The following is a 126,803-nucleotide window of genomic DNA, read 5'->3' on the forward strand; positions in this document are numbered from 1 at the left end:
GGCGTGAGTGAAAACACAGACACCTAACATGGCTTCCACAGAGGAGATGGGTGCCCGCACCCTCCCCACTGCCCTTTTCTCTCCCACTGCAGGAGGAGACAGTGGCTGACCCACCCACTTGCAGCAGGTTCCCGCCCTAAGCTGAAAGGGGCCTTAGAAGTACAACCCCAAACTTCACTGATAAAAAAGTGGAGCCCATAGAAAGCAGGTAATTAGCCCATAGTCACTGCTTCTACAGCAGCCCATTTTTGTTTGGCCTCCTCTTGTGGTTGAAAATCTTACTAACCCTGTGACTTTGAGGTGTGCTTCTCTTGGAGTAAGACCAGATCCCCTCCATGAGACTCCTTCTGGACTCTGGTTCTTTGAATAGCCAAGACTATAAGAAGGCCAGGATAGGAGCAAATTTGCCAACTCCTGCCCTCCCCACCTTCTCACCAGTGGCAAAGGGACAGAGACTAGATAGGCCTAAGCCAAGAAAGCCTAGACCAGAGACCCCTACTCCCCAAAGGAGTGGTTTCTGCACCCACCTATCCACCACTCCCAGTCCTAAGAGCCTTGGTGTTCCTTCATTCATTCCTATTCAGCCTTGGGCCATGGGCAAACAACCACCTGAAGAGGCCTATGCTGGGTTTTCCCTACTACAAAAAGTATAAGGTACAAAGTGGGCAAGGACTAGCCCCAACCCTAGACCTAAAATGGTCCCCACCCTCATCCTCGAGAAAGCCCTCATACCCAAAAAAGGCCCCAGTGCCCTTGGGTGACATGCTGCCCAGAAGACCAAAGAGAACAGCTCTACCTCCAGTGGGCTGAGGGGTGGGAAAGAGCTGGCACCAGGGGCCCCACCCCCACCCTGTTAACTAGCACTCTCCCAGGACAGCCCCAGACATGAGCTCACCATCCTCATAGCCCCAGGGCGAGGGCAGGATCCTTCTCCTCACTTAGGCTGGCAGGAGGGGCCGTGCTTGGGTCACCCAGGCACCTGTGCTTCCAAAGCAGCTTCTCGCCACCAGACCCCAGTGCAGGGGGCACCATGGGCAAGGGACCCACCTCCTGGCCAGGACACCTGAGCTGGCGTTCTAATCAAAAAGGAGCCCCTCTTCACCTACTTCCTCATATCTTTCAGTCTAAGGTAGGGGGTGAGGCTGAGTACCCTCCAACTCCACAGACATACTGAAACAGCGACACACACACACATACGCCCACACTCATATTCCCCCTCTCCCCCTCTGAAACCTGGACGGGCTCCTGCCTGCTCCACCCAGCTCCACCCACCCTGGCTAGGCAGGTTCTGTAGAGACCTGCTCTGCAGTCTCTCTGGCACTCCCACCCCTATCCCAGCTCTCAAAAGTCCTTGCTCCCCAACACAGCACACACAAGCACACACGTGCATGCACTCACACAAGTGCACACCCACACCCCACGGCACCCCATTTCCCAGCCTCTCCAGACCCATTCCCAGCCAGTCTTGAAGAGAACATGGGGGAGGGGCTGGGGGTTGCAGGAGAAAGGATGAGTAATCCTTTTGGCATCTGTTCCAGGTGGGGGCTGGAGGGAAGACAGGACACTAAGCTGGTGGGGAGGTAACCAGGGCTTCTAGATGCCTGGGTGCTCCATTGAATTTTCACCAGCGGGGGGCCTCACAATTCCCACCCGCTGGGCTTTGAGCTGCTTTCTCCCTCAGCTGGGGGAAAGGACTGGCCCCTACCTGCTCACCTGCTCAGGTGAGCTGTGGAAGAACCAAGAAGGAAAACAGGCATCTCAAGGTGTCCTCAGGGACAATGGGAGGTGAGTGAGCTGTGTGAACCCATAAGCCAGCTTCCTGTGCACTGCAAAATAAATGTCTCCCTCTCTTCATAGCCCGCTGTCCTAGGTATGCCCCAACTGCCCCTGACCCCAAAAGACCTTCAAAGCCTGCTCACTCAGCCCCTGCCTCGAGGAACAAGAAAGTAGAAAGCAGCCACTTGGGAAGGGGGAGTTAGCCAATCTTAGGCTTGCTGTGGAAGGGGACAGTTGAGTTGTGGGGAAGGAGTGTGGGGGTGGAACATATGGGGACACTGTGAATGCAGGCTGGATTGTACGGGAAAGCAGTAGAGTGGGCCTCAGAGTACGAGACTGGGGCAGGGGCGGGCTTGGGCTTCCCCATCCTCAGCCGGGGGCTGCGGATCTGCCACGTGGGCCAGTTCTTACCTAAGGCAACTGAGCTGAAGGGTCCAAGTACCCACCAGCTCCAGCGCCTCGACAACCCCCCTTGAGATTCTCACTCTTTTCTGAGAATTCTCAACTCCCCCATCCCTTATATCTGCCACCTCCATTCCTGGAGTAAAGCAGGTGACAGAATGCGTGTTTCTGTTCACACTCAGATGTTTTTTAAGTTACTGCGTTCACACCTCGGGCTCAGCACCTGTTCCCATCTAACCCCCACTTACCCTAAAAATCCAGAGCCCCCCTCCCCAGACCCACAACAAACTCGCTCTCTCTCTCTCTGGCCAGGCTGAGAGAGCCAGGAATGCTCTGGTGAAAGCAGGGGTCTAAAGGACATTATTAGGGGGCTGTGGGAAAACCTTATAAACAGTGAGGACCAGGCCCCTCCGAATCACAAACAAGACCCCATGGGTTGTGGTGGCCAGAGCCTACCGTTACTCCTTTCCCACAGCTCCCATCCAAAATAGTGGCCCAGCAGGGAGGAAGAGGCCAGCCCCAGGAGAGGTTTCTGCCCAGAGAAGAGCCCTGCCCAAGGCTCACAGCAACGATGTGCTCCTCCTAGAGATGGAGCCAGGTTCCACCTGACTCCCACCCTAAGGGACAAACTTCTCTATTCCTCAAGCTGACATCTGGACTCATGTCAGCTTTTCCGGGGACGGGGGAATTATTCAAGTTCAAGATTAAAAGCAATAATGAGCAATCAGACCTAACTGGAATGAAAGTAAGGAAAGGTGAAGAGAGCACTTTGGGAAAGGAAGAGCAGTGAGGTCAGATAGACCTGACACAGCCTTTTATGAGCTATATAATCTCAGGTGAGTCGCTCACCTTCTCTAACCCTCAGTTTTCTCATCTATTCAATGGGGATAACAATGCCTGCTTCAGAAGGTTAACAGTTTCCAATGAAATAACACATATAGAATATCATGGAGTCTGGCACATAATAGATGCTCAATAAAATGTCAGTTCCCACCTTTTTCTGCTTTAGGGTATACAGCCAATCCCCTCCACTTCCTGCTCCCATAGCCTCATTTTAGAAGAAACACCCTAGAATAAGATGGAATCACCTTTAGGTACAAGGTTGGCCCCTCCCTAACTTAGACCACATTCAGGCACTGCCTGAGAGAGCAGCCAAAACCCCTCTTCCCACTCTCTGCTTCTTTCTTCAGGGTCTCCTGGAAACCCCATCCTCCCTCTTCTCCCTCCTTCCTCACTTACAGTGAGGCAGGGCCTGGGCTCCAATCACCTCCCACTGTCCTCTAGGCTTTAGGCCCAGCTGTGTGTAGAGTGGCAGGGAAAGCGGGGCCCCAAGCTTTCCACCCCACCCCAGCCCCCAACTTCTTCTCAGTCTCCCCATCCATGCTCACTGCCCCACCCTGATTACCAGGATATCCTCAGCTCTGCTGATTCCAAGCCTGCTTCTCCCAAACCAGTTCCCAGCTGTCATGTCTGTAATTACCGACCTTGCCAGGGGGATCAAACAAGCGAGCAACACCTCATATCCAAAGGGCCCCCACCATAAAGGGCCTCTGCCTCCTATTCTGTACCAAGCAGGGTAGAGGCAAAGGAAACAAACATTCTCCATGACCCACCAAAGTTCTGTCCAGATCACAACAGAGAAGGTGGCAGAAGGCTGCCCAAGCCAGATCACCAAGAGACAGGATAGAGAAGGAGAGGGCCGGTGCTGGGCAGAGTGTGAGTAGGATTCACTCCAGGCCTTCCCTTCCCCTCTGCTGCCAAAATCTCATGCACCAGCTGACCCACCTGTCATGCCTAAGAGGAAAGTTTCAGGTCAACTCAGAGAGAGGGGAAGTTGGTGCCAAGTGAAACAGGGAGATGGCTACCCACAGGGATGCGGGTAGATGCAGACAGAAAAGAGCTGCCCAGCAAAAGAGGAGGAAAGAGCAAGTTCTTAAAAGTCCCATCCTCAACCCAGACCTTGATTGGGCCTCTCCTCCCCTAACACCTGTACCCCCGCCAACCCCACAAGACAAGGAAGGAAAGAGATGATTAACTTTTGTTTTATAGTCAGGGAAACTGAGGCCAAAAGATCCAATAATACAAACACCAGTGCTAGTTCTTGCTCACACTCAGCCTCTACCAGAAGTGCCCTCCTCAGTTCCTCCCTGTCGGCCTAACTCATCCTTTAACCAGCCAAGTTCTATCCATACCAGGGAATAGTATTCAGCCATAAAAAGGAATGAATTACCGATACATGCTACAATGTGGATTAACTTTGAAAACGCTATGCGAAGTGAAGGAAGCCAGATATGAAAGGTCACAGTGTTTGATTCCATTTATATGAAATATCCAGAATAGGTAAATCCATAGAGACGGAACGCAAATTGGTGGTTGCCAGGAGCTAAGGTGGGTGGGGGGGGGGGGAATCGGGAGCAACTGCTTAATGGCTAGTAGTTTCCTTTTGGGATGGTGAAACTGTTTTAGAAAGAGATAGAGATGGTGGTTGCACAATATTGTGAATGTACTAAATGCCTGTTTCACTTTTAAATGGTTTATTTTACATGATGTGAATTTCACCTTAATATTTTTTAAAAAATTTAGTTAAGGGCACATCTCCTCTAGGAACCTTCTCTACACCCGACTCTAGGGCCAAGCACTCTTCCTCTATGCTCAGGTGGCCTCCTGTACACACCTCCACACAGCCATTCACCGCGTTACAGTGAATCGACGTGTTTCTGCATGTCTCCCCTGTGAAAGCCTGTCTTAATACCTCTCTGTCCCCCGTGCTTCACACAGCTCTTGGCAGATAGTAGGTAGTGCCTAAGAAGAAGAGCAGAACCAAAGCCTAGCTCTCCCGCCACACTACCCAGACCTCTCTCCCTTACAATAACCCTCCTTCAGAATCCAGACTAGTCCAGCTAACTGAGTGCTTCTATGTGCCAGGCACTGTGCCACATGCTGTCTCTAGATTATTTCATTTAACCCTCACAAGCCTAAACAGCAGGGCCTATTACTAATTCCATTTACAGGTGAGGCTTCAAAAAGATATGTATTTTGTCTGAGGTCACAGAATCAGGAAGTGGCAAAGCCAGAATTCAAGAGCAAGGGAAGGAGGCCACTGTAGGGACCAGGGGTTCCTTGTGGAAAGGCTCAGTCTGAGCTTAGAGGATGGTGCCTTAAGATACCTACCAGGCTGAGGAATGGGGTTTATAACTTGACCAGGGTCACACCGCTGTTAAGTACTAATTCTAACCAACTCCCTGGCTCCTTCCTTTGGCCCCAGTGTGGGGACCTATCGTGTGAAGAATAAGCACAGGAGAAGACTGGAGTTCCTAAAACTCAGAGGAGATCAGGGGAGTCCCAGATCTCTTCCCTCTTTGACCCAAAGCTTCTATTAGCCAAGTTCCCTCCCCCTCAACTGAAGGATCTCTTGGAAACCAGAAGAGCACATAAAAGTCTGTCCTGCTCTCAGAACTACAAGGATCAGAAAGAGCAGAGGGAGACAGACCAGAGGCCTGCCCCAGAAGAATTAGAGGAAATACAAGTCAGGACCAAGACAATAGGTGAGGAGGGGCCAATGTGGACACTGGCTTCCAATCTGGAAGTACTTTCAGAAATGGCACTTCCTATTGTCTGACCACAGTTCCTCCCCCTTGGAAGAGAGCCCCCACAGGTATAATATACCATGCAAGTGGTGAGTGTATATAGAGCAAACGAGGAACTCCAGAAGGCCAGGGCATAGCATCTCATGCAAGTGCCTTGCTAGCCATGGGAACCCTAACCATCAGACAGTGGTAGAGTTTGGGGGAATCATGCATAAAAAAAAGAAAATCTGGTCTTTTCCTACTCTGCCCCTATCCCCAGTCTCAACATTTTCTAACCCTTACTACTTTTATCTCCAGGCATTAAGAAGGGTTGGGAGCCCTGAGGACTAAAAAAGAGGGAACATTCCAATTGCATGTGCCTATTAGAGACTCTAACATTCCAATTCCAATTGCCCAGAGACCCTAATGGGCATGTGCAATCACAGCCTCAGCTCTTGAAACTAGGTGTCTCAACCCAGCCTCTGGAAGCAAGAGGAAAATGGCTGAGAGTGTGCAATGGGGAACCAAGGCTAGCGTCCTAAAGAAGGACATGGCCAGCCCCTTCCCTTCACCCTAAAAGAGAAAGGACAAGAGAGGGGAGAGGGAAACTGAGGAGAGAGACATCCACTTCCCAGGTAGTCACTGACCTCCCACCACACTTTCGTGATGATGAGTATAGCCCCAGATAGAGTGCCTGCCCCTTCCCCAAAGCACAGACACTCAGCCTTGGCCCCACACCCACAGCTCCATCCCAACCATGCTTCTCACCAGGGAGAAAGGAAACCATGTGATAAGCCACACAGGCTAACTTGAAGAAAGTGCTGAAGAAACACTCCCATGCCACCTTCTCAACCCCATAAGGAGGACCTAAGCTGTCCCCTACCACATCTCATCCTCTAGGTGTGCTTCTTCCTCTTGCTTCCATCCCACACCGAAATCCCAAGACTCCTCACTCCTCCGGAACTTTGGGATCCTAGAGGCCAGGCAGAGTTAGCAGGCTCTGAAGCAGCAAACTCCAAAAGAGCTTTCCAAGAGAACTGTGGTCTGGGGGGCTTGAACTACAGCTGGGAAACCAAGAATGGAGCCTCTCCAAGCACTAGAACCCAACCCATGATAGCGAGGGAGGAAGTTCCTCTTATCCTTCTCCCTGACTCCTCCAATCCCCCAAATTCCTCTAGGACTATGACAAGAACCCTTATTCCCTATTACCCACAACACATACCCTCTTCCAGAAAAACTCATCTCCCAAAATGGGCACTTCCTAAGACAACTCACTCCCTCCCACCCAGAGGTCTCAGATACTTAAAGCACTCCCGGGAACCCAGGCAGGGCCATCCAAGAAGCCTCAGAATCCTGCAGACAGTCTTCCCTTTGGGCTTACTACCAGGAAAATCTGCCTGCAGAGACAAGAGGCATCCCCAACACACACTCAGAAATACACACACCAGCTAGGGCAGGCACACACACTGATATTTACCCATCAACACAGTTTACACACAAGAGAACACAGATTCGCTCAAACCCCTTCCCAGAACACAGGTACACACACACCCATCCACATGTACCCCATTCTGCTCTTACACACCCACCTTCCTCAGTACCTATACACCTCTTTCCCACAAACCCCTCTCCCAGTACACACACACAAACACACACCCCTTCCCTTGAGTGTACACATTAAATACATATCCAAACACACAGCAGATGCATGGTCAGCTGCTTTCTGGGTGCACACACACTCTAGAACAGAAAAACACCTATACATCCAAACCTAGTGGCCCACCTGCAGGAACATGCAGCAGTAAAGGCGTGCGCGCACGCACACACACACACACACACACGCACACAAAAACAAAGAATCATGCACACTGATCCTTCATCAACCCTTTAAAACTCACTAACGTAGAGCCACGGTCCACTAAATGGGAAAATATGATTGCGGAGAGGGATGCCAGCGCCTATCCCCTGAGCCCCCATAAAGAATCTACTGCCACCAGCCCCATCCTCGGGCTGTACACACACCCCCACTACTCTCCCCAGCCCGCTCCCCAGACACTCTACACCCTGAACACATACCTGCCTCCTCCCTCCCCACACTCCTGAGGTGTGTATGCACCCCAAAACACCCTCAGCTTCCAATACCTCCAGACTCCGATCCTTCCACCGCCTCTCCCCCCACCTCCAACACACTCTCCCAGTCTCCGGCTTCAACCGGCTCCCCTGGGATCATTAAGGCCCCCGCCCGGCCCTGGCCCAGGAAAGTCCCAGGCTCTCCAGGCCTGGGCTCCGCCCCCTCCCCGCGCACCCCTTCCTCTACCCAAAGTTGGGGGGTACTCCGCTATGCAGTGGGGGAGAGGACCGAAAGGGGGTTGCCCCGAACCCCCCTTCCCCCATAAGCCACCCTGCTCGCTCCGGGGCCAGGCACCCCCTGGCCCCTTGCAGGATTGTCCTCCTTTTCTGTTTCTTTCTTTTTCTTTCTTTCTTTCTTTTTTTTTGCAAACTTTGCCCGCGCCCCCGCGGCCCGGCACTCACCCGCCGCTGCGAACTGCCTGCCGGGTGGGCTCCGCGGGCGCCCGGCTCGGCCCGGCGCCTTTGTATCCGCAGCGCTCTGGGTCGCTCCGAACTCCGTGCTCCCGGATGGGCAGCGCGGGCGATGGGGGGTGTTAAGGGGGGCTCTTGAGTCTGGTCTCCCCCTGCTCGGTCCCAGACCGCTGCCTCTTCCCCCTCAAGGCCCCGGGGGCAGGGGGCCGGAGGGAATAGGGGGCGCTCAGGCTCCCATGGCGGGACGAAGGATCAAGGAATCAGGGATCAGGAATCAGATCGGGAGCCGTCGGCCGAGGAGGAGGGGGCGGAGGGGGAGGGGATGAGATTGGGGGGGTGCAGGGGGCGGGGGACCGCGCGCTCCCGGGTGCCGCCTCCCGGCTGTTCCCGCAGCCGCCGCCCCTCCTGCCGCGGCGTCCATTGTCTGCGGCCCCGCTCTTCCCAGAGTCGTTGCTCCCCCAGCCCTTCGCCTCCAGATGCCCCGTTGCCCTCCCGGATCCTGGGAATCAGCGGTGGGGCTGCGAGCCCGGCCCCGAACGGTGGGCAGGGGGCTGCTCGAGTCTTGGCCTTGGTCCAGCCCGCAGCCCCTCTTGGGGCTGCCTTCCTCGACCCTCCAGTCTGAGATGGAGCCCCCAGACCCCCGGGGCTGGCCATATTCTCTCCTTTAGGGCCACAGACCAGACTACACAAAATCCAATGAAATCTGAGACGTGGGAAGGTTAATTTTTTTTCCCTAGGGCTACAAGAAGGGAGTGTCATCCCTGATTTTAATTAGTGGCGAGAGACGCTCCCCTGCATACCGGGATTTCCCTGACACCATCACCACCATATCCCCCCTTCCAAAAATAATTTAATTACTCCGTGTTCTAGCTGCGAGCAGCGACCGCCCCAGTCAGTCTGGGACGCTCCCTCATTAACACGTTTTTCCTCCCCTCTGGTTTGAGTGTTGGGATTAATTACAAAGGGAACCCTGCCCTGGGGGAGCGGGGGAGGAGGAGGTGACTACGGCGCCAGGGAGTTTGGATGGCGGAGGAGAGGGGGCCTTATCCCAGGAAACCTTCCAAGAGTGAAAAATACCTTGGTCAGTCGGGTCCCTAACCCCAAACCAGGCAGGTCTCTCTGCCCCAGGAGTTTCAGATACCTTAGAGTTGAAAGTGCTACACTGGGATTGTAGGATCTCACAAAATATCCAACACAATTAGAGCATTTCTGCCTTGGAGCACGCCAAGAAACCAGTTAGGGTTCAAGAAGTGGGGCGATAGATCTGACCCCACCAATAGTGCCCCCTTCCTACCCCCCCCCCCCCCCCCCCCCCCGCCATAAAAGCCTGGGCTGTGGGAAGTCCACGTTTCCCTTGGCGGGAGTGAAAGCAGAAGTGTTGTATTATCATTAGTGTTATTGCTGTGCAACCCAACGCTTTAGAATAGTATTACTTCAAAAGCATCTTCACATACTTCTCCCCAAGCAGGGCAGGCCCTCTTAACATCTCAGCTTCCTCCAGCTCCCAACCCTGTGATTAAGAAATCCCAGAGAAGGAGACTCCCAGCCTCTGTTCCTCACTTGTTTGGGGATTTTTGCTCCTCCCTGATGAAAGTTTTTCTCTGAGACCTAATCTCATCCCTTTTGGTGGTCTATTCTAACCTGTTCAAAGATGAGGACAGAGCCACCTGGCCTGCATTGTTCGAAGATGGAGAATGTTAAGAAACACGTCCTTTCTCCTTCCTCCCAACCCTGCCTCTCCCATCCCTTCTTCCCACAGTATGGGCCGGGGAGTGACTCAGCACCAAGACTGCATGAAATATGCAGAATCATTTTAGGTGCCCAGGTGCCTGCACACAACCATGCACTCAGTCACCTTGTACCTATCATGTGCAGGCACTGGGCTGCACTGGGGGCCGGGGCAGTGACTACAAGTAGGTGTATGAGAGACAAGTGGCAGGAGAGCAGCTGAAGGGTGAAGGAGGTAGGAAGGGCCTAGGGTGTCCCCAGCCCTGTCAAGAGCACACCGTGGTGCTGGGCAGTAAGTGTATAATTTGACACAATGTCAGGACTACCATGGCACCGCTGTGTGACTCTCCCACGGGTTTTAGTGTGAATGATGTTCACCTGCCGATAGCCTGTTTCACAAACCTCAAAGGGGTCCGAAGAATCAAAAAGGGTTTCTGATGCCAGAATTACAAAGACTTCTGTAGACGGGCCCCCACCTAAAGCTTGAAACCGAGGTCAGGATTTCAACAGATGAGGCTTCAGGGTTAACAGATATCAAGGCTGGAATAAGCTTGGTCCCTCCTTTCTCTTCTCTGAGGGTGAGACTGGGGGCTTTCAATTACATCTCTGCAGTGAAAACACCAGGTTACAGAGAAGAGCCCAACAGTAGATTTAATCTGGTGGGAGGTATCGCATCCAGCAGTTCTCTGGACTGCCCTCTACCCTCGTCCCTAGGATAGAAACTCATCTGGATTTCACACATCCTCAGTTCACAGAGTGAGGAAACAGAAACCCAAACATTAATAGAAGGCCCATGTGCCCTACAGTACGTGGGATCTGGCCTAATTTTTTTTGGAGGAAGGAGAGCACTGAGGTGACTTTCAACTGAGATTGTCCCAAAGGGGCCAACTTAGAGCAACAGAGGGAGCCAGGAGCCTAAAGGACAACAGAGTGGAGCAGATTGGACTTTGCACAGCTCCTATCCTTAAGGACATAGGCTAGGTTCTTAATTTCTCCAAGCCTCAATTTCTGTTTATATAAAAGGTAGTAATGAGGTCACAGAAGGAGCCCCTTCTACATACCCATAGTACCGTAGTCAAGCCCCAAACAAACTTCCCCTCTCTGTTATGTGCCTGGGGTACTCCCAGTTCTTTCAGGAGTCCTGCTTAGGGAAGGAGGCTCCTAGTCAAAAAGCCAGGGCCCTCAGTTGGAGCCCTTTCAACTCCTGACCAGCTCATGGGCCTAGGCAGAAGAGGTGGGCAGGGAGACCGGAGGCTTCTCAGGAGCCCTGAGAAATTGAGTCTCCTGGGGAAGATGCAGGGAGCTCAAGAAGTGGCAGTAGGCAAGGTGCAGAGGCTCACGCCTGTAATCCTAGCACTCTGGAAGGCTGAGGCAGGTGGATCATTTGAGCTCAGGAGTTCAAGACCAGCCTGAGCAAGAGCAAGACCCGGTCTCTACTAAAAAAATAGAAAGAAATTATATGGACAACTAAAAATATATATAGAAAAAATCAGCCAGGCATGGTGGCACATGCCTGTAGTCCCAGTTACTCAGGAGGCTGAGGCAGAAGGATTACTTGAGCCCAGGAGTTTAAGGTTGCTGTGAGCGAGGCTGACACCATGGCACTCTAGCCTGGGCAACAGAGTGAGACTCTGTCTCAAAAAAAAAAGAAGTGGCAGTGGACCTTCTCCAAGGGAAGGCTCAGGCTCCAGAGAAGTGCCTGCTTCCTGTGTGGACGAAGCTATCCCTGGAGGTCAGGCCCAGACCACAATAGCAAAGGTTAGGTTTTCTGCTCTGGTGAAAAGTAGGGCCTTTTTACAACACTGCTCTGGGAAAGGGGAATCCATAGTAACTTGCTCACAGAAGCTTCATACCTTAGCAGGATGGCCATCAGAGTGTTTCAATGTGAGCAATTAGCAATTCCAGCCACCTCCCAGGTACAGGTGAGCACAGTAAGGTACCCACATGGCAGACCACAGCCACCACCTTTTAGCCCTGCCAAGGAACCTGGGGATAATTCAGCCTCCCATGATAATTAAAGCTCTTTCCCCAGCACCCACCTTCCTAGAAAGGCTACTCTCAGTGCTTACGAAAGTATTTCCAGACCCAGTCTCTACTGTGAAATAGCTGGGTTTAGTGAGGTTTACTCCTCACTTTCGTTGGAAAAGGCAGAAAAATAGCCAAAAAAAAAAAAAAAGTAACTGATCAAGAACTCCGCTATGGCCGGGCGCGGTGGCTCATGCCTATAATCCTAGCACTCTGGGAGGCCAAGGTGGGAGGATCGCTTGAGGTCAGGAGTTTGAGACCAGCCTGAGCAAGAGTGAGACCCCATCTCTACTGAAAATAGAAAAAAATTAGCCGGACATCGTGGCACATGCCTGTAGTCCCAGCTACTCGGGAGGCTGAGGCAGAAGGATTGCTTGAGCACAGGAGTTTGAGGTTGCTGTGAGCTAGGCTGACGCCACGGCACTCTAGCCTGGGCAACAACAACAACAAAAAAAAATACTCCGCTATGTCATAGGGCTGTTGTGAGGTGTCTCTCACAGAAGATCCTGATCTCTGAGAACAAGGATGGAGCCTCATTCATTTCTGTATCTCTGGCACATAAAAGTTACTGTTAGCATTAGTTCCCTTCCCTTCTAAATTCCTTCTCTTTCCTCAATCGTCATCTGTCCCAAACCTTGACCACTCCCTATTCATCCAGCCTTTATTAAGTGTGAGTTTCCTCAAATCCAATCCCATTATCACCAATCTAAAAAGTTACCTACAATTAAACCAGTGGTTCTGAACCTGGACTGCGGATTTTAATCACCTGGGAAGCTTTGAAAACATACCAATACCCTGGACCCATCCCAGACTAATTAAACCAGAAACTTCCAAGGTGAGGCCCAGATACTGGCATTTTTTTAAGTTACCTCAATGATTCTAATGTGAGTACCACTGAATTAAACTCTTTCTGGTTTCTTTCCTCCCTTGTTGACAGAATAAATGCTCCCCCACCTTGCCTAGGACTAATCCCTCCAGGTGTGCATTATATCCTGTCCTTTCCTACCTCCATCCATTAGCCCTGTCTCTCCTGTATCTAACTTTGACCTCTTTGCTCATCTTCACCTAGCAGATGTAACAAAATAGAATACCTCCCTCCACTCTGTAGCCTCCTCTTGCTTCAGCCGTCTCTTTCCTTTCCTTCTATCCAACCTTCTTAAAAGAGTAGATTCTTCACCAACATCCTTCCTCCTCAGCTCCTTGCACCCCAGCCACCTTCTCAATGTCTTTCCTCCACCTGACTTCAAATACCGATATTTCCCAGAATTCAGCCTTTGGCCCCTTGACTCCCCACTCTACCTGCTTCCCCAAAGCAATACCATTCACTCCTGTGGCTTCAGTCAGGGCTTATTTATTAATGCTTCTCAATCCAGATCTCTCTTCTGAGCATGAGACTTGTATTTCCAACTTCCTACCAGATATTTTAACTTGGCTATTCCTTGGGTACCTTAAACATTGTAAGTTTAAAAGGAACACATTTTCTTCCTTCCACCTCCATCCCCTTGGCTTATTCACACCTTTCTCACTTCCAAACTTGTCTCATTCCCTTCCAAACCATCTTCCTCCCTGTTGCCAATGTGATTTTTCTGAAAGAGAAATCCGCCTGTCATTCCTTTGCCTAAAACAATCCAATGGCTTCCCACAGTCTGCAAGAGGAAGTCAAAACTTCTTGGTGCTGCATGTAACGACCTTCAGTACCTCTCTCACTCTCCTCCTCCAGCCTTATCTCCCGTTGCTCCCTGTGCATTCAAAGCCCAAACATTCAACACACTAACTCCAAACTATACCCAAATACTCGTTCTGCCAACTTGGGGCTCTATTGCTCCTCTGCCATCACACAGTGTTTCCTTTGCATGAAATGCTTCCTACTTCTTTTCTGCCTGGAAAGTTCTGTTCATCCTTCAAGATTCCTGTGTCTGTGGCCTCCTCTGCAACTCTTTCCCAACTTTCCCAAGCAAAGTTAGATACCCCCTGCACCCAGAGAGCCTTCTTTGTACCCCTGGAACTCTGCATACTTCTGTTTTAGCATTTATGACATTATATCGTAATTTCTTATTTAAATATATATCTGCCCAGCTGTTTTGTGAGCTTCTGAAAGTGGCAGAAACAGTGTCTTATCTAGCTTTCTACACCCGTTAGCTCAGAGAATGGCACATAGCAGTAAATGTTTGTCTAATGAAATGGAACACAGGAGAGGAGACTGAGAAGAGATGAACTGTGGAATATCTCATGTTAAAGGAATCTACTTGTACAATAAAACAATAGCATTTTGAGGTGGGAAAAGATCATTGCCTATTTTACAGATGAGGAAACAGTTGCAGAGCAGGTGCTTCATTGCCCCAAATCATACAGCTAATTAGTGGCAGCACCAGAACTAGAACCTAGGTCTCCTGATTTCTTGTTCAGTAGTCTGTCAAGTGCACCATGCTGACTGAGCACTCATCGTTTCATCTGAAGTAAAGATACAGGGCAGTGGCTCTTAGCCTTTTGTGGGCTCTCTCTTTGAGACTTTCATGAAAGCTATAAGCTCTCCCCAGAAAAACATACATATATACACACAGAATTTCACATCCATTCTCAGGGGGTACAGGGGACTAGTAGCTGTGTGAGGCATGGTTCAAAGGGAGAAGAATCTAGAAGTGAAGAGACCAGGCCAGGCACGGTGGCTCACGCCTGTAATCCTAACACTTTGGGAGGCTGAAGCGGGTGGATCATTTGAGCTCAGGAGTTCGAGACCAGCCTGAGCAAAAGTGAGACCCATCTCTACTAAAATAGAAAGAAATTATATGGACAACTAAAATATATATAGAAAAAATTAGCCGGGCATGGTGGCACATGCCTGTAGTCCCAGCTACTCGGGAGGCTGAGGCGGTAGGATCGCTTAAGCCCAGGAGTTTGAGGTTGCTGTGAGCTAGGCTGACGCCACGGCACTCACTCTAGCCCGGCCAACAAAGTGAGACTCTGTCTCAAAAAAAAAAAAAAACAAAAAAACAAAGAAACAAAGAAAGAGAAGTGGAGAGACCAGTAAGAAGACTAATGTGGTGGTTCATAGGGGGAGGCTGGCTCCGAGACTATGAAGATAGATGAGGATAGAAAAGAAAGTTCAAATTTGGCAGGTGACCTGCAAGTGGGATGGACAGAGTTGAGGAACAAGGAGGCATTTAAGATGACTCAGAGGCTTCTCGTATAGATATTAAAGAAGATGGTGATGCCACGCATCAAATTAGGGGCAAATGAGAGAGCACAGGTTTAAACAGTAGATAATGTGTTTGATTTGACAGGTGTCTCGGGTATCTGTGGGCCATCGTGGTGGGGATGTCCATAGGAAACTGGCAGTAACATAAGAACCTTCCACATCTCTCCTGCCACTCTTCCTCAGAACATCTGGGCAATCTATTATTCCCTGAACCAAACACATGCTTTCCTGCCTCCAACCCCTTTGTTCATCCTGTTCCTTCTATATGGAACACTTTCCTTGTACCATCACCCATATCCAAAATATTTCAAGGTCCAATTCAAATGATATTTTCTCTATTAAATCATTCCTGACACCACCAGTTTGACCTAATCTCTCTCTTCTCTAAAATCCCAAATCTTTCTCTGAATCCATCTTATCATATTTCTATTTTGAATTTAAGTTACTTGTGTTCCTGAGGAACAAAGGAAAAGAGCCTTGGCACAGTGGCTCATGCCTGTAATCCCAGCACTTTGCAAGGCCAAGGCAAGAGTATCACTTGAAGCCAAGAATTCAAGACCAGCTTGGGAAACATAGTGAGACCCCATCTCTACCAAATAAATAAATAAGCCAGGTGTGGGGGTGCATGCCTATAGTCCTAGCTACTCCAGAGGCTGAGACAGGAGGATCCCTTGAGCCCAGGAGTTCAAGGCTGCAGTGAGCTATGATTACACCACTGCACTCCAGCTTGTTCAACAGAGTGAGATCCTATCTCTTACATACATACATACATACATATAAGTTGACCAACCCTATCAGCTAACTTGATTCAATCGACTATAGAACATTCCACTCAACAACAACAAACTATATATTCTTTTCAGGAGCATTGAAAATAGAACATTTACTAAGATAGATCATATCTTAATGTCATAAAAGTTTTGATCAATTTAAAAAGAATCAGGTCATATAAAAATATATTCTCTGATTATAATGGCATTTATTAATAATTAGATATCAACAATATAAAGACATCTGAAAAATCCCCAAATATTTGGAAACAACACAATTCTAAATAATTCATGGATGAAAAAAGAAATCAAAGGGAAAATTAAAAAATATTTTGAACCGAATGAAAATAAAACACAATGTAATAAAATTTGTGGAATGTAGCTAAAGCAGTACTTAGAGGGAAGCTGATAGTACTAACAGCCTATACCAGAAAAGAAAAAAGGTCTCAAGTCAATGATATCAGCTTCTACTTTACAAAATTGGAGGAGAAATACAAATTATACTCAAAGTAAGCAAAAGAAAGGAAATAATAAAGAATAGAGCAGAAATCAATGGAACAGAAAACAGAAAATCCATAGAGAAAAATCAATGAAGCCAAAAGCTGGTTCTCTGAGGAGGTAGGTAAAATAGATAACTCTAGCTAGAGTGATCAGAAAAAGAAAAGATGCAAATGGCCAATATCAGGAATGAGGGAGGTGACATCACTACAGATTCTACAGATATTAAAAGAGTAGTAAGAGAATATTATATACAGCTTGATGCCAATAAATTTGACAATTTGGACATACAAATCTCTTAAAAGTAACAAAATATCAAACTCACTCAAGAAAAAGTAGATAATCGGAATCATCCTATGGCCAGTAAAGAAACTGAGTTATAGTTAAAAACTTTCCGCCAAAGAAAACACCAGGCTTAAATGGCTTTAATAGTGAATTTCACCAAATATTTAAGAAAGAAGTAATACCAATTCTACATAAACTCCTCCAGAAAATTGAAGTAGAGGAAATACTTCCCAACTCATTTTATGAAGCAAGATCAATATGCAAAAATCAATTACATTTCTGTATACTGGCTGTACTAGTTTCCTAGGGGTGCCGTAACAAAGTGCCACAAACTGGAATGGCTTGAGACAGCATACATTTATTTTCTCACAGTTCTGAAGGCTAGAAATCTGATAGCAAGGTATTGGCAGGGCCATGGTCTCTCTGAAGGTCCTAAGGGAAGGTCCTTCCTTACTTCTTCCAGCTTCAAGTGTTTTCTGGCAATCCATGGTGTGATGTTCCTTGGCTTGTAAATGCATCATTCCAATCTCTGCCTTCCATTTTCACATGGCTGTCTTCTCCCTGTGTATCTCTATATTATCTTCCTTCTCTCTGTGTGTGTGTCCAGATTTCCCTCTTCTTGTAAGGACAACAATCATATTGGATTAAGGACTCACTCTACTCCAGTCTGACCTCATCTTAACAAATTACCTATGCTAAGACCCCTATCTCCAAATAAAGTCACATTCAAAGGTACCAGGGATTAGGACTTCAATATGTCTAATTGGGGGGGAGGGAGTCACAATTCAACTCATTACACTAACAATGAACACTCAAAAATTAAATTTAAAACACCATTTAGGATAGCACCAAAAAATATTAAATACTGAGGAATAAATCTAAGAAAAGATGTACAAGTCCTGTACACTGAAACCTATAAAACATTGCTCAGAGAAATTAGAGAAGATCTAAATAAATGGGGCAATATACCACACAATATTCCTGAATTGGAAGACTCAATGTTGTTAAGATTTCATTTCTCCCAAAGTTGATCTATTGATTCAATGCAACCCAAACAAAATCACAGCAGTCGTTTTTATAGAAATTGACAATCTGATTCTAAATGTCATATGGGAATGCAAAGGACATAGAATAGCAAAAATAACTTTGAAAAAGAATAATAAAGTTGAATGACTTATTAAATGCAATATTTATTATAAAGCTACAGTAATCAAGGCAGTATAGTATAGACATAAAGAAAGACAAAAGATCAATGGAATAGAATAGGGGATTCATAATAGACCCATATACGTATGGTTAATTGATTTTTCACAAAGGCTCAAAGGCAATGCAGTAGACAAAGATAGTTGTTTCAATAAAGAACAGTTGAATACTTACATGCAAAAAAAATGAAGAATTTCAATCCATACCTTGTATTATACACAAAAATTAGCTCAAATTGATTATAAAACTCAATATAAAACCTATAAAACTTTTTGACAAAAACATAAGAGAAATCTTTGTGATCTTGGGTTAGGCAAAGATTTCTTACCCCAAGAGCATGATCTATAAAAGAAATAAAATGATAAATTGGACTTTACAAAAATTCGTTACTTTTGCTTTCAAAAGACACTTGTAAGAGGTGAAAAACCAAGCCACAGATTGGGGGAAAATATTTGCAAATCACATATTTGATTAAAAAAAACTTGTATCCAGTTTATATAAATAATCCTCAAAACTAAAAAGAAGGGAAAAAGAAAAGGAAAAAATATATTAAAATATTGCAAAGAAAGAAATAAAACTGTTCTTTTATTTTATATTTTTCTTGCCTCCCCCTCCTCCAAAACTGTCCTTTTAATAAAAAAAAGATGGATTGTTCAATAAATGGTATTGGGACAATTGGGCAACCAATTGGAAAAAGTAAAGTTGGATTTTTACCTCATTTATTATATCTAATAAAATGCAGATAGATCAAAGAGTCAAAGGTAAAACACCACTAACAAAAAATTAATAATATAAGTATTAGAAGAGAACAATGGAGGTTTTTTTTTCTTTTATGATTTTGAAGTAGGGAAAGCCAATGCCCAAAATGCAGAAGTCATAGAAGAAAACATTATAAATTTGGCTAAATAAAAATTTTCTGCATGGCAAAAGAGTTACTATCTATAATCCTATGAATCTTGCAATTTTATAATCCTAGTTATCTGAGAATCAATTGGAAAATTTCAAACAATCAAACAAAAAATGGAAAAGGAATACCTATCATTTTACATCACTTTATCTGAGCAGAAAAACATGAAAGTTGGATAATACCAGGTGCCAGTGAAGTGGTGGGAAATAGAGCTCATCATGAGCTTACAGTGTGTGTATAAATTGGTATCTTTTGAAGGGCGATCTAGAAGTGTCTCATAAAATTGAATATGTGTATAGTCTATGATCTAGTCCCATACATAGGCGTATATTACAAAAATGATCCTGCTAAGTATATATAAAATGACATATTCAAGGATATTCATTGCAGCAAAAAATTAGGAAAAAATCATATATGATAAATATATTATGGAATATACACATAGTATATGTAGATAAAAAGAATAAACTAGGTCACCATATATTGTGTTTAAATTTCATCTCATGTATAAAACCAACCAGAATAGAATATAAAAACACAATGTTTACTACAAAGAAAGAAGAAAAGAAAAAGTGAAAAAAGCAGAGTGAGATGTACACTACAATATTGTTCTGAAATGTAAAATATGCAAAATAATATAATGTATTGATCATGGATACATATTTGTGTAGATAAAGCAACAAAAGGTAGAATCAAAACATGCACTAAATACATGAGTAGATGCCTACGGCAGTGGCAAGGAGAACAGGGGTAGGGATGGGAAAAGAGGAAACAACAAAAAGGGAGGCATGGACTGATTATTTAGCATGCCACCAAGTGAGTAATACAACTGATCAGAGTAGTTCGACTTTGTAAAGAACAAAAACATTTTTACTTTATTTAAAATAAATCATATCTTTAAAAGAAAAAATATTGCATAACAAAAAAATGAAACAAAAATTTTAACAAGCCAAGGATATGAATAGGAAATTCACTGAAGAAATACCAACATCTAATAAGTGCATCAAATTATCATCAATCTCAAATAATAAGGAAAATTCTAATTAAAGAAAAATTTGATATTTCCTTTTGCCCATCAAGTTGGCACAGAGAGAGAGAGAGAGAATGATGATATTCATTGTAATAAAGGATGGGGAGAAATGTAAACTCTCACATGTGGTTGGAAATAGTGTATATTGATAAAGCCATTTTGGAGGGCAATTGGAAGTATCTATCAAAATTTAAAATGTATATTCTTTAATCCAGCAATCCCATTTCTAGGAATCTATTTCTTCAAAAATGCTCACATAAGTTCACAAATATATAGGCATGTAATCATGCGCACTGCAGCATTGTTAATAACAAAAGATTGAAACCAACCTAAATGTCCATCAGCAGGAGGGAGGTTCAATGAATTATATACGTTCCATGCAGAAGTTTAAAAAATGAAGTTAGAGCCAAGCACAGTGGTGCACACCTGTAGTCCCAGCTACTCAGGAGGCTGAGGTGGGAGGATTGCTTGAGACCAGGAGTTTGAGGCCAGCCTGGGTAACAGAGCGAGACCCCTCATCTCTAAAAAATTAATTAAAAAAATTTTTTTAGGCAGGACACGGTGGCTCATGCCTGCAATCCTAGCACTCTGAGAGGCCGAGGCAGGAGGATTGCCTGAGCCCAGGAGCTTGAGGTTGCAGTGAGCTACAATGACACCACTGCACTCTACCTGGGGTGACAGAGCAAGACTTTGTCTCAAAAAACAAAACAAAACAAAACAAAAAAACTTTTTAGTCTATATGTATAGATACAGAAAGATGTTTATAGAGTATTTTTAAAGGAAAAGTAAGTAGCTGCACATGTTAAGTAAAAAAAAAAAGTCTAACAGTAAATGTACAACATAACTTTGTTTTTATTATTTTTTTTTAATTTTTATTTATTTATTTATTTATTTTTTTGAGACAGAGTCTCACTCTGTTGCCCGGGCTAGAGTGCCGTGGCGTCAGCCTAGCTCACAGCAACCTCAAACTCCTGGGCTCAAACAATCCTTCTGCCTCAGCCTCCCGAGTAGCTGGGACTACAGGCATGCACCACCATGCCCAGTTAATTTTTTCTATATATATTTTTTAGTTTTCCAGCTAATTTCTTTCTATATTTTTTAGTAGAGATGGGGTCTCGCTCTTGCTCAGGCTGGTCTCAAACTCCGCCTTGGCCTCCCAGAGTGCTAGGATTACAGGCGTGAGCCACTGTGCCTGGCCCCAACATAATTTTTAAATTCATACACCTACATGTTTATATATTAATATATTTGTAAAGTGTAAAGTCTGGAAGGATACAGTCCAAACAGTTAATAGGGATTACTTTTGGGAAGGGATGTCTTATTGGTATGTATGAGTCATATATTTACTTTTAACTCTATATACTTGAGTATTATTTGAATTTATTACAATAGGCATATATTACCTTGGTAATTTTTAAAACACTTTAAAAAAATGAGTAGTCGTATGGCTTCTAGTGAAAAGCAAAAAAGATAAGACACAACTTCTAGAGAGAAATAACTTATGTGAACCTCGCCTGAAACATCCAATGGATTGGAATAGATGAACAAATCTGTATTCTCAAGGTAAATGATAACAGGCGGCTGTTGGGAAAACTCAACGATTTAAAGTGGGAGATAATAAAAGCATCGCTTATCCTAATACAGCCACCATTTATTGGGCTCCGTTATGTACTCACACTGGGCTAAGGGCTTTACGTATCTCTGAATGAGGAAACATGCTCAGAGAGTTGAAGTAGCTCACCCCAAGTCACACAGAAACCCATGTGACAGTAGATAGACGATGTCAGTGTAGTGCGTGTAATCATAGAGATATGCACAGAAAGACAAGGAGCACAGGAGGGACCAAGCTTGGGCTATAGGAGGTGCACACCAAGTCGGGGAGCTTTTCTGGAGGTGAGGACATCTGCTTTGTCTTGAAGGATAGGTAGGACTCACACCAGGGAAGTACAGGAGAGCACAGGAGGAGGAACCACATGAGCAAAAGCACAAAAGTAGAAAACAATATGGTGCATGCCGGAGAGCTTTGAGCTCCTTAGAACTGTTAGAGCATAAAGTACAAAGGATGAAATGCCAGATGGGGCTGGACAGACTGACAGGAGTTGCACTGTGAAGGGACTTTCATGCCATGTTGAAGAATTTGGGTTTTATTCTGGAAATAATGGGGAACCATTAAAAGGACAGTATAGGAATGTCCTGGTTAGATTTGCATTTGGGATGAGTAAGTCTGATGGCAGTCTGGAGGGTGGATGTAAGAGGGGGGAAGGCAAGAGGCAGAGAGACCCAGCTAGGCAACTGCAGTGGTCCAGGTGAAGGGATGCAGGTGTTGTCCTGGTGGAATCATAGGAGGTAAAATGAATAGCTACTGATGATGGATTGGAGGTGGGAGTAGAAGGGGAAAAGGTGTAATAGGGCAACTGAATGCTGCTGGTGCCATTTATTGATGTGGGGCATGCCAAGGGAGGAGAAAGGTTGAGGGGAGAAGATAAGGTGGCCAGTTTGTGGTGTGTGGCATTGGAGATTCTTGGCAGATGCTCCAGTAAAGAGGTTCCACTCTTCAACTACAAACCCAGAGAGCCAACTTCCATCTGGACAGCTCCACAGGAAGGCTCCTAGACAACTCTTGTTCAATTTGTCCTCATTACATCACCACTACTGCTGCTGTCCCCACCACAATTCCCCACAAAGTTTCTCCTCCTACACATTCTAGTTTAGAAAGTAGCACTACTCTTCATCCAGGCTCCCAGACCAGAAGCCTGGGAGTTCTCTGCTAGCCTACCACATGAAATAAATCACGACATTCTGTTCAATCTACCATTTAAATAGGTTTCCTAAATCTGTCCTCCCTTCCACATTCCTATTGCTGCTACCTGAATACAGATCCTCTCATCTTCTTGCAGATGATCTTGCAATAGCCTCCTAAAGCTGTTCCCTGCCCAGACCTTACCCCTGCTCAGCCATCTTCAGTATTGTCCTTAAAGTGATATTTCTAAAATGTAAATCTTATGATGGTGTTTATCTACCCTACTAGAGAACATCCACTGGTTTCTCAACACTATGTAGCAATGTACAAGCTCCTGGCACAACATACACGGCCTCCCCTGGCCTGGCCCCTGCTTACCTCTGCAGACCACTCTCCATCACTCTCCTGTCCCACCAGCCCCTTGCATTTTACATCCCAAAAATACCACAATGCTTATCGTGTGCTCTTGCTCACTAAGCTCACCAAGCTCACCAAGGGCTCCCTGTCTTTGTATTTACAGTGCCTTCTACCTGGAATATCACACCTTAGGTAGGGTTCCCTGGGAAATGGATTCTTTAACTCTGAGACTGCATGCAGGAGAGTGCTCTCAGGAGTGCTCTTGGGAATACCTGTTAGGTGTGAGAGAAGCCGAATTAAGCAGATAGAGAAGCTAAACTGCAATGCAATTGCCGCAGAGGCCTCTGGCAATTCCGTGGGGGCTCTCAAGCTGGAATAGTGTTGTAACCCCACACCAACCAGTCAGTGCCTGCAGACTGCCCTAGGGAGGGAGCAGAACCTTGGGCAAGGCAGCTTTCTTCCTCCAGAGGCAATTTCTGGAGAGGGACTCAGCTGTGAGTCAACACTGCCACAGCTGGGGAAGTGAGCATCCTGTCCAGTGAAGGAGAAAATCTGTGAAAGGGGGATCTTGGCAACACACCACAGGATTCACTATAAACACCGTTTTGTTTCCAAACCCCAGCTCAGATTTTACCTGCTTCCTTCCTCACCAATGCCCCCTCTGGGGTAATCACTCCCTTCCTTGCACTACTACTTCTCTTTCTTGCAGATGCTTTTCACCGTTGGGAAATTAAACACCTGCCTGTCCTTGCTCCATACCTGACAGCTGTCACTCAGATTCCTACATAAAGAAGGGCACGGACAACAAGCACGTGTATACAGGCATGTGCAAAACCCACAGACGCAGGCAAGCATCCCCAGATACACACAGACACACAGCAAATGAAATAGGCACAGGCCAGAAAAAAATTGATCTGAAAATTATAGACTATTAGTATATGCAAATGAACACCTATGAATTCTACTTTCTGTTTATCCCTAGTCAGCGATTAAGCCTTCTTCACCTTCCAGAAACCTCTGACAAGCACAGAATTTGGGACTGCAGAATTGCATCTCCTTCATCCTTTGTCCCCGAGGGTGGTGGCTTCTTCTCGTTTCCAGTCTCTCAGCAGCTCCTAGCACAGAGACAAGGAAAATGGACAACATCTCCGCTAGTGGCCAGCAGGGGGCAGTGTTCAACAAGCAGTGATACAGAAACTTGTTTAAGGGCGGGACCAGAGAAGGAGGGAACCAGAGAAAGGTCCTCAGACCAACACGTTGCTCTGATCACGCTCTCCCCTCAGCTCTCCCTTCTTTCCTGCCTCGTCAGCCCCCTTCTCTTCAGCTGCAGCTTCTCCATCCTCAGTTTGGTGGATTTCATAGCTTACGTATTCCCCACTTTCCAGAGAAGACTGAGTTCCGGGATCTCCCCCTCAGGGAGAGGCGTCCCCCATAGCAGCTTGGCCCCTTCCACTCTCTCTTGGTTTCCAGGATGATCAGGACTCCTGAGTTTTCATTTGGACTCCTGACCAATGCTCAGGAACCCACACGAGGGGCTCCATTCCAGGGCCACCTCTCAGGGGCGGCATGCATCCTGGTGCATAGCTGGTCTGGTGGCAGAGGGGTTGCCTGTCCAGCCCCTGCACTACCCTAGCCTGGAGCCTTGTACAGTGTACAAACCGTACAACAGTACAAGTTGATGCTGCTACTTACTGCACTGAGGTACCATTTGACGAGCACTTATGGTGCTAAAACCTCCATCATGATTTCATTTAATCCTCATAATAGCCTGGAAAGGTGGGTCTTATTATCTTTCCTGTTTTACAGATGAAAAAGTTGACACCAGGGAGGGCACATGGTTTGCTCACTGTGGCACAAAGAGGAAAGATGGATAAGGAACTGGGACGCAGGTCCTCTGGCTGCCAGGTGTGAGGTTTCTATCCCCTCAAGCACAATGTTGCTGCGGCTGCTGCTGCTGCCACCACTGCCTCCCTTCTCCCCCCTCCCTCTCAGCCTTCCAGATGGCATCTCTGCTTGCTTCCTTCTTCGATCCCTGCACTAACATCCTAGGACTGTGACCCTCCTTTCTTCTGCCCACAATCCTCAGCCAGTTAGATTTCGAGAGCTCAGGAAAGGACACGAGAAAGAAGCAGAAAGATCCAGGAAGGGGGTGGTGTAAGGGGCCTTCCAGACAGAGGAAGAAGAGAAGGCAACGAAGACAGGCCCTGCATTGGAGGCAGAGAGGGGAGGGAGGTGGGTGAAGTGATGGAGAGGAGCATCCCCCACACTGTGCCCAGACTGGGAAAGGGCACAGACAGGGCCTCCATTGTGTGGGCACAAAGGGGCCATATGCCTGGCAGCCTACGACAATGTGTGTGTGTGTGTGTGTGTGTGTGTGTAGGGGGGAGTGGCTTAGAGGCCCCACCAACCCACTCACAAACCCCTGGGGCCTTGCCTTCTGCTCTGTCCCTGGCAGTGGGGTTTGCTGAGGCAGAGGGCAGAGGGGGGCAATTATGACAGACAGGACTGGAGGGTCTGGGGCCTGTGGTCACTAGGCCTGGGAGAAGGCATGGACCACTGGAAGGAGCAATAGGCCACAGCCCGGCTTGAAATGAAGTATTTGGGAAAGGGCTAGAGGAAGAAGGGAGGGGTGACTGGCCTGGGGCCCCCAAACTGCCTGCCCCTGCCCCATGGCCACTAGCTGGGTTTGGAGGGATGTGAAATGAGGGCCCCAGAATGGGTCTTCTTCTAACAAGCCCTTTCCTCCCTCTCCCGGTCAGCTCTCACTTTCCCCTATGCAGGGACTTCCATCTCCCGCTGCCTGGTCCCCTGTGCCTTCCTCCTCCCTCCGCTCTCCACCTCCTTCTCCTGTCCTGCAGAGAGAAGAGAGGCAGCCGAGGCCAATTGATTATCTGAAGAAATTCGGAGCTAGCAGAAGAACAGCTGCAGATGCCCCTCTCACCAACCCCAGCCCCTGAGGGATCCCTGAGGGGAGGGGCTCCCTCACCCCTTCTGCTCTCTAGCCCAGGCAAAGAGGCAGGGAGCCTGGAGGACTGTGGCTGCTGAGCAGGGAGGCACAAAGCGCTGGGGCCAGGGATGGAAGACTTGGGTTCTAATCGCAGTCCATCATCATGGGGGAGCTACATCACCTTTCTGGACAGTACTTGCCTTTAAAACAAATGTGTTGGATTCACTTATTTCTGTGCTCCCTTCCAACTCTTGCCCTTTGTAGTCCTAAGATTCTTCCTAATCTCAGTTCTGCCCTCCCTCTTGCCAGGCTCTGAGCAAAGCACATTTCACTTAACTCACATGGGAAAGGGAAGATGTCAAGTTCTTCCTGTATTGGAGTTCCTCCCGACGTCTAACTGAAACCCCTCTTGCTGCTTATACCATTCTTTGCTCATCAAAGATGAAAACCCCTCAGGGACTGAAAGATGTCTCAGCATTTCCTTCCTGCATTTGCCTTCAGCCTTCTCCTATGACCTTAAGTTACGAAAGGACCTTGAAGTGTACCTAGCCAGCGTTCCATCTAAGGCAGGAATGTGCTCACCTGTTTCTCTACACTGGGTTGATTTACCGACCTCTCCATTTGGATTCCTTCTCTCAAGGCAGGCACTATCGTTGCTGGACAGCTCCGGGTGTTGCAAAGTTTTTCTTGGAATTAAAATCTGCTTTCTTATAATTTTCACTCCCCAGTCCTGTTCTGCCTCCTGGGGCCCCACAGAATGTCTGTCTTGGATTCTTCTTTCAATATTTAAAGATGGGCATCATATACCCCTAAATCTACTCTCATCCAGACACATATCCTCAGGTTTTCAGCTATTCCTTCTATGAAGTGGTCTCCAGAATTTTTGGCTTCTTGGCCACACAACCCTGAATCCTCTCTAGTTTATCAGTGTTCCTATTAAAATATGGGGTCCAAAAGAGTGCCACCTGTCAGGCTGGGTCATTTTAGGGAGGCAAAGAGGAGTTAGTAGAATATGGCATAAAGAACCTGGATTTGGGCTTTAGCTGTGCCCCCAGTTAACTGTGTGACCTTGGTCAATGCCCTGTCTCTGGGCTTTAGTTTCCTCATGTATAAATTGTTTTGAGGTCTCTTCCAGCACCCTTCTTTTATCCCTTTCTATACTACTCTCTCAGTCCCAAGTCCTCCATCATGTTCTTCCAAGTATCCTAAGGCTGGGGAACACAAAATGGGCCAAGAACTGAGATTTCAAGGAATTTTGACCCAGCCTAGATACAATAAAGGGAAAGACAATGTCTCAATTTTATGCCATGGATTTTCTCAGCAGCATAAACCCGCAGACACATGTTTAACTTGGGTTCCACTGAGACACTCAGCTCCTTTTTAGGCCCATAGGGAGCAGGAGCTGAAGCACAGCATCAGTGAAGTCAGAAAGTGTCACTCAATGATTGCCAAGACGGGGTATCCAGGATATTAGGTAGAGAGATCTGGGACCCATATGCGTTACACCCTCCTCTGCACCTCTTTACCTTGTGGCCCCTTTTTCTCCCTGTCTTCATTTATCCACCACACTGAGCTCTTATGACCCCATCAGAAGAGCCTTCAAAGCCTAAGACCCTCAGTGCCCACTCTACCATAACCTGCAGGCCAGATTTCCAACCCAATCCAATGAAGCACAACCACACCTGGTGCTAGAACGAGGTCACTTTAATTTTTCTTTTGTATGAAATTGGAAATGCAACAGGAAGGAAGTACACACAGGACACAGACCCTTGGGGCCTGTTCTTGAGGGTATCACAAAGAAGCAAGTGTCATGGGGGAGGGCTGGAGAGAGAGAAGAGGAAGGTATGACTGGGGTGGGATTGTCTGGGGATGGAAGGAGTTCAGGAAGGACATCCAGGAGCCCCGGAGCTGGGAGAGGGACACTGTCCCAGAGGACTAGGGTGTCAGGAAAGATGGATCTGAGGAAGGGATATGGGTGTGGTGAGCAAAGGGGATTCTCACACACACCTGGAGTTGGAGCAGGAGCAAGAAAAGGAAAGGAGTAACCAGGGAGGAAGCAAGAGAGACCCAGCTAGAGCTGCTGGGAGCCTCCCTCACTCTACCCCAAAGTGCACAACTCGGCAATAAATAGTAATATTTATAAATAAGTAAATAAATAGATGAATAAATAAATAAATACATAAATAAATATACTTGTAGAGCTAGGAGTTTGGTGTGAGGGGAGGAGGGAGCATAGAGGTGCAGTGAGTTCAATTCTTCTACACAGGGTCTAAGGCCCTTTGTTCTATTGCTGACCCTGGGCTATAGTGAGCAGGTGGGGCTTGGCAACGTTGGGGGGCACAGAAAGCCATGAGGTGTGGTGGGGGTCTCTTCCCTTGCCAAAGGAAGCTTAAGGAAGGAGGAAAAATTGTAATAAATAGGTCCTAGGGCCAGAAGAACTGAGCATTCCCAGAGAGCAATAATAACGCAGCCCCCCTGCATCTGAGGGAGGAACCAGTGTAGGTTTTGGGGTAGGCTGGGATGGAGGAAGCACAGGTTTGGGGATGTCATCCCCTACCCCAGGATCTAGGTTTTTCTTTCTCTAGTAGCAGACAGGGAAGGAGAAAAATGGGACAGTAGGGATGAGAGAGGGCAGGGAAGTGGCCAAATAGCTCAGAGAGGGCAAGGCACTCACTACCAAGTAAGATCTGAGGTCTGTATGTGCTAAGCCACAGGAACAAGATGGACAAAAGAAAAACAGGAAGAGTTTCTCCATAACTCCTGGCTACTGAGGTTCCCGGCAAAGGAGGGAGGCAGGCTTTCCCAGGGCACCACCCCTCTGCCCAGCTGGAGAGACTAAGATCTTGGAGGAAGAAACCCACCCCCCACTCTAACCCCAGACTTCCTCCCTTCCAGTTCTGATGCTCCATCCCTACCATGGGCAGGAGAAGTTAGAACCAATGGGAGACAGAGCCCAACTCTGGGGTCTCTGAAAATTTGGACAGGGGGTAGAAGGGACAGCAGCCCATGAAAGAGCTGGGGGGAAACTCCAAGTGTGGCCAGCTTAGTGAATCCAGCAAGGATTCCATACCAACCACACTAGCAAACGATTCTGACCAGCTGGGCCCCAGCAACAAACCCCAGAAGGAACCCATGAGGATAGCCCTCAGAGTGCCTAGGTCAGTAAAAGTAAGTCGCCTTCACCACCAGACCAGCCAGTGGGCACCCTGCCTGGGCCCAGGACCTTTGGAACTCCATGCCAAGGACAGGGGCTCAGGGAGGAGGCGCCATTCGAAGCAGTGAGCATGAGAAGGGACTCCAGAGAGGCCCGGAGGAGGTGAGAATCCAGGGCGCGAGACAGGCCGAGTTCAGACGTCCAGCACATGGTTCAGGTAGGAGATATAGCAGATGGCGAGGCGCAGGATTTCAATCTTTGAGAGCTTCTTGTCAGGGGGCAGCGTGGGCAGCAGCTTGCGCAGCTCGGCGAAGGCCAGGTTGAAGGCTTCCACGCGGATGCGCTCCCGCGTGGCGTGGGCCGTGCGGTACTTGGCGGTGGCGCGGCGCCGGCGCCGGCGCTCCTCCCGGCTCAGGTGCTGCAGGTCTTTCCGGCCAGGCTCTCCCGGCTCTGGACCCCGGGCTTGGCCCCCTCCTGTACCCCCGGGCCCAGTACCGTCAGGGCCCGCCCCGCCCCCACAGTCGCTGAAGCCCGACTCCGTCTCCGAGTGGGTGGGAGGTAGGTCCAGCTCCATGGAGTCTGAGTTGAGCATCATGATGGAAGCCTCCTGCCCTGTGAGATCAGAATCCCCTCCCCACCCCTCCCTCTGGGCGCTTGAAAGCTGGTTGTGGGAGGGGCAGGAAGGGCCTGGGGTGGTGGGGTCTGCCACTGAGCTCTGGAAGTCAGAGCCACTTCAGGGTTCCATGGTCAGGGTTCCAGTCTGGAGCCTAAAAAAGAAGGGAAAATTGATAGGGGCGGAGAAAAGGAGTGGACAGCTCAGAGATTGGGGAGGGGGATTTGAGATGGGCTGGGAGGAGTAAGGAACTGTGAGTGTGGAGGAAGAACAGTAGAAACTGGGTGTGGGGGGCAGGTGGAGAGACAGGCAGGTGGACATGGTGAAAAGGAGTAGAAGGAAAAATGGTAAGAAGGGAAGAGAATCCAGAAAATGAGTAACAGGAGAAGCGATGAGGACACACCAGGCAGGATAAAACTGAGCAAGAGTTAAGACCTAAAACTGAAAAGCTTCATGACGTTGGACTTGGCAATGATTTCTTGGATATGACAGCAAAAGCACAGACAACGAAAAGCAAAAACAGACAAACAGGACCACATCGAACTTAACTTTAGTGCATTAAAGAACGTAACCAACAGAGTAAAAAGGCAGCCTATGGATTGGGAGAAAATTATTGCAAAGCATATATCTGATAAGGGGTTAATATCCAGAACATATAAAGAAGTCCTACAACTCAACAACAAAAAGTCAAATAATCCGATTTTAAAATGGGCAAAGGATTTGAATAGACAGTTCTCCAAAGATGATATACAAATGGCCAAGAAGCATATGAAAATGTATTCAACATTACTAATCATTAGAAATGAAATCAAAACCACTATGAGATACCACCTCATACCCATTAGAATGGCTACTATCAAAACAAAAACAAAACAAAAAAACAGAAAATAAGTGTTGGCAAGGATGTGGAAAAATTGGAATCCTTTTGTCCCATTGGGATTGTGAAATAGTGCAACTGCTATAGAAAACAGTGTAGGTGTTCCTCAAAAAAGTAAAAATAGAACTACCATATGATCCAGCAGTCTTACCTCTGGGAATATATCCAAATAAAGGGGTGTCTCCAAGAGATATTTGCACACCCATGTTCATAGCAGCACTATTCATAATAGCCAAGAGGTAGAAGTAACCCAAATGTCTATCAGTGGATGAAAGGGTAAACAAAATGTGGTGTATACATAAAATGGAATATTACTCAGCCTTAAAAAGGAAGGAAGTTCTGTCACATGCTGCAATATAGATGAACCTTGAGGACATAATGGTAAGTGAAATAAGCTAATCACAAAACACAAATACTGTATGACTCCACTTATATGAGGTATCTAGAGTAGTCTAATTCATAGAAACAGAAAGTAGAATGGTGGTTGCCAGGGGCTAGAGAGAAGGCAGACAGGGAAGTTGCTGTTTAATGGGTACAGAATTACATAGTTGCAAGATGAACATGTTCTAGAGATCTGTTTCAGCAAGTAAATATACTTAACATTACTGAACTGTATACTTAAAAATGGTTAAGATGATAAATTTTATATTATATATTTTTACCAAAATAAATAAATAAGTGGGGTGAAAGTGAGCAAGACTGGAGCCACGGCTCCAACAGAGGTTAGCTATGACTCTGGACCTTTCCCAGCTGTGAGGGGAGAACTGCAAGCCTTGGCCCTGCAATCCTCTCCTTCTCAGGGCCCCTCTCCACCCTTGCTGCCTGGGAAGTGGATAAACACACAGATTGCCCATTGTAGACTGGACTAGGACATATGGAACTCTGCACAGCTGCCCCAGCTCAGTCCCTCCCAGGCTCCCAAACCTCCCCAACATAGCCACCATAGTCATCTAGTGGACACCATCCTGTCCACTAGAACCAGGGGAAGATATCTCCTCTCACCACGATCCTCCTGTGCAGGACCAGCCCCTTCCCTCCACCTCTGTCCTCAACACCTCACCCCTTGCCATTCCCTGGCCTTTCTGGAGACTCTGCAAGGAAGATCAGGGAAAGGGAATACACAATCAGCTTTCCACTCCTGTACTTTCCCATGGCCGAGGTAGGTTCACAGGTAGCCTGTAGAGGAGGACGTGCAGAGCTTGGTGGAGCAACACTTATGGGGCTTGGCTAAGGTTTGCTTGTCCCAGGACCAGAGGAGATCAGAGCAAGGCAACAGTAACACAGCCTGCAAAAGGCTGGGGAAAGAGCTTTGCTTGGGGGGAGTGTTAGAGGGGAACAGTGGGCCACTCCTGGTGAGCTCAGCCTTACTTCATAGTCAGAAGCACTGAGTCACCTTCACAATCACCATCTCCCCTTTCTCCCCACCCTGACTCTCCTGCCTGACAGAAACCCTCACAGGGATCAGGACCCCCATCCCCATCCCCACCCTCATCAAGGCTTGCTTCACCCCTCTACACAGAAGACAAGTTCAAGTCAAGTCGACAAACAGTTATTAAGCTTGGGAGGGATGCAAGGTCAACAACATCTGATCGTGGGGAAGACAAGTACACACACAACCCTAACACAAAACAGGGTGGTTGGTGCTGAAATTTTGAATACCTCCATATTCTGGATTCCAAAGAAACAAGAGAGGATGGCAATAGTGTGAGGCCACAAAGTCAGCATCTCCCAGGATGTGTTTAGTGCTCACAACTCCCCACCCCCATGCTTGGGTTGGGACCAGGAGTTCAGGTGCAGGTTCTCAGCACATCTATCCATCACAGCCCGATTCTCTCTCTGCCCAGTCCCCATGTTCCTTCATGCTCGATCTCTTTGCTGTTCCCTTCCATCTCCTTTCTATCCTTCCCATCTGGCCCCAGTCCCATTTCCACCTGACCCTACTGTCTTCCCCAGCTTTAGTCCCGGCAGCAGCTTCTATTTTGCCATCAAGTCCTCACCCCCAAATCCACTTCTGGTCTCAAAGCTCCGGGCTCCAAGGATTAGGAGAGCAGCAGTTCCAAGCACCCAGGATGGGACTTCCCACCCGACTTCTGCCAACCCAAACCCAACTGAGGATAGATAGGCACAAAGCATCAAAAGAGTCAAGTGAGGAAAAGGAAGATGCAGAGACAGAGAGAAAGAAGCTCTAGGAGGGGGCTTAAGCCAGAGAATGCGAGGGACACGCCTACCCCTCCCCAGCCCGTGTTTCCCCCTTTACCTAGGAGGACCCTGTCAGGGGATCCAAGCCGGACAGGGGGCAGCGTTGACAGCCCCAATCTCCTCTGGCTGCTCAGGGCTCATCCGTCTGCAAAGTTAGTGACCAGCTTTCTAGAGCTCTCAGGGGCAGCGTGGCATGGCTGTACAGGCTCCAGGGCAGATGAGAGCGCTACACATGGTGGGGATGTAGGGCCCAGGTGGAGGGGGTGGGCTTGGCCAGGTACTGGGGCCAGCCGCACTCACACACACACTCCCAGACACATACACACCTGAGCTGGCCCAGCCCTATGTATATATATGGAGTTATACACACACACCCCCAGCTCCCCATTGGCTGGCCCAGGCCCCCCCTCATCAATATTAAACAGCCAGGCCAGGCAGCCATTGGCAGAGGGATCTGGGAACCCCCCGGGAGCTGGGGGAGGGGGCTGGCCCTGGGGGGGTGGGGAGTGGGGGAGCAGGGACATCTGTTCTCCATGCATATTTCATAAGCAAGAAATGGAGAGCTGGGGAAGGGGTGGGGCTGGGGCGAGAGCCAGGGCAGGACCACAGATGAACCCCCTCCGTCTCCCACACCAGAGGCAGCAGAGCAGAGGCTCCTAGCAAGCTAGGGTTAAGAGCCATGGTGCCATTCTGAGTCCCAGTGTGACTTTGACAGCCTCTTTCCCCCTTCTTTCCTTTTTCCTGGAAAGAAGACTCTCCAAGGTACAAACAGGGAAACAGAGAAAAGAGCAAGTGGACAGCACCAAAATGCAGAAGAGGATTCAAGAGTCCTTGCCCTCAAGCTCTCATCCTTCATAAAGCTGGTGCCCACAGCTTGCCAAGCTGTCTGTGGCTATTGTTGAGGCTCCTACCCTCATCACCCTGGGACTCAATCACCCCCACAGCCTCTCATCCCAGCCCCTATCCCCCTACCTACCCCTTCACCAGGGGTGGAGCAGAAGCAGATTTTGAACACAGACCCTACAAGAAGACTTTCTAGGCTGGCCAGCCCAACCTGATCCACTGGGAATTAGGGGCTCTTAGGAGGAAAGAGGTAAGGGCTAGAAGGAGAGGAGTGGAGTGCCAAGAGAGGACGAACCGGATTGGAAAGACACTGGGAGAGGCGGGCAGGGCAGCTCAGGCAGGCTTTGGGTGTGCTGGGGCATCAAATGAGAGTAAAAAGGCCAGATTCAAAATTATATGCAAATGAGCACTGATTAGGTTCACATCAATAGCTCAGGCGCCTCTAGCATGCATGTGCATGTGTGTGTTTGTGTCGCTGGGTGGCAGGATCGAGGAAGGGGGCACCAGGACCAAGAGCAGCACAGAGGCATGGGCTGGGTTTCGGTATCTGAACTTCTTTCCCCTACTCAGCTGTTGAGTGTCTTCATTGAGCCTTTGTGAGTACGCAGAGTACTCTGAGCGGGTACTCTAGAGGCAGCGTGCTGCAGTGAAAAAGGCTGTCAGCTGTGTGACCTTGGGCAAGTAACAACCTCTTCAGCCTCAATCTCTTTTTCTGTAAAATGGGGTTAATTTTAGCTGCTTCTTAGGTTCCCATGGAGATTGAGATACTGTGCCACTTAGTAGGAGCATAGCCCACATTCAGGCTGGAGGGATTTGCTGTTTCCCTATTGCTGATCAACCTTTTCTGGGCTTTCTCCAGGGTGAGGGATTCCCTAAGGGGAGCCCCACAAGTCCTCCCCAGGTTCTCCCACTTATCTCCACCCCCGGGTCTGGGAGGTGCCAATTCTCACCTGGGCAGGCCCAGACAGGTTCTCAGGTGCCAGCAGATGGGCTGAGCTGGAGGGGAAAGGAGGCTTGAGGAGGGGGGTTGGAGGGGCAGGGGATCAGGTGGCATCTCAGCTCTTGCATCATCATTGCCATGGTGCTGATTAAAAACCAATCTCCACCTAATGAGCCCCCAGCAACAACAATTCTACCTCCCCCACCCTCCTGCCCTCCACCCCATCCAAGAAATTGGGAGACTAACAGACTCAGGAGAGAGGGCTGTGGGGGAGAAGAGAGATACAGAAAGAATTGGAGATGGAGACAGAGACAGGGGAAGCAGAGGGAAATGACCAGGAAAATATGGGGAGATACTGAGACCCAGGGAGAGAGAAAAATGAGAAGCCAGAGTCGTTGGGTAACAGACATGGGGGAGACAGAGAAATGGGGAGACAGTCACTGGGAGATCCAGACATAGGGGAGACAGAAAGATAAAAAAAGAGCACGGGAGCAGAATCCCCAGGTTGCCAAGGCTTTGCGCAAGACTCGGAAATGCAAGATGTGTGGGGAAATAGAGATGTGGGGAGAGACTTGAAAAGAGGAGGCCGATAGGGAGACACAGACCTGCGTGAACACAGACATGGAGGAAACACAGCTATTCAGTGAGAGATACTGAATGGTGACATAGAGTCCTGAGGGAGGCCCCAAGGCAGGGTAGAGACATATAGGCAGGGGGGAAGCAGAGAGCAGACAATTGGGAGGAAACAAAAAAGCCAGAAACACGGAGGCGAGGTGGGGAGACGATAAACAGAACGATGGAGAAGAGGGACTGTTACTGAAATGTGAGGCCCAGATCCCAAAGGGTAAGATGTTGAGGAAAACAGAAGCAGAACATACAGACTCCCAAGCAGAAAGGAACCATGGGGGTGGCATGGAGAATGGAAGAAGGAGCCAAGACCCTGTTGCCACCCTCCCTCCTTAAGGCCATTTTCCTCAGACACTTCAGCCTTGCAATCCCCATCCCTGAAGCACCCAGCCGAGCTGTCCCCCCGCAGAGCTGTCCCCAGTGCACGCTGAGGTTCCGTGGTACAGGAGGGTGAGAGTGCTCCAGGGACCACTTCCTCTTCCTCTGCATCTGCCACCCCTGGATCCTGGACTCTGGGGCCCCCAACCCCAGTCTTCACTCAGGGATTTAGTTTTTGCACCTTAGGGGAGTAGCTAAAAAGAACACACTCATGTGATAAAGAGGAACTAAAAGCATGAAACGGTGGAAAAAACATTCACTGAACTTGGGGGCCACTTAGACCCGGGTCTAAGTCCTGGTGACCTTGGACAGGTCACTTAACCTTGACTGAGTCTTATTTTGTCATAGGGCTGTTGTGACACCCAGGTGAAACAGCATGTGGGAAAGTGCTGGGTAAACTGTAAAGCGCTCATCCCAACCCCTGCTGTACAGTGATTTCAAGGTGGCAGGAAGTTTCATCCACACATATACCTGAGGCATTCAGTTGAGGGAAGCAGCTCCAGGCCCCAGGGGGAAGAACAGTGGCAGTCATGGGGGCCTTTAGTGTATGGAGGGCAGGAGGAGCAGGGCCTGCGGATGGGGAGGAGGATTATGGCTTCATGGTTTATTGTTGTTATTGTGCTTCTTTTTTAGCTTGAAAATCTTCATCGGCTTTTATTTGTGATTTCTAGAACCGGGCAACACCTCGTTCTATGTTATAGAACGAGTGTTCCCTGCTATTTTACATTTTATAGGTGTTCACTTTTTCAGACTGCGGTTCACAAATCTCCTTCTGTGCCCAGACAGCCTGTGAGGTAGATTGTCGTGGGGGAGGCTGGTGTGCAGGGAAGACACAGAGGCCTGGGCCTTGTCCTTGAGGGTGGGGGGAGGGCCTGGAGGAGCTGGGAAGCAGTGGGTTTGGCAGGAGAGGGGGGTGACATATGCGGGGAGCCCTGGGGACCCAACCAGGCAATCGGCTGGCAGGGAGAGCAGACGGCGTTAACCCTCGCTGTGCCACACTGCCTGACCCTTCCCCAGGAGTGGCTCATGGCTGGAGTGTTATTTTCTGCGAGTGGCATTTGGGGCCACAGGAGCAAGACAGGCAGAAGGAGCCTGGGCAGAAGCCGCTGTTTCTGGGAAGGGGTAGCACATCTTGGAGCATCTTCACCTTTGAGTTTCTCTCCTTGTCTGTTTCCACATGGTCTCTTGTCAGTCTGTCTTTCTCTGTCTCCACCTCTCTGTGCCTCTGGAAGGTGACAGCGGGTCTCCACTCTGGCTCACTATACAATCTGTCACTCTCTCTGCTGCCAGCCCAGCTGGAAGCCCCCCTTCTCAGCACCCAGCCAGAGCCCTCTCGCCCCTGGCCCCCTAGGCCTGTCGCCTTTGTCTCCTAAGGCGGCCTCCCCTTTCTTCTTTCCTCTCCACTCACCTCTCCTCAGCTCTGAGCCCATCTCCAATCTCATTACGGCCTCCAACCACTGTGCCGCCCTCCCCCACCCAGCCTCTTCCCTTCCCTCCCCCATCCATCTGTCTTCCCTGAAGCTCTCTTCTTTGTGTCCACCCATCTGTCACCACCAGCTCTGGGCCTACTCCCCTCCTGGCCACGCCCGCCTGGCCTTTCTCCCCTCAGGCTCATTTCCCGTTTGGCCCAGCTCTCGCCTCCCTTTCCTCCATGAGCCCTATGAGAAACCCCACTTCCCTTAGTTTCCTTTCACTAGCTTATTTATCTCTGGATAACCTCTTGCCTCAGTTTTTTCTTTCTTTTCCCGTTGCTCTAATCCCTCCTCACTGAGAGCTGGGGGAGAGAGAGTAGGGACTCTGGGGTCCTAGCCCTAGCCCCTGTGCAACCAACCAGCTTGAGCCAGAGGCTGGTAACGTTTACTCACAATTGCGTCACCTCAGACTAATGGCTTCTCCTTAGGCCTCTTGAGATGACCTCTCCACTCTGCTCCAAGTTTCCTCTGGTTGGGGACAGGGCCTGCAGCTGCCCTTCTCCACAATAGGAGTGTGGGAGCTCCTCTAGCTTGAGTTTGAATTCAGGAAGGAGTAAAAACCAAGCAGCAGCCCACTCGGACCCCAACCTTCCAAGGGTCTCTGCTTCTCCAGTTCAACCTCAGCAAGTCCTGCCATGCTTTTTTTGAGGATGAGATGCTGAGTGACAGGGTCTTTTTTCTATCGTGTTATGCCACAGTTTTCCCCAAATTTCTACTGCCCCTGGGTTAGAGGGCAATAGTACCTCTCAGGCCTTCCTCCCTAGAACTGACCCGAGTGCCACCTTTGAGAGTTCAGGAATTGATCAGCCTTTCAAATCACCCCTGCACTGAGGAGTTTAAAATGAAAGGGAGAAGGGAGAGGAGACTACAACTCTAGCTCTCCCATCACAGAACCAGACTGACAAGGCTGGGGACCTCAGAGAGCAGCCCCTTGTCCAATTCCACATAAAATGGAGAGGATGCCCTTTCCAGGGTCATGGGGAGCATTACTGGGCAGCCCAGAAAAGCTTGCCCTAAGCTCTTTGTGAAGCTCCTTTTTATGGCCCTGCTCGCCTGAAGCAAACCCGCTATCCTCCCAACTTGGGTAGCACCTGCTTATATCACCAAGTTTCGTACACTGCCTCGTCTGCTTATTTATCTTGTGTCATGTCCCATCCTGCCATCTAGACTCTGCATCCCAAGACTCCAAGGCAAGGCACCACATCTCTCGCCCTTCGACGATGCTGCGACAGAGTGCCTTGCCCAGAGCCATGCTCAATAAATGCTTATTGCTGCTGAGGTTGCCAGCGCAGATGTAAGGAATGTTCCAGTCCCAACTCTGTCTCTAATTTGCTGTGTGACCTTAGGCAAGCCACATCACTCCTCAGGGCTATTTCCCTCATCTACCAAAGGAGTCAGACCATCTGCATGACTTCTGCATGATTTCTAAGGCCCCTTGAGGAAACAAAGTCCTATGGAATCTGGTGGGCGTCTTGGTACAGAGCATCGGACTCTGGATAAAAAAATATCTCATCTCAAGAATGTGCCTGTGGAAGCAGTGACCTAGATGTGGGAGAGAAAAAACAGTAAACCCCTTTACTCAAATAAGCTGAGGAAGAAACACCAGCTGGTAGGAAAGCCTTCAGTGTTAGTCTTGAGGGACGAGGTGTCACAATAAGTCAAGATAGGCCAGGCCCTGGAGCAGGGGGAGGGAAGCCCTCAAGGAAAGGAAAGAGGCTGGAAAATGATAAATTTCAGAAGGCACAGGGGCGAGCAAGGCTTAGATCAAGGGGGAGAAGGCAGCTAGGGAATTGAGAAGTACGTGGCCCATAAAATGTGGCCAGGCAGTCACATGTGGTCTTCAGGACACAGGAGATACCGGGTGAGGAGCCAGAACCATGGTCTCAGACAGGGGGGTGCTTGGGAGCCCTGGCAGGTCTGCCAGGTGGCTGTGGTCCTTCCATGGAGCCTGGCTTCTCCAAGAGCCATGGAAAGAGCCCAGTTATATTTTTTGGTAGGGGATGGGTGAGAGCAGTGAGGTAAGGGAGCATGGAACGCAGAAGACTAGCTTGTGTTCAGAATTCTTCTCTAGGGAAAGACTGCAGTATTGAAGGTTCTACATCTTGTACCCTTCTTTCTTATTCACTTCCCGATCCCTTGATTCTGTCCAACCCTCCGTTTCCCTGTTCAGCCCCCTCACTGGTACCCAGCCACTTCTCTGCTTCCTGAAGCTGCCAGCAGGATGAGGGAGTTTACTGCTCTGTCCGCTGGGAGACCTGTTGGCCGAGGGAGGTGGGGAGCTGGCCCAGTCGATGGTGGCAGCTGTGCTCAACTCCCGCCAGCACAGCACACAGCCTCTCCAGCTCAAACTGGGAGGGCTGGGCTGGGGGAAGCAGCAGGGTATATTTCCATATCTCAGAACCCCAAACATGCCCCCTCACCCTCAAGGGAACTCGAAGAGAAACCTGGAGAAAAATCACCTCTTCTCAACAATATTCGAAAAGGTAAATAGCCCAATCAGGAAGTAAGAGGAGTGCTGGGGACCCTGTGAAAACGGCCAGTTCTTTTCCATTGTTACTGGCCTTCAGGCATGCACCAGAGACAGCCTCTTGGCCAGCATTGCAGAGAAGGTTGGGTTTAGGCTTCCACTCCTGTTTCTCTTTCCCCCCTCAGCTGACTCAGCCACTGCCCATGATCATTTACCAGTTCTGCTATATTCCAGAATTTTGCCTCCATGAAGACCCGGGGAATTAGAGCATCCCCACAGAGCTGAGGTTCTCTTTCTAAAATGGTTCAAACTCATTCTGGTTTTGGTCTACAAAATGCCCACCATCAACAGAAAGCCCAAAGTCCTTAGCCCTCAGGATCTGGCCTCCTGCTGAACTTTATGGCTCAGGCACTCGGAACAACTTATTGTTTCCCAAACACTCTGTCTTTTCTTGACTTCTACACCTGGTGAACACTTTGAATCATAACTCAATTGTTAACCCCCTGGCCCTGACTTCCTCTATGTGCCACCAGAGCACTCTGGATATACTGCAATTATTCCATTGATGACACTGGATTACACCAAGTCATACTTCTGTCTCTTCCCTCACCCTACCTGTGAGCTACTCAAAGGTAAGTGTCATATTCCCTTCATCTCTCCACCCTAACCAGTGTCTCAGAGTGAATAAAGAAATGCTTGTCCCTTACAAAATCAGAAGAAATCATGCTAACACTGTTCTTATAAGAGGGGAAACCAGGCTCCAGGACTCGGTAAAGAGGCCTTCTTTCAGGACTTCAACTGTTTTTGACAGAGCCTTACTCCTTGGATCCTCTGGAGACCAAGAAGATCATACACAGGTAACAATTTCATGACTTCCAGTCTGGAGTCACTGAACAAGGTGGCCTGGAAAGAATAAAAGGTAGCAGTACAAGTTGTGTGGGATAATCTATTTTAATGAAACCCGCTATTTATACATTTACAAAAAAAAAGAAAAAAAAAAACCCCAAAATAGATATTACAACTTAATAAAAAGTACAACTGAGTACTGTGGGCTGGAGATGGGATACCCACCCAACAGCACGCCCACTCTAATGTGCCATCTGTGGACCTAGAGAAAGGACAGTGGGAAGGAGACAGCAGGCTTGGCCCAGAGATCCCCTGTCCTCCTCCTCAGGGTTTCAGTGTAGCTTGATCCCAACATTCAACCCTTCATGTCCTTCCTCCTGGTCAGGAAGTGTTTGGGTTAGGGGTTGAGGAGCACAGGCGGGTACAGGGTGGGAAGAGTAGGAGAGAAATGCTGAAGAAGGGGAAATTAGGGTGGGTAATTAGGGAGTTAAACAGGAGCAGAAAGCTTCTATTTGTAATCCCGGAATCGGGCAAAGGTAGAGAAGGAGAAGGAAATGGAGATGGGGAGGCAACTTATTTATCTCTCCCTGTCTCTTCTGGATAGTTCCACTCCTTTATGTTAATCCCAGTCCGAGACAGGCCCAGAGAGTTCCAGTGACAAACTAGTGGTTTGTGTCCCAGTGGGACAAACAACCTAGGAAGTAAACTGTGGAGATGGCAGGAAAAGCTGGGGTCCTTCTCAGTAAGACACAGATCCTGGCTCTCGGGGAACAATGAAAAGGACATCGGCTTTGGCATTGATGCAGTATGTGACGACAAGAGAAAAGATGAGGATGCCGAAGCCCACCATCAGGGTGATGAACTGTGGGGGCAGAAAAGGAGAAAGTGTTCTCAGAACTCAGTGTAGTTTTGGGTTATCATTTGGGGTTGGGAGCTAGGATATTGGAATCCTGAAGCTGGCTCCAAGCACCAACTGTGGAACAATCACGGGCAGCACCTCCCCAACCTGTAGACTTACTCTCCCCATTTGAAAAGACAAGTAGAGTATCTCTGTTCTTGCTTCCATTTTGTATTACTTACTCGGCATCTTGAAAGTAGGGCCCATGGTTTTGATTCTCCCACGGCATTTGCATTACTGACTTACGACAGGAGCTCAATAGACAGCAGAATGCCAGATGGGAGCGGGAGCTGTGGAGGAGTTTCTAAGATCCACAGAATGAACACAAACTCACAGTATCTGTGAAGAAAGCCCTCCTAATGGGACTTGCTGGCTGACCAGGGACAGATTTGCAGTAGTATTTTGAGGCAAATCTGGGGCAAATGGGAGATGGAAGGGGATATGAGACAAGAAACCACAGAAAGAAGTCCAATAGATCTCTGCCACCTCCCTTCCTGCCCCGTCTCACCTCAAGCTCTTTACTGGCGATTAGAAATATCCGGGCACGGATATCTTTCCAGCGGCTCTCAGTCCATGTAGAGTATTCAGTAGAGCTCCACTGACTCAGCTCAAAGGCAGGGGACAAGGCCCTGGCCAATCGTGCAGTAGATCGCACACACCGGGGGAGCCGGTCCGTCTCGTTGGAATTCAAAGGGCCCTGAACCCATGAGTACTCATACAACTGCATAGGAAGATGCTGTATGAGTACTCTCACTCACTCCCTTTACCCTTCATCAGCACCATGCTCTAACCAACTGAGCTGACTGGCTGCTGTCCCTTTACCCTTTAGAGGGTCCATTTTCACCCAGGCTACTGCCTCTTCAACACTCAAGGTCTGAGGGCTATATCCCTCTACCTCTCCACCCCAATCCCAGGGGTCCAACTGGGCCCAGGAGAATCTCCAAACCAGGGCACCTCTGACTCCCATCACCACTTACATCCTTGTTTTCATTTGGGACTTTACTTGGATCCTGGCACTGCTCTCGAGTGAGGTTGATCACCTTGCCGGTCAAATTTGCCAAGGCATATTGTACAACGTAAGTGGTGTTGGTGGGGCTGGAGACAGCGATGTAATGTTGAAGAGGCCCATCACCTGATTGTAGACCAACGGCAAGGGAGGATTTGGTAGGTGGAAGGTGGGGTGAGGGTAAGCAAAAACAGGAAGAGCCCAAGATTGGCAGGAGCCAGAAGACCAGGAGAGAGAGGTTAAAAGGAGTCAACAAATATCAGGAGAAAGAAAGGAAAACCGGGGGGAAGAGAAAATAGAAAAAAGAAAAAAGAGAATAAAAATTAACCAAAATGATGACTTCTTCTATATCCCTTTCCTCTGTTAAGGGTCCCATTCCCACACCAGATGTTTACCTAAGTAGGACCTTAGGTCCTGCCTGAGGATAGACTGGAACCATGAGTTGTTGGCTTTAACCAGAAATCCATAGAGCAGGCGAGTAACCTAGGATTGGAACAGCGAGAAGAGAAAACCCTTGGAGCAAGCCCAGGGAAAGAATTATCAGTGGAGATCCAGTCAGGGACAGGAAGCAGACTGGCCAGATAGGCTGCAGTTGGGAGAAAGCTCGTAAGGATGCAGATGAGGCCCACCCAAGAGTTCTCTGGGGCATCAGGTGTCCTCACCGGCATGAGCAGGCATGCTGAATTCCAAGGAAGGTCTGGGACACTAGGAGAGGGACTAAAGGATGGGGGCAGCCTGCTGTGTAAATGGAGGCAGAGGAGCTACGGCCCATCTGCTCTTACCGTTTGGGGATCAGCCTGAACTGAGTCGCTGAAGTTGGTTCCTCCAGCAAGCTCATACAACGCACGTCCCAGCACCGTGGCCACATTTGCCAAAGCCTGTGGTATTTGGGGTTGGGGGTGGGGAGACGGTTGCTGAATGACTTGCCCCATCTATCCTCAAACGTGAGCATTCTAACCGTCTTCACTGAGTTCCCCATGCTTCCACCCAGCCCAGCTCAGTGCTACCTTGGCAGTGTCGGTCACAAAGTTCAGGTCCTCTTCAGGGCTCAGCCATTCAGGATAACTCACATTAATGTTCTCAGCAGTGTCATAAATGCTCTGGTAATACCTGCCAGGAAAGCGGCATGAGCCTTAGCTACATGCAGCCAGGGCTCTCCCCTTTCCTCCCTCAAATGCCCCTTATGCAGGAACTCGGTAGCTCATTTCTCATCATCCAGGGTAAATGGGTGAGAGAAAATCAGGATCCTACTAATATACTAAAGAAGGTGTGGAGAATGGGGAGGTAGGAGTGAGGATCGGAGTGCTTAGTGAAATACAAAGACTTGCCTTACAGATGAGGTAGAAAAGGTAAATGAGCTCAGATCTTTAAACACAGAAGAGACTCTTCCATATCGTTTGGACTGAAGACATAGGGGGATGGCTAAGCTGATTTTCAGAGAACTCTGCCACACATTGTCAGAGCAACTGTGTAACTGTTCCAATGAACATTTATATTGAGGGTGCTGGGAGCAGAGGTGGGATTAGGGGGTATTAGGATCAGGTCTGCTCACAGATATATAAAAACAAACTGGATCAAACTACCATGAAGATGCTTGGGGAGCCTCAAGGAGACAGATCTTAAAAGAGAGGCTAAAAGAAGAGAGCTCCCAGCCTTTACCATCAACAAATCCCTGCCCCACACACAGTCACGTCAGCCACATAATCAAGTCCGAAATGTGTTCAAAATGATGAACTGCCCCTCACCCCAAAGTGGTGCAAAGATTTGGAGAAGAAAGCTGACCCTAAGTGCTAGAACTGTCACTCTCCTAAACAAATAAGAAGATGCTACTTGGCTGGGCTCAGAGCTCAAGCATTTTCACTCAGAAACTCACTTGGCCCCATAGCCTAAGGGGCCTTGGCAATTCAGCCTGAGTGAGAAGTCTCCTGTCCTCCTAGGCCTCAGGTTAGGAGCAGTTTAAGGGCACCCAGGACCAGTGACTAACTGGTAATTGACAGTGCCTCACTTCTATCTCTGGAGCCCCCTCAACTGTAGAAGACCCTTTTAGCCTCACATTGAACCATGTGTACCTACCACATGGCAAGAACATGTTACATTTCAAAGAGTATGAATACTGTTTGTGGCACCCTCTCTGGCAGGCCCCAGAGAGGGACTGCTTTCTGTCCTCCAGTCAAAGAACCCTCACCATCCTTCCCCCTTCCAGTGCTCTTGTTTGAGATTATGCCCTCTGCTGGCAGCCCTAGGGAATTCAGGCCCCCGGAGAGCTTGGGAGAAGCGAACCGTAACAGATGACTGTGCTAGGAAAAGAAGGAAGGTGACAATGGTTTTCTAAGACAAACATCAAGTCAAATGAGTGGAGTATGTCAGATGTGAATAGGCCACTGAGCAAAGAATACAAACTGACCTAATGTTTTGGAGCGAGTGGTGTGGGAAGAGGGGAGAGCAGTGACCCTTCTCCCAGATTACAGAATAGACTCTTCAAGAATGAAGAGGGTGTAGGGCCAAGTGATGCTCACTTGTTGTGGAAGGCAGTGGAGTGGTCAGCCAGAACAACTCCAGAGATATTTCGAGCTCGAAGAAATCGCTGCAGAGAAGATGGTGGGAGAGGCTGGGACTGATTCGGCCTTCTAAGGATGACAGCGGGGACGCCAGCACCACTATTCTCCAGTGTGGCCAGAAGATCCTCCACCTGGGGGGGATGAGAGAGATTAACTGATGGGAGGCTGGGGAATGGGAAGCAGGATGTCTCTTTCAGGCCCGAAATGCTCTATACTTCAAGTCCCCTGCTTTGGGAGCTGCCCTGTATGCTCCTAGACCTGTATCCCTCAAGCCTTCTGGGACAAAGGCCCTCTGAATTTCCTATAGCTCCCATCATTCTTTTTGGAGTTAGGAAATGAGGGCACAAAGAAGAGGCCGGTGTTTTTTCATATTTACAGGTAAACTCCACTATCCTCAGGACTCTGCCTTATCCTCAGCATTTGCTTCACTTCTTTGTTGTACAGAAAAACCAATCCTGTAAGCGGTACAGGAGTGCAGAGCAGGGATGACACTGAAAGCACAAAGAGGACCACCTGGGAAAAAGCAGATCTAAAGCTGAACCTAAAGGGAAGGGAGGGTCTTGACCAAGCAGTGAAGAAAGCGGAAGACAATTTGGGGAGGAAGTCTGACAGTCAGGACTTGGGCAGAGTAGCCTTGACAACTGGATCCATGAGGCAGTAAGGAGAGAACGGAGCTAGTCAGTTACCTGTCCTTAATGGGCAGTGGCAGTTTGCTACGCACCAAGTTATCAGAGAACTACTCATTCCAGGGAACCAATGGGATGTCACTGAGCTCCTGATTTTCCCCGGCAAGGAATAACAGCTGTGGTTTTCATCCTTTAACAGACACCCAATCTAATCCTGTCTCTTATCTCACAGGCCCTGAGAGTTGGTGGGAACAGGGCAGGATTGGGGTCCATACTGAGCTGCTAAAACAGGAAATGAGGGGAGATGCTCGGGTTACCTGGTTCCGTACAGACTCATTTTTCTGAGACATGGGATCTGTGTGCATCCAAAGCTCTAGTGAAGTTCTTAAGGCCACCTGGGGGGAGGATGAACAAGCAACACTGTTAATCAGTCTCCTGTTTTGGCTCATGCCTCGGAGAAAGGAGTAAAGGGAAGAGGTGGTGGTATCTGCACTAAGGACAACAGAACAACAGAGGGGGAAGCTTTAAGTAGGAAGGAAGGGAGTGGAGGACACATGCTGCACACCTGTCCCAGCTCCACGAATGAATCAATGTTCTCTAATGGCACAGGAAACTTGCCCTTCTCCATGTCGTAGACCATTCTAGAGCTGCCAATGTAGTCAAAAGTTTCCTGATGGGTAGACATGGGTGGGAAAAAGAACTGAGATTCCAAAGGGTTAGGAAAGCCTCAAGGAAGGCCAGATCATCAAAGCTGTAGGCAAGAAGGCCGCTGTCTCAGGTCACCTCAACTGCTAGTCAACTTACACAGTCATGTGACTTTGCCCTCCTCCCAGCTGTGACTCTCCCACACATGTATCACAGGACTTCTCAAGCCCAGAAATGGGGAAAGCAGCCTTAGTAAAGGCCTAAGGCGAACATCAGCTGTTATATATCTGCTTTTTAACTCTCCCCCACCCCCTCTAACTCAGCCACGGCTGCTGTTCCCTTATTCTAGGGCCAGGTTGTGGTGCCAGTGGGGAGAGGCAGGAGCCTCAGGGTTCCTGGTGTAGACAGCAGTAAAGGGGTCCAGAGAGTAAAAGTAAAAGGATACCTCAAATAGATTTTATCAGTGGGGGAGAGTGAGGGTTGGTAACACACCAACTCAGGGTATAGAAGCTTCTTAAAATGGAGGAATCTGAAGGAGAGACACATGTAGACACATCCAAAAGCTCTGTGTCTATTAATAAATTAGGTCAAATGCTGAGCTCCAACCAATAGCCACTCCCCCTTTACCATCTCCTCCTTTCCTGCCATCCCACCCAGCCAAAAAACCCTTACCCCTTGGAAGAAGACAAACATGACATTGTGGGGCAGGGTGGACACATCAGGTGCCTTTTGCAAAGCTTCGGCTGCAGCCAACTGGGTGACGAAGGAGGCAACAGCACTTTCAGCCCCTGGAGCCACATTCCAGAAAAATGAACGACTGTCCAGCTAGATACAGCAGAAGAAAGGCACACTTTAAAACTGGCCCCAAGCCCCCTTTCCTGTTCCAGCCAAGAGAATATACATGTCCTGGGGCAATGGAGACAAACGGGAGTCCCACAGCCCAGATCCCTTCCCATTTGAGGCTCCCCAACATAGCAACTCTGAAATCTGATATGCCAGAGAGAGGCCTGCCAGCTCTTCCTGTGCCAGCCCTGCCCATCTTGATCAGGGGCCAACACTCACCCGGGTGGCAGCAACCACAACCCTGTCAGCAGACTTTAATGTCCCAGATGTATTTATAGGCTTTAGCATGCTCCATACGTTGTAGTCAGACAGGGGGTCACAGACAATTTCTAAGCAGAACATAAACAGTAAGAGATCAACAGGACTAAGGGAAAGGGTAGCCATAAAAAAGGCATGGGAAGACTTCTTTGACCAGTGCCCCATGGACTTTGTGAGTCATTTTCTCTACCTCCAACGGTTCCAGGTTGGTTTCTCAGCCACCACCCACTTCAGGAAGAAGCTGCCTAAATTGTTCAGAATTGTTTCCACTCCTCCCACCCAATGCTCCCTACCAGTGCCCATGCCTTCCCTACCATAGTCTCCCTCCCACCCCTCACACAGACCCAGCATGTCTTGGATTTGCCCTACCTGGGTTGATGCTGAAGGTGTTCTGGATGGAGCTGCGCCGCATGCAGGTGACAGTGCTGATGACAGCATGCATGTGTGAGAAGAGTTGCATGGCACACAGTGGGAAGGTTGGTGCTGAGCCATTCTGACTCAGGTTGTGATCTTGATAGCACTGGAAGGGGAGATGGATCCCACTGAGACGGTAGCTGTGGAGGCCCTCCCTTACTTCCCAGAAAGAGGGCCCAGCTCCATCCTTAAGCCACTCCCTTTTGGGAGACATTTGTCCCTGAGCTATAGTTGTCCTGGTACAACCACAGGATCTATAAGTTCAAAGAGAAAAACTCATCAGAGGTGCAAGGGGGTGCAGATTCAATGGCTTAATTGGAACAGATGAAATAACCGCATCCCAAATGGCCTGCCTCAATTTGGAGCTTCAGCCACTGCATAAGATTCAGTGTGATTTGATATAAAGAGCACCATAACAGAGGTAAAAAATCAGATTCAAGACAGCTTGCACATCAACTCATTATGTAACTTTGGACAAATTTCTTAACTGCTCTATGGGTCAAAATGAAAAAACTAGACTGGAATTAGAGCATACTAAACTTAAAAAGAACCTCAGATATCACCAAACTGAATCCTTCCATTCCTAGCCCAATGCTCTTTTTACCATACTAGTGGTCCTTAACACATTGACTGCCACACTAGAAAAAATTTTTTCCCTGGGGCCACGGTGTTTTATTAAAACAAAACGATCCTTTCTAATTTGTTATTTTTTATTATTTCCTCTGCATGAGTTACAAGCAATGCAATCCATGTTTTTTAGAATTGTCAATATTAATTGTCACAGTAAGAACATCAACACATAAGATTTTCACAAACCAATTGCAGGGTTTTGCTTCATGCAGCCCCAGGCTCAAAACTAGCCTGAGTTAAATACAACTCATATGGCAGTTAATGTGTTAACTGGTATACCTTGTTTCATATTATTCTTTCAACTATTCTTTATATTTTCTTCCACTCTAAAAGCCTTTAGTCTATGATATCAGGCAGGAGAGAAATGTGAGAAAAATAAACCTCTTGGTTGTTTTTGGAGCAACTGTCTTTCAGAGGGTGCTCTAGTAGAATGAACCTCCCTCTAGATAGGAGGAGAGCCTAAAAAATAGTCCTCAGTTTCTAACTGCAATTGCTAGGAGCTGGCAGAGTCATTACCTGCTTGATGACCCTGGTTTCATTTTCATCTTCAAGAAGAAAGATGGGGAAACTAAAGTCTTCATAAGCCAAGCCATTGCCCAGGGTATTCCACTGTATTTCTCTGCAGTGAGCAAACTCTGGCCCATAGGAGTTGGAGTAAACACCTGAAGGAGAGGACAGGGATAGAGGGGTGGATGGGTGGGTGATAGGTTATTGGGACACCAAGCACTTAGGTACCAGGTAAGGGAGAAAGATTAGGATATTACAGGGTTGGGACTAAGAGTTGAAAAACAGGTGGTGATTCAAAGCAGCAGGCATGAATCTACCACCATCCACAGTAAAATAGAGACACTGGTATCAGGGAGCCCTAGGCTGGCAGATTAAGGATCCGAGCATGTGACAAAAGGGGATGATAGAAGGTAAGCAAAGGAAGAGGAAGCAGAGAGGGAAGGGATGAGCAGCAAAGACAACCACTATCTTCTGTCTGGGAGTCAGTTGCTGACACTATACACAGACACACACATACACCCCTCACAAAGATATGAGACTGAAGCAACAATGAGCCTTGGGTGACAATGGGCTCTCCTGATCCTTTGGAACTCTTACCAAACCCATCATTTGGGCACTGCACACTAGGAGAGAAGCCTGAGGCGGGACTGGGCTTGGACAAGGATACTGCAAGACCAGCAATTCGGCTGGTTCTCCCCTTCAGCTTCTCCATTAAATCCCTGGAATAGGGAAGAGACAGGAAAGTATCAGACAGCCCAACATCCTGCCCTCCAGGATGGACACAAATGGGGAATTAAGGAATCAGACTGTTGACGCTTTTCTTTTCTTTTCGGTCTTAACTTCTGACTCTGGACTATGACCCAATCTGAGCTCAAGGCTTAATCTCATCTACCTTGTCCCTGAGTAACCCTGAGTACCCCTCCGCTTCCTCCCTGAGGTACTTACTCACTAGATCTCACTTTTAAGGTCATCAAGATGATTCCTTCCATCAAGATGGTCTCTTCCTTCTGAGGACCCCTGCTCCCTCCCCTGACCTGACCAGGGCAGCCAGGAGAAGTTTTCACCAACAAGTGTGAGGACTTCTTGGTGAATCCTACCCTCTCTGGATGCACTGTCCCAACAGGAACATCTAGTTCTTACCTGGTAAAGAGGTTGCCCTCCAGCAGAACCATGTAAGGGGGGTTGGGGCCATCAGTCAATACCCACTGCAGGTCCTCCTCTTTCTCCACTACATGGATAACCCCCGTGTCTCCACTAATTGAAGCTGCCGGGACAGAATGAAACAAGTTAAAGCTCCCACAATTGATAATTTCAACTTTGCCTCACTGATTCTGCAGATCTTTTAATTCAAATATGTTACAACATATTTGGGTGAATACAGGCACCTCTGGATTTGAACTGAAAGGTGAATTTTTCCAGCTCCATCTGAAGGTTATCAGGAAGGAATGGAGGACAAAAGAACCCTGGAGGACTCATTAAACACTTTACTCATTAAATGCCAGAAAGGCTCTATGAACTTCATTTTCTTGCCCTCTTTCCCCAACCTCATTTAGCCACATATATAAGATTCTAGAACAGTAAACACCAAAGTTTTCAAATCTGTATTTTATCCAGGAAATGCCAGGCTCTAGATCTCTAGCTCGGAGTTCTAGCTTTGAATCTTCCTTTGTGAAAACATATGTGTAGATTCCCTTGGCCTCAGTAGCCTTCTAGGATCGCCATTCCTTTGCCCTATTTGGGAATGACTTTACTTGCTTCTGGCCAGTTTTAGATGAGGTTAATCAAGAACTCTGAGGTCTGTAGAACAGAGCTTCCCAATTGATAGGTCTTGAATGGATTAGAGATGTGCCTAATCCATTCCTCTCATTCCTGGGGACCTAGGGTTCCCTAACTTGGTCACTTCCAGCCAGAAGCAGACTTATTATTTACCCCAGGAGGCCCTGCAAATATCACCCATTTCCATATGTGCCAGGATGCTATGCAAATAACATTTTCTATGTCTTTCATGACATGACAAAGATAGCGAAGCACTGCTCTAAAGTATGGATGATCCATAGTCCAGAATGCCTTGAATTTTACATAATTCAAAGCATTAGGTTATACCTCTCAAATCCCTTATGATCCATGTAGGGATATCCTAGGGTCTCCCTGTGAGTCTCCTCCCCATGCAAAATTGGATGTGTTATTCATTAATTATTTTAGGCCAGTAGTTCTTAGCCCTGGCTGTGTGTCAGAATCACTTTGGGGTTTTAATTTGTCTTTTTTTTGAGACAGAGTCTCGCTCTGTTGCCTGGGCTAGAGTGCTGTGGCATCAGCCTAGCTCACAGCAACCTCAAACTCCTGGGCTCAAGCGATCCTCCTGCCTTAGCCTCCTTCAGCCTCCCGAGTAGTTGGGACTACAGGCGCATGCATGCCATGACGCCCAGCTAATTTTTCTATGTTTTAGTAGAGATGGGGTCTTGCTCTTGCTCAGGGGGTCTCGAACTCCTGAGCTCAAGCAATCCTCCCGCCTTGGCCTCCCAGAGTGCTGGGATTACAGCATGAGCCACCACACCTGGCCAGGGGTTTTAAATAATGCAGATGCTTGGGCCTTACCTCAGATCTAGTAAATTAAAATCTCTAAAGGTGGGGCCCAGGTATATGTATTTTTAAAACATGCCACATGTGGTGCTTTATTATAATATACACAGTCTGGCACAGGAAATACAATGCTGGACCAAAGCACTGAAATACTTGTAACTGGCATGAGATATAAACCATAAGCACTTCCCAACTACCAGCCAAGCAGATTTTTTTCTCCTATGCAATCTGGAAAAATCTAGACATGGAGGCAGTGTCCCCAACATTCAACTTTATCTTATATATAGTAAATACTTAGCAAGTTCATGTCAGTGATAATAATAAAATATAGAGGAATAGCAGAGTCTAGAACAACTTTAGTTAAGATCAGATACCAATGGAAGTTCTAAGAAAAACAAAAACAAAAACAAAAACAAAAACAACAGTTCTTGCCATAGCATTTAAAACCCGGGAAAGGGAAAGCTAGTATGGCAAATAAAAAATATATAACTTCAGCTCCAGGGAGGACAGGAAGAAGAAAAGCTGTGATACTGGACTGAAAAAACTTGGATTCTAATCTGGGTTCCCAGTAGTGACTGTGTTGTCTTTAGTGACTTGCCTATTTTCTCTGGGTCTTCAATAAGGAGAAGGTTTTCTACCCCTATTCATGTCATACTGGGGGAGAGATTAAAAAAGAAAGGAAGGGAAAAGAAACTTATACATAGTTCCCATTGAGCAATTTAGAGGGTCTAATAGAAGCAGGGCATTATAACCAGAAATCAGATCTGGGTATCACTTTTTTGCCTTAGTTTTATCATGTTAGTAATCCTAATTAAAGAGGGTGTAACCTTCTCAGAACAGATAGATATGATGAAGTAAGACTTAGAAATAAGTAGGTTGAAAAGGAAATAAGGTCTTAATGAGGAAGTGGTCAGAGTCCAGCTCCTCCCCTCTTGTTTCTCTGTATTGGCCCTTGGCTTTATCGCTAAAGGCTACTGCTTTGCTTCCCACAGAGCTGCTCTGAGAACACACAGCAGAATGGCTCATTCCCAAAGGGGATTTCTTAGAGCCCAGTTGCAGAATGATGGTGTCCTGATATTTTGTACTTATAGTGAGGTTCTAGCAAGACCGGTTCTAGCAGTCTGATCTTGGCCCACGCTGGATATAGCTCTCTTCTACCCATAAAACCAATTTAGAAACTAAGTCCAACAAAAACCATATTTGAGGCTGTTTGGAACCAATCAGTGCTTCATGTAGCAGGAACATGGGAAAACTAAAAGGAAGGATGGCTAGAAAAGTAGTAACTGCCTCCTTGAGCAAGTCTTTCACTTCCCAGTTTCTCAGCTTTCTTTTACCAAATTGGAGGAAGGTTTCAGGCAATCACACAGTACTGTTGAGACCACGCTATTTACTCAGCATTATCAATAAACATCTATTAAAAGGTAGTTTGACTTTCAGCTTTGAGCAAGACTATTCCAACCATTATTACAAAAGTAAACTGAAATTCAGAGGTGATCAATTTGATGATGAAGCCAAGATCAGACCCTAAACTTCTTGCTTACCTGCAAAACTACATTCTGGCAGAGCTACTATCTGTGGAAGAACAAAATCTGAAGACAGCAGGTTAGCCCTCAGATCACAACTCCCCTCCCAACCCCCCTATGATTTTTATAGGTTTTAGAACCATGGTGCCATGGCATCTTATTTTGGAACACATTTAGAAAGTACAAAGATAAATTTGAATGCTTCACTAATTCCTCTTGCAACTATTTGGTATTTTCAATGCCTTCTCTTCAAATAGTTCATTGCCTTTAAGCAGTTCAACTGGTTCCAAAAAGATCATTCAGATTGCAGGTGATTACTGGACTCTAGAATATGAGACTTCTGTCTCCTTAGAAAACAGTATATTAGGATGGTTAAGAGTCCTGGCTTAGAATTTGGGCCACAAGGTTTTAAATCCTGGCTTCCTCACTTATTACCAGTGTAATCTGGGGAATGTTACTCAATTTCTCTAAGTCTCAGTTTCATCATTTGTAAAATGAGCATAACAATTAGATCTACTTCATGGGGTTGTTGTGGTGGTTAAATGAGATGCCCTTGTGAGTTAATATCTGGGGGGGATAAATAAAATGAGATTCACATGTAAAAAGCTTGGTATGCAGCATTTACTAAATGTTAGCTCATATTAATTATCTTGCCTGGTTTGACAGATGGTTCTCAATTACCTCCTACTCACATAGTCTAATTTGAGTGCTGAGACTCCTAAGCAGGACATGGGTCTTTCTTAGTATCTAGGGCACAGACTGAAATATCAATGTCCACAAACACAAATCCCAACTTCAACTCACACTGGCAGCCAATCTGATGAGTGGCATTGAGCAGACGAACACAGGGAGCCGTCTTATTTAAGGGGATATAGATCTTCCTTTCCACTGAGTTTCCCTTGCACAAACCTGATTGGAAGATAAAAAGCATTAGAAAAAATAGAGAGACACGGGTACCAGCTTCTATTATGTCATTGGCTCCACGTATGCCTTGGGTAAATCATTCAACATCATACTTTCTAAAATGGAACTAATGTCCATTCTTCTCACTTCTTGGGTACATTATTAGAACAAATAAATGCTCCAGAAAGCACCCAGATACGTGCCTCACAGGGTTATTACAAAGTCTACATAGAGCAATTGACAGTGAAACTAAGAGAAAAAACTTTATTTGTCAAAGTAAAGTGTTTGACCTTAGATGCACCAGATTCCGGTTGCACAGGTGACCACACTTCTGCTTTTCTATCCTGTGTGTACATTACTAATTAGTTAATAAGAAGGTACTGGTCTGAGAACATAGATTACAATAATAAAAACTTTCTGAGACATTTTTCCAGGAGTGTGAACGGAATTGGAAGAAACATTATGCCATGATGTTAAGCAAACATCAGTAGGTTATTTGCATGTGCCCAGTGTGGGGCAGCTATAGTTTCTCCTTTCGGTATCTTTAAAAACAATGTGAATTTGGAGGAAAGCACAGTCATGGTTATATTCAGGCATGTTTGCATTTTGGGGCTCTACCAACCAGAAAGCCATATACCAGAAAATAAACGCGGGTAAGCAAATACTTATGTACATTATAAATGTCTAAAATTCCTTGAATTTTCAGGGAAGAAATTCATGATCTTAACAGTTAAGAGTAACCACATCTTACCTTAGTCTCACTTTACTGATGAAAGAAACTAAGGCAAGGCACAGAGATACGGGTTTACGGTGCAATCAACAGAGGAAGAAATGAGTACTCTACGTTTTAAGCGCCGCACAGTACCCACAGGACGGCGCTGCTTTCATCCCAAAAAGTCTAAACACGGAGAAGAAAGCTGAACTTTCACACCTGTTCGTTTTGATTGTGGGTGGGGCGGCCGGGACTTTGGGGAAAATAAGGCACACGGACAAAGTAGGAGAGGGTCGGGCTGGAAGTACAGGAAGAGGCCTGGAGGAGAAAATGAAGCGACAGGACGTGCCGCGGGGTAAAAGGGACCTTCAGGTCTAGGCAAAGGGGGAACTTCTGTCGTGGGAACGAAAGAGAAAGAGTTGTTACAGGGTAGGGGGACAGACGGGCAGCTGGGACCAGAAGGGAGACGGCGGCGCTTACGGCTGGGCAGATCCCGAGAGTTACCCTTACAGAAGGGAGCTCACGGGCGAGGAGACCTCACCTGCCAGTAGGACGCAGAAAGATAGGCGAAGAAGACCCCGACTTCCCGGGTCAGCTCCAGAGCCGCCCCCAGCCGTGGCCATCTTGCCTCTCAGCTGAGCGGAAGTCTCGGTTTCCCTCCTGTCGGATAGCGGCCTCTCTACGCTACCCCTGACGCAGTCTCTGTGGCTTGGAGGTCCAGAGACCGGAAGTTCGTGTATCCAGGAGCTTCCGGGAGCCGCGGCCCAGTGTCGCTGACGTGGAAGCTCCGGAAGGACAGCGGGGAGTGGCGGGGCTCCGGTTAGGCCGTCGGATTCGGAGGCCTGAAGGATGCTAACCAAATTCGAGACCAAGAGCGCGCGGGTCAAAGGTAGTGGAGATGAAAAGGGGGAACATGGAGGCTTGATGTTAGCGGCAGCGTTGACACAGGGGAAGAGAGAATGGGTCGACATGCCGGCCGAATTAGGCCTACCGTACGTACCCACAGGCAGACGGGAGGGAGAGAGGTTAGGCTCAGCCGGTTGTTCTCCAGTCCTCTCTTCTTTGGCATGTCCTGGGCCTTTGATTTACCTATATAATGTGGTTCCCGCACCTCAGGGGATTCCTTAAGTCTGCTGCTTATTCTTTCTCCTCCATTTCTCTTCTAGAGGCTAAGTTCTCGACTTTTTATTCTTCTGTTCCCAAGGCCCTGCGGCCTTTTGTTGTTGTTGTTGTTTTAAATTTTTTTCTCTTAAGACTTTATAAGCAAGGAGAGCAGTGACTTTTTGATTACTGTGTTATGTGGAGTGGCCCTAGGGACCGAATCTCGAGCTCTGTCACTCGCACCCGAGTCAGTAGCTTTTTTGGAGACGAGCACTGGCTACTACACTTAAGGAGGAGGCCTTGGCTGCACCATCTCAACATCCATCCAGTGCCTCCACTGGGCTTTATTTCCTATCCGGAAATAGGACATTGAGGCTTGTAGCCCCAGTAAAGTCTGAACTTGATAAAGTTGTCAGATAAAATACAGGACACCCAGTTAAATTTAAATTTCAGACAAACAGCGAATGATTTTTTAGTATTGTTCGTTGTTTACCTGAAATTCAAATTTAACTGGCCAATTTTATATTTTTGTTTGCTAAATGTGGCAACTCTAGAGGTGGAATGTAGGTCGATGGGGGTGGAGGGCAAATGACTGAGATCACAATAGTAGTCTTTCAGAATTGTTAGAATGGGAAAGCCAGAGAAGTAAGGTTTCCTGAGACCTGTAAAATACATATATGGAATATTTAGCAAGATGCAGCATAGCAAGCAAAGTTGTTAGGAACCTGGTCTTTGGAGTCAGGTCAGCTTGCTTTAGAATCCTGAAACATCCACTAACAAGCTACATGACCTTTGGGGGACCTACTTAACATCTAAATCTCCTGTTTCCTCATCTATAAAGTATGAGTAATTTTCTTTTATAGGGAGAATTAAAATGAGAAAGTATATGGAAAGTATAATGGTGTTTGGAGTAGACTCATTAGCTCAAAAAATGGAGGCCATTATAAATGTGAGAATATGTTTTGAGCAGTTTGTAAGTCTCATGGGAATCATGATCATGAAGGGTATGGTGGCTCATGCCTGTAATCCCAGTGCTTTGAGAGGCCAGCGCAGGAGGATCGCTTTAGCCTAGGGAGTCTGAGACCAGCCTGGGCAACATAGACCTCATCTCTACAAAACATAAGAAAACTAACCAGGTATGATGGTGCGCACCTGTAGTCCCAGCTTCTGGGGAGGCTGAGGCAGGAGGCTCACTTGAGCCCAGGAGTTCAAGATTATAGTGACCTGTGATCATGCCACTGCACTTTAGCCTGGGTGACAGGGTGAGACCCTATCTCTAAAAAATAAAGAATTTCTGGGACCTGGATAGTTGAAATGGGTCTTCATAATCCTTGAGTTTTCCCTTCTCCTAATTTATTGGGCAATAGAGAAGGAAAAAGAAAGATGTCAGAATATTTGAGGATTATAACCATTAATGAGTGTTCCTGCATATCATAATTAAAAAAAAAAAACAACCTGAAGAGAAAATAGACAATTTAGAAGAAGAAATATAAATGTTCAATAAATTATGGAAATGGCTCCACCTCACTAATCACGAAAGAAATGCAAAAAAAAAGTGATAACTTTTTTTGGGGTCTTAGATTAGTAAAACAAAACAGCAAATAATTGATAACATCCTGTGTTGGTCAATGTATGCCAAATGGGTACCTTCATAAACTTGGTGAGACTGTACAGTGTTTTTACAATTAAGCAGTATTTACTAAAATGTTAGATGTACATACTCTATTCCTGAGCAATTCCAGTTTGAGGCCTTTAGCCTAAAGCAGTAACAATGCAAATAGGCTAGAGTATGTGTAGAAGTATCTTCCGTAGGCTCTTCTGATAGCCAAAAATTAGGGAGAAGAATTTAAATGCCTATCAGAATAATATAAGTGTGGTACATTTGTACCTTGTAGTTAAAAAGAATGAGGTTATATTTATATGTACTTAAATGTAATGAGGTCCATATCATGTAGTTAAGTGAGAAAAGAAGTTTGCAGAACATTATAATGTGATCCCCGCGTTCATAAAATAATAAGGCCTATGTTTATACGTAACTGCATTAAAAATCTGAAAGGATATACTCCAGACTGTTAATAGTTGTTATGTATGGGAACTTTCATTTCCAGTCATGATCGAGTAACAAGGACCAGATTTACCTTCCCATCTTAAACAACTGAACAGAATGTGTGAAACAAAGGTTTTTAGACATTGGACAACAGGCAGTACAGGAAGGTGATTCATGAGAGAAGGGAAACAAACAAGGTGGGTCCTGTGGTGGTGTTAGGTTACTGCCCAGGAAGAGTTTCCAGGCTGCAGTGAAGGGAGAGGGAAAGCCCTGTGATCTTTCTGAGGAAACAAAAGTTTGAGGAAGCAAAAATAGCTATAATTTGCTGGACAAAATGCCAGACAAGAGGGAGCTGCATAGAGAGAGCACTGGATATCTGCAGGGAGTCCCCTAGGCCTTTGCGTACAGATCTGGATGTGGGTGAGAAAACTATCCAAAACCTAGACAAGAACCATTGGAAAGGAGAAGGCAGAACAATCCCTAGAGCTCACACAGGGTTGGGAATAGTTTGCGTTCTTCCTAGCCAGAATGGAAAGACTTCGTAATGCTACGGGGTTTCATGTGCAGACCTCCGAAGAGTATTACTTTAACAGTGGTTCCAAATTAGACCTAGACTAAAAGCTGCTGTGACCCACTGTAATGAAACTTAAAAGCAAGCCTTGAAAGAATCAGCTGATTCCAGGTAACTTAATTGCATTCTAGAACAAAGCCCAATAATATTTAAAGTAGTATAACAAAAATCCAGTACCTAACAACTTGAAATTCACAATGTCTAGCATCCAGTAAAAAATCATCAGATATGCTGAATGAATAAATGAACCTAGGATTAACCTAGCTATTCCTTTTTCTTATGAGAATTGACAGAAGGTGACATTGTGGGGGCTTACTTAGCTCATTGTATCATTTTCTGTTTTTTTTCCAGGGCTAAGCTTTCACCCCAAAAGACCCTGGATCCTGACTAGTTTACACAATGGTGTCATCCAGTTATGGGATTATCGGATGTGCACTCTCATTGACAAGTTTGATGAACATGATGGTAAGACAGGAGAAAGTTAAAAGAGAAGTGTGTATTATATTCTGAGGTATTTTAAGCCTTGTTTGAGATGGATTCCTCTATGATTAAAGAATGTGGAAATGACAGAACTAAAAAATCTTGAATAGGAATCACCCTAGGAATTAGAAAGGATAGATCTCTCTAACATACATTGCCTGCCTTCTCCCCCAGGTCCAGTGCGAGGCATTGACTTCCATAAGCAGCAGCCACTGTTTGTCTCTGGAGGAGATGACTATAAGATTAAGGTACAGGTTCTGTCATGACTGGGAATAAAGGACAGAAGGATGTGGAAAGGTTTGGGGATTGTGGAAGGGACTAAAAGATAGTACAACTCATTTATACAGAGCTCAGGTTTTTGACATTTATCCAGAAAACTTACCCAGCAAACGTTTATTGGATGCTTACTGTGTACTAGACACTGTTCTGTTTTGATAATTAAAAAAAAAAATCAAAAATAAATAAGAAATGGCTTCTGTTCTCAAAGAGCTTTTATTCTAATAGCGGAGATAAACATATACTCAAATAATAGCATGTACAGTTTGGTGAATGATATGATAAATATTTAAAGTGAAATAGGAAAGAGCAGTCCAGGTGCTAGGGCAAAAGGCATGACATAGCTGGATACATTTGAGAAACTCTAATTAATTTTGTGTGGAGAAAACCTGGAGAAAAGGTGAGAGAGAGGGCAGAAGATCAGAGGGGCCAGATCATGGAGTACTTGTTTATAGTGCTCAGGAATTTGGATGTTATCATACAGGTAGTAAGGAGTCATTAAAGGGGTTTAAATATAGGAGTTACATCAGATTTACATGTTTTTTTAAAGGTTACTTGAGTGGTAGTGTAAAGAAAAGATTGGATGATTTAGGCAAGACTGGAGGCAGAGATACCAATTAGGAGACTATGTATAAGTCCATGTGAGAGATGAACAGAGCCTGAGCTTAGGCAGTAGCATTTGAAATGGAAAGAAGGAGATGGATGTGAGAGCTTTAGGAAATGAATTAGTAAGTGTTGAATGGTTGGTTGAGGGCCAATAAGGGGAAATAAATGAGGTGACTATAAGCCTTCTAGTTTGTTTAGGTCACTGGGTAGAAGAAGTGTTATTAACTAGGAAAGGAAAATCAAGAGGAGTACAGTTTTCTGGAGTAGGGGAGAATGGGTAATTAATTCCATCTTGGGCTCTGATGAGTTTGAGATACCTAAGGGACAGTCTAGTGGAGGTATGTCCGCACTAGAGATGTATTTGGAAGTTGTCATCATGAAGGAGGAAGCCACAGGAGAAGCAGCAGAAGATATCACTCAGGGAGCAGGTTGAGTAAGAAGACACACCATCATTTGAGAGAGAGAGAAAGGAAGGAAGTAGAGTTGGTATAGGAAAGAATGATTTGGGGGTTGGAGGTGAACTAAGAGGGAGAAGCAGAAGCCTCTTGGATGTCAAAGAAGGAGAGAATTTGGGGACGGAGATAGTGGTCAGAATAAGACCAAGACTGAGAAGTAACCTTCGAATTACTTAATTAGGAGGGCATTAGAGATCTTAGCACCTTAATGTGAAGTGAGGAAGCAGAGAGAATATAGGCAATTCTTTGAAGAAGATTGTGATAAAGGCAAAAGTTAGAGCCAGTGACTTGGAACCTGTAAAAATAAATAAAAAATTGCTCTATTTACTTCTTTAAGTCCTTCTCATTAAGTCTATGTCTCCAACCAAACCATTGAAATTTACTTCATAAAAAAGGTTGTTTTTTTCGTAAACTACTTCAGGAAGTTATATATTATAGATTATACAGCAGAATTTATGTGACAGGAGTGAAGATTGACAGTAGCCTGCAGAGAAAAGAGATATTAGAATTATAGGAAGAGGCCGGGCGCAGTGGCTCATGCCTGTAATCCTAGCACTCCGGGAGGCCGAGGCAGGAGGATCACTCGAGGTCAGGAGTTTGAGACCAGCCTGAGCAAGAGTGAGACCCCCGTCTCTACTAAAAATAGAAATTATATGGACAACTAAAAATAGATATAGAAAAAATTAGCTGGGCATGGTGGCGCATGCCTGTAATCCCAGCTACTGGGGAGGCTGAGGCAGTAGGATCCCTTAAGCCCAAGAATTTGAGGTTGCTGTGAGCTAGGCTGACACCATGGCACTCTAGCCCAGGCAACAGAGTGAGACTCTGTCTCAAAAAAAAAAAAAAAAAGATTTATAGGAAGAACAGTTCTTTCTGTTTTCTAGTTCTTAGGCACCGTATCCTGGGGGCAGTGGAAACTCAAACCACCTGATAGAGCCCAAAAGTGATGAGGTATCACCTCATTGTAATATTTCTAATAATGTATTTGTTATTTATAGTGATGAACATTGAGTATCAAGCATGGTTAACTTGGGTTTTATATAATCTGTTTCAGAAAGGAAAGACTGGATGTCATTTAAGAAAAAATTTTTTTCCTAAAATGATTAATATTTTAGAAAAGGAGTTATTGGCTATTTATGAGATGTCCAGAACAGGTAAATCTATGGAGAAAGAAAGTAGATTGATGGTTGTCTAGGGTTGAGGGATTGGAAGGAAATGGACAGTGACCACTAATGGGTATGAGTTTGTTTTTAGTATGATAGAACTGTGTTTTAAAATTGATGGTGGTGATGGTTGCACAACTGTGAATATACTAAAAACCATTGAATGAGTAGATTGTATGGTATTTGCAGTGTATCTCAATAAAACTGTTATTAAAATAAAGGAATTAGCTGGTGGGTGTAGTATTATGCTATGAATTAAAATAAAGGAATTAGCTAGCTCATGGGTGTAGTATTATGCTGTGGCTTTGGTTTACATTTCTCTGATGACTAGTAAAGTTGAAAACTTTTTCATAAAAAGGGGAATTATCTAGGCCGGGCGCGGTGGCTCACGCCTGTAATCCTAGCACTCTGGGAGGCCGAGGCGGGTGGATCGCTCGAGGTCAGGAGTTCAAGACCAGCCTGAGCAAGAGTGAGACCCTGTCTCTACTAAAAATAGAAAGAAATTATATGGACAACTAAAATATATATATACAAAAAATTAGCCGGGCATGGTGGCACATGCCTGTAGTCCCAGCTACTCGGGAGGCTGAGGCAGTAGGATCGCTTAAGCCCAGGAGTTTGAGGTTGCTGTGAGCTAGGCTGACGCCACGGCACTCACTCTAGCCCGGGCAACAGAGTGAGACTCTGTCTCAAAAAAAACAAAACAAAAAAAAAAAAAAAAGGGGGGGAATTATCTAGAAAAGTCATGTCTATGGATCATCATATTGCTTGCTACTGTATATCCAGATAAATGTAGCATTAATACAATCCTGATTTACAAAGATTAAGAAAGCCCAGCAAATAGCCAAAGTATTGGTCTAAAAATTCTATAGGTCTTTAAGAATTCATAGTTCTGGAGCTTGACAGGACATTAAAGGAATCAAGATAATTTGAAGCTAGAAATAAGAAAATTTAAAACACTGAACTCTATAAAGGAAAAAAAGCAGTTAAAGAATAGTATTTGTGGTATGATCTTAATTTTTGTGTACATGTATGTTATATAGATGATTGAACAGAGGAAGGTAAAAGTATTGGCGTACTTTTCACCTTTCATGTTATTAGCATTCTCATTTCTACACATACTCACTGAGCACTTACCTAGCATCAGCCACCATGTTAGATGGTAAGGCTACAGTAGTGTGGAGCATGATCGACAAGAACCTTGCCTTTAAAGAGCTTACATTCTTGTTTGGAAGATCCTACTTTTGGGTTGTCTGAATTTGTTATAAGAAATGATATTACTTTTTGTAATTTACAAAAGAAAAATTTAAAGAAAAATAGTAACAAGCTGGTCTAGATAGATTATAAACTAATATTAAAAAGAAATTTTTAAAGATTAAATGAAAGAAAAAATGCATCTGACCTCTCATTTTTATACTTTTTGGGGGCATTTTCTGGATGAGGAAGATGAGCTGTTCTATATTTATGGTACTGGTTTTAGTGTCTTCATTTGTGTCCGTTGATGCCTGGTGCTTTGGTAGTTGACTTAACTTCATATTTGAATGTGATATCGTTTCTCTGCTTAGCTCAGCCTAGCTGAACAATGTAGCATTTTCCATAGTAATAAGTTAACGTCTATTTGCTTGATAAGTAAGTACAGACCACAAATGTATGGGCATCATTTGCCACCAAGTTAGTCTAAGAAGATGCCATATGTTATATGTTGTTTACTTTGGAATCATGGTATATGTCCTACCTTTTTTTTTTTTTTTTTTTTTTTTTTTTTTGAGACAGAGTCTCGCTCTATTGTCCGGGCTAGAGTGAGTGCCGTGGCCTCAGCCTAGCTCACAGCAACCTCAAACTCCTAGGCTCAAGTGATCCTACTGCCTCAGCCTCCCGAGTAGCTGGGACTACAGGCATGTGCCACCATGCCCGGCTAATTTTTTCTATATCTATTTTTAGTTGTCCATATAATTTCTTTCTATTTTTAGTAGAGACGGGGTCTCGCTCTTGCTCAGGCTGGTCTCGAACTCCTGACCTCGAGCAATCCTCCTGCCTCGGCCTCCCAGAGTGCTAGGATTACAGGCGTGAGCCACCGTGCCCAGCCTCTACTTTTTTTTTTTTAAGACAGTCTCACTCTGTTGCCTGGGTAGAGTACAGTGATGTCATCATAGCTCACTGCAGCCTCAAACTCCTGGGCTCAAGTAATCCTCCTGCCTTAGCCTCCTAAGTAACTGGGACCATAGGTGCAGGCCACCACGCCCAGCTAATTTTTTCTATTTTTAGTAGAGACGGGGTCTCACTCTTGCCCAGGCTGGTATCGAAATCCTGACCTCAAGCAATCCTCCTGCCTTAGCCTTCCAGAGTGCTAGGATTACAGGTGTGAGCCACTGTGCCCAGCCTGTCCTGCTTTTTTAAGGTGATAGATAAAGCACTTAGGGATCTGTATTCAAGCTGAGAACATAATTATAGAGTAGAAAAAAGAGTTTCAAGTTAGGCCCTGGATAAGTATCTTGTCTCCTGTTACTAAATAGAGATGGTGTCACCCCAAAGAAAGAAAAGCTTTTCCATAATTTTATCTTTAGCTTTTCCCTAACCTTGTCCCCACTCCTCTGACCCCATGTTGTTTAGCTGACCAATATTTTTATTCTTGTTCTTTTTCTCATTAATCTTTAACCAGACTTTCTACCAAGGTTCCTACCTATTTAGAAATACCAAAATATAAATCCAAACTTGTTCATTGAGAAATCTGAGCCTTTCAGGGGCCCCAGACCCCTCTGTTCTGTTTCTTAGTTGGATTTCTGTCTTTGCAGGTTTGGAATTACAAGCTCCGGCGCTGTCTCTTCACATTGCTTGGGCACTTAGATTATATTCGCACCACATTTTTTCATCATGTAAGTAGTCATTGTGGTTCTAGTTTTGGAGCATTCTTCATTTTCTCTGTAGTAATCTGCTTGACTCTCAAGAATCCATGTTTTGATAACAAATTGTGTTTTTGGAGTAGCTCTTCTAGGATCTGTGTGGTATTGACCTTTCTGCTTTGTTTCTTTCTACAAAGGGAAACAAACACTTGGGGATACATTGAATTGAATCTAATTGGATTCAGTGGGGTCTATGAGGAAGTCCTTGTTTCTCTGTAGGGGAAAGCAGGGATTTGATTTCAACTTTGCTGAGCTAGAAAACAAAAGTTGGCAGGCAAAATCTATGTGGGGTGTTATCAGTAAGTAGTAGATGTATCTGAAAGGTCAAGCTAAGGTGCCATTTTGATAAGCTGAGAAATGTTTTGAGGTATTAACAATCATGCCCCTCTATCCTAGGATTTTGGGGTCTAGTGGAGGCTGTTCCCTTAGCCAGGCTTACTATCTTCTTTGATCTATCAGGCATCATGGTCGATTTAGATACTGAGTTACATATTAAGGACTGCCAACTTCTTAATCCAGTCCCAACCTGGCAGGATCTCCCTATAATTCTATGCTATTAGAATTAACTTGTACTATTCTTTGGCTCTCAATAAACTAAATCTCTTGAATTACATTGGAAAGAATATAGTGAAATAAATAAGAATTTACTGATTTAGTACACTTTGTTTCATTTCTTAAAATTTAAAAATTTTAGAATAGGAAAAAATGAGAAAACTACAACTGAAACATTTGTGAATAACTACTCAATAAGATAATGTATGAGATGACAAATATGACTAATAGAAACTATTTGTCATTGCCATAAAGGACTTGCTAAAGACCCTTGCCTAGAACAAGTTGCCATCTACTTGGAAAGTTATGAAAAGCCTTGTTTTCTTTTATTTTTTCAGCTCCATAAATATATCTGTGCCTTATACTTGCTAAGGTCTGTGCTAAACACTGGAGATACATCTGTGAAAAAGGAATACTTCCTTTTCTCAACAATCTTATGGACTCCAAATAGCCTATATCATCTTTACCTGTTACTGTCTGCTTTGGTTACTGAGACTTGGGAAGTTTTTGAAACTGGATGATCTGACTGGAAGAAATCACACCATAAAACACTATTCCTGTCCTAGAGTTAAAGAAAGTGAGAGCCTTTCACAGGATCTTCGTTTATAAGATTAACTATATGTAAATATAAACACATACATAATATTTAGAAGTAAATGTATTAATAGATACATAGTATGCTGTCTGCCCCTGAGAATCTATTATGCATCTGTCTGGCTTCCATTCTTAAATCTTATAGTAAAAGTGCCAGAGTTGGGAAAAGCTGCTGGAGAGGTGGGGAAGAGGAGATAGCTAGCCTGGTATCAGAAGTAGCAGCCCGGTTGCTATTAATAATCTAGCTGAAGCGTTGGGCACTGGAATGTTCCTGTAAAACAAGAGAAAAATGATTACAGGAACCTGACCGAACAGGTTTGTTTGATGTTTAAAGCCTTTGTCTGGAATATCTTTCAGGAGTATCCTTGGATTCTGAGTGCCTCAGACGATCAGACCATCCGAGTGTGGAACTGGCAATCTAGAACCTGTGTCTGGTAAAGCAGGAGGCAGAGGGCTAAAAAGAGTCTTAATTCTTAGTTTTTCTTAATCAGTTTCTCTTCAGAACAATCATCTCCCTTTCCACGTGAGCCATGTATGCTGGCTGATTACTGGTTATATTTGTAAAAAGCTTCTAAGTACAAAATAATAAATATAGAGGCAATGTCATTAGTAATGTATAAATCTGGATCTTCTGATAATTTGTTACTGGGGAAAAGAGGTCATATAGCTAGCCTTTTAGATTAAGAACTTCTAGCTGGTTTTCAATCCTTTTTCCATAAAACCTGAGTCAAGGTCTAGACTTCTGTCCTACTTTGTATTTGGGGCTAGAGTTCTATATAGAACTTTCCATGAAGAGATAAGGACAATTTAAAATGTCCTTTAAGAGGAATTCTGTACTATAAAATCTAACAGATAATGCCCAGTATGAATTACCAAGATTCCATTTATTTTGATATTTTAATATTTCTTTAATCTAAGAGGAGAGCTATGTAATCTCAGTTCTCCTGAAATTAGTAATATTTAAATACTAAAGTGTTAGAGGCAAGAAGAGAGCTATTGTTATTAGGTTATTAAGTATGAAATGTCCGATTTCCTTAAGTACTGATTTTAACAGTTGATATCTCTGACATTTCACTTTGACACTTCTTGTTTTATTTTTATTATGAAGATACATCTCAGTCGTTTTCACACACACGTTTTTGGCTTATGATTATCTTTCACATTTTTTTTTTTTAGAATAACTTTTCTGAAACTATAGATAAGTCAAAAATTCGTGTTATTTTGAAATATGAGTTCCGATGTGGAGCCAGTGCAACACAGCTCAAAATATCAATGATGTATTTGGGAAGGAGGTGGCTGTGAACACACAGTACATTGATGGTTTCAGAAGTTCTGGTGATTTTAATCTTGAAAATGACCCACATGGGCTACCTGAGACCAAGGTGAATAATGATGAGCTGAAAGCTCTAGTAGGAACGAATCCATCTCAACCTACATGTGAATTAGCAGCAAGGTTTGGCATTACTATTCCAACAATATTGGACCATTTGAAACAAATCAGGAAGGTAAAGAAGCTGAATAGATGGGTTCCTTGTGAATTAAACAAGCATCAGTAGAGAAATTGTCTGGAAGCTTGCCTTTGTTTACTGTCACGACATAAAGGCAAACCTTTTCTACACCATATTGTTATATGTGATGAAAAATGGATTTTTTTTTTTTTTTGACATTTGCAAGCATTTGGCACAATGATTGGATAAAGATGAAGTCCAAATCACAGTCCAAAACCGACTATTTGGGCCAGACACCGTGGCTCACACCTGTAATCCTAGCACTAGGGAGGCCAAGGTGGGAGGATCGCTTGAACTCAGGAGTTTGAGACCAGCCTGAGCAAGAGTGAGACCTTATCTGTCCTAAAAATAGAAAAATTAGCTGGGTGTCGTGGCACGCACCTGTAATCCCAGCTACTCAGGGAGGCTGAGGCAGGAGGATCACTTGAGCCCAGGAGTTTGAGGTTGCAGTGAGCTATGATGACACCATTTCACTCTAGCTGGGGCGACAGAGCAAGACTGTGTTTCAAAAAAAAAAGTAAAACCAAATCTGAATATTCATCAAAAAAAGCTAATGGTATCTGGTGGTCCAGTGCTGGTATTATCCAGTACAGCTTCATGAAACCTGGTCAATTGATTATAAGTAGATGTCTGCTGCAACCAGTTGGATGAAATGATGAGGATGCTTGTGATTAAGCAGCCGAGATTGGTCAATAGAGACAGGCCAATCCTCTTGCAAGACAATGCTTGATCACATGTCATGCAAACAACGCTGCTCAAACTACAGAAGCTGGACTTGGAACCTCTCTTGTCATCCACCTTATTCGCCAGACCTTGCATCAACTGAATACCACTTCTTCCAAGCTTTGGACCACTTCTTGCAAGGAAAAATGTTGAATGCTCAACAAGCTGTGGAAAACACCTTCATGATTTCATCACCACTTGCTCGCCAGGCTTCTTTGCTGCTGGCATAGGCAAGCTACCATTAAGATGGCAAAACTGTTTATAGTTTAGGCGCATACTTTGATTAATTGTACTGCTTCTTGTTTGAGATATAATAAACTACACTTTTGATTTGAAATCGGACATCTCATATTTAATATCCTAATAAAATGGCTGATCTTGTTTATTCTTATTCAGAATTGTTAGGATGACCTACCTTTGCCTCCATAAAAGTATAATTGGATAAGCATCTATTAAAATATGGAAAAAGGTATTTAGTTTAGGAGTCTATTGATTCTCATCTCTAATTTGGTGTTGTCTTTTTTTTTTCTTGCAGTGTGTTAACAGGGCACAACCATTATGTAATGTGTGCTCAGTTTCACCCCTCAGAAGACTTAGTTGTATCAGCCAGCCTGGACCAGACTGTGCGCGTTTGGGATATTTCTGGTGAGCTGCCCAAGTTCAGGGGACAACCTAGTTATGTCTGGTGCAAAACTGCAATTGCTTAAAATAGTGAGGATAGTTGACTTAAAATAGGAAAATTTAGAATATTCCATTCCCATATAATAGTATCTTTATTTCCGAGGGTAATGAATCTGCTTTGATGATTCTTCATATGCACGGTATTCTCTAAAGGAGGTTACTCTAGAAAATCATTTGATTTGAAGAGATGTTAACTTTAAGTTAGATGAGTTTTTAGTTAAAATCTATATACAGTTGGGGTATTTGATTAAGAATCAAGCTTTCTGCTAAAATAAGAAAAATACATTTTGGACAAAAAAATTTAGAGAATGAATTAATGCAGGGAAACTGGACTCTTGGATACTGTTGCTTTATTTAGAAATAGGAAAAAAAACCTCTATTAGATTTCTTCTAGTGTAAGGAGAACAGTTGGGATAGGGGAGTTGGTGATTTTTATGTTCAGAATACCTTTTAATGGTCAGATTTTTATTAGACTTCTAGGACCAGAAACTAAATAATTTGTAGTTTTGGATAGTTGAGATAATTCTTCCTGTCACAGTTTACATATCATGATTTTGAGATAAGGGTTTAAATGTTTAGTGCTGTATAAAAGAGAGCTAAGAAATTGCTAACTAGAGAATTTAAATGCATAGAAAGGACCATACCTGTGAGACGGATGGAAACTCTTTGTGTTGGAATAGGGACGTGAGACACAAAATGCTGTGATTCTCTGCCTAGGTACATTTATTTATTACTTGATAATTATCTCTCTCTATTTGTTGTGTTAGAAATTCTTAGAGATTTGAGTTCCCTGAAATGTTAGTGGCTAGACTACAAAACAGTGTTTCCTTCTATAAAAGAAAGACTCCCTCTTAGGTCCATGCCTAGTTCTTTGTGGTAATAAAGGAGTCACCCTTCTGCATTGTGCAGCTGAGGTGACAACTTTTCCCAACTCTCTTGTTGCATGGTAGGCTAGGGCAATATGATACTTGTTCTTATAGACCAATAATGATCATCCAGTTGGAAATTGGGATTCCTGGATACAGCATTCGGAATGTTGCAGTAGCAGTTGTTTACATTAATGTAGCATAGAAACAATCCAAGGGAAGATGGGGACAATTGTAGAGTAGAGCCTTGAGTCTAGATCATGCTGTCTTTGCAATTTTCAAAGGTTTAGAATTAAAGGCAATGACATATACAAGATTGTATTGGAGAAAGGGCAATGTTTTCTCTAGGGCTTTGCCATTGCAGTTTTTCATCAGACTGACTATGTTTTTTGAAGTACACCCAGATATGACCAGCCATGCCAACAGGAGGAGCTAGGCCTAGGCACTATGAGCCTGTGCCCTCTCCTCACTGCCAGTACCAGGGAGCTTAGCATCCACTCTCCCAGTAACCTAGCTATGGCTTTTCATGGTTTCTCACTGTGCACACATTCAAAGCACCCTCTCTATCTCAGGATATGGGAGCCTGATGGGGTTGGATCCCAATTCATGCTGTTCCACCTGATCAGGGGCAGTTATTTAGAATATCCTTTCCCAGCCTGGATTCTGTGAGAGAATTAAGTGCTACAGAAAGTACTTTGCATGACTGTTTATTCAGTTCTTCCAAGAATGGCATACAGCTAATGCCATTCTAGCTTGTAGAGAAGTTAATTTGTTACATACATAAACTAAAGCTTTTGGGCATTAGGGCTTAATTCGTACTTAAACATGGGGTTGAAAAGGGCCCTTATACTGCTTCACTCTGAGGACTATGGTTTGTGCCATCTGCTGGTAGCACAGCATGTTCCCTTTGGTCAAGCTAAAGCAATTTGGGGTAATTAAGTGGTTGGATTCTCATTGGCGATCATGAAATGCCCAAGGCAAGAAATACTTTTCTTCACCTTTTGTAGTCTGAAAGCTGTTTTTGCCTCAAAATTAAGGGCCCTAGATCAGAGAAGAGAGGAAGGAAGTGTGATCCCATGGGATTCATACTTGCTCTTGAATGTGTGAAGTGCATGGATTACTATATAATAACATTGCAATTGCTATACTTAGTATATGTGATAGTGAGAATTTTGTGCTAACTTGCTGTATTAATGTTAATGCTCTCTTTACCATTTCTAAGTGTTTTTCTTTACCCACAACTCTCTTGACTTCCAGTAACCCCTTAACCAGAGTGGAATTTAACTAAGAAGCAGCAGCTTTGGGGTTAGACTTTTGTACTTATCTTTTTTGGGGGCGGGGGCGGTGTCTAGAAACCAGTGTACTCTTTTCAGCAGAGATCTGTTTTCCTTGGGTTTAAATAAGACCGAACATAGAGGAATTAGCTTTTAGATCTGTTAGGGACCAGAGCTAATACTAATATTTCCAAGAGGGAAAAATTAGTTCTGAGTAAGAGTGAATATCCCCAAATTTAGAGGACTGCTGAAAATTCTAATTTTTTTGACTGTCTCTTTTTGAGCTAGATAAGCAATAAGAGAATGTAGAAATATTTAAAGGTCTTTTGATACTTTTTTTTTTTTTTTTTTTTTTTTTTTTTTTTTTTTTGAGACAGAGTCTCACTCTGTTGCCCAGGCTAGAGTGAGTGCCGTGGCGTCAGCCTAGCTCACAGCAACCTCAAACTCCTGGGCTCAAGCGATCCTACTGTCTCAGCCTCCCGAGTAGCTGGGACTACAGGCATGCGCCACCATGCCCGGCTAATTTTTTCTATATATATTTTTAGCTGTCCATATAATTTCTTTCTATTTTTGGTAGAGGTGGGGTCTCGCTCTTGCTCAGGCTGGTCTCGAACTCCTGAGCTCAAACGATCCGCCCACCTCGGCCTCCCAGAGTGCTAGGATTACAGGCGTGAGCCACCGCGCCCGGCCCTTTTGATACTTCTTACGTGAAGATTGAGCCCCATAGGGTTTAGCTTAACCTGGTAAATCTTCCTTTCTTTTTTTTTTTTTTTTTTGAGACATCATCTCACTCTGTCGCCCTGGCTAAAGTGTACTGGCATCATCATAGCTCACTGCAACCTCAAACTCCTGGGATCAAGCCATCCTCTTGCCTCAGCCTCCCGAGTAGCTGGGACTACAGATGTGTGCCACCATGACCGGCTAATATTTTCTAATTTTGGTAGAGACAAGGTCTTGCTCTTGCTCAGACTGGTCTCGAACTCCTGACCTCAAATAATTCTCCTGCCTTGGCCTCCCAGAGTGCTAGGATTACAGGCATGATTACACTGTGCTGGCCCTGATCAATCTTTTGTGTTAGCCTGGCAAAAACTATTTGTTTAAAAGGGAATATATTTACAACCTAGATAAAAAAGATAGGTTATTTTCTTAGCTTGAGCTTCCAAGTAAATTGACAGTTAAATTATTTTAATGTGCTTATACCTTTGCATGTCAAGCCCATGTAATTCAGACTCAATCTTTGAAATGGCTACTAAAAAAGTATTAATATGCTGCCAAATCCTCTCCTCATCCGTCTCTCTTTACTGCTTCCCCTGGTCCCCATTGGGAGGCATGCATCAAACTGGTCCATTCTGAGAGTGTTCTCTCTTCCTCTGGATTTGGGTAGCTTCTGTAGAAATTTTCCATCTGTCGTTTAGTCCCAGTGAGTGCCTTGTTGAAGGCTCAAATATTTCTTCTCTAAGTTATCTTTTCACTGCCTGTCACTATTCATCTGTCTGTTTTTGCCCTTCCCCTTTTCTTGGATCATTACATGCAAGTGCAACAAAAGCTTCCATTCTGTTGTACAGCCTTCTTTTTTAAATGTGTTTGTTGAAGCTTATTGGAGGTGAAGTTCCTCACAGCTGTCTGTCTTTATATCTTCCTTTGAATCTATTTCATACACCAACTCATTAGAAAAAGTTGACAGAGCCTATTAAAGGGACAAGTGAAATAAGTGAAAGGCATCCCAGCGATAATTTATGAAGCTTTCCTTCATAAGAGTACATTTTTTTGTAAAGGATCAGCATTATTTCTCTCTACTTATTGGTTAAATGCTCATCTTGGGCAGAGGACAAGATAATTAAAGCTGTCGTGGCCTTTTAAGCTCTTGCTTCTCTAATGCCAATATGGAGGCACCACTATAACAGAAGAGATATATATATATATATATATATTTTTTTTTTTTTTTTTTTTTTTTTTGTGACAGAGTCTCACTTTGTTGCCCAGGCTAGAGTGAGTGCCGTGGCGTCAGCCTAGCTCACAGCAACCTCAAACTCCTGGGCTCAAGCGATCCTTCTGCCTCAGCCTCCCGAGTAGCTGGGACTACAGGCATGCGCCACTATGCCCGGCTAATTTTTCTATATATATATTTTTAGTTGTCCATATAATTTCTTTCTATTTTTAGTAGAGACGGGGTCTCGCTCTTGCTCAGGCTGGTCTCGAACTCCTGACCTTGAGCGATCCACCCGCCTCGGCCTCCCAGAGTGCTAGGATTACAGGCGTGAGCCACCGCGCCCAGCCTCAGAAGAGATATATTATAATTTTAAAACGATGAATATAAATATAGTCATTAAACTTGAGTTTTCATATTTTCCTACAGATGGCAAAATTTAGGCTTGAAATTACTTAGGTTTTATTTTCCTTATACATAATTGTCTTTTGTTTTTCATTTTACACATGCTAGGTAATTTCATCTTATGCTTTCCTCTCAAAATATTTCTAAAGATAAAATTTTAGTCCCAGTTCTGTTTTCTCATCTATAAATTGGTATAATTGTATCTGCTTGCTTATCTCAAAGGTTTGTTATGAGAATTAAGTCATATATTAGAGTGTTTTGACAGCCACAAAATACTTTTCAAATGTAAGGTAGTATTGTTATCATAATTTTGGTTCTGACTGTAGCACAAATAGCTTTCAAAGATGAATGTAGTTGAACCACAAATGTGGGTCCTCTACAAATAAGACTCTTATTATCCTGGTATCTTTTTCTTATTGTTTTTAAATTATGGGCTAATTCCTCCAAGTGAGACTAGCCTCCAAAGATTTTAATGGCAAAGTATATGTGTTCAGATCTGTAAACAACCTTTTAAACAACAACTTAAAAGGACATGACAATTTTAATTACCTTGTTCCCTGTTCAAGAGTCAAGTAGAAGGTATAAGTACACTTTTTGCATGGTTCATGGTTTTACAGTATCTCCCACAAAATAGCTGTTTTGTACTTAATAGGTCTAGTTTCCATAACCCATTTGCAACTTCTCCATGAGTTGCCTAAAAGCTTCCAGTTTGAGAAACACTGAGCTATGGCCTCCCCAAATGGCTTTTCTTTCCAGTTTTTTGAGATGATTGGGAAAAAGTTGCTATAGAATTCATGAAGTTGAAAATGGAAATTGATCTCACTGCGTGACTTCAGAAAAAGAAAAAAAAAAAAGAAAATAAAAAAAAAAGAAAATGGAAATTGAATGTTTACCAATTGAGGCCACATTTAAGAATACTGAAGAATGGAAAGTGGGCATTAAGTGAATTAGACAGCTTTTGAGGTGAGATTTGTTGAAGAAGAGGTTAGCTGTGTCAGAAGTTTGGATTGATCTGTAGAAAGAAATTCTAGTAGTTAGTCTGTTTAAGTATTGAGGGAGCAGAAGAGAAGATAGTGAATGTACTTCAATATTTTGAATATTTTTGGAAATAGATAGAAGCTGTTGAGCCTCTCTTCTTCTTTAGTCTCTCTCAATTTCTTTTTCTCTTCTTCTTCACTGTATCTTTCAGTATTTCTGATACTGTGCTCTTTTTGATAACATTTTGTTTTCATCTTTCATCTCACTCCTTACCCCTCAAAGGTCTAAGGAAAAAAAACTTGTCCCCTGGTGCAGTGGAGTCGGATGTGAGAGGAATAACTGGGGTTGATCTGTTTGGAACTACGGATGCAGTGGTGAAGCATGTACTAGAGGTACTTATCTCTACAGCCAGTGACTGGATATGGGCTGTCATTTCGGGAATGTCACAGCATGCCATTCATTTATTCATTCCTTCAACAGATGTTTATGGAGTGCTTATTAATTGCCAGGCACTATTTGAGGCCCTGAAAATAGAATTGTGAGTGAACCAACCAACAGAGAAATGAAGCCTACGTGCCACCTGAGGGAGAGTCATGTACCTTATAAACCCAGTTGGGGAAAGAGAGAAATCTGGGCATAGGTTCCATCGCCATCTCAAGGCAGAGCCCATTCTCAAGCCTTCTGTAAGGGATAGAACAGAAAGAAATTTAATCAAAGTTACTGAGAACTAGCCATGTGTCAGTAACTTTTGTGCATGGTAAGAAAATAGAAAAGCATAAGGGAAAGAAACTAATTTTTCTTTAAGAATATTGTGTAATTTAATCCTCACAGCTATCCACTGAAGTAGGTATTATTAACCTCATTTTACAGGTGAAAAAAATTCAGATTTAGAGAAATTAAGCAATTTACCAAAGTCCACATGTATCTGATAAGTGGAAGAGCTGGGATTCACAGATGATACTTCTCAAAAATACTGCTAATTCAGAACTGCCTTATCTATGATTCTGTCACAGTATAGCATACAACTGTATCAATAGGGTATAGCATATCTTAAAATCAGCAATTCTTAAACTTTTTGGTCTGAGGCACTCCTTTTTTGTTTTTCAGTGTGCCTACTGCATGAGGATCTCTTCATACTGTTAAAACTTATTGAGGACTCCAAAGAGTTTTTGCTTTATGTGGATTATACCTCTCAGTTTTTACCATATTGGAAATTAAAACTGAGAACTTTTAAAAATATAATATATATCAATACACATTAGCTATGAGAGCGGTAACATAGTCACACATCATGTCTCTAGAAGACTCCACTGTACACTCATGAGAGAATAAGAATTAAAAAGACAAATGAAGTCTTAGTATTACACAAAAAATAGTTTTGACCTGCAGATTTCATAAAAGGATCTTGGGTGTCCTCCAAAGGTTTCCAGGTCACATGGAGAATTTTTGCATTAAGTTTTAAAATTGGTCTTATACTTAAAATGTTAATAATTGGTTGGGGAAATAAGTAGATAAGTAAAAATAAGGCAGTATATCCTAAATGCAGATGAAACTAAGTGTCGGGTTAGAAATACATATTTGGAAATTCCTATGAGAATTTAGTATAACGTTGGATAGATTGACATACTAATTCTGATGTTCAAAATCTTAGAGCAGCATAGTCGCTTGAGTCTTTTCACATGAAGAATAAATGAGAGACATCTTTTATAACCACCAGCACGGTTCATTGATTTGCTTTGAGTAACAGTTATAAAATTGTTTTAGAAGAACCACTTATTTTTTTTCTACAGGGTCATGATCGTGGAGTAAACTGGGCTGCCTTCCACCCTACTATGCCCCTTATCGTATCTGGGGCAGATGACCGTCAAGTGAAGATCTGGCGTATGAATGGTGAGTGAACCAATGGTAGCATCACCATGTGTAAGAAATTGACTGCTGGTCAGCAAAGTAAAGTAGCCAGGTCTTCTGGACTTTGACCTATTTTCCTACCTTAGATGATTATCTTATACTAATCCTGGGAACACAGCAATTGCCCCTTTCCCTTTTTTTCCTGGTGTGGTATCCTGATTTTGAGGAGTATGAACATAGCTAAGAGTAAGAATTCATCCATTCATTGACAAATATTTATTGAGTACCTATATTTTACTAGATATTGGCAACAATGTTGGAGACACAGTGGTGACTAAAACAGATAAAGCCCCTGTCTTACGGAGCTTGCATTTGGTCTAAAATGGCAGCTAGTGACAGTTACTATCAGGACAAATAAAACAGAGTAAAGGGATAAGTAATGATGAAGAAAGGGTATTATAATTGATAGGTAGATCGGAATGAAAGAACAAAGAAATATGTAAAGTTTAAGAGACTTAAATGAAGAAAATTGCCCTGTAAGAAGTTCCTAATTTAACAGTTTGTAGCAGTTGATTAAGAAGATGTCATATCTCCAAATCCCAAAATTATAGTGGTAAGGAATTGTGATGACCTAATTCTTTTTGTCCTTTAGAATCAAAGGCATGGGAGGTTGATACCTGCCGGGGCCATTACAACAATGTATCCTGTGCCGTCTTCCACCCTCGCCAAGAGCTGATCCTCAGCAATTCTGAGGACAAGAGTATCCGAGTCTGGGATATGTCTAAACGGTAAGGGAGTCATTGATGTTGTGTGACCAAATCCTGGGGCATGCCCCTTTCTCTCTCTTTAAAATTAGATTGGAATATTTCTTTTTGTCTCAGTATCTTCAGCATGTAGAAAAATCAAATCATATGTTGTGAAAACCTGAAGAGACCTAGAGATCGGCTGTTTACAAATTTTCCATTAAATAGGATTCTTCATGTGTATTCTTTTTCTCCTCAAAATTTAAACATGTTCTTCTTCCTCCCCTTTCCACTAATTCTGTAGCTAGAGAAGAAATAAGAAATGAAAGCAATACAGTAGAAAATTATGATGAATGGGGGAAATTAAAATATCAAAATAATATGGTCAGTTTGAATTCTCTTCTTTCTGTTCCTTGGTAGAATTTATCATGACTACCTTTACTTAGGATACCCAGTTTACTGTCTTTGATTTATATTTTTAATTAGCTTGCTCAATATTCTTATATATGATGGGCTAAAGCTGTCTGGGAAGTTAATATTTTTCTTTGTGTACCTTTTGCTTTCCTAGGACTGGGGTTCAGACCTTCCGTAGGGACCATGATCGTTTCTGGGTCCTAGCTGCTCACCCTAACCTTAACCTCTTTGCAGCAGGTAAAGGCCATTTCCTCTCTTTCTTAATTGCTTCACTTCAAAGTTTTTAAGAATTGACAGTGATTCTCTATTAGCTTTGTCTCTGGTAAATGCATAGCTGGATGACAAGGAGAAACAGAATTCTCAGAGCTACTTAGTTGAAGCTTTTTTTCCCCTTCCCTTCTTGGAATAGTGTTCTTTCTCTACCAAGATCCACTTAACAGTTCTCAGACTGAGAAGCTAGAAGTTAAGTTTTATACATTCATTTAGCAGATACATACTGAGTGCCATGCCCTATTCTGAGTGCTGATGTTGTAGCAGTGCATAAAACAAAGTCCCTGCTTTTATGGAGCTTGTATTTGTAATGAAGGGAGATAGACCATAAAACAATATATATATAAAATGATGCATGGCGAAAAATGCTTTGAAGAAAAACAAAAGTAAAGGGAATAAAGAGGGATGAGAGTGTGGGATTTATTTTATGTTGGGTGTTTAGAAAAGTGAAGGGGAAAGAGATTGGGAACAGCAAATGCAAAGATAAGATGTTAGAGGTGCTCAGTAGCATGTTAGCAGGACATCAAAGAGGCCAGTTGGAGCACAGTGAATAAGGGACTAAGTAATAGGAGGTGAGACCAGGCCAGATTGTGCATTGTATTATAGGCCATGGTTAGAACTTAAGATTTTCTTCTGAATGAATGGAAAGCCATTGGAAGGTTTTGGGTAGGGAAATGACATGATCTGGTTTATGTGTAGAGAGCAGATAGTAGGAGGGTAAGAGTATAAGGGTTCTCTATGGCTGTGGTCTCCAACCCCTGGGCTGCAGCCCATTACCAGTCCGTGGCCTGTTAGGAAACGCTGCACATCACCACCTGAGCTTGTACCACATGCCCCCGCCCCCTACGATACTCCATCCCACCAATCCTAGTCCATGGAAAAATTATCTTCCGTGAAACTGGCCCTTAGTGCCTAAAAGGTTGGGGACCACTGCTCTAAGGGGTGGATGATGCTAGTAGGGAAAGAGCAAAACATTTTTTAAAAACAGAACCATAAAGGCTTTTTAAACTAAAATTCATTTTTTCATGAAATACTTTTTAGGATTTTTTTTTTTTTTTTTTGAGACAGAGTCTCACTCTGTTGCCCAGGCTAGAGTGAGTGCCGTGGCGTCAGCCTAGCTCACAGCAACCTCAAACTCCTGAGCTCAAGCAATCCTCCTGTCTCAGCCTCCCGAGTAGCTGGGACTACAGGCATGCGCCACCATGCCCGGCTAATTTTTTCTATATATATTTTTAGCTGTCCATATAATTTCTTTCTATTTTTAGTAGAGGTGGGGTCTCGCTCTTGCTCAGGCTGGTCTCGAACTCCTGAGCTCAAACGATCCGCCCACCTCGGCCTCCCAGAGTGCTAGGATTACAGGCGTGAGCCACCGCACCCGGCCAGGATTTTTTAAAGAGACAGGGTCTCCCTCTGTTGTCCAGACTGAAGTGCAGTGATGTGATCATAGCTCACTGTAACGTTGAACTCCTGGGCTCAAGTGATCCTCCCGCCTCAGTCTTCAGACTAGCTAGGACTATAGGCATAAGCCACTATGCCTGGCTAATTTTTAAATTTTTTTGTAGAGGTGGGGTCTCTTTATGTTGCCGGGATGGGTCTTGAACTCCTGGCCCAAGTGATCCTCCTGCTTTGGCTTCCCAGAGTGCTGGAATTACAGGCATGAGCCACCACACCCAGCCTATGCTCTTTTTATACACTAAGGACGGAAATTATTTTAGTTTCTGCCTTCAGGGAACTCTACTTTCCCTAGTATAGTAGGAGTGATAAATGATTTCAGTGCAAAATGATAAGTACTATAAGAGAGGTTTGTGCAGAGCTTTAGGGGAACACAGTGAAGGGCATGTCTAAAGGTGGCAGTGTGAATAGTATTAGGAAAGGATTCACAGAGAATTACTTGAATAAAAATTCTAAGAATTGAGAATTTAGGCAAATAAGGGATGCATTTAGGTGTCTTGCTTTGTGTTTAGCATATATGTATAATCCTCATCCTTGCGTATCTCCTGTTTTCAGCTTTCTTTCTTGCCTATAGCTAATTCTTTCTTCTCTTCTCCCTGTCCCCTAGGCCATGATGGTGGCATGATTGTGTTTAAGCTGGAACGGGAACGGCCAGCCTATGCTGTTCATGGCAATATGCTGCATTATGTCAAGGACCGATTCTTACGTCAGTTGGATTTCAACAGCTCCAAAGATGTAGCTGTGATGCAATTGCGGAGGTAAATCAATCTTGTTTCTTCCCTCTAAACCCTCTTATCTGTCACTGTGATATAACACCCACAAACAAGACTCTTATTTTAAACATTTTGGATCTCATCTCCTGTCATAGATGGAATCCCCATTAGATGAGCCTGTTCAGTTTAAACCCTAGGAACATAGTAGGCAAGGAGTTCACCTGTTGGAGAATGCTAGTGACCCTGTGGATAGGAAATCATACTATCAGATCTCTTGCAAACCAGAGAAGGTTTCTTGGTAGGGAGTAGCCCAAACGGGTAACAGGCCTTTTTGCTTTTATTTGGCATTATTCTGGTAAAATGCACACAATTCTGAACTAGAATATATGTCCCTGGAATGATAACCTCTGGGATGCCTGGCAAAAGGAACTGTCCTTTTAGAAAGCCAGCTGCATCAGCATGCTGAAACATTAATGGTGGCAAACTTTGGCATGAGGGTTTGATAGATAACCACCCTCTAGCATCACTACAATAAAAAGATGGGTTTATGTGAACACTCCAAGGAACAGGAGAAACCAGCCAGAGACAAACCGCATCATGTTACTCTGTGGTGTCCACTGCAATTATGTGTAGGAATTTGAATCCAAGCAGAACAAGTCCCACTCACTACAGTAACCCTACCTTCTATTGAATAATTTGACTTCTTGTACAGTTTACTTTTTTAAACTGTTTGTTCAAAGCTGAGATAGGTACATTCCCAAGCCTTAAAGGAAGGAAGAGAATAAATGCAATATTTATTTTTATTCCTGATTATGAAAGTGATAAGTATATATGTATAAATACTGGCTAAGTTAGAAGTATAGGGGTAATTCCTTTCTTCCTTCTGTTCTTATGCCTCTTCCTTATTTTCTGCTTTTTCTATATATCTCTCTAGTGGCTCCAAGTTTCCAGTATTCAATATGTCGTACAATCCAGCAGAAAATGCAGTCCTACTCTGTACGGTGAGTAACCTATGGAGTCATCCTTGGTTTTCTCATTTTCCTTAAGGTCTGTATCTCATGCCCTTAGGGAACATTTAATGGCTCTTTATATTAGAAGCTATTTAATGGTCGTTTTGCTACAGCTAACACAGTGCAAGCTCAGAAGCTCAAACCAGGTAGGTAGACTTTAGTTGTCATAAATATATTGAGCATTTGTAAACTTGTATCTCTCGTGAGGCTAACAATGTCTAAATTTAATGGAATATCAAGATGAATGACCCAGATCACTAAAAGTGATTTGAGAGAATGTTTGTGACTATATCTTGTGTTATCTTTATCTGTTCCTTTGGGTGAAAATGGAAGAACTGTGATTTTGAGAGAGAGAGTTCTTTTCAGTGGGGTTGCCTTCAGAGTCATCAAGGAGCTGTCCCTATGTCTTGCCACTCAATTTGCAAAAGAAAAGAAATAACATCCTAATTTTAGTGCCCTGGTGGCCAACTTAAAAAGCATGAAAACTTCTCTTTCCCCATATAACTTTTGGCGTTTAATCTCAGTCTTTCTTTAATATTTAGCAGTCCCGTATTCTCCTGGCAATTTTCTTTGATGTCTTTTTTTTTTCTTTCAAGCAGACTTTTAAGTTGATGAGTACTCACGTGGGGCACTAGAATATCAGGTTCTTGGTCTGTTAATTTGTGGACTAGAGAGCAATTCTTGCTTTCATTCAAATAATATCTGCATCTTTGGAGGTTAAGGAAAATAAAGTGACATCAATGCTGAGTTGTTTGGCAAGGAGCCCTATAATTCTTAGATGTGGAAGCATTCAAATGCCCACTAGATGAAGGGTGAGAAAAGTATGGTTTCAGATTGTTGTCTGTGCAATGGAACTGTTTTCTCTGTCAGAATAAACTGGTAAACTGGTATCTTGGATGCCTCTCACTAACATTATAATTTCTCCTTTTCTTCTACAGAGAGCCAGCAATTTAGAAAATAGTACCTATGATCTGTACACCATTCCCAAGGATGCTGACTCCCAGAACCCTGATGGTAAGCATTCAGTTTGTCTACCCTACTCTGCCTCCAGCTCTCCTCACCCACAGCATCACTTCTCTTCAAGTTTTTACACATTCCATCCCCAGGCCATTGCAACATCACTCATGTGTGTTGGCAGGTGCTGCTAACAATTGCATCAGAGGCAACCATGGTGTGAAATATTCATGTTCCTCCCCCATTTTATTACTCCAGCTAGATATATATATTTTATAATTTGGTTATTAGAAACTCTCCATTTTCTCTTTCAGCACAGCATGTTATCCTAGTTTATTGTCAACTGAGATGACTTTCACCCTGGTAGTTTCATTTATTTAAAAATGTGGTTCCAATCTTACAATGTCTCATCCTGGGACTAGGGATTTATACTCTCCCATACACGTCCAGATCCGATTTGCTTCCTTTTGCATGTCAAAAAGATGAGACTGCTAACAGCCCCACACCCCACCTGGGATCCTAGGATCCAGCTGAGACCCCTGTGTAACTCTTCCATCACGACCATCCCTTACTGATATCCTTGTGATTAGAACTTGCTGACAAAACATTCTTAGAATGGGTTTGACTATTGCTTATGTTCCTTTCAGTATACTTCCTTTAGTGACCTTGTGGATATTGCCAGGTCAGAGGTTTATTCTTCAGATCTCCACTCTTACTAGCATATTTTCATGATATTTTAGACCCCATCATCAAATTCCTGAGAACCATTTTGCCAGCTCTGTTCCTTTAGTGGAGACCACTGGGTAATAACCAGTGTTCAATTAGGTAATAATCATTGTTGCTAACTGACTGACTTACTCTCTTTTAAATGTGATCATAAAGAGAGAAAGAAAACCTGTATGTATGTAGTATCCATAAATCAAATTCCCCTTTATAAATTAGTCAGTTAAGCCATTTGTGACTAAATCATGTAATTAGTCCCTCCCAACTCATCTCCTTGCTTTTTTCCCCATATTTATTTACAAGTAGTAGAGTGTAAAATACCTTTTTTTTTTTATTACCACTTTTATTTTCTCTACTCCATTTCCAGGGGGAGTAATAAAAGTGTAGCCCAATGATGGGCAACAGAGAAGAGGAAGAGAAAAACCAAAAGCTTAAATAGTATGGTTCCCCGGACCCTGGAAAAATAGGAATATTTGTTGTGATAATAATTAGTTTTATGAATTGCCTGACCACTCCAGGTGCCAGAGAAGTACAAGGCAAAGCTGTCCAGCATGTTCTGTTCACTTTTCTGCTGCTCTAATAGGCAAAAGAGTATTCTGATGCATTCTTCTGCTTATCCATCTACAAGTTTCCCAGAGAGTGAATCATCCATTTCAAAATTCTAATCAGCCACTAAACTGAGGAACATTTTGTAATTCTCATCAGGGTGATAAGAATCTGCAATTCACATTTACAGAGCAACAGCTTGGTGCTAAGTGCTGCCCATCACTGAGCTCGCTGTCATGATTTAGTTAGGATTGCTTTGCCCCACCCTGCCCTACTTGGAGGTCTGCATTTTGCATGTTAAAAGCAGCAGAGCAGCTGCGTCCTGGGGAGGGGGTCCTATGACACTAACAGGCTGCTTGTTCTGCCACAGCTTGGCCTGGGAGGCCCTGCTCGTTAGCTTGATGGAGTGTGCTGTCTCCCAAGATGGGCGGCCCTTCTGCCAGAATGTGGTGTTAGCTGAAATGCAGCCACTTGGCCTAGAGAAAAGAGGATTGGCAAGGGTGAAGGTTGGAATTTGGAGGGGACTGGTGGGGAAAAGTCACTTGACAGTAGCCTCAGGTTATGGCTGAATTAGTTAGGAAGCAGCTGAACTGGCAAGCCAAGATGGCAGGCAGCAAGACTGGCAGCTCCATGGCACCTGACTCTGTCACCTGCCAGTGGCTCACCACATGCTCTCGCCTTTGGTTTTGTTCTTCTCAGCCCCTGAAGGGAAACGATCCTCAGGCCTGACAGCCGTTTGGGTTGCTCGAAATCGGTTTGCTGTCCTAGATCGGATGCATTCGGTGAGTTAAGACTAAAAGCAGAAACTAATTTGGGGAGTGTGGTTGCAGTGGCCCGTTGCAGAATAAAGAGCATCGTTTCTTCCTTTTCTCCCCTGGGCAGCTATGATCTTCATGTTTTGGCTCTACCTCTATCCCTAGCCCTATGCCAATCCCCTTGGGGGAAAAAGGCTTTAAAATTGATGTGATTGGGTTGATGATCACTGTGACTCTGGGCCTAAGAACCAAGCTACAGTCACTCTTAACTACAGGAGCCAGAAAAGCATCAAATTTGAAGTGGGTAAACTGGATGAGGAGTAGTTCTCCCTCGTTCTACTACCTCCATTGGTACTTGAAATGTAACAGGTCTAGCACAAGATAAGCAGTGCTCTCTCAAGGAAATGTTTACCTAAGTGTAAGCCCCAGAAGTGCTGTTGTCTCTCTCTGGTTGACTGAGGAACTCAGACTTTAGTTGAACTTTTTAGGATGTTTCAGTTGGGTGGGGAGAGGAGAGGTATTAAGGCTCTTGGAGAGGATCTTGGTTGGAGTGGTCTACCTGGAGTGGTAATTGACTTGGACAGGGGAAAATCTGCTCCATAGTTTATTGAAGGTAAGGAACAATTACTGAGGGACATCATTAGTTGCTATAATCTTATGTACACACTTCCTCTCTTAACCCCATCTTTAATACTCATTTCAGCTTCTTATCAAGAATCTGAAGAATGAGATCACCAAAAAGGTACAGGTGCCCAACTGTGATGAGATCTTCTATGCTGGCACAGGCAACCTCCTGCTTCGAGATGCAGACTCTATCACACTCTTTGATGTGCAGCAGAAGCGGTAATATGTCTGGTGCCCCTAAGCAGACAGGTATATAGTAGGAAGAGTGTACGTCTTTAGTAGGAGCTTCTTTTCCCCAAGTAAGTTTGTCTTGTGGCTTGGCCACTTCTTATGCTGTATAACTCTAAGACTCTTTCTGGCCCTTTTTTCCTTTCCATGATCACCCTCCATCTTGCACATACACGCTTGTGTTACAGCAAACAGGCTTGTTTATTTACCTGTTTTTACAGTACTTACCTGAACAAAGAGTGCTGTTGGGGCTTAGAATGAGGGTGACACAGAGATTAATAACACAGTTCCTGTACCTAAAGGAGCTTACAGTCCAGTAATGAAGACATACACAAATCCTGAATAATACAGGGGAAAAAGGGGTAGGGGGTTCAGGAAGGGAGAAGTACACAATGTGAGCCAAAATGTTTACATCACCAAGCTACTATGTGGGGAATTTTGTGTGGTATTACATTAAGAAATTGGGGTTTACATTAATTAATGTACAATTAATTAATACGATTAATTAATTTACATTAATGAGGGGTAGAGGGTTAAGGAAGGGGGAAGTGTACAATGTGAGCTAAAATGTTTACATCACTAAGCTGCTATGTAGGGAATTTTGTGTGGTATTACATTAAGAAATTGGGGTTTACATTAATTTAGGAGTGAAAGGATATAGGTCATAGCCTGAGATAAGGGAATCAGATCCATTCATGTTTGCCCTCTTTCTATCTCAGGACCCTGGCATCCGTGAAGATTTCCAAGGTGAAATATGTTATCTGGTCAGCAGACATGTCACATGTAGCGCTACTAGCCAAACATGGTAAGTCTTCATTATATCCACCTTGCTTTAGAGACCAGTCCCTCCCTCCCCCATCCCTGCCAGAGTATTGCACTCACCCTATCCAACAGAGCACTCATGCCCTTTGCCTCTTACAGCCATTGTGATCTGTAACCGCAAACTGGATGCTCTGTGTAACATTCATGAGAACATTCGTGTCAAGAGTGGGGCCTGGGATGAGAGTGGGGTATTTATCTATACCACAAGCAACCACATCAAATATGCTGTCACCACTGGGTAAGTTAATTATCTGGGTTACAGAGTGGGAGAAGGCATTTTCATGAAATCACTGTCCTGTCTTGAGATGTAGGTAAAGTCCCCCATGAACTTTCTTCATGGAAAAACCTTATCTGGCATATATGTGGTAGGGGCATCTGAACATTGTTTTCTCAACTATTTTAAAAACTATGATGAAATATAACACATATGTAGAGAACTACAGAAATTATAAATATACAGAATAGCAAATAAGTCATGTAGTGAACATCTGTGTAACTGCCACCCAAGTCAAGAAATAGAACAGTTCTGACACCTCAGAAGCCCTTTGCCAGGTGGTCCTTATTGATCACACCCAAAAATAACCTTCTGATTTTTATGGTGATTTCTTCCTTGCTTTTCTTCACAATTTTACCACCTAATGTTTTAATATAATTTAGTTTTGCCTGGTTTTGAACTTCATATTAATGAAATCATACCGAAGTCATACAAAATATTTTTTTTTATTTTGCTCACTATTTTGTTTGTAAGGGTCATCCATGTTGTAGCTCTAATTTATTTACTTTCATTGTTGCATAATATTCCATTATGTGATTATATCATAGTTCTACTCTTCAGAAATACTTGAGTGAATCTTACTTTTTGGCTCATATGAACAATGTTCTTTTAAACATTCTATTACGTGTTTTACTGGTGCACATGTACATACGTTTCGCTAGAGTATATACCCAGAATAGAATTGCTAGGCTATAGAGTGTGTATATCTTCACATTTACTAGGCATTGTGAAACTACTTTCCAAAGTGGTTGTACCAATGCATGCCTACCAGCATTGTATAAAAGTTTCTTTACCTGTTATCCTGACTGACACTTGGCTTTGTTAGACTTATTTTTGTCCATCTGGTGGATGTGTAATGGTATTTCATTGTAACTTTATTTTGCTGTTCAGTGTTTTGTAATGAGATTGAGCACCTTTTCATCTAGGCATCCTTCAGGGTTTCATCTTGTATGAATTTTGTTTAAGTCTTTATTTTTTATCTATTATTTTTTTTATTAATTTATATGATTAATATTTGGATATCAGTCCTTTGTCAGGGCTGTGTGTTACAAATATTAGTATCTTCTCTTGTGTAGCATGTCTTCTGATTTTCTTTATGGTAACCTTTAATGAACAGAATTTCTTCATTTTAATATAGCTGAGTTTATGAATCTTTATCCTTTATGGATATTGGGTCTTCTGTCCTGTTTAAAAAATCTTCATTGACTCCCAAAATTATAAAGGCATTCTTCTATATTCTTTTGTGAAAACTGTATAATTTTGCCTTTTATATATAGGTCTGTAATCTGCCTGAAGTTGATTTTTGTGTAATCAACTGTGTGAGGTATAGGAGACTCAATCCCATATTTTTCCATAAAGACACTCAATTGCCCAGCATCATTTATTGAAAAGACCACTCTTTTTCAACTTTTTCATAGTCTCATCTTTGTCATACATAAATCATGTTTGCAAAAATGCAAGGATCTGTGGTCTGTATGTTTATCTCTGCTCTAATTCCACAGTGTTAAATATTGTATCTTTATGATAAATCATTACTTCTGGTAAAGCAGGTCCTCCATTCTTTCCCATTTTGTTTATTTTTCAAAAGTTGTTAGAGTGTTTTCAAGTAAATTTTGCCTTTTCACATAGAATTTTGTTTTTTCACGTAAATTTTTGAATCAGCTTGTTAAATTCTATATAAAGTAAAACAAAAAAACCCTTATGTTTTCCGTTAGAATTACATTGAATCTGTACATCAGTTTGGGGCTAACTCATCTTTACAGTCTTTACAATGTTAAATTTCCTAATCTATGAACATGGTATAGGAGCTTTTCATTTATTTAGGTCTTCTGAACCATCTTTTGATAAAGTTTTATAGTTTGCTCAATGGGGCTCTTGCATTTCCTTGGATAGATTTATTACACACTCAATAGTTTTTTAATGCTATTTGTAAATGGATAGTATCCATTTAAAATTTTAATTTTTGGCCGGGCGTGGTGGCTCACGCCTGTAATCCTAGCACTCTGGGAGGCCGAGGCGGGTGGATCGCTCGAGGTCAGGAGTTCGAGACCAGCCTGAGCAAGAGCGAGACCCCGTCTCTACTAAAAATAGAAAGAAATTATATGGACAACTAAAATATATATATACAAAAAATTAGCCGGGCATGGTGGCGCATGCCTGTAGTCCCAGCTACTCGGGAGGCTGAGGCAGGAGGATCGCTTAAGCCCAGGAGTCTGAGGTTGCTGTGAGCTAGGCTGACACCACGGCACTCACTCTAGCCCGGGCAACAGAGTGAGACTCTGTCTCAAAAAAAAAAAAAAAAAAAAAAAAAAAATTTTAATTTTTGCTGATACTTGATTTTATTTCAAGGACCTTGCTAGACTCATTAATTCTAGTAATTGTATTTTCTTTAGCATCTGCAAGTGATGACAGTTTTATTTCTTTTTTCAGGTACTTATGCATTTATATATTTTTTTCTTGCTACACTGACCAGGATCTCCAACTGTGCTCAATAAATATGATTGTAGGCCGGGCGTGGTGGCTCACGCCTATAATCCTAGCACTCTGGGAGGCCGAGGCAGGAGGATCGCTCGAGGTCAGGAGTTCGAGATCAGCCTGAGCAAGAGCGAGACCTCGTCTCTACTAAAAATAGAAAAGAAATTATCTGGACAGCTAAAAATAGAGAAAAACATTAGCCAGGCATGGTGGTGTATGCCTGTAGTCCCAGCTACTCGGGAGACTGAGGCAGAAGGATTGCTTGAGCTCGGGAGTTTGAGGTTGCTATGAGCTAGGCTGATGCCATGGCACTCCAGCCCAGGCAACAGAGCGAGACTCTGTCTCAAAAAATAAATAAATAAATAAATATGATTGTAGGAAACAGTCTTGTCTTATTCCCCATTTAAAGGGTGAACTTTCAATGTTTTGCCATTATGTGAGCTTGCTGTAGATTTTTGTTTTATGGATATCCTTTATCTACTAAGGAATTTTTCTTTCTTTCTTTTTTTTTTTTGTATTCATATTTGCTAGGAATTTTTTTTTATCATGAATGAATATTGAATTTTATTAGGTGCCTTTTTTATATATACAGGTTGAGTATCCCTTATCTGAAATGCTTGGGACTAGAAGTGTTTCACATTTCAGATTTTGTTTCTGATTTTGGAATATTTGCATTACTGGTTACACATCCCAAATCTGAAAATCTTAAGTCCAAACTGCTACAACGAACTTTTCTTTGGGCATCGTTTTGGCGCTCAAAAAGTTTTAGATTTTGGAGCATTTCAGATTTTGTATTTTTATATTTGGGATGCCCAACCTATATTGAGGTAGTCATACAATTGTTCTTCTTTCGTTAGTTAACATATTGATCAATTGATTTTTTTTTTAAATGTTAAATCAACATTGTGTTCCAGATACAAACCTAACTTGGTCATGTTTTTATCCTTTTCAAATATTGCTGGTTTTAGGTTGCTATATTTTATTTAGGATGTTCGCATTTCTATTTATAAGTGAGATTGACTGTGATTTTCCTTTTTCTTTCTGTCCTTCTCAGGTTTTGCTATCAAGATTGTGTTAATTTTGGCTGGGCGCGGTGGCTCACGCCTGTAATCCTAGCACTGTGGGAGGCCGAGGCAGGTGGATCGCTCGAGGTCAGCCTGAGCAAGAGCGAGACCCTGTCTCTACTAAAAATAGAAAGAAATTATCTGGCCAACTAAAAAATATATGTAGAAGAAATTAGCTGGGCAGCTAATTGGGAGGCTGAGGCAGGAGGATATAGAAAAATTTAGCTGGGCAGCTAATTGGGAGGCTGAGGCAGGAGGATTGCTTGAGCCCAGGAGTTTGAGGTTGCTGTGAGCCAGGCTGATGCCACTGCACTCACTCTAGCCCGGGCAACAAAGCAAGACTCTATCTCAAAAAAAAAAAAAAAAAAAAGATTGTGTTAATTTCATAAAATAAGCAAAATAATGTATCTTTTTCAATTCTCTCAATGAGTTTGCAAAGATTGGAATTATTTCTTCCTTGAATGTTGGTAGAATTTGCCAGTGAAGTCATGTGGGTCTGAGGCTTTCTTTATGGGAGGATTTTTATTATCTAATTCAGTTTATTTAATAATTATAAGACCATATAGGGATTTTCTATTTATTTTTGAGACAATTTTGGAAAATTTTATTTTGGGGGGAGTTTGATCATTTTAAAAAGTTACATCCTTGGCCGGGTGCGGTGGCCCACGCCTGTAATCCTAGCACTCTGGGAGTCCGAGGCGAGCAGATCATTTGAGCTCAGGAGTTCGAGACCAGCCTGAACAAGAGCGAGACCCGTCTCTACTAAAAATAGAAAGAAATTAGCTGGACAACTAAAAAAAAATATATTATAAAAAAAATTAGCCAGGCATGGTGGCGCATGCCTGTAGTCCCAGCTACTCAGGAGGCAGAGGCAGTAGGATTGCTTGAGCTCAGGAGTTTGAGGTTGCTGTGAGCTAGGCTGACGCCACTGCACTCACTCTAGCCTGGGCAACGGAGCAAGACTCTGTCTCAAAAAAAATAAAAATAAAAAGTTACATCCTCATTCTGCAGGATCTATAGTGATATCCTCCTTCTCACTCCTATTGCCTTTTTCTTCTTTTTTCTTAAATACCCTCATAAGAGGCTTATCAATTTTATCCAACTTTTGCCTTTATTGAACTTCTCTATTTTTGTTTTCTATTTCTTAATTTCTACTATTAGCTTTATTTTTCTAACTAAATGCTTTCTTTAGTTTAACTTTTAAGATAACAACAAAATATTTGAGATATCTACTCACTAATTTTTAGTTTCTCCCAATATATGCATATAGAGCCCATTAATTTTTAGTATTTCTTCTAATACAGTGTATGTATTTAAGGCTACAAATTATTTATCAAGTATTGCATTAGCTATATTGACAGGTTTTTTTTTCCCCCTCACTGATTTCTCCTGAGAAATCAACATTTTAAATTGTAATCTTTTTATTGTCATTCAGTTCAAAGTGTTTTCTGCTTTTCATTATTTCTTTGTGTGTCAGAACTCTTCATACCTACCTCTCTTATAAAGGAGTTAACCTGTCCATAGTGGCCTGTTGATTAGCACTTAAGAGTTAACTTTTAGGTCTGATCCCTGTAGTCCAGGTCTGTTACTCAGCTCCTAGAATAATAGCTTATAAATAAAGGTCATGTCATCTGCCCCATCATACAAAAGAATAAAATAAAATTTGGTGTTTAGTTCTGCTCTTTTTTTTTTTTTTTTTAGTTCTGCTCTTTTTTGAATCACTTCCCATCTATACTGTTGTTCAAATGGCACTTGACAGAAGGATAAAGAGGAGACAAAAGGCTGTGTCCTAAGTTTGTTCCATTTCTTCACAGGCTAGATTTTTCTCCTCACTTACTGAAACTTGTGCCCTTCTACCCCCTATTCTTAGGGACCATGGGATCATTCGAACTCTGGATTTACCCATCTATGTCACACGAGTGAAGGGCAATAATGTATATTGCCTAGACAGGGAATGTCGTCCTCGGGTACTTACCATTGATCCCACTGAGTTCAAATTCAAGCTGGCCCTGATCAACAGAAAATATGATGAGGTATGAAGTGGGGATGCACACTAGGAGTATTAAGAGGGGCAGCACTCTTTTTTTTCCTGTAAGTGATCTTTACTTCCTGCCCTACCGCACCCCAAATGTCTAGGTACTGCACATGGTGAGGAATGCCAAATTAGTAGGCCAGTCGATTATTGCTTATCTGCAGAAGAAGGGCTATCCTGAAGTGGCACTGCATTTTGTCAAGGATGAGAAAACTCGCTTTAGTCTGGCACTGGAGTGTGGAAACATTGAGGTGAGAGGAACATGGTTATCAGCCCCATATTGCTTTAGAGGAGGTGAGAGGGTTAGGGTAGCATTGGGACAGCGTTATCCTGGGCTTGCTTCTTTAGCCAGCATAATGAAATTGGGGATTTTTTTAGTTGGGTTAAGCTATCTTCCGGCTATTTTCTCATCTCTACTGTTTCCTGTCTCTGCTTCTGCCATAGCATTTGTACCACTATTGGCATTCTGAATTCAGAACTTCTATGTTAAAAGCCAGATATCATGGAGTTTGAAGATCTCATTATTTTCTTAACACTTAATCTTGCTGACTGGCTACTTAGATGGAGTACCTGTTAAGTTTTGGGGCTTAGAGTATACAGGCATTGTTTTCAAAGGGAGAAAGTGCTTAGGAAAATTGTTTTTTTAATTCTGAATCTCCTCCTTTTATTATTTCTTCTTTCTTTCCTAAAGTCCCTGTGTATCTTCAAACCTGGCAGGTAGGAAATAAGGTAGCTAAGCAAAACTGGCCCAGTGGAATCAGCATCTGCTAGGTGATTTTGTTGTAAAGTAACTTTCTAAGGAGGATGGTGTGATGTGATTCTTCTGACCATGGATCCAAAGGGGTGTTATTTGTTGATAGGATTTTCAATAGAATTGGATTAAAAGCTAGGAGTGATTGAAAATATAGAAAGTTCCTTGGGAAATTTACTTAGAGGCAAATGCTTTGACTGCAGAGTCACAGTACCCTCCAACCTATTAACACAGATTGCTCTGGAAGCAGCCAAAGCACTGGATGATAAGAACTGCTGGGAAAAGCTGGGAGAAGTGGCCCTGCTACAGGGGAACCACCAGATTGTGGAAATGTGCTATCAGCGTACCAAAAATTTTGACAAACTTTCCTTCCTGTACCTTATCACTGGCAACCTAGAGAAACTTCGCAAGATGATGAAGATTGGTGAGGCCCCTGAAACTAAGGATGGGAAGAGGGGTCCTTGGGGGAAGGAAGAAGATGAATAGAGGATAGAGAGAACTTAAGAGAGTAGACATAACATGGTTTCTCTTATTGACTTGTTGCAGCTGAGATCCGAAAGGACATGAGTGGCCATTATCAGAATGCCCTATACCTGGGTGACGTGTCAGAACGCGTACGGATCCTAAAGAACTGTGGACAGAGTAAGTATCACTCCAGGACTCACTGGCTCCTTTGGGGCCTTGGAAGTTTTTTCTCTTCATGTTGAGTTATTCTTATATAATGGTGTGGGATTTGTCTTTATTGTGCATTTTTTCAGGAGAAACAACATGTTCCTATGATGCTCAGATTTTCTTCAAAGCCAAATGGAGGTGCAGCCAGAATATTCAGTCTGGCCAAACACCCTTAGAAAAATAGTCATGGGGAAGATAGCAGGTTTTAGAAGGCTCAGAACAGATACTCTAGTAAATATATTTGGTTGGAATTTTATTCCTTTACTTTTAATTCTAGAGGTTTCACTCATTATTTATTCACAGATACATTCAGAGGATATTTTTTGAGAACCTGCTATAGCATTATACTGGCATTTGAGATACATTAGGGAACAAGAAGGGTGAATGATGTGGTTTGGACCAAGGTGCTATTAGTGGAGGACTGAGTAATGGTCAGATTTGGGATATATTTTGAAGGTAGGGTCAACATGATTTATTGAAGTACTAGATGTGAGATGTGAGGAGAGAAGTCAGGGATGATGCCAAGGTTCTCATTAACACGATGATAGATGTTAAAGATAAGCAACGATATTAGTTATCTATTGCTATGTAACACCATTACCCCAAAACTTAGTAGTTTAAAACAAACATTTATCATCTCACAATTTTGGGTATGGCTTAGCTGAGTACCTCTGGCTCAGTGTCTCTCATGAGGCTACAATCAAGGTGTTGGCCAGGGTTGCAGACATCTCAAGGCTCCACTCGGGGAGAATCCATTTCCACACTCACTCACATGACTGTTGGCAGTCCTCAGGTCCTTGCTCTTTGTTGTCTGGGAGACATCAGTTTCTTGCCATGTTGGCTTCTCCATAGGGCAGTTCACATGACAGGTGGTCTCCCTCAGGGCAAGTGAGCAAAAGAGAGCACCCAGGATAAAAGCCACAGTCTTGGTAATCTAATCTTAAAAGTGACAGCCCACCACTTCTGCCAGGTTCTATCCATTAGCAACTAGTTAATAAGTCCAGCCCCCACTTAAGGGGAGGGCATTACACAAGAATTTGAATTTGAATGCCAGGAGGCAGGGAACATTTGGGGTTCATCTCAGAGCTGCCTGCCACAGCAGCGTGCACTTGGTGTACCTGTACCACATAGTCTGTTTTTTCTATAGAATCCCTGGCCTATCTCACAGCTGCTACCCATGGCTTAGATGAAGAAGCTGAGAGCTTGAAGGAGACATTTGACCCAGAGAAGGAGACAGTGAGTCTTTATTTACATATTGTTTCTGATTATAGGGTTAACTCTGAGGTCATGGGAACAATTTAAAACTATAAATGTCACTCTCCCACCTTGTTACTGGGGAAGGCAGGGAAACAAATAAGATCAAAGGAAGCTCTGTAACTTTCCCTACATGATTTCTAAGAGCTGTTTGCTTTCTGCGTCTTTCCTTCTGCTGCTGTTCAGATCCCAGACATTGACTCTAATGCCAAGCTGCTTCAGCCACCTGCACCTATCATGCCATTAGATACCAATTGGCCTTTACTGACTGTGTCCAAAGGATTCTTTGAAGGCTCCATTGCCAGCAAGGGTAAGTGCCCAGTTCTGTCATAGCATTTTTGTTGTATGTTGTTTTGTGAAGAACTGTCCTACAGAGTACCATTAGCAATTAGTTTCATATGTCCTTTTTTCTGTGTGAAGCCTCAAGGAGCACTAAAATGCCAATCAGAGTTGTGGTGCAGTCTTAAAAACTAAATAAAAGCATTTTGAGATCATTAAAGAAAATATGGAAAATAGGGGGGGAAAGCAGGGATGCCCTACTACCACTGATAACTTCTGTTAATATCTTGGTGTATTTCCTTAGGTTTTACCATGTGTATATAGTCATAGTCTCTGTTCAGTATTTTATCATTCATGACATAAATCTTCAGTTGCTGGCTGAGTGTTGTGGCTCATGCCTGTAATCCTAGCACTTTGGGAGGACAAGGCAGGAGGATCACTTGTGGCCAGGAGTTTGAGACCAGCCTGAGCAATAGTGAGAGCCTGTCTCTACAAACAATAAAAAATTTAACCAGACATGGTGACACACACCTGTAATCCCAGCTACCTGGGAGGCTGAAGCAGGAGGATCACTTGAGCCCAGGAGTTTGAGGTTGCAGTGAGCTATTATGATACCACTGTACTCTAGCCCAGGCAACAGAGTGAGACCCTGTCTCAATTAAAAAACAAAATAAAACAAAACAAAAAAAAACTTCAGCTACCTCTAATTCTGTTATTTGGCTATATGCAGATGTGTGCTACAAGTACTTCCACCATTCCCCTCCTTACTCTCCTCCTATTTTCTTGGATGTGTCTCCTAGTTCATGTCTCCTGAATAAGAGCCTAAACAGACCCTTGGGCATTTTGTGCCCAGCCCTGCTCTTTCCTCTGTCTCCTCCACCTGCTCTATGTTCTGAAGCCTTGCAAAGCTATCAGGAAGAAATTTGAAGAGGCTGCTAAGTAAAAAATGGTTTAAGAGCCAGTTTTTGGTAATATGAAGGCCAGTTGCATCCATCTCTCTTATATTCCCTCCCTCTATGAAACCTACTGCAAGTTAGCATAACATATATACCACAAAAATAAATGACACATAAAAATAATAAGTGGGCAGAACCTTGTACCTGATTTTGAAAGGATGCAGCTTATGTGCAAAGAAGGCCATATCTCAGAATCTCAGACTTGCTGGGCTGTGACAAGCTCCTTTCTGTTCCTTCCTTCTGTAGGGAAGGGAGGAGCACTGGCTGCTGACATTGACATTGACACTGTTGGCACTGAGGGCTGGGGAGACGATGCAGAGCTGCAGCTGGATGAAGGTAAGAGTGCTATTTTAGGACTGTACTGGGAAGATGGACTCCCTGGAATGGGACTGGGTTATGGGACAGTTCAGCAGGCTTCCAGACCATGAAGCCAACTGAGATTCCAACATTTTGCTTCACTTGGCTAAGATTGTGCCACTATCAAAATCTATTTTGAGTTTGATTTTCCTTACAGATGGGTTTGTGGAGGCCACAGAAGGTTTGGGGGATGATGCTCTTGGCAAAGGACAGGAAGAAGGAGGTGGCTGGGATGTAGAAGAAGATCTAGAGCTCCCTCCTGAGCTGGTATGTGGAATTCTTACCCTCGTGAGGTTCTCTCCATTCCTCCCTGTGGAAGCCAGTGGCTTTATTGTCCCCCACCCCTATCCTGAGGACTCCAAAAGGAAGGGAGTCTAGACCCTTCTTCTGATCTGATGCTTATCTCCCATTGAAAGAAGGAAGAATGAGAATCAGAGGCCTTTATCACTTCCATCTATCCTGATATACCCAAAGAGCAGGGGATCTAGGACCCACCTCTAATCAGATGCTTTTGTCTCATTTGAAAGAAAGAAGAATCAGCGTTGTACAAACAGTAGCTTATGAAAAGGCAGCAAGCTTTTTTGTCTTTCTTTAAATCTGAATTGAAGCTTTTGCTATGTCATTTTGTCTCTAGTGAGGTGGCTCCTATTTTGGGGATCTTCTCCCACAACTACCACCCCTCCTCCCCAACAGAGGCAGGGAATAAGGTAAATGGTTGTGTTTTAGATTCATTGGAACAAAATGGCTTAAAAAATGACTCAATTTTTGTTTTTATTCTAGGATGTACCCTCTGGGGCAGCTGGTGGGGCTGAAGATGGGTTCTTTGTGCCCCCAACCAAGGGAACAAGCCCCACTCAGGTAAGCAGGAAAACACAGCCCTGTAGGGATGAGTATTTCTGAGCTGGCTAATACTTGATTAATGTATAAAAATTGTTGGATATTTTTGTACTGTAGGTATGGAGGAGGATAGTTTGGGAAGAGAAAGGGAAAAATTTCACTTGGCTTGGGCTTTTGGTTTCTTGTTAGATCTGGTGCAATAACTCTCAGCTTCCAGTTGATCACATCCTGGCAGGCTCTTTTGAAACAGCCATGCGGGTAAGTCTTCTTAAAGTAATCTTGGTTCTTCCTCTTGGGTGTGCCTAGCTCAGGGTTCCAGGGAGATGATTGACTGATTTTAACCAAATGGAAATGATCCTACTCAAAGGGCAGAGGTATATATTCATCATGGAAGCCCTTGGTCTTAAGTATACCTACCATAAGGTCTTCCTCTTACCTGCTTTCCACTTGGCCTAGCAATCTCTTAAGGTAGATCCTTTAGCCATCTTCCACCCATTTCCAGCTTGCCTTCTAGCTCACATCAGTGAAGTTAGCACCCCTTCCTGAATAGGTATATGTTTGAACACTAAACCATGTATTATAATAAAATTCACAACAATATAGCAGCTGCAACAACCACTAACATTTATTCAATGTTCACTGTGTGCCAGGCACTATCCTAAATAGGTAGGATTATTACGTAGGATACGTAGGTATTATTAAATGAGGTAGGATCTTATAATTAAGTGTATTTTACTGATGAGGAAACAAGTACAAACAAGTTAAGTACCTTACCTAAGGTCAATTAGTTTTTAAGTGGCAGGGCCAAAATCCTTATGTTTCTTTCTTTCTGTGTCTCAGCTCCTTCATGACCAGGTAGGGGTAATCCAGTTTGGCCCCTACAAGCAGCTGTTCCTACAGACATATGCCCGAGGCCGTACCACCTATCAGGCTCTGCCCTGCTTGCCTTCTATGTATTGCTACCCTAATCGTAATTGGTAAGGCTCCTTGCTCCTTTTTTCGATCTGTTCCAAGTTTTGGTAGATACTTCACATGGTAGCCTCAGTGACACAGAATCATCTCAGAACCAGAGTTTCCTAGAAGGAAAAGATCTTTGGTTTTTTATTCTATGGGGTTTGGGGTTTATACCTACTGCTATCCTATCTCCAGCTAATTTCACAAGATGATGGCTATGATGACGTTTGCCAGAAAAAGAAGTTGAGTCCTTGTTGGCTACTGACTATTCTCCTTCCTACTTTTCCCTTTCCAGGAAGGATGCAGGGCTAAAGAATGGTGTACCGGCTGTGGGCCTGAAGCTTAATGACCTCATCCAACGGTTGCAGCTGTGCTACCAACTCACCACAGTTGGCAAGTTTGAGGAGGCTGTGGAAAAATTCCGTTCTATCCTACTGAGTGTGCCACTTCTTGTTGTAGATAATAAACAGGAGATTGCAGAGGTAGGAGGGGTCTGGCCACTGTGCCAATCCTGGGCACCCCCACATTGTCTCTTTTCCATTACCTTCCTCTGCCCTCTCTCTAGGCCCAGCAGCTCATCACTATTTGCCGTGAGTACATTGTGGGTTTGTCGATGGAGATAGAAAGGAAGAAGCTGCCCAAAGAGACTCTAGAACAGCAGAAGCGCATCTGTGAGGTAAGATCTATGAGACTGTGAGCATTACAGAGGCATCCTCCCCTTCTCCCTCCATTAGGTCTGAATTCTTTAATTCCAAACCCAGATCTGACTCTGGGGAAGAAGAGAAATTTGGGTCCATTTCTGCCTGGAGAGGCTACATTTCTTCACCCTACTTCCTCATCTCATCAATCCTCCATAACTAGGAGAGGACTAGAGTCCTCCTAGTTATGGAGGGTAACTCTCTGCTTTATAGCTAGTCTTATTGTTCTGTTTTGTTTTTTGCATATGTAGCAGCTTAGAAATGACCTATACCAATCAGCCTGGCATGTATTCCTCTTTCTATCCACCAGATGGCAGCCTATTTCACCCACTCAAACCTACAGCCTGTGCACATGATCCTGGTGCTGCGTACAGCCCTCAACCTCTTCTTCAAGCTCAAGAACTTCAAGACGGCTGCCACTTTTGCTCGGCGCCTGCTAGAACTTGGTCCCAAGCCTGAGGTGGCTCAACAGGTAGGTGGGAACTCTTTCAATGACCACAGGGGAACCAGATCTTCTCTTACATGGAAGGAGCAGACCAAAGTCCTTGCCTCTGAAACAAAGCAATTTATAATATTCAACCAAAATAGCCAACAGAATGCCATCCTCTGTTTACCTACTGACCTAGGTGCTTCTTTTTGTTCCTGGAAACTGAATTAATAATTTATTTGTAGATGCCACTGGCGTGAGAGTGATCTGCAACATAGAAAAGGCTCTACTGCAACTGAAAATAACCCCAACCCTATCCTTAAGCTCCAGATATCCCAGCACAACCACCACTGACCATCACGTATACATCCTATTACTTGTGCCCTCCAAAAGCATTCTTCTTGGGTGATGGAAGCCTGTTTTACCTTTCTGGGGCCTGACCCTGATAATCCCCAGACTTGGTGAAGGAATGTGGGTCTAGATCCATGGGTCCACTTTAGTACTGAGAGGGGGAAAGCTTGATACAACAGGAATGGTGATAGTTAACTATTCACATACATCCCGTACAGAGGTTGGGACCTATATCCACATAATACAGTTACATCTCACATCAAAGGAACTACCAAACCATGAGATCCTTAGAGTTGTGTGCAGTTTTCTGTCCTAAATAAAACACTCTATCCTTCCCCTAGACCCGAAAAATCCTGTCTGCCTGTGAGAAGAACCCCACAGATGCCTACCAGCTCAATTATGACATGCACAACCCCTTCGACATCTGTGCTGCATCTTATCGGCCCATCTACCGTGGAAAGCCAGTAGAGAAGTGTCCGCTCAGCGGGGCCTGCTATTCCCCTGAGTTCAAGGGTCAGATCTGCAAGGTCACTACAGTAAGTACTATCCTCAAGAAATATATCTAATTCTACCTCCCCTAAGAGATAAGAAAAAAGAAAGAATTTTAAGAAAAAATATATATATATTTAGTATGTTGAGGGAAGAGAAAAGAGAAAGCATGATGGTCCTTTTTTGCTCTTGTATTTGCCCTTAGCTCCACTGAGGTGTGACAGTAGAGAAAGCTAGAGCTTCTCCCCACTGCTCTTTACCAATCAGCAACAAATGTTCCCATCTACCGTGCTCATTGAGGGGTACAGGAAATAAACTTTCTAGGATTCTTAACTTCATGAATCTCTAATTTGTTCCTCTGTTTCCTCTTCTGCAGGTGACAGAGATTGGCAAAGATGTGATTGGTCTAAGGATCAGTCCTCTGCAGTTTCGCTAAGGCCCCCTTTGTGTGTGTGGGTCCGCCACCATATGTTCCCCCCAGAATGTATTAGTCTTTATATCCTCCTCCTAACACCATTGCCCACCCACCTACCCCCGCTGACCCTGCAGCTACCCTTCAGATTACTGATATTTGGCTCTCTCTGCCCTAAAATGTAGTGTCATTTTCTCTTCTTCTATGGCAAATCAAAATGTCTAAACTTGACTTTTGAGGACATATCTTCTGAAGTTGACTACATTGATGGTCAGAGTTGGCCTCTCCTTTCTCACTTAGCTCCTTCAAGGAACAAATGAATACTCTGTAGTGGACATATGGTTTAGTAAATTCCTTCAGTATTTATTCCTCCCCTCCCCACCAGCTTTGTTTCCTTTCTACTAGAGATAGAGAGGAGCAGGATGTAATAAACAAGATGCCATTTTTGACTCAGCCATACCAACTCTTCGTCATTTCCCATTTTCCTTAGGCATTTAAACTCCCAGGCAGGTACCCTCAGCGTACCCAGAAACTTAAGGTCTGAGAAGAAATAATTTGGTTTTCCAAAATGCACACCACTTGTGCATAACCACTTGCTATTGATTTGTCCTTCATAGCCATTGTTCTCATATTTTGTTTCTCACACTAAATAAATTTCTATAAGAGCTTCTTGGCTTGCCATTTATTTCCTGGACACACTCATATTCCTGTTCACCTCATGCAGCTGCCCCACCAAAGCAGTTATCTTTCTCTCAGTAATTTTTTTTCTTTTATTCTTTTTTTTTTTTTTTTTTTTTTAGAAACAGGGTCTTACTGTGTTGCCCAGGCTGGTCTCAAACTCCTGGCCTCAAGCAGTCCTCCTGCCTTGGCTTCCCAAAGTGCTTGGATTACAGGAGTGAGCCACCACACTTGGCACAATAATCATTTTTAATTACAAAATAATATCCACTATTGAAAAAGGAAAGAAGCACATAGTTTTCATAGGCTATATGTGACGCATAGACCTAAACTGCTGTAAGGATGATAGAAAGCAAGTAGCTCCCCTATTCTATTTTTGATTGCAACCTTCCATCTGTTGCTAATTGTAGCCAGTATTTATTGAGCACCTACCATGTGCCTGTCACTGTTCTTGATATTTTATATGTTTTATATATATGTGAATAATTAGTACTTTATGTGTATTACAATGATTACATTGGCAATAGAGTATTTTGCTTGTCACATACTAAGAATAATTGGAGTTCAATAGCGGGAGTGCGGAGTGGACCCCCAGAGAGCCCTGAGCAGTCCCACCACTGCCGCTGGCCTAGTTACCATCACACATCAGACCCAGTCACCATCACTGCAACCGTGAGCAGTGAAGCCGAGACCCAGCAGCCACCTGCCACCCTACCCTCTGCACTGCCAACACCAGGCCTGGCACCATAGGCAGCAGTGGAGGGAGCAGCGGCCCAGGCAGTCTCACATCAGCAGCACCTGCCAGCGGGGACAAGAAGGTCATCACAACGAAGGTTTTGGAAACAGTAAAATGGTTCAGTATAAGAAACAGACACGGTTTCATCAACAGGAATGATACCAAACAAGGTGTATTTGTACACTAGACTGCCAGCTAGGCTGACACCAAGGCACTCTAGCCCAGGCAACAAAGTGAGACTCTGTCTCAAAAAAAAAAAAAAAATACTCTTCTGTCATACTTGTGTGTATATCTAATCCAACCTCCAGCCTACTTCTAGTCAGCTACCTTACAGCAGGTGTTAGTTCTGATTTATCTCTCTGTCCTACACTGTGCCTAGAACAAGTTGTTTGAAACAGGATCTTGCTGTCACTCAGGCTGGAGTGCAGTGGAACAATCATAGCCCACTGCAGCCTCCAACCTCTGGACTTGAATGATCCTCCTGCCTAAGCCTTCAGAGTAGCTGGGACTACAGGCACGCACCACCATGCTGGGCTAATTTTAATTTTTATTTTTTTATTAAGATAGAGTCTCGCTCTGTCACCCTGGGTAAAGTGGAGTGGCCTCATCACAGTTCACTGCAACCTTAAACTCCTGGGCTCAGCCAATCCTGCCTCAGCCCCCGAGTAGCTGGGACTACAGGTGCATGCTACCACACCTGGCTCATTTTTTCTATTTTTGGTAGAGACGGGGTCTCACTCTTGCTTAGGCTGGTCTTAAACTCCTGACCACAAGTCATCCTCCTGCCTCCCAGAGTGCTAGGATTACAGGCGTGAGCCACCATGCCTGGCCATCAGCTAATTTTTAATATTTTTGTAGAGGTAGGATCTTCCTATAATTGCTCAGGCTGGTCTTAAACTCTTGGCCTCAAGCAATCCTCCTGCCTCAGCCTCCCAAAGTGCTGGGATTACAGGCATGAGACACAGCACCCAGCCTCAGCACCAGGTACTCTCTAATTGCTAAAATAGATTTGTGTCTCAAACAGTTGCTATGTTCTGACGGATCTGAATAGAACAATTCCAAAGGAGGGAAGGGAAGTCTAGAGTTTATCTGAGCATCCCTCATTGTCACTCAGTTGGAGGTTGGGTTCTGTATGGAGAAAAGGAGATAGGTCAGGGAAAGTATATTCGAATTGCCCTCTTGCTCATTCCAAGGTCCCAGAGTCCCTTTTTATAACATTGAGTTCTAAATTCCTGGCCCTGTGTTGTTTAGTCAGACAGTACTAATAGAGAATAGAAAATGAGAGATATCCACTAGATTCGGCAGACAAATATGCCTAATTAAACCTGGAGAGAGCAAAGAGTGGCCGATGAGTGCAATAAGTTTTAAGCCCTAGCTTAGGAGTAGGGGATACAGCAGGGAAGACAATAGACGAAAATCCTTGCCTAAATTCTGCGAGGTGGGAGGCGAACTATAAACAAGTACTGTGTATGTTATGATACCGTATGTTAGATAGTGTTAGGAAGAAAAAGAAGGAAGGGAGTTAGAAAGTGTGGATGTGTGAGTGTGTGTATGTGTGTATTGGGATGGGTTTACAATTTTATTTAGTAAGGCCAAAGCGCTTCAGAGAAGATAACACTTGAGTGATATACTGAAGTGAGTGAGAAAAAATAGTATGTTAAGCCCCATAATGTCTTCTCAGTTACATATGCATAGATTGTAGTTATTTGTAGGCAGTTTGTCCCAATCTGGCCTACCCACAGCTCAGGAAGAAGTAATGAAAGTTTCTCCGGGTAATGCGGTAAGTTGAAACAAAGGAGGCCAAGCCATTAAGAAATCTGGTAAGGCCGGGCGGGCGCGGTGGCTCACGCCTGTAATCCTAGCACTCTGGGAGGCCGAGGTGGGCGGATCGTTTGAGCTCAGGAGTTCTAGACCAGCCTGAGCAAGAGCGAGACCCCATCTCTACTAAAAATAGAAAGAAATTATATGGACAACTAAAAATATATATAGAAAAAAAATTAGCCGGGCATGGTGATGCATGCCTGTAGTCCCAACTACTCGGGAGGCTGACACAGGAGGATCCCTTGAGCCCAGGAGTTTGAGGTTGCTGTGAGCTAGGCTGACGCCACGGCACTCACTCTAGCCTGGGCAACAAAGTGAGACTCTGTCTCAAAAAAAAAAAAAAAAGAAAGAAAGAAATCTGGTAGAAGATAACAGTAAGTTCCCCCTCTCCTTAGTTCTGTGGTTCCAGGTGAAGGGGAAAAAAGAACCCCACACTCCAGAGCTTCCTGTCCCTTTAAAAATGGCGGTTCCTCACTGGCCAACAATACCATTGGGTGCACGAGGCAAATCGCGCGAGCGAGGGGTGGGGCACGTGGCGGCGCGGAGAGGTTCCGCCCCCTACGGCACGTCGGAGGCAGCAAGATGGCTGCTGCTGGTGGCGACTGTGTTGGCGGCACCGACGCGGACCAGGAATTGGAGGAGCTTCTGGAAAGTAAGACCCCGTAGTGGAAAAGGCCCGAAGGGAGCGATTGTGAGGACCCATTCAGCGGGTTAAGTGAACCTGAGATATTTGGGTCAGGGCGGGAGATGCTTTCCAAATGTTAGACAGGGGGCGGAGTGTCTGACCGCGACCCCGAAAAAAATCTTTGGGTCACCCTGTCCCACCTCCCCGGCGGGAGTTGAGGAGCTCACCTTGGGTCCCTGAGCGTCCCAGACCTTGGCTCTTCCTGCTGGAGGAGGAAACAGTAACCTGTAGGACGGCGTTTCACGATCCCCCTCCAAACTCCTCTATCTTAGGTTAGTTAAGTTCTTGGAAGTCTGACTCCCCGCCCCAACCCCCGGTAGGGCCAGCAGCATTTGGTCTTCGGTGGGCAGCGAACCAACACTAACGTTAACTCCTAACAAGCCTGCAGCCCATCCTTCTGTGCCTTGCCCTGTCTTCCTTAACACAGAAGACACTTTTTTTTCTCGTCCTAATCTTTTCTGTTTCACCAGTCCCCTTATAGTTCTTTGATCGTGCCAGTAGCACAAGAAGACTCCTTTCCTATTATTTTGAGAAACTGGGACGACGTGATTTCAGGGAAGACAGTTCACCCTCCTGAAAGACGGTGCCTTGTCCCTTACTCTGTTGGTTTCCTTCCCAGAGTGGGGCCAGTGCCTTCTCCCTAGACCTGGCAAACAGAGTGGTGGTGAGAACACAGGCTTTTCAGGGCAGAGGTGATTTTTTTTTTTTGTTTCCTGCCTAGTCACAGAGTTGTGGGCAGGGAGAAAAATGAACAGAAATGGTGAGGAGTGCCAAGTGACTCTCTGAATTGGCATAGGGTTATTGGCAGAGATGAGGCCAGAGGGAGCGCTAGGAGCTTGCAGGAGAAGAGCCATGTTGGAGGGTAAAAGAAAAGAGTTTAATGCTCTTCCATGGAGTGCAATATGTAGTCCCTCAGTTTATACTAGCATCAGGATCAGTGGTAAGCTGGGTGGGACATCTTGTCCCTTCTTGCCAAAGATTATTCCCTGTAGGACTCCAGGGTGAGTTCAGGGGGATAAGGATATTTATGCTTCTGTTGAATATTTATATGAAATTTCTAGGGAATCATTAGAGTGTGGTGAGGGAGACATTGTAAATGGTGATGTCTCTGCAGAACTTCTTTTAACCCTCTCCTTCTAGCTCTGAGATGGACACTTGTTCTACCTTAAGGGATTTTGAACCCTTTGATCACAATAAATTAGGTAATCCAAAGGGAAGTGGGAGGCTTATTTATTGGGGGTGGGGAAGAGACTCAAAAAAAGGAGGAAATTGAGGAAAGTTGGCAATTTGAAAGATTTTTTTTTTCCTAATGTTTTGCCCAGAAACCACCCAACCTTCCATCCTCATTCATCCCCAACACATACACCATGTCTCTTGTCTCTGAAGGTGCTCTTGATGATTTCGATAAAGCCAAACCCTCCCCAGCACCCCCTCCTACCACCACGGCCCCTGATGCTTCGGGGCCCCAGAAGAGATCGCCAGGAGACACTGCCAAAGTATAAATTCCACCCCTTAAGGGAGGGGGAGGGGTTGGGCATGTAGCTCTGAATAGAGGTGGGGCAGGCCCTGTGGGCCAGAGGGGAAGAGGTTGGGGGAGGGTGCCTTGGCCTCACATGGCCAAGAGCTCTTACAGACCTCAGTCCTTGTAAAATAAGGACTTGAGGTTGAGTGGAGGGATCTCAAAGGAGTTCTTGAGAAAAGAACAGGTTTAAATAGTTGGATTGGTATGCCACCCCATACCCTCCTTCAATGGCCAGATACCTTTTTTCCTGTCCTCATTAGGAGCGGTAGTTAGAATGTCCAGTGGAAGTGGGCAGGAGGGAGGCACTACATTTCCCAGAGCAACTGCCTATGGCTTCTGTCAGAGGTCAGGTGCAGTACTGTGCCAAGTAATATGCATTTTGGCCACCCCTTCCCTGCAGGATGCCCTCTTCGCCTCCCAAGAGAAGTTTTTCCAGGAACTATTCGACAGTGAGCTGGCTTCCCAAGCCACTGCAGAGTTCGAGAAGGCAATGAAGGAGCTGGCTGAGGAAGAGCCCCACCTGGTGGAACAGTTCCAAAAGCTCTCAGAGGCTGCAGGGAGAGTGGGTGAGGAGAGGACCTCAGACAAATGGATACATCTGAACAGACCTTTTAAGTCTTTGTTGCTTGAGAACACCAGAATTCTTAGTAAAGTTGATAGCAATCATGATGTCACAGCCATAGGGTGGGGCAAAGTGATGGGAGGAGGGATGGGAACCCTGCTCAGTGAAAGGGGGAAGACAGGTTGGAAAGTAATAGAAAAGATTATTCAATCCACACAGTCTCTAGGGTGGAAAAAAAAAAAAAAGAAAAGAAAAGATTATTCAAAACTGATCTAAAGGCCACAGTATTACTGTGGATATTATCATAGAGAATAAACTTAACACATAGTGTAGATTTATGAAATGACTGAAGATAACTATAGGATTCAGATTTGGAGTGATAGTGACTCATATCCAAGCTGGTAACCCGTTCATTCTAGGCAAGGAAACAGTTAAAATCTTAAATGACGCTGTTTTTTTTTTCAATCTGTCCTAGGCAGTGATGCAACCTCCCAACAAGAATTCACTTCTTGCCTAAAGGAGACACTAAGTGGACTAGCCAAAAATGCCACTGACCTTCAGGTGAGGGGGAAGGGGTCAGGGGCCACAAGGGGCCCACTCCCAGACACTTTATCAGCAGGGTCTCAAAAGACCGATGCTCTTGAGTATCATCCCAAGTCTGTCTCTGCCTCACTGTTTTGTTACAGGCAAGTTTAGACAAGTTTATCTTTCCCACCTAAAAGAGTGGGAAGCATCCCAATAAAGCAGTATATTTGCTTACCTCTCTCTTGTCCTGTCCAGAACTCCGGCATGTCAGAAGAGGAGCTGACCAAGGCCATGGAGGGGCTGGGCATGGATGAAGGGGATGGGGAAGGAAACATCCTCCCCATCATGCAGAGTATTATGCAGAACCTATTGTCCAAGGATGTGCTATACCCATCATTGAAGGAGATCACAGAAAAGGTTTGTTAACTTCCATTTCTGCTTTTTTACCTCACTCTCCATTCTATCAACTCACATGGGCTATTTTGCCTACTCATAGCCTGCAGAAAGAGAGAGAGTAACTTGAGTACACAAATCCCTCCGGTTTTTTTCTCCTTTGTTCATTTATTGGGGGTGGGGAGAGTTGCGGGGTGGGGAAAGTTGTGTCTCTGAGAGAATAAAGCCTCCACATTGAGAATGTCTTGGGTAGGAGGGGAAATCCTTCAGCTCTAGTTTTTTGTAAACTGGTTCAAGACTCTGGGGTGGTTGTCTAATCAATCCTTTCTTGCATTTGTGACTTCATTCATTTCCCCAGCAAGGATTCACTGAGCATTTACTGGCTTTAGGTCACGAATAGTGTAAGAGTAGTTTAAATGATGGTCCCTGCCATCAGAGAGCTTATGGTTTAGCTGGAGAGGTAAAATATAGGCATGGAACCATTTCGGTGACACAGGGCATCATATGGTTAAGTGTAACATGAATAGTGTGGACCAAGAGTGAGCAGACCGAAGTCTTTGTGAGGCAGATTCAACTCTTAAGCAAAGAATGGTTTTTACGTTTTTTAAAGTTGTTTAAAAAAACAACAAAGAAAATACGCAACAGAGACCATATGTGGCCTTCAAAGCCTAGAATATTTACTATCTGGCCCTTCATCATGAGGAAAAAGTTTCTCAATCTTTGGTGACCATAAATGCTATTATGGCCAGGTGATCTAGTTGGAGGCAATGCTGCTCTTCATGGTGAACTTGCTTATTTGGCTTTTCCTTCTGTTTCCCTTTCCCATTTTAAGTATTGTTCTTAGTACCTTTCCATGTTCATTGTTTACTTAATTGTTCTCTACCCATTCTCTCTTTCCTTAGTATCCAGATTGGTTGCAGAGTCACCAGGAATCTCTACCTCCAGAACAGTTTGAAAAGTATCAGGAGCAGCACAGTGTCATGGGTAAAATATGTGAGCAGTTTGAGGCAGAGACCCCCACAGACAATGAGGCCACTCAAAAGGCTCGTTTTGAGACGGTGCTGGATCTTATGCAACAGGTAAGGCCTCTTCTTGCCATCTGCCCACTGGTGCTGCCGACTTAGATGTTCAGTAGAGGAGGGATCTAGGAAGGATGCTTCACTGCCAAATCTGGGTGGAGGAGGGGATCACAAGAGAGGCCACGTAATGTGGTTCTCAGAAGAAATCAGAAAGATCATTATCAGGTTTCTTTTCTGGGCTGTTTTCTGGGGTTTCCTCTATCTCATGTTCCTCTTTCCTCATTTTCCAGTTACAGGATTTGGGCCATCCTCCAAAAGAGCTGGCTGGGGAGATGGTGAGTATGTCTTCTCCTAGATTTTAATCTGAGCCCCCACAGTTTCCATAATTCTATAACCTTCAGTGAATCCACCTATGGTGATAATTGTGGCTACTGGGGATGGATCTTCGGAAGCTCTGACCTGAAATATGAACAGTTATCTAAGTCCCTTCATCTCTTCTCCAGCCTCCTGGCCTCAACTTTGACCTGGATGCCCTCAATCTTTCGGGCCCACCAGGTGCCAGTGGTGAACAGTGTCTGATCATGTGAAACACAACACGTTTTCCTCTCTGAGTCCCAGCCATGGGGAACATCTGGAGTCAGCAGAACCATTGGGAACAGAGGCAGGAGTGTCGTCTGTGGGAGCGGTCTGCCCGCTGCCCTTTTGTCATCCCATTCAAGACTGTGCCATACCAGCTGAGGCTTTTCCTCTGTCTTTCTAGGAATAGGGTCTGTTTTGCAGGCCATTTCTGTGAGCCCTACTTCATTGTGGTTTCTGCTGCTGTCAAAGGCCTAGCTACCTGCCAGGTGAAGGAAGACATCCCTTTTGTGGCATGCACCTTCTTTCCTCTCCTAAAATAATGTTGTATGTGGCCACACTGATGTTCACCTTTATGCCCGGGTCTTTGTGCCTTGTCTCTACTCCCTCTCTTGGATCTAAGGAGCAGGGGCAGAGTCCTGGGACTCTTGTATTTCAAGTTCTCTGGGCAGGGCCTTTGGGAATGAGGAGACACTTAGCCTAGGCTGGGTTACAGGTCTGTCACCATGCCATCTCAGCATCAGACAGACTGTTCCGAATTCTCTAAAGGGAGAAAGGGCTTTTGCATCTAATCATGGTAGAGTTGGAAGAGAAACCCTGAGATTCTCTTCTCTCAAGGTGCTGAGCCCTTAAGTCCCTGTTCTAGCCTGAGAGCTCAAGTCACTACCCTGGTTCTTCCTACGATGCTATGTGATCTGGGTAACCCAGCCCCCTGACCTTCCTTTGTCACCGGTCCTCTTACTTCCTGTTTTTTAAGTACTTGTTTAACCATTTTGAGCCCAAGCTGTGTCAATAAAGGGCCAATCCTATTTCCCCTTGTCTAGTCTATCCACCAGTCTCATCGGCTTCCTCTCTGCCTGGCAAACAGTTGTAGTGTCAGGTCTGGGAAATGAATGGACATTCTTCCCCAAGTACATTCTGGCTTATTTGAGATATTTCATTCCCTTAGAATCCTGTCCCTTGGTTCAAGAAGGTAGCTTGGATAAGGGGGAGGGGTACAGCCTGGGTCCCTTTTCCTGCAGGCCCCTGTGAGGCACTAATAAATATTCTGAGTGAGGAGTGTGGCCTGTTTTTCATTCAGGTCTGTTTCTGATCTTCCTCACCTTCTGTAAGCTGCAGAGTGAAGAATGTTAGGAGACTAGTGCTACATGATATTGTAGTGCTGGGCTCCACCCTCCACCCTTCCCCGCTTCATTGTGTATCTCAGTTGGCAAAGGACGCTGGGTGGCCATTTTTTCCTCATTTTCTCCTGAATATTTCAATCTGGAAAGCCCTTCAACTTGTAATTCTATTTGAACATTTCCCATTGTTATTATTAATGTTAGTAATACATTGTTAACATGTTTTTTTTTTATTTCTCTTTGAGCTGACCTTGCCCTTCCCTGGCTCCCAGTGGTTCTGTGGACCTCGGCTACTATATGTTGGAGGATACTCTGGTCAGCCCAGCTGAGTGAGTTATTTTCACTCAGAAAATCTGCCAGAGCAGATTTACATTTATCATCTGAGTCACTTTGAGCTCCTGACATGTCACTTCCCCTTGGATTAAGACTTTTCACACCTTGAAGAACTCACACATTCTGTGGTATTGTCAAGGCGGGAAATGTTCTTGAGGCCTCAGGCTGCTTGGGAAGGTCCAGCTCCTGTACCTTGTCAGAGCATGGAAGAGCCTAGGTCTGAATGTGAGACTTCTGTATTCTTTGAGAGATGGAAAAGTACCGGCAGACTTGTGATGATGGTCACAGAGCCTAAAGACCAAAATTTTCTCCTTGAAGCTCCAACCAAAAACTGGACAAGGAGAGGAGGAGGGAAGAACAAAAGGGCCCTGCCCCTTGACCCTTGTGCCTCTTGTCCTGCCAGTTTTGTTTTATAGATTCTCACTTCTGCTAGCCTGGCCAGGGCTTACTCCAGGAATCTAAATAGATCCCTAGTCCATTTTGGCTTTGTTCCCAAGGCACTCATTTTTATTTTGATTTTGATTGAATTTGAGCTAGTTGGCCTCAGGTTATTCTCTGTTCCAGAAATACTATTTGACTTATTCTAGGACTTGTAAAGGTATGGAGCTTGGTACTCTCTGGCAGTCCTTCTCAAACTGTATGTGGTAAAGGACCAGGCTTTTTGTTTTTTGAATATCCAATCCTTTATGTATCAATATGTGTTCCTATTGCCCATGACAGGTATACATTTCACACTGTATGCTATCTACCATGCAAGTTTGACAACACCCAAACTGGCCAAACCCTGTTCAACAGTTAAGTTCACTGATGATGTACTTGAGTATCACAGCAATGTCAAAATGCTAAAAAGTTTCTAAACATTCTCATTTTCTAATGTATCCTGTCACTGACAGGTAAAAAAACTTCACAGACCAGCGTAAGTCTGCAAACCACCTTTGAGTAGCACTGCTCTAGGGCCCTCCATCTCTCCATAGATCCAAGCCAAACTGATACATATCTGTACTTGTTCTCTCCTATTTGAGGATTGCCTCTAGAGAACTAGTTCTTCAGCAAGAATGTGTCACTGTAAGAACATCTGTAGCATTTCTCTAGCCTTTTCTGCTGCTTAAAAATAACCATTACAAGCTTAGGTTTAAGCTGTATATGAAATATTTATGCTGCTCTCAAAATTTAAAGGAGTTGCTCCTTTGTTCCAAAATTCTGTATGTTAGATAACAAATTTGTGATTGTATGACTGGCTTCATGAATTAAGCATTGAATTCATACAGAATTTGTTATAATAGGAACATTTTCCTGTGACTCTGGAACATCCTGTCAAGGCTCCAAGAGGCAGTTATAATATGCTGTTGAGATGGCTTTGGGGAGCTTGAGCAGAAAAATGGCCCACGTTAAATGAAGTGGAGATGGCAGACCATACAAAGAAGACTTGAGGAAGTAGGCATGTAGGAATGAAAGTTACATAACACTGGAAAATACATCAACTGACCATATATACCTCAAAAAGTCCTAGGGAATGTTTGTTTTTTAAATAAAGGCAATAGGAAAGGCACTGGTGAAGGGGCACTAGCATTTTTGAGAAATTTAGAAGTGGCTATCTCTGTAGATTGAAACTGGTAGAAGATGTTAAAGAACTGGTTTCCCTGGTAGCAATGGGGATGATAGGATTCTGACATATCAAAAGCTAGATGGCAACACTTAACTCTCAGAAAAGGTGGGTGAATTTTGATAAGGGTAGCAGGGTCAAAGTGGAGATGGCTAATAGAACATGGGTGGTCCTAGAGGCAAGACAGATAGCCAAGGAGAGTATTGATTTATATACAAGAGGGACCAAGAATTGTCGAGCAGAAGGCTGAGGTCAGTAACTTCTATGAAAAATCACAATTCCTTGTCCAGTTTCTAAGCCTTAGTTCTTACACTCACAAACTATCAATTGAAAGAGAGCCATTTACTCAGTTAACCACTGAGTGGAATTGTCATAACACAGTCAACACAGAAGACTTCAGTGACCAGCTGTGTGTGGTTTTCCCCCTACATAACGAGCAAGCAATCAGTTCTGCAGTGAATACCAGCTGGGTGTCCTCTAGTTTGATTTTGATACTATCTACCTGGAAACAGTGTCAGATCCTACAGGTTGAGGGCTTAGTCCCACTTCTGATGTCAGCTGTAAGCCCCAGGTTATTTTGGCTGTACTATAAATCAGGGTTCCCACAGCCCTCTCCTTGTGTTTGATTAATTTGTTAGAGTGGCTCACAAAACTCAGGGAAACACTTATACTTACTAGTTTATTATAGAGGGTATTACAACAGATATAGATGAAACGATGTATAGGTCAAGGGGTACAGAGCTTCCATGCCCTCTGGGCATGCTACCCTCCAGGAACCTTCAGGTGTTTAGCCATCTTGGAACCTCTCTGAACTCTGTCTTTTTGGTTTTTTATGGAGGCTTTATATGTAGGCATGATTGATTAAACCACTGGCCATTAGTGATTAACTCTATCATCAGTTCATTTCCCCTCCCTGGAGGTTAGAGGGTGGGGCTGAAAGTTCCAACTCTCTAATCCAGCTGTGGTCTTTTTGCTGACCAGCTCCCATCCTGAAGCTACCTAGGGGCCGCTAGCCATCAGTCAACTTACTAGAATACAATAAGGTATCACTTTGAAGATTTTAAGGATTTGGGGGTTGTATACCAAGAAAAGGGGTCAAAGACCAAATATATATTTTATAATATCACAGCTATACACTGTGGAAAGAATACCAGATTTTATAAGTTGGGAAACAGGTATACAGAGTCTGAGTTGACACTGATATCCAGGGACCCAAAGCACCACTGCAGTGCCTTCCCTCCCAACACCCGTAACTACTTCATTACATTGGGGAAATAAGCAGTCGGTCAGGTAATAAAATGAAGTGCTGGCCTAAATCTTTCTCACAGTGTGTCTAAGAAACCCACTTTATGGTCATTTCCCAGTTTTTAAATATTTAATCAGATTGAACGTGTTTAGCAGTTGGCAGAAAGCCCAAATAGAAGCTCCTAAAATTGTACCCCCACCTCTGCCAAGATAGTCAATAAAAAATAATACTGCATTCTGGGGGAAAATGGAAGAAATTAGTTCAACCCTTAAAGATTTAAAAATTGTTGGGTTATTGGTCTCCATTATATCCTCCTTTAGTTTCACCTGTCTGGCCCTTGCAAAAACTGGATGACTTATGGTGGGTAACAGTGGACTACTGCAAATTTAAGTAGTAGTCTCAGTCAGGATGCCGTGTTGGATATAGTTTCTTCTGTTAATCTAGCACAGGGATCAGCAAACTATAGCCCACGAGCCAAATCTAGCCCGCTAGTTGTTTTTGTTAATAAAGTTTTATTGACATGCAGCCAGGATCATTCATTTATGTATCATCTATGGATGCTTTTGTGCTATAATGGCAGAGTGTAGTAGTTGTGACAGAGATCATATGGCCTGCAAAATCTAAAATATTTACTATTTGAAGTTCATGAACCCCTGATCTAATGAATATGTTCTCTCAATACCCATTAGGAAGGAGTGTGAAAGCAGTTTGCATTCACACAGTATGGGCAACATTGTATGTTCACAGTCTTGACTTAGAGATGTTAATTTATCAACCTCTCTGTCATAGTATAGTCTAAAGGGACCTGGATATTCTGCAGAATATCACTTTTTTTGCTATATTAAGATTATGCCGGCCGGGCGAGGTGGCTCACGCCTGTAATCCTAGCACTCTGGGAGGCCGAGGTGGGCAGATCGTTTGAGCTCAGGAGTTCGAGACCAGCCTGAGCAAGAGCGAGACCCCATCTCTACTAAAAATAGAAAGAAATTATATGGACAGCTAAAAATATATATAGAAAAAATTAGCCGGGCATGGTGGTGCATGCCTGTAGTCCCAGCTACTCGGGAGGCTGAGACAGGAGGATCGCTTGAGCTCAGGAGTTTGAGGTTGCTGTGAGCTAGGCTGACGCCATGGCACTCACTCTAGCCTGGGCAATAGAGTGAGACTCTGTCTCAAAAAAAAAAAAAAAAATTATGCCAATTAGGTAATAAGGATATGTTAATTAGACTTGATGACCAAGTAGTGTCAAGTACTCTGGATTCCTTGGTGAGACATACATACTCAAGGTGGTGGGAGATAAGTCCTGCAAAGATGCAGGGGCCTGACACATTGGTGACATTTTTAGTCCAGTGGTCTGGAGCATTCTGGGACATCTATAAAGTAAGGGACAGATTATTGCAGGCCTCTTACAGTTTTGGAGCCAGCATATTCTGTACTTGGGAATGCAAGAAAGCACTCTGCAGGAGGTTGAAGGGGCCATATGACCTGGAAAATTTTGTAACCAAAAGTTCGGTACTTGTTCCTGTGGTTGAACGAAGAACAAGGGCCAGCAGTTTGAGGAAAAGGAAAGAGAAGTTTATTAATTTGCTGGCAAATGAGGAGGATGGTAGTCTCTTATCTTAAAGAACCATCTTCTTCCCTTTTAGCAGAAATACAGAGCTTTTAAAAGGGAGTTTTCAGCTTTGGGCTATTGCTATTCAATTATAGCATCTTTGATGAAGATGATCTCCTGACCACTGTTTTCATTGAGCTATCTCCTGTGGTTTAAGATACTAGAAATAAAGAATAAAGAACATTTTTGTACCCCTTTGATTACTGGCCTTGGGCAGGAATGTAGGTTTTAATTCCCAAAAAGGGTGAGGGGGTTTTAAAGAGACAACTCATAAAACATTTTTGCTCTTTTTCAGGCCTTTGTCTCTGTTACATATTCCCCACTGTCAATTTTACCCTTGCATGTCTATGGGAGGAGGGTTGACCTAGTCATCGAGCTACTTCCTGCTGAATTGGGGCAATGTTTCGATGGAAGATTTGTACTTACTTATGCCATTGCAAAACTTTGGCAGTAGATTTACAAAAATAAAGAATGTAACTGGTTACCAGGTGAACAAGGGCATAAGCAACAACAACCATGAGGATTGACAAGGCAAAATGGAAGATATCTGATAAGAGTTATTTTTCTCCACTTGGTATCTAAGACACCAGTAGGACTGTGGGTCCTTGCTGTCACCTTGTATATAGTGTCTGATACAGGGCTGGGCAAGAAAGAAACATGGGATCTCTGAGTATGGACGGAGCTATTAGTTGCACCCTGTAGGTGATCTGAGGGACCAGCTTTTACACATTCAGAAATCGTGACACTGTATACAGGAATAGTTGCACTGAATGAGGTTTAGGATGGCAAACAACAGTGAAACAGATCAGCAGAAGAGGCAGTAGCCCAGGAAATCCTTACTAAGGAATTGTCTCTCCAACCTATAGACAGAAGAAAATAACCAAGGAATGGTTAATGAAAATACCAACAATTTCATTTTTCCTTCTTAAACAGATACTTTTAGATCACCCAAAGTCTGGCTCATCCACTGGGGCCTTGGGTCTTTTTCCTCTATGTGTCACCACTTTACTCTGGTGTGGACCAAAGGTTTTACTTCTCACAATTTCAAGGTGTGCATTGTTAGAGGCACTTTGTAAGATCCCTTCCACTTCTCTGCTTCCAGCTGGAGTGGAAACCTGAAAAAAGCAAACTCATAGATAGTGTATAGTATTTGATATATTGCTTTACTATGTTTTCTTCACTTATGGTTATATTACCACACTAACCACGGGGGCTAGAAAGGGTCTCCTATAAACTATTTCATAGAGGCTTATGTTAAGCCTGCTTCTAGGGGCTACCCTTATTTGGAGGAGGGCAAGTAGCAACATCCTAGCCTACTTTAGATGGGTTTCCTGCATCAGTTTTTCCCAGGATGCATGCAATTTCCCTTTTAGATGTAGAGCTTTGCTTACTTGCTGAGTTACCTCCAATATAAAGGAGGGCCCATTATCACTCTGTATGGAGGAAGGGAGCCCAGACCTCAGAATGAGTTCCTTCAGAAGGATTCTGGTAACTTCAGACACTTTCTCTATTCAGGTAGGATAAGCCTCTACCCAACCTGAAAAGGTATCTACTAATACAAAGAAGCATTTGAAGTTTAAATCACTTTGCCAATCACTGCAAGGGTGGGTCCCCACATGTTGGGTTCCCCATGGAGCAGGTCAATTTTCTGTCTTTGGCTTGTTTTGAGCACATAAAGGGCACCCCTGAGTTATTTGTCAAACGGGCTCCTCTTAAATGAGGTCCCACCACATCCAGTGAGGCATCATGCCCATAGTGTGTGCATTCATGTAGGTGCCTCATAAGCCTCGGGTAGAAGAATGAGTCAATGAGAATTCTGTCTCCACTTAGCTGTGTCATCCCGTGTCAGAGCCACAGTCTTTAGTCTTAAAGGAGGTTTATAATGATCTAAATCTAGCCAGAGTATGAAGGCCCTGAGGAACAGATCACCTTTAGCATCCTCCTTTTTTTTTTTTTTTTTTTTTTTTTGGTGACCAGGACATTGCACGGGCTCATTCATGACCTATATATATATATCAGGGCCATTATTTCAGTGGCATACTTAATATCCTTATTCCCTACTCTCGGGGGCCCTCATTCCTTCCACATGGCACCATGAGCATGCGTGACCATAAAAAGCATATTTAGAGTCTGTATAAATGTTTACCTTTTTTCCTCTGGATAACTGAAGAGCTCTGGTTAAAGCAATCAGCTCAGCTTTCTGAGCTGCAGCACCAGGCGGCAGTGCCATTGCATCCAATACCTCTCGTTCCACGATCACCGCATATCCATCCCTTCATTGTCCATGAAGCTGTTCTCATTGGTGAAAAAGATCCCAATCTGGCTCTGGCATCAGCTGATCTGATAGATCCATCGTGCTAGAGTAAACAGCTTCCAGAACCTCTAAATAGTTATGCTGCAAAGGCTCATTCTCTTCAGCTGGTAACAGAGTGGCAGGTTTGAGAGTAGACACAGTGTTTAATAACAACTCACAAGTAGCTGCTACTGCCTGGAGGCAAGGAGGCCATCCTCTCCCAGTATTGTCCATAGTTGCTTTGACAAGTATGCCACTGGCCATGGGATGTCTCCCAGTAGCTGTACTAAGACTCCATGGCTCATTCGTTGTTTTTCATGAACATATAAATTTAAATTCTTTCTGCAAGTCAGGGAACTCCAAAGTGCAGGTGGTCCTAAGACTGCTTTAGTTTTTCAAAGGTATTTTGACAGTCTGTGGTCCAGATCAGGCTTCACATCTAGTCCCTTTGAGGGCCTCGTACAAGGGCTTTGCTATTAGTCCAAAGTTTGGGATCCAGATGCAACAGAACCCTGTCATTCCTAGGAAGCCATGCAGTTGCCATGGGTTCCCTTGCTAATTTGGAATCCCAAATAAGTAACCTGCTGTTTGCAAATCTGTCCAATTGCAGGTTCTGCAAGTCTCTTGCTAAGCTCTCACTAAACAGGATAGGAGAATTTTTTTTAATCCCCTGAGGCAACACAGTCCAGCAGTGCTGTGAGGTCATCGTAGTCTCAGGATCCTGTCATTCAGATGTGACAGAGTACCATTCATAGTCACTTGTACAGTGTCATTAATGGCACATAGATCCTGCACAAATCTGTACTCATTGGTATGGAAAATTTAAATTCTTTGTACACGTCCTGGGGTCCCATTGGCCCATATGGCCTTACCTTTTGGGTAAACTTCAGGAAGAATAGAACTTGCTCCTTGCAAATGCTATAGTTGCAGTCAAAGATGTGCAAGTCTGCTGAGGCTCAAACTTCAAAACGAACTGCTTTGCAGTGGCAGCCTCTTGTGTGCTTCACCAGGCCCTGGTATTCAAAGCCAATAGGAGCTTGGCAGCTCCCTGGAAGTGAGCTTCTCCTGTTTCTGGAATAGCTCCTGACACTCCTGCTGCTTGCCCAGGTCCAGCCTGGCCACTGAAGATGGGGTTACCAGAGTCGGCGGTGGAGCAGTGCCAGCTCTGGCAGCGGCTCCCTGGGGCCCAACTCCTGGGCCTGCAGCAACGAGTTCCTCAGCCACCACTGCCTAGCCTCTGCCCCCTGCCTGGCTCTCAGAGCACCATGCAAGACTGGTGCCAGGGGACTGGGGTGGTAGTACTCCCATGTTAATGAAAAAGTTCACTTGTTGAGCCCCCACTGTCAGTCAAACCTGGGGCTCCTGTGGGGATATTTGGATTGGAGCCACTAGTGAGGCATGGAGTCCCAGGCCCCCTTCTTCGTCATCTAAGTCCTAGACTTGAAAAACCATTTGGTTTCCTGGGGTGTTTCTTGTTACCTGGTGCCTTCTGCAGTTTTGGGTGGTTCTTTCCAACATTCTTTACAAACATTCTCTTTACAAACGTTCTCTTTACAAAAGTATCAACCTGGGGCAACCTTTTCTACCCTTTTTCTTTTGGCTGTCTCTACCCTTGGTGCAGCTAACAGAACACATAAGTTTCAGTTTTTCTTCTTCCCTAGTGTTGTATACTTTAAACGTGGTATCAACAAGCTATGAGAGATTCGTGCCAGTTGCCCCTTCCACACACTGCATCTTTCTCCTTATATGTGAAGCATTCTGTCCTCTAAAATTCATATTAACTATGCACAAATTTTTCAGGGGGCCTCCATCTGCATCTGTATATATCCAATACGCCTGATAGATGCATTCCAAAAATTCAGAGGGATCTTCATTAACTTTTGGTTGTAATTTTTGGACCTTATTTTAACTCTTCTGTCTAGGCACTTATCTCTGGAGGCCTACCAGAATACACTTTCGGTAATGATTTATTCCCACACTGTCTGCACCCGCATTAGGATCCCAATTTGTGTAAGTCCAATAAAACCCTGCTGGCTATCCTTGTGCATTCAAGCCCCCATCTGATATTTCCATAGTGGAAATTTCCCTGCCCCGGCTATGGGTGCCCTGTGGCCAAATTGAGTTCCCTGCTGGGTCTTGGAAGGAGAAACCATTCCTACTCCTGAGTCATAATCCAGTGAATGTGGGACTGAAAAATTAGTTCCATTTGCGCCCTTGCTGGCCCTTCTCACAGTGCCAAGATGGTGGTGGTGGCAGTGGGCGGCGGCAGTTGCCCCAGGCCTGCCTCTGCACTGGGCTGCTTCCTAGGCTGGCTGCGGGGCCAGGCAGGGGAAAGCTGCTCCCATTAGTGCACTCTGTGACCACTGCATCGGGGGCCACAGTGGACAGGGCAGTGGGGCCCAAGCAGAATGAGCTCAAGCGTGGCCGAGTCCACATCACCTTCCCTGGTGGATGGGGAACTGGCAGCATGGGAGCAGGTTCATGTGATGCAACCTGGTTAATTCCTCCCCAATTTTATTCCAGGGTCTGACTGTCCTTACCATTAACTTTGTCCCAGGCCTTTCACCCTTGTTATAAAGCAATTGCATGAAAGATTGTACATAAAGGATCTTGTCCCATTTATGTGACCTTTGATGAAATAATTCCAGTTGTAAGATAGTATAATAATTTAAGGTTTCATTCAATGGCCACTTCTCACACTCCAGCATGTACATTGGCCACGCAGTATTACAGTAACACCATTCTCTTTCAGACATAGACTTATACCTATAAGTTGGCCATTTACGCAAGATTCTCCCCAAGGGACTTTCTGATGGAATAGAAATGGAGCCTCCCATGTTGAAACAAAAACTCACAAATGACAACAAACACAAGCTGACACGTAGACAATATAGGGAATTCCCAATGCAAATCATCTTAATGCTAAGGCCTACCAACAAATGGGAACCGTACAAATGAGAACCTAATTCTTCAATTCAAAAGGGAATGAATTCCCCAGGTTCCCTACCAATGGAACTGTACAAACAAGAATTGAATTCTCCAAATCCAAAAGGGGGCAAATTCCCCAGTCTCCCTAGTTCCACTCAACAGTAACTTCTACTCCCAAATATACCACAAACAAATGCCCTGCCACAGTGTTGGAATAAGTTTCGAAAACCCCCAAATGGGTGGAATCAAGGATCTTGGTGTGCACACCAGGGAACTTACCAAAATGGCTGAGGCGTTGCAACTTCTCCCAAATCCGTTTCCTTTTTCTCAATGAGGTTTAGGTTGTGAGGAGCTGTATCTAATTCAGGGAGGGAAAGATGGGAGTCCCCTGGAGCGAAACAGGCTTCGGCAGCTGCTGGGGCGATCCCTTATTCCCTCACCCTGAAAAGACAGTGCTCCTACTGGAAGACTGACCCGGGGCTGCTCCCTGCCTCTTCTAGCCACAGCAGCAGTTGCAGGTTCTGCTCTGCCAGGGTGCCAGTGGGCCCACCAGGGATGCTGAGTTCTGTTACCTGGTACTTGTCCCCACGGCTGAATGAAGAGGACAAGTGGTTTGAGGAAAAGGAAAGGGAAGTTTATTAATTTGCTGGCAAATGAGGAGGATGGTAGACTCTCATCTTAAAGAACCATCGTCCTCTCAGCAGAAGTACAGAGCTTTTAAAGGGGGGGGGGGTGGTTTCAGCTTTAGGCTAATGCTATTCAATTACAGCATCTCTGGTGAAGATGATCTTGTGACCTCTGTCCTGTTGAGCCATCTCCTGTGGTTTAACCACTGGAAACGAAGAACAAAGAACATTTTCTGCAGCTTTGATTACTGACATCAGGCAGGAATGCAGTTTTTATTCCCAAAAAAGGTGAGGGGGTTTTAAAGAGGCAGCTCATAAAACATTTTTGCTCTTTTTCAGGACTTTGCCTTTACAGTTTCATGGTACTAGAGATATTTGTGGTAGGAAAAGATGTTGTATGGATTCTCTGGCAATCCACAGTAGGAGAGCTCCAGCCCAGACCTCCAGGCTTCTGTAGTAAAATGATGCCATCTTCAGCAGAGAAAGTTTTACCATTTGAAAAGTATTTCCTGGCATGCTGTTACGCCCTGAAAGAGACTTGCCACCTGACCATGAGATATCAGGAGACTACATGACTATATATCAATTGCCCATGTAACCAGCTGGTTATCATCAGACCTGCCGAGTCATAAAGTTGGGTGTATAGAGCAGCAATCCATCTTAGAGTTGAAATGGTACATTTGGGAAGAGGCCCGGGCAAACTTGGTGGTATAAGTAAGTTAAATTGAACAGGAGACCTCAGCACCCTCCATGTCACCTACCTCTGCTGCACCAGTACCTTTCTTAGCTCACACCTATGGCTGCATGAGAATTCCTTCAGCCATCTGACAGAGGAGGAAAAAATTCAGATCTGGTTCATGGATTGGCTTGATGTGTTGGGGCAAGCCAGATGTGAATTAGAGCCTCTCAATATCCCCAGTCAGGAGTGACCTGAAAGACAACGATGAGGGGAAATGCTCTTAATGTGTAGAGCTTCAGGTAATGTACTTGATCATCTGCTTTGGAGAAAAAAGTGGACTGAGATAAGGATATACATGTATGCATGATCAGTGGGTTGGTTGGTCAGGGACCCAGAGGAGCAATATAGGAAAATGTGTGAGAACAAGGATTAGTGAAGAGCATTTGGATGGGTCTATGAGAGTGGAGCCTGTTAAAGTATTCACCATTAGAGCACTAAATAACCAAATGGACAGGATGATTGCATCAGTACTACCTCACCTATCCTAGTGCTTGCACAGTGTGCTCTAGAATAGAAGTGCCATGGTGGCAGAGATGGAGGCTATTCAGTGGCCTATTAGCATAGACTCCTTTCACCCAAAGCTGATTTAGCTGCTGCTATTGCTAACTGTTCAACCTGTTAGCAACAAAGACCATGAGAACTCCTGTCCTCATGCAATCCTCCTGCCTCGGCCTCCCAAAGTGCTAGGATTACAGGTGTGAGACACTGTACCCAGCCTTTTTTTTTTTTTTTTTTTTTTTTTTTTTTGAGACAGGATCTCACTCTGTTGCCCAGGCTGGAGTGCAGTGGTGCAGGACAGGAGTTTGAGACCAGCCTGAGCAACATAGAGAGACCCTGTCTCAGGAAAGGAGAGGAGAGGAGGGGAGGGGAGGAGAGGGGAGGGGAGGGGAGGAGAGGGGAGGAGAGGGGAGGGAAGGGGAGGGGGAAAAGAAAAGAAAAGAAAAATCAGCTGGATATGGTGGCAGGCACCTGTAGCAGAGGGGGGGGGGGGGGGGAAGAAAAGAAAAGAAAAGAAAAATCAGCTGGATGTGGTGGCAGGCACCTGTAGTCCCAGCTACTTGGGAGGCTGAAGTGGGAGGATTGCTTGAGCCCAGGAGTTTGAGGTTGCAGCAAACTAAGATGATGCCACTGCACTCTAGCCTAGGTAGCAAAGCAAGACCCCGTCTCAAAGGGGAAAAAAAAGTGTCATTGGCCAGAATAGAAGGGAACTTCCTCAACTTGATAAAAATACATCTATGAAAAACCTATAACTAACATCATACTTAATGGTGAAATACTGGATACTTTTTTCCTAATGTCAGGAACAAGACAAAGATATCCACTGTTGACTCGTCTAGTCAACATTGTACTGCAGGTTCTTGCCAGGGCAATTAGGCAAGAAAACGAAATAAAAGGTATCCAGATTGGAAAGGAAGAAGTAAAAGTATATTCACAGATGGCATGGTTTTGTACATAGAAAATCTTAAGGAATCCACTAAGAAACTATTAGAACTAATAAATGAGTTCAGAAAGGTTGCAGAATACAAAATCAATATACAAAAATTAATTCTATTTCTATGCATTTACAATCAATAATACAAAAATGAAATCAAGAAAATGACTCCATTCACCATAGCATCAAAAAGGGAAAAAAAGGGTAAATTTAACAAAAAGGGAAAAACTTACATTGTGAAAACTACAAAGCATTGCTGAAAGAAATTAAAGAGGATCTTAATAAATGGAAAAATATCCATGTTCACAAATCAGAACACTTAACATTGTTAAGATGACAACACTCCCCAATCTCCAGATTCAATGCAATCTCTATCAGAATCCAAGAGGACTTCTTTGTAGAAATTGATAAGCCAATTCTAGACTTTATATGGAATTGCAATGGACCATAATAACCAAAACAATCCCAATGAAAAATAAAGTAGGAGGATTCATTTCTCAATTTCAAAACTTACTACAAGATGGCTTATGGTGGTTCATGCCTATAATCTCAGCATTTTGAGAAGCCCAGATGGAAAGATCACTTAAGGCCAGGAGTTCAGGACCAGCCTGGGCAATACAGTGAGACCCTGTCTCTACAAAAAGTAAAATTAGTGAGGTGCAGTAATGAGTGCCTGTAGTCCCAGCTGCTCAGGAGTCAGGAGAATCCCTTGAGCCCAAGAGTCCAGGTTACAGTGAGGTCTGATCACGCCACTGCACTCCCACCTGAATGACAGAGTGAGACCCAGTCTCAAAACAAACAAACAAACAAAAAACTTACTACAAAGCAGTGACAAAGACAGTGTGGTACTGGCACAAGAACAGACAGAGAGATCAATGAAATAGGATTAAGGGTCCAGAAATAAATCCATATATCTTATCATCAACTGATTTTTGACAAGGGTACCAAGACCATCCCATGTGGAAAGCATAGTTTTTCAACAAATGGTTCTGGGAAAGCTGGATAGTCACATGCAAAAGAATGAAGTTCTATCCTTGCCTCACACCATTTACAAAAATTAAAATGAATCCATGACCTAAGAGAACTAAAGCTCTTAGAATAAAACACAGAGACAAAACCTTTACAACTGTGTTTTGCAAAGGATTAGGTACAACACCAAAAGCATGAGCAACAACAACAAAAATAGATTGGATATCATAAAAGTTAAAAAGTTTTGTGCTTCAAAGGACATCATCACGAAAGTGAAAAGACAACTCACAGAAAGGGAGAACATATTTGCAAATCACACACCTGATAAGAGACTTGTATCTAGAATATATACTCCGTAATAGAAGACAAGACGCTGGGTGCAATACCATGCAAGTATACTCCTAGCTACTTGGGAACCTGAGGCAGGAGTATTGCTTTAGGCCAAGAGTTCAAGGCTGTAGTGCACTATGATCACACCCATAGATAGCCACTGCGCTCTAGCCTAGGCAATATAGTGAGACACCTGTCTCAAAAAAGAAAGAAAGAAAGGAAAAAAAAAAAAAAGACAACACTATTTAAAAATTGACAAAGACGTAAGTAGATGTTCTCCAGAGAAGACATAAAAGTGACCAATAAACACATGAAAACATGCTCGCATCCTTAGTCATCAGAGAATTGCAAATCAAAACCACAATGAGATACCAGTTCACACCCACTAGAATGGCTAGAATCAAAAAGTGAGATAAGTATTGGCAAGGATGGGGAGAAGCCAGAACCCACATGCACTGCTGCTGTGAGTGTAAAATGGCACTCAGAACTTTAAAAAGAGTTAATCATATGACCCAGCAATTCTCTTCTTAGGTATGTACCCCTAAAAAATGAAAATGTGTCCACATGGAAACTTGTAAATGAATGTTTATGGCAGGATTATTCATAATAACCAAAAGGTGGAAACAACCCAAATATTCCTCAACATATGGATGCACAAACAAAATGTGGTTCATCCACACAATGGAATATTATTTGGCCATAAGAAATGAAGTACTAATACATGCTACAACATGAATGAAACTTGAAAATATTGTGCTATATGATTCCATTCATATGAAAGTCCAGGCTGGGCGCGGTGGCTACAACATGAATGAACCTTGAAAATATTGTGCTATATGATTCCATTCATATGAAAGTCCAGGCTGTGCGCGGTGGCTACAACATGAATGAACCTTGAAAATATTGTGCTATATGACTCCATTCACATGAAAGTCCAGGCTAGGCGCGGTGGCTCACGCCTGTAATCCTAGCACTCTGGGAGGCCCAGGCAGGAGGATCATTTGGGGTCAGGAGTTCGAGACCAGCCTGAGCATGAGCGAGACCCCCATCTGTACTAAAAATAGAAAAAATTAGCCAGGCATGGTGGCATGTGCCTGTAGTCTCAGCTACTCTGGAGGCTAAGCCAGGCAGGAGGATCACTTGAGCCCAGGGTTTGAGGTTGCTGTGAGGTAGGCTGATGCCATGGCACTCCATCCCAGGCAACAGAGTTAGACTTTGTCTCAAAAAAAAAAAAAGTCCAAAATATGGGAATCTATAGACACAGAAAGTAGATTAACGGTTTCTTAGGACTGGGTGGGGGCATGGGAAGATAAGGGTGGGGTGATAGCTAAAAGGTATTAGGTTTCTTTTTGAGGTGATGAATATGTTCTAAAATTGTGATGGTTGCACATACTTGAATATACTAAAAGCCACTGAATTGTGTATTTTAAATGGATGACCTGTATGTGAATTATATACCTTAATAAAGCTGTTTATAAAACAAATGTCATTGGCCACCAGGTATGTGAGTCTAAAGCTTGAAAGAGAAGCTAATAACTGGTCAGAGAAGAGAAATGGGACCATGGAATATAGTGTCACAGAAACCAGTGGGATTGAGTATCACAAGATAGAGACATAACGGCCAATAATCATCACACCTCAAATTTGATAGGAAAGCCCAAATAAAAAAGAAAATTTAGTGGTAATGACAATTGATTTGGTGGTAATAGCCATGGTGTCCACAAAATAATGAGTACAGATACCAGATTGTAGAGAAGGAGACTTTCATCCCCATAGCTCCACTGAAATTGCTCTTGTCAAGGTCTTAACCTTCACATTTCCAAGTCCTGTGGCCAGTTTTTAGTCATCTTAATCTCAGTCTCTTGAGCAGGAATGATGCAGTTTATAATGATTCCTTCAAACTTTTTTTGGTTTGTTTTATAAGACCCCTCACTCTCTTGAGTTTTCTTATTCTTTATATTCCCAGGGTACTCCTTTATTAACAGATTTTGCTGTGTGCTTGGTTTGGCAGCACATCTAATAAATTTTGCTGGATATTCCTCCTCTCTGAATTCCATTAGTTGGAATCCCTCAGGATTAGAGGTCTCAGTCTTTAGACTGCTTCTTTTCCACATTAAGTGAGCTCTCTCCACTCCTTGACTATCAATACCATTTATAACCTAATGACTCCTTCATTTATACATCCAATTGTCCCTTCTCCAAAAGCTTCAGATTCATATTTCCAATTGTTTATTCAGTAGCTCTATTTGGAAATCTAATAGGCATCTCCAATTCAAATGTCTGAAATAGAACTGGATGTTTCCCCCCAAAAACCTGCTCTTCTCCCCCCAGATGCTCTATTTCAGTAAATGGCATTACTATTTATCTAGTTATTCAAGGAAAAAAAACAAAAAACAAAAAACCTTTCCTGAGCAACACAGGTAAAAAAAAAAAAAAAAAAGGAATAAAAAAAGTAAAAACCTGAGACATCCTATCCTTGATTCTTTATCTTGCACCCCACATTCAATCAATTAGCATGTCATCTCTACACCACTTTTTTTTTTTTTTTTTTTTTTTGAGAGAGAGAGACTGGCTCTGTTGCCCAGACTAGAATGCAGTAGTGTTATAGCTCACTGCAACCTCAAACTCCTGGGCTCAAGCAACCTTCCTGCCTCAGCCTCCAGAGTAGCTATGACTGCAGGCATGCACCACCACACCTGGCTAATTTTTTTTTTTTTTTTTTTGGTGGAGATTGGGTCTATGTTGCCCAGGCTGGTCTCAAACTCCTGGCCTCAGGTACTCCTCCCGCCTCAGCCTCCCAACGTGCTGGGGTTAAAGGTGTGGTGAGCCACTGCCCAGCCCTCTATACCACTTTAAAAGTATCTCTTGAATCCAGCCACTTTGTACCACTTCTGTTGCAACACCAGTCTTGCAGGTCTTCTGCAATAGCTTCCTAAGGGATCTTTCAGCTTCTATTTTGCCTCCTTGCAGGCAGTTCTTGAAGAATCCACTGAGTGAACCTCTTGAATTATAAATCAGATCATATCACTCTTTTACTCAGAACCCTTCACGGCTTCTCAGAACTCTTATGATGAAATCCGAAGGCCCCTCTTTGGTCCACAACTTCATAACTGATCTGGCTTCCATCTTGTTTCTCCAAACTAATCTCCTACGTGTTCTTTTGCCACATTGGCTTCCTTGCCAAGGACAGTCAAGCTTCAGGGTCTTTACTTTGCTATTCCCTCTGCCTGGAATGTTCTTTTCCAAGTGTGTATAGCTTTCTCTCTCACTTCTGATTTTTTATTCAATTGTCACCTCAGCAGGGGTGTCTTTCCCTGAACCACCTATGTAAAAGAGCACACCCATCCCGGTAACCCAGTTTTACCTTGCTTTATTTTCTTCTACAGTACTCTCCATAACTTTATATTATTGTCTGTATGTTGCTCTCCCCATACACTTCCAACCCCTGCAGTAATACCTTTTTATTCACTGCTTTCTGCTTTATTTTCCTTTATAGTACTCTTCATCACTTAACGTTGTCTGTGTGCATCTCTCTTCGACAATCCTAGCCCCTCTACTAGTTAGTTCCATGGTTGCAAGAATCTTGATTTGTTATATTCACTGCTGCAGCCCCAGCACCTAAATCAGGGCCTCCCATGTAGCAGGAATTCAATAAGTAGTTGTTGACAGAGTAAATAAAAGAATGAATAGGGGCCGGGGGCGGTGGCTCACGCCTGTAATCCTAGCACTCTGGGAGGCCGAGGCGGGTGGATCGCTCAAGGTCAGGAGTTCGAGACCAGCCTGAGCAAGAGCGAGACCCCGTCTCTACTAAAAATAGAAAGAAATTATATGGACAACTAAAATATATATAGAAAAAATTAGCCGGGCATGGTGGCGCGTGCCTGTAGTCCCAGCTACTCGGGAGGCTGAGGCAGTAGGATCGCTTGAGCCCAGGAGTTTGAGGTTGCTGTGAGCTAGGCTGACGCCATGGCACTCACTCTAGCCCGGGCAACAAAGTGAGACTCTGTCTCAAAAAAAAAAAAAAAAAAAAAAAAGAATGAATAGGATGGTTGGGCATTAAATAGCTGCTTTGT

General features: G+C 44.2%; 4 protein-coding genes across 11 annotated transcripts; 2 read left to right on the forward strand and 2 right to left on the reverse strand.

The window, feature by feature from the left end:
- Positions 1-29,251: 29,251 nt before the first annotated feature.
- NHLH1 (nescient helix-loop-helix 1) lies at positions 29,252-29,720 on the reverse strand. The gene has a single exon (XM_069478486.1). The coding sequence runs from the start codon at positions 29,718-29,720 to the stop codon at positions 29,319-29,321; it is 402 nt and encodes a 133-aa protein (XP_069334587.1). The 3' UTR covers positions 29,252-29,318.
- A 10,766-nt stretch (positions 29,721-40,486) lies between these two features.
- Positions 40,487-55,157, reverse strand: NCSTN (nicastrin). Of its 5 annotated transcripts, none has more exons than XM_069480350.1 (17): positions 55,032-55,154; positions 53,680-53,784; positions 49,913-50,036; positions 49,370-49,491; positions 48,782-48,927; positions 47,591-47,741; positions 47,183-47,292; positions 46,793-46,945; positions 46,041-46,145; positions 45,793-45,870; positions 44,808-44,980; positions 43,299-43,401; positions 43,074-43,169; positions 42,687-42,774; positions 42,263-42,417; positions 41,794-42,006; positions 40,487-41,249 (listed from the first exon to the last, which is right to left on the reverse strand). In XM_069480350.1, the coding sequence occupies exons 1-17, from the start codon at positions 55,111-55,113 to the stop codon at positions 41,127-41,129; spliced, it is 2,127 nt and encodes a 708-aa protein (XP_069336451.1). In that variant the 5' UTR covers positions 55,114-55,154; the 3' UTR covers positions 40,487-41,126. The 5 variants fall into 5 exon arrangements, with proteins under 5 accessions (XP_069336451.1, XP_069336453.1, XP_069336454.1 ...); XM_069480352.1 differs by lacking the exon at positions 55,032-55,154 and adding an exon at positions 53,892-53,916; XM_069480351.1 differs by lacking the exon at positions 40,487-41,249 and adding an exon at positions 41,257-41,698 and having other exon boundaries at positions 55,032-55,157.
- Positions 55,158-55,261: 104 nt separating this feature from the next.
- Positions 55,262-99,641, forward strand: COPA (COPI coat complex subunit alpha). Of its 2 annotated transcripts, none has more exons than XM_069480355.1 (33): positions 55,262-55,379; positions 58,561-58,674; positions 58,864-58,937; positions 63,982-64,062; positions 65,593-65,669; positions 68,002-68,111; positions 73,880-73,989; positions 75,388-75,487; positions 76,098-76,233; positions 76,757-76,839; positions 78,932-79,082; positions 79,972-80,038; positions 80,986-81,061; positions 82,970-83,052; positions 83,729-83,868; positions 84,597-84,682; positions 84,772-84,937; positions 90,383-90,545; positions 90,649-90,795; positions 91,530-91,719; positions 91,842-91,937; positions 93,115-93,203; positions 93,408-93,531; positions 94,703-94,792; positions 94,971-95,080; positions 95,594-95,671; positions 95,840-95,908; positions 96,491-96,627; positions 96,900-97,086; positions 97,170-97,280; positions 97,613-97,774; positions 98,422-98,616; positions 98,946-99,641. In XM_069480355.1, the coding sequence occupies exons 1-33, from the start codon at positions 55,340-55,342 to the stop codon at positions 99,003-99,005; spliced, it is 3,702 nt and encodes a 1,233-aa protein (XP_069336456.1). In that variant the 5' UTR covers positions 55,262-55,339; the 3' UTR covers positions 99,006-99,641. The 2 variants fall into 2 exon arrangements, with proteins under 2 accessions (XP_069336456.1, XP_069336457.1); XM_069480356.1 differs by having other exon boundaries at positions 84,799-84,937.
- A 3,152-nt stretch (positions 99,642-102,793) lies between these two features.
- On the forward strand, positions 102,794-110,172 carry PEX19 (peroxisomal biogenesis factor 19). Of its 3 annotated transcripts, none has more exons than XM_069480367.1 (8): positions 102,794-102,868; positions 104,288-104,397; positions 104,824-104,989; positions 105,461-105,546; positions 105,766-105,927; positions 106,806-106,982; positions 107,213-107,257; positions 107,478-110,172. In XM_069480367.1, the coding sequence occupies exons 1-8, from the start codon at positions 102,799-102,801 to the stop codon at positions 107,499-107,501; spliced, it is 840 nt and encodes a 279-aa protein (XP_069336468.1). In that variant the 5' UTR covers positions 102,794-102,798; the 3' UTR covers positions 107,502-110,172. The 3 variants fall into 3 exon arrangements, with proteins under 3 accessions (XP_069336468.1, XP_069336467.1, XP_069336469.1); XM_069480366.1 differs by having other exon boundaries at positions 107,426-110,171; XM_069480368.1 differs by lacking the exon at positions 104,288-104,397 and having other exon boundaries at positions 102,815-102,868; positions 107,426-110,172.
- The last annotated feature ends 16,631 nt before the right edge of the window (positions 110,173-126,803 follow it).

The sequence above is a fragment of the Eulemur rufifrons genome, chromosome 8 (genome assembly GCF_041146395.1).
Source record: "Eulemur rufifrons isolate Redbay chromosome 8, OSU_ERuf_1, whole genome shotgun sequence".
Taxonomy (NCBI): Eukaryota; Metazoa; Chordata; class Mammalia; order Primates; family Lemuridae; genus Eulemur; species Eulemur rufifrons.

What these genes read in the sequence shown, in the direction of transcription:
- NHLH1 (XM_069478486.1), bottom strand. Translation starts at nt 29,720, where the DNA reads ATGATGCTCAACTCAGACTCCATGGAGCTGGACCTACCTCCCACCCAC.
- PEX19 (XM_069480366.1), top strand. Translation starts at nt 102,799, where the DNA reads ATGGCTGCTGCTGGTGGCGACTGTGTTGGCGGCACCGACGCGGACCAG. An exon ending in ATTGGAGGAGCTTCTGGAAA is followed by an intron (nt 102,869 to 104,287) that starts GTAAGACCCCGT and finishes TTGTCTCTGAAG; the next exon opens with GTGCTCTTGATGATTTCGAT. An exon ending in TGAAGGAGATCACAGAAAAG is followed by an intron (nt 105,928 to 106,805) that starts GTTTGTTAACTT and finishes CTCTTTCCTTAG; the next exon opens with TATCCAGATTGGTTGCAGAG.
- COPA (XM_069480355.1), top strand. Translation starts at nt 55,340, where the DNA reads ATGCTAACCAAATTCGAGACCAAGAGCGCGCGGGTCAAAG. An exon ending in TAGAGCTCCCTCCTGAGCTG is followed by an intron (nt 95,081 to 95,593) that starts GTATGTGGAATT and finishes TTTTTATTCTAG; the next exon opens with GATGTACCCTCTGGGGCAGC. An exon ending in TGCTACCCTAATCGTAATTG is followed by an intron (nt 96,628 to 96,899) that starts GTAAGGCTCCTT and finishes TTCCCTTTCCAG; the next exon opens with GAAGGATGCAGGGCTAAAGA.
- NCSTN (XM_069480350.1), bottom strand. Translation starts at nt 55,113, where the DNA reads ATGGCCACGGCTGGGGGCGGCTCTGGAGCTGACCCGGGAAGTCGGGGT. An exon ending in TTGTGACCGACACTGCCAAG is followed by an intron (nt 43,170 to 43,298) that starts GTAGCACTGAGC and finishes CAAATACCACAG; the next exon opens with GCTTTGGCAAATGTGGCCAC. An exon ending in TTCAGGCTGATCCCCAAACG is followed by an intron (nt 42,775 to 43,073) that starts GTAAGAGCAGAT and finishes TTCCAATCCTAG; the next exon opens with GTTACTCGCCTGCTCTATGG.